Here is a 144,179-nt window from a genome sequence, read left to right as displayed (position 1 = left end):
ATACCCTAATCTCATCTCAAAGTCCAGCATGCTGAGTAAGTCAAAAAAGGTGCCTGAGAATACTTGAGAAATAAATTGCAATTGTTATCCAGTTCAGCAAAGATGATTTTTCATTTCCTAAGTGACTAGGTCTTTTGAAGAGATACATCATAAAAGGAGAGCAAAGGTAAAACTTTTCAGTCTCTTCTTAGTGATGAATCTATAACTGCCAAGATGCAAACTAGCTGGAAAAGCAGCAAAACCTATATTCTCCCTTCCACCTTTCAATTTTTAAAATAACTTTACATTTTAGAATTGGAAAAAAATAGTTTAGTGCCCCATTGTCTCTCCCATCTCTCACTCCTAACCAATGTTTTTAAACATACTATAAAGTTAATCCAAAAATTCAGTAGTGATTTAAATTCTTATAATAGCCACAAATAATTACCATTCTGCTACTATTCAGGAATTCCATCTATTTATCTCAATGACAGAATAGGCAGAAACACATAAAGTAAACAGAGTCAAGTCTGATTAGAGAAGCAGGCATTGAGTTTCATTTCCCAAGGACATTACATTTGTAAAATTAGTATCTGAGAAAAATTTGAAATGTCTTCAAACTGGAAAACTAATAAGAGATTTTTTTTTTTCATCTTTTTTGTAGAGTTAATACTTCTGGAAATGAATTATTCAACATTTCTTTAATGCTTGAAAAGATAAAGAATATCCTTTTAGCTTCACAGATATGGGACAGCAGAATATCTACTCCTATAGAAATAAAAAATGTACCTAGTTTCTTACTGTTTCCACAATCTGTGTGGCACCTGCATATGAGATAAAAATTCCTGCAGATATGCATTTTGATATGCAAAGATTGCTAATTGTCTTTGTAAGATACATTGTATCATTATGCAAGATATAATAGAAAATACAATACTTTTTACAGCATTTTAAAACTAACTGGGAAATGTAATAATGAACTTAAATGCAATTTTACAAAAGATTGTGTTTTTTCCAGACATCAATTAAAACACTAGGGAAAAGCTTTCTTTAGCTTTTTTACAGTAATTTTCTGCAGAAGACCTGTTTCCTGAGAGTTTAATTTTTAAAAATTTTCTTGTGTTTTAATATTGATGCTAAGGTTAGGATAAAAATAGTTTATTAATTTCTAATTATCATTGCTTCAGACAGCATGGTGGAACAGATTTAGCACTCATACCCTCTGGATTAAGTATGAAGCCTTTAATCTCAAAGAATGTGTACAGCTGGTAACAGGGAATCAAGAAGACAACATACTGTAAAGGGTAATGCAAGAAACAAAAAAAGAACTGCATAATGACTGTGATTTTACTTAGCAAAGATGTGTGCAAACAGTTGCTGTTGGCTTTTACTTTGAATACCTGTTGTGGGTATGTTGGAAGCTTTGGATGTTTCTATAAAAATCAAAGCAAAACAAAGTTTATATTTGGTGAAGTTGGGTTATGAGCTCAGTTTTGCTCTGAGAAGAAAATTATCACACTTTATGCATTATGTCAGTGTAAATGTGTATTGGCTTAGATGAATTTGAGGGAACCTTTTTATGTATCTAGTCTGAATTTCAAGCTTATAATGAAGAAACAAACCATGGTACTCTGAAGCATCATGACATCTCTGACCAAGGGATCTGCTTATTATTGACTCTGAATATGCCCGTATAATATATCCAAGTTATAAACCTTCCACTACACATGCAGCAGAGATAGAGAGAGAGATAAATGCAATGCTTTCAACTTCTTAGAGGCATGGACTGTACTTGGATGTATATTGAGTTTTCCAGATGAAAGTCACTGCAGACATAAGGAGCAAAAGCCACTGAACGGAAGGCAAAGCACACAAGCCTGGGGTGCTTCCAGCTCTGCCTCTGATTCACCTTCTGGCCCCAGATTAGTAGCTTTGCATCTTCAGATGTTTTTATTAACTGTTTAATGAGCATTTCTGATATTTGGCTACATATTAGAGATGCCTAAAGGTCACTGTACAGATGTACTAAGTTTTTCTGCTGCCAAGTCTTTATTGCCAGGTCTTCTCTTGAACGCTTAACAGTGTTCAGTGAACTCTTGGTAGGAACAAGGCTAGTGGGCAAGGCAGGAATAGGACACCTGGAATACTAAATAGATAAGATGAATTAATGGGAAATTTAGATTAAAACAGAGCTACAGAAAGAAAACCATAAAAGAGGAACAGAAAGGAACTGAGAAAAAAGGGGTCAGTAGAGATGGGAACAGGAAATGAAAACCACACCTCACATGTTGCAAAGCGCAATCCTTTCAGGATGGCATTATCCATACACTATTGTCATGGAGTCACTGTTGGAAATAAGGTACATCCTTGTGGTAGGCACCTACCCAAAGAAAACCACAAGTGCCTCATCATCTTGCTGGTGATTTGCCATTACCTTCAGCGGGTGAGATGCAGGTGAGATACTTCAGGTCAGACACTGGTGGTGCTGAAATCTCACTTGCAACAACAATGGGAAACCAATATGAAAAAAATCACATTGGCATGGCCCATTTCTGTGGATCACTAAAGGTTTGAATATTGTGGCTTTTTAAAAAATGGAACACCAAATTTAGGTTTCACAGTATATTTTTGTATAGTTTTTAACTTGTGTGCTGGTTAATATTAATTAAGTTTAGATTCTTGCCTACAGGATACTTTCCTTGCAGGTAAAAGCAACAATAATTGATGAGAAGATAAAAATAAAAAATTTCATATACCGACCCCATTGTTTCACTCTCTAGACTGAAACAATAATATGCTTTGCTACAGCCTAAATCAGATTATTATTTCCGATTCCACCAAATTATATTTTGAGCTATCATCAAGAAGGAGAAGTATATGTAAACTGGCTATCAGGCACAGAATAAATCATATTTTGTCTTCCAGTAAACACTTAAGCCTCAAAACATCCGATTATCACCAACAGGGAAAAAATGCAAAGTTCTTAACAAGTTAGTAAAGGCATCTGGCAAAGGATGGAGATTTTTAATTTTTAATTTAAAAACCAACTATCATTCTTACTAAAAATATCTCGAAACAATCAGGTGATCTTCAACACTCCAGATGGGTTAAAATTTTCCACAGAAAGCTTTTACCAGTCTGCAGTAATCTGTCATGACTCTGCTCAATATGAATAGTGTGGATGAAAAATGTGTGGCTTATTGGTTCACATACAAAATGTGTAAATAAGGAAGCAGAGAAGAATGTGTGGGCATGTGTTTTTATCAAACTTTCCTCGCTCATACACAAAGATTATGGTCTTGAATATGGCATGCAGCCCTAGTGAGTAAAATGTCTTGGGTTCATTTCCTAGGAACGCAACAACTTTTGTCATTTCCTACCTTTGCCTATGTAAGGCCCAGAGCTGCCTCTTTATCCGTTTGAGGACCACAGTAAGAGGAAATTAATATTTGGTATTTCCAGCAATCTCAGATGAGGAAGAATGTCATTACTCCTAAGTCCTTATTGCACACAAGTCAAGATCTGCTTTCATGTAAATAACAGTGACTAAACCAATGTCTCAGGCATTTTTTTGTCTCTGAGTCTCCCATTCCTTTTTATAGGAATATCATAGAATATCTCCAGTTGGAAAGGATATATTATAGACCTTCTTCTTCTATCTTGAATTTAAAACTGTATGTCCATACACCTAAGAAACACTTTTTATTCAATTCTATCCATCTAAGATTCATTTCCATTGTTTCATAAAATCTTGAAGACAATGCTTGTCTCTGCATAATTTAATTGACAAATCATTAGAATGACATATGTTAATTTGAAAGAAAGGAATATGAACTAGATGTATTTTTAACTTAGCTTGCATGTCTAGAATGTGCTACACTAAGAAAGGCTTTTTTAGATCTCACAGAGAGCTTTTAAACCTTAGGTGCCAAAAACTGTATTTTGGCCCTGAAAGAAAAAAGCTTCTGTTCTTTAACTCAAGATAGTGAGGCTAATTGATGTAGGCTAATTCTATTTGGATCTCCAAAAGCTGGTTTAGGAGGGGAGCATTCAGCATGCTGGGCACAGCTGTGTTAGCGAGGCTGTAAGATAACTGAAGGAGCACTGTGGTGTCTCTTACAGCTTTGGAGAAAAACTGGTACATCACACCCTGCAGCAGCCCATGGCACCAAGGAGATGCTGGGGGGTTGTGATAATGAGTCTTGTGCAAAAGCAGATTTTTGCTGGGTAAAAGGGATGATTTCTGCCTTAATGAGAGCACACCTTCATGGTTATCAAGGGAGTTTATAAAGCCTTGATCACAAGCTAACAAATCCTGGTGTCTTTCCCTTGTGAATCAGGTTCTTAGGAGGGAGAATTCACTTTATCTGCCTAAATACTTAATTCAACATTGTATGTTCTTAGGGGTGCTTGTTCCCTGCCCACTCCTTGCTTGTCTCTTACTCTGCACACTGGATTTAAGGGCAGGGTGCTCATGCTCCTTAGGAGAGTAGGAGTTAGGCACTGAGACACCTGGCAGAGCCCATCCTTCTGTCTCTTGACTCGCACAGGCACTCCATGGCACCACAAATGCCCTTCCCTGCCACATGGGGTGCAATGCCAGGGAAGGCAGGTGGCATATTTTGAGTGACATTTACCCATGGACTTCACTGAAAAGCATTGCACTTCACATCATTTCAGCACTGGGCAGGCTTTTCCTCCATCTGAGCTTTTGGATGTCTAGTCTCCTCTTAATGATAAAGGACAAGTGCAGTAACCAAAGCAAGGGGAAGGGAAAAAGTTAAGAGAGAGGTGCCATTAAGGTTTCCTAGGATTTGAGATTTAAACACTCTTTTTAATTTAAAAAACCCAATCCAAAGAGTGTGATGAAGAGTGAAAACAGGCTTGTACTTAAAGATACTTGGAAGATGTATTAGAAAAACAGGCAAAAAAGGTCTTCAATTTCCTAGCTATGTCTTTACTAAGACCTTTACTAAGACCTATTGGCAGTGCCCAGGTCAAATGCTTGGCACTAACAGACAGACATTCATGGTGTACATCATGATGGACACCAGAAAAGGAGGTGGAGAGAGACAGGAAAATCTATGCCCAGTGCCTGTCATTGCAGAATAAACCTCCACGTAAATTATGGCTACAATCTTGGGAAAGTTTTGCTTTTGTTGTCCCAAAGGGTTAGGTATTTTGTTAAATAAATAGGAATTAAGAACATTTTAATATCCTAAGAATTTAGCACATATGTTGTAATGACATGAAAGTGGCAATACTGGCAATTTTTGTTTTATGCTAGAATTCCACCTGCACAAAGAACAATAGAAGTCCATATCATCTAACATCTGCTCAGGACAGGGTGATGATGTTACAAATCATGGTGAGTACTCACTCCCTGTCTGCTAACTCACAGTGAAATCCACTTCATACACAGTTTGAAGAGGTGTCTACGTAATGGATTGTATAATTTCTGCTATTTCTTGGGTTTGTGGGAGCTAGTGTGCCTTTGGAAATAAGCTTTGTTACACAATATTCCAATCATAGGAAGGTCTGAAAATGAACACTTTACTATCTGGACTGTATTAATATTAAATAGTTATATATTGTTTAATAAATATAAATATCTTAATATTTTTTCTACCAGAGAAAATAAATAGATGTATCTTCATTCACAATTTTCTGTGAATTTTTAGGGAAATTATCAAGTGTGAGAGACTTCAATTTTTTTATTTCTTACACAAAAACCCAACACTACAAACAAACAAGCTGCATGAGGTGAGTGAGGATTCTTCCTGCTCCATCCATTCTCTTCATTGTCAGTGATATAACAGAAGGAATTTGTAGGAATATGCTTTGTAAGTGGGATTTTTTTCGTAATAGTTAAGGTCGTGGAACAAGTTGAAAAGCATGAAATTCTGCTGCATAAATTATCATTAAAAATGTGGTTTATTTTTCTTTGGCAGTTGAAATTTTAATGCAATGTTCTGCTGAAATTCTGAGATTCAGTCAAGTTTTAACAAGCTACTGCTAGGAGATTGCATTATTTTTTATGCATTTGTTATTAAAATTCTTGATAAATGTTGCAAAGATTCTACCTGTAAATTGTTTTTCACTCTCTAGCTGATATTAAATAATTGCCACCAGAGCTGCATTTTTGATGGTGATTTGTCATATGGTATTATTTCTGCTCCTAAAGTGAACGAATGCAACCTTCATCAGGATCCTTGTCTGAAGCCTTACAGGAAATAAATTTCAAAATGGAACTCATCAGTATGTATGTGCATAAAATTCTCCATAAAGATATACTAGTACTATTTTCTTGCATTAAAGTTTGTGACAAGAGAATGCCACGGCTTTCAGCATGGGTGAAATGGATACATATTTTAATACTGAGTAAAATTTAATAGAAAAAGTTTGTGTTGTTCACCCAACTATATTTTGTTTTAGTCAGCATTTGTGCAGACAAAGCTACTCAGGAGCCGAAGAAAAGCTCACAGACCAGGTTCCTGTGACTCCAGCCACTCAGTCTGGGAAGATGGGAATTCTGTGGGCTCTGGGATGCTCTCCTCAGAGCATATGAAGGTACAGTTTTAGATCTGAAAAAGGAAAAAAAAAAGAATTTTTCTAACTTTTCTCTAGAACACTTTCTAATGTCTTAAGCTAACAGGTTCCCAGCTTGCTTCCAATCCTGGTTTATCGCTGTCCTTTAGGGGCTACATAAACTGCAGAGCATTTCTTGCATGCAGGGCTGCTTTCTTTAGAACAGCAGGGAGTCAGCATGGTGGCACTGGGGCAGCCTCCAGGGTGCCAGCCTGACCCCAGGCCCTCCAGCCAGCTGCTGCAATGGGAGATGCTGGCACATCAGTGGCTTTGTGCACCCATTTGCCACAAATGAGTGCAGAAAGGTGGCCACTGATTCTGTGAACACGGGCCTGACCCTTCCTCTCTGCTGGCTCCTCTGAGCTTTACACTTCTTCCAGCTTTTCTGGTGTTTTTGTACGGTCAGTCTTAGATGACTGAGCTCAAACCTCAGCAGGGTCTTGCTGAGTCTTGTGGATGAAGGAGTTTGATAATAAAACTTGTAGAAACAGACTACCATGAAAAGAAATCTCCCCAGTGGTTCTTACCATATCACATAAATGGCCATGAAAACCTTAACCATCCTGGGAGCCCAGAAGGAATGGGATCAATGCTGTCTGTGACCCCAGTCACCCTTTCACACTGCAGTTTCCATGAAAAATCAGCTTTTACCAAGATGGCTGCTCCCTGGATGGACTCCTGGGAGTGCAGACCACAGTCACACAGGTTGCTACCTGTGAGTCATTTTTCCTGGCTGTCATTCCAGGTGGACCCAGGGGGTTTCTGTGTTATCCTGGGAGGGTGGGTGGCTGGCCAGGGGAGCCTGAGTGAGAGAGGAGTGTGGAAAAGCCTGCAGCATCCTTCCACATGAGGATCTGCTGCTAATATCTGACCCATTCCTATAAATTGTCTTAATATGTGAAAACAATTGATGCTTCATCTATAGGTTTATCTATAAGTTTTGTATATGTGGCAGCCAGAAAAAGGTTGTGTGTCAGTTCTGAGTTTAATTTGAGAGAGGAGTGGGATCTGAAAGCTGTAGATGCTGTTTTAAAGCTTTTCTCCAGTACTGATGATAATGAATGATGTAAGCCATTCCTTCGGACTGATGATTAATCCTAATGAATATGTTGCATACGTATGTTTCACGGCTGTCATTAAGCTTCCATTTTAACTGCTCTTCCCCTTTACCCACTCCCACCCATGCCTGCAATCTGCAAACTCCTATTCCCTGTAGGTATTTTGATAGAGAAACAGACAGGTAACGATCCCGATGTCAGACTGTAAGCCATGCAACTGTCAGTTCATATTGTCTCTGACAGCCATTGACAGCTTGCTTCTTCAATTTTACTAAGATTAATATTCTTCACATGTTTTATTTATATTTACTGATCTTGCCGCAGTGAATTTTTAAAGAGACGTTTTCATGTTAAAACCTCCTGTTAAAAATCAAATCTGCATTTTCTTCAAAATTTGGGTTTAAATTTCATAATACCTCTTGCAGAATTTTTGCACGTTGCTAATGGTACCATCTCATGAACAATGCTTTATCCATACAGTGGTCAATACAACTTATTCCTATAAACCCCCAGGATCATCATCTGGGAACCTTCTCACCTCTGGAAGCACATCCACGTGTGGTTAACTTGACACAAGGCAGTAGTTTCACAAAGACAACTGCTGAGATGCATAAAATTATTCACATGTGCAAGTGTTTGAAAGAGCCAATTTCTGTAAGAGTAACATTGTCACCAGAGTAATGCTATAGATCTTCAAAATATTCACAGCAGCAAATGCCTGAAAGTTTAGACTTTGGGCTCTCTGGTGAAACTCCTGTACTGTTCTGTCCATTTGAGGCAGCTCACCATCTCTCTGGATGCTTGAATTGAAATAGAAACACATTGGGATGCTGAAATTGTAAATGCAATAAGGGAAATTACACTTAAGCCAAAAGAATTTTAAACAAGACAGAAATACTTGGAAATGTGGAAAAAAAATCTATTTGTATGAAAATTTTTATACAAATAGCAATAGGGTATTTAGCTAATTTATATGAAGATAATGTTTGAAAAATATAAAATTTATATCTGTGTACATAAATATATAATTTTGCATTGTGTAAATACAAAGGCAAAATCTTAAACTTGATCTCTATGGTATGTCTGTGTTAAATGGCATTAGTCAAATCACCCACTCCTTACTCAAAGATTTTCATCATGTGTCCTGAGTGCAGTCTGACTTATTTGACTTAATTTAAGGAAATTCAGATCCCCATCTTTACACAGTTATTAATCGGAAAATTTCCACTTCAGGACTCCTTTTAACCTCTCTGATCTTTCAAATTGCATGTCTCTTAACTTCATGAATTAGCCAATTCTGACTTCATCTAGCCATGAGATTACAGTGATGGTTTACCTCTTTTTTCCCTTCCTTTCTCTCCAAATCTGTATCATCATGTTTTTCCTATTGCCATGGCAATACAGCTAAGCATACACAAAAATGCAACAAGCCAAGTGCATGTAAAAAAGTTTGCACAAAGACAGAATTGCTAACTAAACAAGGGGCATTGCTGATACATGGCTCCTGCAGGGATACTAGTGGTGGGGGAGAATCCCTTTTTATCACCTCTCATTACCGAGCAAAGTGAAAACACCAACGGGGAGACAAGACATACCAGGATTTCCAGACCAGTTACGGGAAGGGATATCAGCATCAAGTTTGATATCAGCAACATAAAGTGTGATGTTTCCTTCAGATCATATGGAGCTCCAGCAGCCTCTAATGAAAATATGGGTGATTTAGCACTTTTTCACCAAAAATAACCCTGCCCTGGACCTTGGGGAGGAGGCATATTGTTAACTTAGAAACCTACAAGGGCACAGAAAAATCAATGAACAAATGAAAAGTCCCTCCATTTAGCCTAATAATTCTTTCCATATGCTTACATGTAAAATTAATAATAATTTGTCCTTCACTGACAAATCAAGACCACTTTTTAGCCCAAATAATTGTAATAAAGTAGTTAAAAGAGAGATGCCTTTGTTTTTTTCCTAATGTAAGAGGAAAATTTAGATGAACAAGCTGTAGTTTCTTACCTTTTTTTGTTTGATTTCATTTACATTTTATGTACATTAAATAATGTTAATTATTTTTTATGGAGAAGAGGTTTGTCTTATTTTCAGCAAAAGGAATGCTGATTGTTCTCCTAGGAATATTATAAGAATGTCAGGGAAAGCCATAAATATTTTATAAAGACTGATAATAGAGTTTTCTGTGCTAAGAAAAAGTCAATGATTTTTGAAAAGGGATACATAATGATTTTCTGACTAACTGCAAAAATGAGATGGCAGTAATTTTAGTATTAGATAATAAATATTGACATTTGTATTTCAATGAGTGTAATCAGGCTTTGGTTGGATATGAAAAGTCATGATTTTTTCATCACTATTATGCAAGCTTTTATGCTTGACTATTTCCACCAATGATATTAAACAATCTTTGCAGGAAGCCTCAGTAACTTCTCAGAATAAATACAGTAAGACTATGCAAGAAATTACATATGCTCTCTGCATCATATTGAGAGCTCATCTATTTTGCTCTCTCACTTAAAAACAACACTGTGCAACAGGCATCCTCAGACAAAAGCAGTCTATATGCAAAATGATCTGGTTTAAATGACATCTTTGGGCATATAGGTAACCTGATGCCCTCAGCATACTTTACCTTGTTTCATCTCTTAGCTATTCAAATTTACCAGTTAGGGGGGGAAAAAAAGACCTAGAAAACTCCCAGGGGTCGCTCAGAGTCTGAAGTGGTAGCTGTTATTCATGGTGGTGACCTATTATTGCAGAGACAGTAAAAAAAATCCTTATTCTGTGATGACTTCTCAGATTTTCAAAAGCTTTTGGTCCCAAAGTTACCACCCTTCCACCAAAGCCAAAATCCCAAACTGGTTTCAGAACAGCTACATTTCTGGTGAAGGATCCCCCCTGGGATACCTGGTATTTGATGAATTGAAAATGACATCATTCTTGTTGGCTTTAGGGCTGATAATTACTGTCTGCTGAGAACACAGAGCAGTGAATGGTGGCAGAGGGGAGCAAGCTGAAACCCAGCTCTTCGGTTACAAGTTCATTAGCAGACATGTCTGAAACAAACAGACCAGATTGTAAAATTGACTTGTTTTTACAATGCAGACAATTTTCAACAGAAGATTCTGAAGCAGTGATACTGTTTTCTCACCAAAAAGCCCCAGTTTCCAAGCAATGTATTTTTCAGGGCAGCACATCTGTCTCCTTAGTTGCCCACTCTTCAAAAGTCTCTCCAACGGTACCCAGTGAGATGGATTGGGAAGAGAACTGGCTGAAAAATAGCTTGTGTTGCATAATCTTTAGCTGGATTAATTTCTTGATCCAGGTGAAGTTCTTAAAAATAAATCATGGGAAGGGAAAGGTGAAGCTGGCTGATATAAGAAATGTTGCTCTCTGATGGGGACCCACGACCCTGTCTCTGTGAGCACCATCCTCACCTTGGACTTGGTGACGTCATTTCCAGACCTTGCCCTTTTGCTGGCTCTGGTGCTCCCCTGACCTCTCTGTGACTCAATTTAAAGTCTGAAATCAACTGAAAAGTAACAGCGGGGGGGAAAAAAAAAAAAAAGGGGAAAATAAAAAGGCTATTTCTTTAAATTGGCTCAATAAGGGGTCAGATAAGCAGCAGTGCTACTGCACTTCTGTGCATCAGCAACATGTGGCATAGTCCAGGGAAAAGGGAGGAACCTCACTAGCTTGACCAATTTAAACTGTCTTGAAACAGCTCCCTGGATATCTTGCCAGGGGCTGTGTAATAGAAAGAGAAGCATTTCTGCATCGCAATGTTTAGTCCTGGCTAATTTTAAAACATAGCATAAAAAGGCTTCCTTCCTTTAAAAGCATGGGACTCGTGACCCTTCATTTATAAATACACATGCACATGCAGATACACAGAGTATAAATTAATCTGGAAATTGTGTTGATTTATAACAGGAGGGAACAGAGGGAAGAGGAAATCTAAACAACCTCATTTAGTCTTGGCAATATCAAGAATGCCAAGGCTAGTTTTCCCCTGCTTGTGCATGAGGAGGTTGGAAGCTTTTGAGGAAGGGACTGGGATTATATTATGAGTTTTTTCACAGTTTAGATAAACTGAGGGTGATACTGGAATTTTAAGGAAAGGTTTTTTTTCCTTCTATATGATTTTACATGCTGAAGTTTAACAGCTGTTGCAAGCAAAAAGAAAACATATTTTTCCCACTACATCTTTTGATTCCACCAGATGAACTGAGTTTCTCTGGCATTATTTCTTTTTTTCTAAAATTCAGAAAACCAGGCAGTTAAATTTAACTCAGATATAACTCTGCTGATTCAAACGTACACTAAAACAACGGTCAGATTTGGCCAAACCTTTTAATTGCTCATGACCCCATTATTTTCTGTCCCCCTTTCCTCCCTCCTTTACTGGTTGTCCCATTGTTTCACTAGGGATTGAAGTTAGATTTACTGGCTGGCAAATAAAAGGATTGCTCTTTTGCCCCTTTGCCCCATTCCCTGATTTAAAAAATAACAGGAGAGGGGATGGGTGTAGGGAGAAGCCTCAGAGGGGTTTGTTTATTTGTTTGTTTTTTCCCAGCATCCCTGTAGGCTGCTAGTGTTATACTGTGAGTTTTTTTGGAAAAAAATGGGAATTCAAGCCAATAGATTCCCTTCAGCTCCACAGGACTGCACTTTTCTGGGACAGTGTAAACATCCAATTGCCCTGTGAACTCTCCCATCTGATATTGTTAGATTTGTTTTCATCCTTTTTTCACTGTTCACCATAATTTTTATACATATTTGTCCTCGTGGTATATTTTTGCTGTCAGCTAAAGCAATAAGCAGGTTGTTATTAGCCTGTGAGCCCCACACAGGAGAGCAGGAGAGGGCAGCACCTGGCCTGCAGTGTCCCCTCCTGTGCCACCGAGTCCCCTGCCCACAGTGGGATTGATTCACTCCCTAAAGCCACGAATCCCCACTGGGTCCTACTCCCGCATCAGACTTGGCTCCGGTGTGAGTGCAGGCGATTGCTGTGGTTTGTGATGTGAGCAGAGGCCGTGCTGGGGCAGCGTGTCCTGCACCTCCCCTGCGCAGCAAAACCCCCCCGGGGGATGCTGCCAGCCCCGGCAGGTGCTGCTCACCCACACCGGGGTTGTGGCTGGTTTTGGTTGCGGCAAATTATTCTACCCACAGATTTCCCACCTCAGAGGGGGTTTGTGTCATCATAAGCTAGGACTGACTGCGATTGAATCTGACCCCCTATTTATGTCCAAACAGCAGCAAAGCTGCAGACAAACATAAATAACACACGCTTGCACCTCCTCTGCTGTGTTGTGATTCCAGAAATGCTGAAAATGGTGTCTGAGCACTTCAAACCCTGCTTTTAGAGAATTTGAAATGCATCCATTAAATTGGAGCTTCTGCTGAACCTGTCAAGAAGCGTTTCTGCCCCAAATGGAAACTGTCCAAAAAATTATTCATGGCCATTTTAAAGTTATGCAAGATTAGAAAATACAAACAAAACAAGCCAAAACAAAAGAGGGGCAACTGAGTGGCTGCAGGACAAAATTGTGAGCTAGGAGAGTCCATCCTCTTTAATTATGCCCACTTAGGCACGTGAAATCAGGGCAGTGGTGAGTTGCTTGAGGATGAGGTGGGGGTCATCCCCTTAACCACAGACATTTGGATTCTAGTTTTCTAAGTATTTTGAATCCTGACGTCATCTTAGGCTAATAGCTGGGTTAAAATAAAATGCTTTATTGAACTAGGTAGATGTGTGAAATGGTTCTTTCTTTATCTGCTGCTCTGGGGAAAAACAGGAGGACAGGCTGGGATTCTGTGCTCATATTAGTCCATGCTGCTGCCTGTGCTAGCAGAAAGGTGTCCCAATATCAAGGGCCCATCCCTTTTGTTCTCCAAACATGAGCCACAACAACTGTGTGGAGAATGAAGAGAAATATTAAGTGTCCTCTGTTTAATAGGTGGGTTTTTTTAAGTTTCATGAACTGATGAATTCTGGGGGTACCTGGGAGTCAGTTGTGCTTTGTATCTTTGCTGAATCTGTTTTCTGGGATACTTCAAATATATAAATCCCCAGAGCCATCAGCAGCTCTTCATTCCTTGGAGCCTTCTTTTCTCCACTTCCCCCCAAATTGGCCCTCTGACATACATTGCAGCTCCTGGTTTTTAATGTTTTTCCCCTTCATTAGCTGAATTCTAAACTCAGTTAATCTCTGCTTGCTGGATTAGTAAAAACTTTTTTGTCTTCTTGTGAGCTGTGCTTTTTCTTATCTCTGATTTTAAGTGCCCAATGAGAAGTCCAAAAAGAAATAGAAAGGTTTCCTGGCTATGACTGTGAAATCAAATCAACCATGACTGACAAATCAGTTTTTTTGGTAAAACTTGTTAAATGCAATGACTAATTTTTAATTTAATTTTTTTTTCCATTTAAGTTCATTCATTTAAGAATTCTGAAAGGGTTTTGCAGAAAGTCTGAAAAAACCTTCCATCTCTCTATATAAAAACATGTCTCCAGAGAAAATTTTCTCAAAATACAGAAAACAGCCATATAATTTAGAACCTGTGGGTTTGACTTTGACAAGGCATGACAACCATTTTGCAAGTTTGAAGGCATTTTGGAACCACTGTAAACCAAAACTATGATATTGAAAATTAAGGGTCCAAGCCCAAGTACAAACTGCCTCCCTGTGCCCCTACTGCAGCACACACAACACCTTTCTGTCCAGGGAAGACTGGAACACATAGCTGCAGCAAGGCATGAAAAAGCTGGAGTTTGGCTGTAGCCTCTTACAGAAAGGAGATTCCTGGTTAGGAATTAGAATAGTCTGGTTTGTCCTGGCATAATTTGATTAACAACTTTTCAGGAAGGCTTCCAGCAACCTCCTTTTCCCTGTCCCCTGCCATTGCTTCATCTTGGTCTTGGCCCTTACTGATTTATCCTGCCTTACACTGAAATGGGTGAGAGAGTTGAATCCCTGGGAAAACAGTAATTTATTCTTGTTTTTTCTTTTTGTTTGTCTATTTTATCTTTCCTGGGTTTTTTTTTTTTGTATCCAAGGAATCAGGTCCACCGTCCAGCCTCCTACACAACTGGGAAAATAGTGCAGGATGGACACGGGAGGCAGAAGTTGCTGGCATGGGCCAGAAATTGCATAAGGTAGATAAAGCATCCTCCAGCTCATTGAGTTCCAGGTAACAACACCTTTAGTTCATCTGGTGACCATAGCCTGCTATGGTTATTATGCCTAAATATTTACCTGAATGTCTGGAACCACTTATTGCTTGCAGCTGAATTGTCTCTAACTCACACCAAGGCAATGTGAATGCAGAACACTGCTGCCCAACTGCTGTGTTGACTTGCTTTGCACAGCTGTAAATACAAGGTAGAAGGCAGTGAAAAATTACAAGCAGTGTAGTTGAGGACATTATAAACAATGCCTGTGAGCTTCATTTGAATTTAGCTTATGTTTCTCAAGAGTCATTAATGATAGATTGCTTTGCATTCTTAGAAATGGGGGGGGATGGGGGTGCAGGGGGATAATAACCATGTAAATTGACACTGTTATCAAAACAACAAAAGAAATCCCTGGAGGCCATTTAGATGCTGTTGAAACCTGATTTCCAAAATAATGTTAATGTTATTCTTCTCTGTTAATGTGTTAAAGCATGTATACAAAGGTAACAGCAATAATAACAGAAGACACAAAAGTTGCATGCAAGTGATGTGCTGCATGTTCTTCTTGCTCTTCTTCCCCTTCCTTTGCTTCTCTAGGTACTTATATATGTGTGCTGCTCTGATGTGACTCCTTTCAAAGGAATAATTGCAGACAACAGACTTCACTCCACTTTATTGGCAGCTTAAGGCATTCAAGCACTGCAAGGATTAAGTCTTATATGTTGAGGGACACCTTTCTGTTCCATGTGCTTGGGAAAGCTAGGGGTTATCAGAGATGTATGAGCAGGTGTGTGACTGCCTTATATATGAAAGTTTTTTTGAATGACTCCGTGTTTATTTTATCTTTTTATGTTCTGCCTTTCACTTAAGTTACCCTGAAAACCTTTTTCTGCCCAGATACTCTTAGGTGCAAGGTTCTTTATGTGTCACCTTTACCCAACATCTCCTCCCTGTGCTCGGCTCTTTGGACGCACTGCTGCCTGTCACTGCAGAATGTAATGGACAAATGCTTCTTATTGTTATTATGTTTAAAATGCATTTTCCAATTACATGAGTATATAACATTTTCTAAACAGTCTAATTTTGTATAGATAGGCAGCTTTTTAATAGGATGCCCCAAATGACAATTACCATACAATTCCTAAGGCTGAGAAACACAAACATGTCATTAATTTCCTAATGAAAATATCTGATCTCCTCCATGCTTCACTGTAGAAATCCATGTCTTTTTTCTTTTTTACTTTTTACTAAATGCAGGTAGCTGATTGTTTTGGACTATTGGAATCAATTAAATCAAAGTCCATGGGGCTTTCTACAGCTGTACTTAATAGAGAAAGGCAGAGTTCTTCCCGCTGGTTAAATTGGTTGCTGCAATGCACAGCTATTTTTATTTTTGCATGAAAGTGAGGTTTTGAAACCTCAAAAATAAATGATGGGCTTGGCAGAAGAAAAATACTTGCTTATAAATCAGGACAAATGCAGTGTCCTGTATTTACTTTGCGGTGTGTATCTAAATTTCTATTTTGATTCAGGGACTTACCCTGATAGATTAATCTATGTTTAGTGAGAGAAAAAATTCATGCTACCTGTTTCAACAGTGAATTTGCATTAAATAGGATGGGTAAGAGGAAAGCTGAATACCCCATTTGCACATTAAAAGCTGATCATTAATCCTATATTTTAACTCTACAACTGTCAGGAGCTATTATTTCCCAAAGAGCCTGACAGTTCAAGGGATAAACTGGAGTGGGTCCCATTATAAAGGTCTATGAATAGATGTCAGAATAGTTTGCGCATCAAACCCCAAAGGCTATTAAATGTGATACTTTAAGAATCAATTTGTAGCTAAATTAAAATGAAGGGATGTGAATCCTCAGACAGATTTTAATAAAGCAGAAAATTTAACATATAGAGAGGCATTTTAAATAAAATTAAACAGATGTAAAGAATTTTAAAAAAATGTATTATTAAGCATAAAATAACCCCAACATTGATTTCAGCCTAGTGCTTGAAAAATTGTGCCACAGCAACGAGATCAAACAAGGAGAGGTGCTGAAATGCTGCTTTCAAAATTATGTTTTCAAGTGACTCTAGAGTAGATCAATAAGAGAGCTGATAGCTTACGAGCTTCTGAGACAAGTCAACAAACGCAAGGCAAGAAAAGAGGACCAAAGAGCTGTCTTCATACAAAAAAAATTAGTTTCCAACAGGACATCCTGCTGAGTTTTATCTGAGTTCATTAGGCTTGAAGACTGAGATCTGCTAATTCCACATGAAAAGTTCCAGACATTTGCAAAACCAAATCAAATGTGATGCTGTACTTAAGCTTGTTAAGAAGTTGAAGTTAACACTAAAACCTGCTTCAATAGGCTCTCAGGAAATAACTCTGTACAAGCTCTACCATACTCACCCTTTCAGAAAACCAAATGAAATTATGTAAGCTCTGTGCAGTTCATGTGAAGCTTTTAGGCATCACACTAGGCTGGCCCTCCAAAAAAACAAATGCTGGGAGAAGAACACAATCCCACAGTATGTTGCTTCAGTTTTGTCCCAAGTGGTCTCAAATGAAGCCAGGAAATCAGGCCCAACACATACAATTATAAGGACAGGAGTACAGAAAGACTGACAGCCTCACTGTACTGGGGACAATTTTGTTCTCTGTAATTTATTTCTACAGTTTCTAGCTCTTAGGTAGTTTATATCCTAAAGTCCTTGAAACAGGATGTGCCTTAAAAATTATACATCTTCTGTATTCTGAAAGTTAATTGTTGTTTATTATTCAAAGTAGGCTACTGAAATTAGATCTCATAAAAATGAAATGGTTCATTTCCATTTCTGAAAATGGAGCTCCTTGCATACTGAAGCTGGAAGAGGTGAAGACAAAGAGAAGTTTATTGCAGACAGTTCCCCTTGGTTGTTCTGTTAAAAGCCTGCTGAGACATGAATGGAAACCCCAAAAAGCCCCTTACTCTGTACTTCACTGATATCGGAGATTTTAATATCCTAGGGAGGATAGCTGAAAGCTCTGTGCTGTGGGTTTTCTTTAATGTCTAGTAAATCATTGTCTCTGATAACGTCAGCTAAGCTATTCCTGCCTTTTTTATATTGTTGTGTGCAATTAACTATTAACCCTTGTCCACTATTATTTTATTATTTCGAACAGGAGGCAAGCTATTTATAGACACGTGGATGTTGGAGTGTATCAGTTAAAGGAACTAGGCTCTTTACTGTGTGTGTAGACAAACTAATGTAGAAAGTTCCAACAGTTAGGATTCCAATACTCACTCTATTCACTTGAGCCCTTATATGTGTGCTTTATGGTATCATCTTTAATTACACAGCCTCATAATAACTTTATTCAAATGCTTCTCTCAAAAAGAAATAATTCAATTCCTCATGAGCTTTTCTGTGGTGACCAGTTCTGCAGTATTTGAACGCTTCATGAACATAAATTAATTTATCTCCCTCTTGGCAGTTGCTGTTGGAACTCATCCCAACGTTACTGCTCTGAGTTTGTAGTATAGTGAAATTTTGGCTTTGCCCATGTAATCTACCCTAGAATAATATATTCGAGCATGCAATAGTGGGACACTGTAGTCTATAACTGAGGATGTGGCATATGTGGTTCAGTCAGTGCTACCAGCTGTGAGAAACCTGAGCATCCCCAGTTACAGCAGAATCTTAGAATTCAGCGACTCCAATCGAAGAGGTAGTGATGGAGCATGTGCAAACTGTGATTTTTCACAGACTTATAACACAGCCAAATTTGTAACAAGAATAGAAAAAGGCATATAGAGAGACTTCAGATTTTTCAGACTCCGGCTTTAAATTGTGAAGGTGCTAGAACAATTCCCAGAGAAAATCCAGACTGTTTATTGATAAGAAAACAACCTGCTTTCTGTTTCAGAAACAGCTAAACAGTTTTGGCTGAAATTGTCATTAGCATTTGGGGCTAAATTAGGTGCTGCACAAAATGACAGCAGAAATGGCTAAACTGATAAAATTTAGCTGTCTGTGAAGACGGGCTTATAGAGTGTCAGGCAATTTTTCCTTTTCACAGTGCACCTACACAAACATGTAATAATCTCATTACACATAATGCTGTGTGTTTGATATAAATGTGTGTGTGTATTTGCATGCAGTTGGAAATGTGCTTGTGCAAATATACACAGAGAGATCAAATGTTTTGTCATGTTCAAGATTAGCACCTATAGATAGTCACCATGTGTAATTTGGGATCAGTTATGCAAGCACACAAGCCTACTGCTCGTGAGCCACTCAGCAACAACACTACCTCCGTCTGCAGTCAGAACAGGACAGTCAGGATCATAATCTTATTAAAGGAGAATAGATGCAGAAATCATGTCCTACTTTTGTTAAATGCAGCACTGCTAGGTTACATGGCTTGCACACGGTTTGAAATGCTCGTGTCTGGCTTGCAAAAATTATTTGATTCATTTGTGAAATTCTAAATTTTGCCAGTAACAGAATTTTCTCCCTTAGGCCTATAAATCCAGGTAAAATATTAAAAAAGAAGGATTGTGTTTATCATCTGTAAGAAGTTCTTGTTGTCTTTTATTGCAGAGAGCCAAGTGTAATCACCACAAGAGGAAACAATCCAGTTCAGCAGCAGCCTCAGCAGGAAAGCTGACTGCCAGGTGCATGAAGTGTAAGGATATCTGTGCTGGCTATGTATGCACCAAGGGTTTGATTTGCATTAAAACAGTGCTGAGTTGGAGGGAAAAGAATGGAAGAGAGGACAGTTAGGCACCTACTCCACCGCCATCTCTCTGCCTGCTGAAAAGGTTTGGGTTTCATGGCAGAAACACAAATACAGAGTGAAGATAAATAATTAAAACCTGGCATAATGGGCCAAAGTAATTTCTTGTTATCGGGAGAGTATTTGTGTGTGTGTGTGTGTGTGTGTGTGTGTGTGTGTGTGTGTAACGGATTAAGTTCATTTTGAAAAATTTAAATGTGTGAAAGCATTCTAGCATTTCCTCCAGTATTGGCAGAACTTGTATTACCTTGGGGAAAAAAAATTACCCAACACCACTGAGCACATGGGCTTATCTGCAACCTAATACTGTTATTGTAAGGGTTTGTATAGCTCGCTTCCTGCCTTTAGGCTTACACAACAGGATATTTGAATTACAAAGACTGAAGAAATGAGGCAAAATGCTCTTGATATTAAAAATTTTCTAATTGTTCTAATGCCCCATTAAGTGAGTTGCAGAATTAATCGGTAAATACAAGGTCATTACTGGAAAAAAAATACCTAAAGGCAGCAAGGCAGGTTCAGGGTTTATCAGCTGTCCCTCTACGCTGTGAAGTGTGTAACTTATGAGTATAATGGCAGCTACCACCCTTTACTACTGTTAACTGTCTGTCACTGTTTCCATTGTTAACTTCATCTTCAGGGTTTAATATCTCACCTGTATCAAATTGTGTCAGGTCAAAACTTGGTTCACAGGTATGTCTGAATGGTACTTTCTTTTTATTTTTTTAAACAAAAAAAACCCTAAATTTTATCAACCAGAGCTGGGATGAAGACTATTTTTTAATAAATTATATTAATTTTTTTATATTGATTTTTTTTTTCCTGTTCACTTCCCATATCTGAACACAAACAAACATTTAACTTTTCACTCCCTGGACTAATTTTGTTAATATTCAGTTTGTGTTGACAGAAATATTTTTATCTTGGAGATCTTTATCTGAATGGGTTCTTCCTTCTTATGCTTTCCTTATCTACCACCTTGGAGCACTGCAAGAAAACCTCTACTGTGCAGCATACACATTGTTTTTTTTCTCTGGTGCATTTGGGACAGAGTTTCTGTTCTATTCACAGTATACTTATTCTCTTTTAGCTGGGTGACTGACTCTGGTTACACAGCCAACTCAAAGAAGGTGCAAACCTGCTTTCGGCGGAGATTGCTAAATGGATATAACCCTTTCTATGTGAGGTACAAATGCCAAAACACATTTCCAAGCACAGGTACCAAGCATGACTGTGCCACAGTTTGCTCTGCCAGGGTCAGCAAAGGTCTCAGGGTATTTCATTACAGCAGTAGTGAGCGCAGCTCTTTGAAAGTACTGACCCATTTTGCAGCTACAAGAAAATAAGGCTCAGAGAGAAGAAAAACTGGCTCAGGCAGTGAGTGGAGAATCCTCCTCAAACCCAGTATATATGGCTGCAATGGGGATCAGATCCAGCAAGGTGCTTTGGGAGCAGGGCAGAGTTATTCTTGCATCCCCTGCTGCAGCAGCTTCAGTGATACCCAGGGAGAGGGGACCATGGCACACATCACCCTGCTGACAGGGAGGTGCAGATGCAGCCACCGGCAGCCAGTAACTGCCTGGGATTGAGAGCAGCCACATCAGCTTTGCTCAGTGGCGCAGTCCTTCCCCTCTCCTCACTTACCTGAGCTGCATGGGGTGAAGAGAGAATGAGTCCTACAAACACTTGGTAAGGACTAAGTGTCCACTCATGAGTGGTTTGAGTGAAATTCAACTTGGATTAGTAACTGGAGTTCTTAACCTGTTTTGCATTAGTGATGAAAAAAGGCATTAGTACATGGATGAATGTAAGTTACTCATGGGTTTATGGGCCCTAAGGTCAGGGAGTCAAGGACTCCACAATAGCTTTGATACTTACATTCTTCCATTCATATCTTTGATTAAGTTTAAGTGTAAAACTCATGGAATTTCCCATTAAATGTACATCTGAGGAAACTGCTGAATGCACTTATGCAAGTCCAGATAAGAAATGTAAGTTATACAAACTAGTCACACATCTCCTTGTTTTTGATAAAGCAGAAGAAGGACAGAAGGATTCTGTGCTAAATAAATGACACTAGATGAAGTAATGCCTTTTTTGGACATTTTCCACTTTGCATTTGGAAGTCGGGAGCATCTGGAAAACCACATTTTTTTGAAATATGGTGGGAAATGATTAAATAAGAATGTTCCTGTCAGTCTCTTGCGTGCAAATCTTGCAGGGTCTGGAAATTACCAGTGAACTTTGGAGAGAATTTTACCCTTAATATGGACTAAACACATTTGGTAGTCAAGGAGAAAACACTTGGCTACCAACCAAGCAAATACTTCCTTTTAAAAATGTTCTAGCGAGCAAGTGAAAAATGAGGTCATTCATGCAAATATCCCATTCACCAGCACTTTTTAAATAACCAGATTATGGATACTATGCCTGCCCTACAGTAGAATGGCATGAACTTAGTAGAAAACTCTTGAACATAAACTTAATGTAGACATATATTCCTTGCAGAAGCACTTTTGAATTAAATAAGGAGTGTGGAGAGGTCGTGTTAGTGCTCTGGCAAGTAGCTGTCTCCAAAAAGCAAAGGTGGGAGCACAGAAGGCTCCAGAAGCAGGTGTAGAGCCAGGCAGTGGGTAGCCAAAACTACTGGCTTTGGCCCAGGTCCCACAACAGAGCTCCTGGCTGTGACCTCTACAGCCACCCCTCTTTGGCTCCTGCAGCTTAGGGCAGCAGATCATGTTCATCTGTTCACACCTGCCTCCAGTTGCTGGCCTCTCACAGACTTGGCACTGGACCCACCATAACATTCATTGGGGTTACAAGGCAGGAGGAGAGCACTTCCAGAGGGCTCCTGGCCTCTCTTCACAGCCCATTGACCCCTTCTTTTCCCTAATGCCTCATGGTGTCTCTCCTGTGGACTACTGATATAGATGCTTGTGTTGTTTCAGTTCTACCTGGTGGAGCCTTCAGAGAGTTAAGCACCAAATGGTGAAACCAAGTCACTTAAAGTCTGTAACATAAGCAAACAAACAAATCAACACACACTTTAGCCTTAGTAACACCAATTGGAATTTACAGCATACACTCACATGCATCCTTCTTCTCTGGAGAAAACATTGGCTTGGACAATACTAACAGCATCATTCTGCGAGCATTTTTGGCAGTGTTGTTACCACAGCTATTTTGCAACCTATTATTTTTATTACCCCAACTTCCATCAAAATAAATAGGGTCCTGGACTCCTTAGATGATAAAGGGGTTTGGCATTAATTGTTCCTAGGGAAAAATACATGGACTATTACACAGCAACATTCTTCAGAGCAATAAAAGTATGACTGGTGGTGTATGTCTTGCATTGCAAGAACATTGTCATACTAGTGATGTGAATTACAGATCTATTGCATTTGACTTTCTAAAGCATAACCTTTTGATAAAGCCCCTAGGAGCAAACAGGATGTATGCACTACTGATATTAATGGGATCCTTTGCAATAAAAACAATTCTTGGGAATTTTTTGGACAGCAGAAGGAATCTAAGAGTTGCTGGCATATGTGATAACTGCTTTATTGAGTGAGTACATCTCTGCTTTTGTCAGAGAAGCAAATGAAAATGTAAATAGAAGGGAAAAAAAAAAAACAGATGAGGTATTGCTCCACAAGAACATTCAAAACAAAGAAGTATCTTCCAAATAGCCCATTCTCTTCAGGAAGCTAGATAAATGTTTTAGAAGAAAAGTGCTGCTTATTCCTGAATGAGGCACCCACATAGGGAGCTGCTTTAGTTTGGTTATTCTGCAAACAATTCCGATAGCAAAAGCGTTGCCAGCCGGCTTCCTTAGAGAGGAGGGGGGAGGAGGTCTTCACTACATTAGGAGCCTTTTGTTGGTCTGATATGGCTATATTCCCCATCACACTGGTGTTCAGCAGGGTTTCCAGGATAAAACAGAAATCCAAATAGAAATCCAAATACCCCTTTCTGTCTGCTTGAAAGTTTGTTCTGATTTGAACAGAATTTGTGTACTTACCAGACAATTGAATAGTGTAGTTTAACACTCAGCCTTTTCTGTGCTCGTTTTAAAACACACAGGGGGGAAAGCAAGGGGGATTATACTGTAGGAAACAGAGAAGCAAAAGTGCACTGCATATGACTAAAATATCTTCAAATCCTTGCTACAGAAGTTTCTCAAAACCTTGCCGTCTCTAAGTAAGGTCTTTGTTGACATGAGTGCCTTGCTTGTTACTGAATGCTCGGGGTTTATTAGCTTTGGAGTTTAACGAGGGAAAAAAAGGCAAATGCCTCACAAAATCTGTAGCGGACCAACTTCCCTAACTCACTCCTGTCTTTCAAACGCTATGAAAGCAACAAATAAGACACCGCCTGCAACTTGTTGTTATAAGTCAGGATCATTTTATGCTGATAATTTTATGCTAATGATCCGGAGTGTTTGTTTCAGCCTCTTTGTCTCACTAGAACAAATTCTGTTGGTTGATTTGTGGATCCAAATGTGAAAAAAGGAATCATGAATTTTGTGTGATTTATGGGGAAATTAGAAAAATAGCCAATTTGGCATAAAATTGTGGAGGGAAGAAAAATGGTCTATCAGCAATGAAAGAAACAGTGGAAAGTTTTTGGAAGAGTTCCTGTTCTCAAAATAATTTTTCCCAAAATTCTGCATATTTATTATGACTTATACTGTTGCAAACTACTGCAGTTTCAGATGCAATCATTGTACTTTTACTAATTTTTAATTTATGCCAGTTCAGAAATACATGCTGGCACACAGAGTTTCAGGACTAGCAGACACACAGCAATATCTTAGATACCCACCCTGATCTAGTATTCCCTGATTTTAGTTTAGGATGTGGGCAGTAGTGCGATAAAACTAGGCTAATGACACACATTTCTTATTTGAATGAGATCCAGAAGGTAGAAAAAAGGTTTGGGAGCTTATGAATGCTGAGTTTTTGTTTGGCTCACTGAAAGGTTAGAAGGCTCTGGCAGACTTTTACTCGAGGCTGTGAATGGATCTGTGTGGATGAACCTCGGTGTATGTTGCAGCATCTCTGCAGTGAGGCAATAAACTCTGGGATTTAGACTCTAAAGCATCTCTATTTCTCATCTGCAAGTTCCTGTGTGCTTTCAGCCAAATAACTATCTGATGCTGGTTAACTTTTACTGTTCCTTCTGCTGCTCGTCATTGCTGATCCACATCCGAGTGCTTATGGCATATTATGTTACAGCCAACCAACTAACTTCCTCTCAAACATGTTACTTCTACTCTGTTGCTTGTGATATTGATGGCTGTTTTGACCTTTGCAGTTCTCTAATTACTGAAGCCTTAAAATAGTACACATCAGGTAAAATATTCTCTTTTTGAAGTTCCTTTTTCCTTGCATGCCTGAGCTGAAAGACCATATAAACTAAGATTATTCAACCACTTTAGACCACTGCACAGAATGTCAAGGGAAATTTTGTTAGCGAGGACAAGAGACTGTTTTGTTCCACTTTTACTTTTGAGGTATTTTTCACTCAGCAGAAGGTAGTACAATGATGTGTTTGCCATGCCGTTCCATAAATCAATTAAATTCTTCTCCTTGCTAAACTCCAGAAATGAACCTTTGTGAAAATATTTTTTTTCTGTAGTTCTTTATTTAAAGTTTGTGTAACAGCCCCAGATAACACATTGCTTAGAGCTGGTAACCAATTTCCCCAGTTTTACCAAGCGGCACATTCGCCGTAACATCACAGGTCATTTTTAGCTATTGTACGTCTTTGTCTGGTCCAGTCAGAAAAGCGCACAAGCACTCCAGTACTATCAGTTATGCTTGGAGGAACATAAGAAGGGGGAGGGGGAGGGGAGAGGAGGCAACACAAACTCAGAAATAGCCCATTTTTCTGCTTTGGGAGAGCATAGCCCACTAACAGCCAGGTCCAGCCTGCCAAAAAATCAGTGTACTGCAGTATTACTATCAGTAGACAGAATGGAAAAACCCAAGCCACAGAAATATACCCTCCCAATGATCTCTGTCTCAAAGGAAAAAAAAAAAAGTCTTAAAAGTCGCATCCTTATTGAATTTGTCTTCCTTGAAATTACTTCTACTTTGTGGCCTAGTTATTTTTTATTTCTGAACCTATTATGGGCCACATCTGTGGAAGTCTGATCAACTATTCTGAAACCAGCTGCTGCTGAGATTCTTTCAGTTAAACTGAAATTAAGAACAGGTTTGTGGGCTTCCTACCTGCTGTGAAGCCGTGATGTAGTTTATAAAATTACGTATGGGTGAGAAAATCTGACTGCCAAGGCTGAAAAAGTTGGTACATTTAGCATGAATCTAAAATAGCCATGTATGCTGAAGCTGTACTTATTTGTGATATTAACTTTTTCTGCTCTCTTCCTCAGTGTCATTCTAAAAGCAATATTGGATAATTCGGTTTAAAAAAATGTGGGTTTGAGAGGCTCAAAGCCCAAAAAATCAAAATCAGGCTATATCCTAGCAACTGTGTTGGCGGTAGGGGCAAATATGTAAGACATTAGAGTTAAAAATGTTGATTCTTCAAGAAAGTTCTCCAGATTATTTCTGCCATAAGGAAAAGCTCATTACATGCCATACATGAGATGATGGAAACAAACACCAGTCATCTTTTATCATTGATGCAATTACACTGATAGCAAGGGGACAACTTGTATGAGTAGAAAGTAAAGAGGTTATGACCACATTCTGACACCTGATTCAATTTGTCAACAGATATGACCAAGTTGCTTATTGCTATTACACATTAATAGACATGTCAGATCGTGAAATATGCACACCTCTCCGAATGGAAAAATATTTTCAAATCCTTTCACTAGATTTATGTCTGACTAAATTAACAGGGTGCAAGAGCTTGACCTCAATCCATGCAAACCCAGGGTACGCTGTTGTTGAAAACTTTGGTGGGTGGGGGTGTGTTTTCATAGTACAAACTCTGGAAGCAGCCTGACACTGCACAGCTACTGAGGCATGGTTTGAAAGGAGAGAAAGATTGTTGTGGTGCACATCAGAAATCAATGTATTTAATCCGAGTTTATAAGCTTGTTATTAATTGAAACCATTTTGTTTCAGAGTGGAATTTGTGCCATCCACAGAAACTCTGGAAGCACACCAGTTTAGAATGGTCCATTTTCACTGGATTCAGAAATGTGGGTTTCTTTTTTAAAAGCATTACTGGGACTGCTTCTGTGTGGTAATCTGCAGACATAGATGGGTATTAGAGCTGCCTGTGCCTTCCAGTTTGTAACTTCTGCACGTGTGTTTTGTATTTCCAGATACACCAAGAAAAAGTCTGGTTTAGAATGTAAAGAGTAATACAAAATCATTTGTCATCAGTTAGTGTGCTCTTTTTTCTGACCAAGCACAGTTTGAGAGCAAAATCTGTCTTATATTTAAATAGAATTTCAAACAGATTTGTAATAACTGAAAATATTAATTGGCACAAACCCTGAGTAACTCTGAGCAAGCATACAGAAAAAGAGACTGACTTCCCTAGATTACATTTCACAGACTGTATTTGTGTATGTGACATGTACACACACACATATGCACACACATACACATGAAATGTAATCCAAACTTGGCTTGTTTGCCTGTCTTGAAGTATTTATCTATGCTTTCAGCCTTGCTTTTACAGAGATGGCCTTTTTCCTCAGTACTCTACCACAGTTTCTCGGGAACCTTTTCTTATCTAAACTTCCACCAATCACTCCTAAGGCTAAGTTATGCAGACAAGTCATCGCACAGAATTTCATCAAACTGCCATTTTCCCTAACTTGAGAAAGCCTGGTCCCAAACTCTGAACAAATAATTTATTAGACCATAGCAAAAGTAAATAAATGCTTTCCTGCTCCAAATATTTCATTAGCCAGAATTATTATACATGCAAGTCTATAAATAGTAAAACACGTATTGAGCCATTAATATCGCTGACATGCTCATACAAAATACTGTAATTTAAAGAATTTGAAAGTGGAGGACATCTCCTGGAAGATTTCTGGCAAAGATAAAATGAGTTAACTGTCTGCAAACAAATTAGTCACCCAAGAAAATGGTACACTAGTAACGAATTGAAAATTAAGAACATAACCTCTACCTGAAATTTCTAACGACATAGATGACATTATGCAAATATATCCTGTATCTTTTGAGTCTATAAATTCTTACACTGTTTCAGTTTTGCTTTTAAAACCCAGAAGTGCTGGTCTCAGCAAAATAAATGTGACAAAATCTCCTATTTAAAATTACATGGACAGAGGAATTCCACTGGTGACTTTCCGTGAAATTAATATACCGCTTGATTGTTTTTAAGGTCTCTGCATCTTCTGAATTTTTAATTGCCTTTCCATTAAAGTGGAATACCCCTTGCCTACTAAGCTTGAGATGGGTTCTCCAGTCCTTTCACTCCTGTAGCCTCCTATTTTCTTACGGGAACAAGGAGTGTAAGACTGGGCCCTATGGAAGCAAACATGGAAAATATTAAGCATTTTAAGCATTACTCTGTCAAGTAATAAAGCAAGCACTGTGTTCTGTATTCTCATGTTTTACTGTCTAAGGAAAATAATCTGCACAGACTCCGAGAGAAAAGGAGTAGGTCATAAAAATCACATTTTTAGGTAGAGGAGTTGAGAAGTCTCATGCACCTTTCATTGCTCTGACTTGTCAATTTTCACCATATGGAAATTGTTAGCTTAATACTGTAGTTCTAAATACTGCCCAGGAATGCTGATTTATAATGGATTTCTTACTCTTTGTGTAAAGAAATGCTAAAGTACTATATAAACTGTGATTAGAGAATCTACACACTTGTGTGATAGGCGTGTGCCTGGGGTGGATTCTTCAGGCTCAGAGAGGTGACATCTGCCCTGGTTCATTCACAGGTAAATATGGCACCAGTGAACTCAGAATTCCCACAAAATGATGTACTTCTGGAATAACTGGGAACCCAATTTGGCCAGCAATTGCAAAAGTGTGCAGGAAAGATGCTGATGCATAAGGGACAAAATCCAGACATTCCAGATGCGTTATTTACTATTGAGGCGCTTAAAGACGCCATATTAATGTAATGAAGCTGTTTTTGAAGAATAGGCAACGTGCATTTTTTAAAGTACGTCCTCTCTGTGTTTTGACCATCTGCTATGCACGTCGAGTTATTTTTTTTCTGTAAATTAGAATTAAATTTGATTGTCCCAAATACATCCCACTCAGCCATTCATGCTGAAAGCAGCAACAATTGTCAATGACCTTTAACACGCCTGCTATACAAATTAGTGCAGATCATTAATCACACATAGCTTACATTTTATGATTCGTGTATCCTTCATTACCAACTTTCTCCTCTCGCTCGCTGCCCCCTACCCCCACCCCGTCCCTTTATTCCGAGGGTTCTTGTAATAAGCACTGGAAAGGGCAGGATTTAAAGCAATCGGAGGGAGGGCGGAGCGGGGCCGGTGCGCCCAGGAAGGGCCGGGGCGGAGGGCGACTCAGGCGGGGAGCTCAGAGCCGGGGTGCCGGGGGCAATGGGGTTCTGCCGGCCCGGGGCACCAAGGTAACACCGTCCCTCCGTCAGATGAAGCGTTCCGTGTCAATTGTACGTCATCGCACATCATGAGACAAAGAAAGGAAAAAAAAAAAAAAAAAAAGCTCCATCCACACCCTAGATGTCTAGTACCGTGCGTTAAATTAGGCTTCCCAGCCATAGACTAAACACACTCCCCTTGCCTGTGGCACACACGATTTGGCGTGATTAAACCGGGCTTCACAAACAGGCAGGAAAACAAGAATTGAACTTTTCAGCCATTGGGGGGGGGGGGGGGGGGGGGGAGGAGGGGGCGGGGAACAAGGAGGAATTTTTGGTTGCTTATTTTTTTTTTTTCTTTCTTTCTAAAGCCATATGGCAGATTGATTTGTTCGGAGGTCTTTCAACTTCCCCAGCGTGGCTGTTGAACAGTATTCCTCTTTGATCTTGATTGAGGACTTTAATGTTGTTGTTTCTGCGCATTTCAATAGATCCATAAATATTTTACCAGTGGAATTCGCCCCCCCCCCCAAAAAAAAAAAAAAAGAATAAAAAGAAAAAACAAAGTTTCTCATAGAAATGCATCTGGGGCAACTCCAGCCCGCACCTTTCGCAGCGGAGGAGGTACGTGGGAACCGGGGCGGCGGTGGGCAGAAGCGCCGCTCCGCGCCCGCACAACACGGAGCCCGCCTTCCTTCCCCCCGCTCTCCGCAGCGCCGGGCGCGGCGGCACCCGCGCCCCAACTTTGCCCCGCGCAGACAATGGTCCCCGGCGGGTGCTGCGGGCTCGGCACCGGCCACAGCGGCGCGGCCGCCGGGGGACGCGCGGCGGCGGGGCGGGCGGGGCGCGGGCGCGGCGGGGGCGGTGCGCGGGCGCGGGGCGCGGCGGGGGCCGGCGGGGCCGCCCGCGCCAGTGGAGCCGCTCGGCGGATCATGTGCAGCGCGGCGCCGCTCGCATGCGGCGCGTGGTTTCACCTTCAGAGCGGCACGGCGCGCCCTTCCCCGAACGCTGCCGCCGCCGGCCGCGCAGGAGGTGAGGGGCGGCGGGGCGGGGGAATGGCCCGGGGGGCGGGGGGTCCTCGGGCTGTGCCCCTGGGGGGAAAAAAACCCCTCAACTTCGCGCCTCCCCCCGGGTACGGGGACCGTCCCCCCGGTCATCGGAGCAGCTCGAAAATGGTAACTTTGCGCTGTTCCGCGAGGAGGTCGGGTTTGCTGCAGTGGTGGTGCCGGGGGGTGGGGGAGCCCTGCGGGCTCCGGCAGTCTTTTGGCTTTGTACGCTCCGTCAGGGGCGTTGAGGGGAGGCGGACTGCGATATTAATCCATTAAGAGACAAAGAACAAATTGCCGCACTTTAAAGTAAAAGGCTTCGGCTGAAGAAGGTGGGTGATGGGTCGTCGAGCCCCGAGTAGCCACTTCAATTATTAACAGTGGGTTGTTCCCCCCTTTCTCCCCCCACCCCTGCAAATATTGATCCGGCGTGTGCGTGAAATGCCCGATGTGGGGCTGTGTCCGTGTGTGTTCCCCCTTGTTTGCGAGTCGCTCTCGGTTCCGTGGCGAGTCGGTCGCTGCGTGATCCCCGTTAGAGAAGTACACAGTTTATCAAAGGAAGTTGGGGGTGGGCGGGCAGAGAAAACAATTATTCACATATAGACAGCGAGGAGGACTCGGAGGACAATGTCTCCGTAGCGATTATTTCCAGAAGAGGAAAAATAGCCCGTTGGATGCGGGTGGGGTGGGGGGAGGGAGGCAGGGAGTTTAATGTACATGTTAAAAAAAAAAAAGAGGGGGGGGTCGAGAGGAGGGAAGGAAGGGAAGAGATATAGGGAGGGAGAGAAAAGAAGAATAGAAATAATGCAGTTCCAGACATTTTGTGCTATAAAAGCTTTCCTCCTCCTCGTCCCTCCCTCCCTCCCCCCATTACTATCTTCGGTGATCATTAGCATAGCGCCGAGTCGCGATCCTAATGCGAATTAAGCACTTGGGCAAGTTGAGGAAAGTTTGGATGGGTAAACTTTGCTATGAGGGAAGAAGGTGGGGTGCTAAAACTGGCAGTACGTGTGGGGAGGCGGGTGGAGCATGACAGCCGGCCGTTGTTTTTCCCCTCAAACCAGCTAACCTCTGCAATTAGCTGCTGGAGACAAACCCTGTGTTTTAAGCTGAAAAGTGTCGGTTTGGAGTCAGCACCATTTATTAGTAGCGTTAATAAGCTCCCATCAGCAGACAGGGATCTTCTGGGGAATGCGCATTGTGTGTGCCCACATCTTATCCTTTACATTACCCCTATAGATACGGAGGCGCTCGGTACTGGACGTGCAAGTATCATTTTGCTCGGACTATTTTCGAAACATTAATTCTGTTCTTTATTTAATCCAGATGCAGGGTTCCCCTCCCCCCTCCCCCCCCCCCGCATTTGCTGCCTTATTGTTGGGTGTACATTTTCTGAAAAGGCGACTGGTGTAACCTGTGGAATTTGAAATGCAAATAAAAGCCTGTGGGAGTTGAGGCAGAACAAATCAGCATTTATAAAGTGAAAAAGATTTAATGTCTTTGAAACCACTCTGAGATTTATTTTTTTTTTTAATAAGAACTGAATCGTGACGTCAAGTCGTTTGGGCAAGATTTTAATTTTTTTTTTTTAATGTCTGAAACGGGGGTATGTGAAGTGCTTACAGGAAAAACAGATTACAAGATTAACATCTGTTAACATGATCGTTTATCTCCAGCCAAAAATAGGTCAGTCCTTTCTTAAGGAAACACGATTGCTGGGCGCATGATTAAATAATGAAATTAGGCTGATGAGTTCATAAATTAGACGCTGTGTCGACGTGCGTTAGGATCCGACCTGTGACAAAAATATGTAATTCGCGGTCCGCCGGAGAGCGGTGCGGGGTCAAAGTCCCTTTTTGGGGAGAGGCGCAACTCTCTCGCCGCCTCCTCCTCTTCCTCCTCCCCATCGCTGGGCGCTCCTCGCCGCTCCCCCGCTCGCACCCAGCGTCTCCTCCGGCTGGGGAGCCGAACTCTCCCAGCGAGCAGAGAAGTTTCCTCGGGGGGAGGGACGCGGGGGTGCCGCGGTAAAGGGGGGTGGGGGAATGGGGCCGGCCGGACGCCGAGCCGAGCCCCCGCCCGCCGGGGCCCCGCCTCGCCGGGGCGGCCCTGGCCCGCGGGCCCGCCCCTGCCGCCGCCCCGCCCGGCCGCGCTCCGCTCGCCCCGGGGTGTCGGGGCGCGGCGAGGTGGGGCGGGGAGCCGCCGTGCCGCCGCCTTCCCGCGACCTGCCTGCTGCCCTGCCCTGCTCCGCCCTGCCCTGAGCGCACCTCAGCCCGCCCCCATTCCTGCTGTCCCCTCGCCGTTCCCCCCGCAGCCCTGGGATCCGGCTTTTTTTTGGAAGTGGGTGCAAAAGTGCCTTTATGGAGAAGCTCGTCGGGCCTGGCGGGGCCATCGGCATTTTGATCTTTGTGGGGTTTATTTTAACGTTTTTATTATTTTGAGGCGGATTTGCCGGTTTCTGGAGGGCTGGGCGCCGTGCTCAGGGCCGGCTCCTCGGCGGCCGGGGAGAGGTCCCAGCAGCCCGCCCGGCGAAGGGCCGCTGCGCTTTGGCCCCGTGCCACGGACTTTATTTCATGCTTGCTGCACTAAATGAGTTAACAGCCAAAGGGTTTTTCATTAACTCGGCTTGGCAACCGTGTATTTCGTTGGCTTCTCCCCCCACCAACCCCCCCCCCACCCAAAAAAAAAAAAAAAAAAAAAGGTGTAATTTTAAGCAAAAGCTGAGTGGCATAATATGGGTTGATTCTGATTTGGGAGGGGGAATCTTTTTCAAAATATTCTGTCATATTTCCCTTGTGCCTCCATCCCCGGACATGGTGTGTGGGCAGGATGATAGCTGAGAGTTTTATTTTGTGAGATGTGTTGTGTGTCCTGATTTTTGACCATTGCTTTCCAGCGATGTTTTAAGACTCTGTGTGTCCTGGACCAAGCCGGAGGATGCTGACCCTGTGGCAGAGCAGTGACCTTCAGCTGCCCCGCGTCAGCCCTGCGAGGGCTGTGTGGATGGGGCTGGGGGAGTGTACGCACACATGCTGGGGAGCTGGGTGCTGCATGCCGGGCAGGTGCTTGCAGGGCCAGGAGGGGTGTTGCGGCAGGTGGATAGGAGTGCGTGTGCACAGATGCAGGGCAGGGATGGGCTATGTTGCATTGCTGCATGGGAGCCAGATGTGTGTGTGCGCCTCTAGGTGCTGCTGGGGATGTGTATGCACGGCAGAATGGCAGAATGAGGCTCAAATGACTGCGGGGTGGGGGAATGCTTCATCGAATGCTTCAGGTGTGTGTGTGCACTCCTGCCCCCGAGTTTGTGGCTGTGTCCCGTGGTCAGGTGTGGGAAGTAGTGCATGTTGGGCTCTCTAGTGAGGCCTGCATGTTCTTACCCCCCAGGCTGGCTGCTGCCACTGGGCCAAAAATAACAGTATTGTAAGAATGTTGGCTGGTTAGGGAATTGCAGTGCCAGGGAAGGGTGTTAATGATGAGAGCAGAAGTTTCATCTCGGTGGGGAGTATGTTGGTAGTTTTGCTCCTGTAGTTTGTTTGTGGCAGCTGGCCGGAGGAGTTGTCTGTCAGTGAATGTTGTTGCTTTGTTTATCTGCCCACGTGTCCTTCACTTCTGTCACAGCAGACCCACCGTCATCAGCCTGGTCATCTGCTACTCTCTGTACCCCAGCTTTGTCCCACCAGGGTGGGTACAGTGATTTTTAGAGCTTTCCCCTGTTGAAACTGGAAGCTGAAGTTGCATAGGAGCACCTGTGGTGTAATTAGCATCAAGGTGCGGATATTCCAGGAGACATCTTCAGTTTCACAAGAGCAGCTGCCATAGCCGTCTTGAGTGAACTCTGTATAATAATAAAGTCATTTGCGTGGGGCTCTGTGTTACTTGCACAAGCATATCTTTACTAGCTCCTTGTGTAAAGTGGTTTTTAGCTATCTCTAGAAATTCTTGCCTGGGGTTTGTTTTCAAGCCTTTAGTTCCTATAAAGCTGAGTGGTGTTGAAGTGACACCTAGTTAGTGATAAGTACTGTGGAGTCTCTGTGAACAATAGGGCATTATAGCCGTTTGTCTAAACTCTAAGAGTTCGTCTAAACTCTTAGATTAATATGCAAAGATAGTGCTTACAGAAAGGAGAGAAAAAATAAAGCAACAGTGAGAATGACATTGTCCTAAAGAATGATCTAAAACATGTTTAAAGAAAGGAGTGGTCTTTGTTAACACAGCACCTATCTAAGCTTAGCAGGGCCTTCTAAACTCCTGTACCAGACCAACTATGTTTTAGTCCCTCCATGAATGCGAATGAGTATTTCTCTGTGCATCATAGAAAAGAGTTTACATCACTAGGATGAAATCTACCTACTGTAACTTGAAAGTGTCCTCAATAACTCTTATCTGCCTATAATGGAGCAACATTTTGTAGATTAAAGTTTTCCTGTGGCAATGACTAATGTATTTACTTTAAAAAATAGGTTCATTGTATGATTTTATAATTGGTCATAGTATCATACTGTCACCAAGATTTAATAATGGCAATTATCAGTACAGAAACGTTCATTGAAGGGGTTGGAAACGATTGTGCCATTGTTCTGAATCTCTGCCTATTGGATTGATTGTCATTTTAGCGAAGGAGGATGTTTATGTCTTAACATCTTACAGATCACCTTCAGAAGAAGGGCTGTTGGCTTCAGTTGACTGAAAAATGCATAACCTTTAAAATGCACCCTACTGTGGGTGCTTACACCAGAGGGGGCAGCCTAGAAGAGTATCCTCATAGAAATGGTGTACTCACCAACTTTTGAGAACTTTGGACAGTCTGTTTATTTGGATATTTTTGCTAAGGTCTTTGTGTGCAGGTGACTTCAACAGTTACCTTTAGTTACCTATAACTGTTGTCTTATACAGTTTCATATATATATATATATATATATATATATATAGTTATAATTGCTGATAAGTATTATCTGTCTATAGTTACCTATATTTATAGTTATCTATAGTTACCTAGCTATAGTTCTCTGTGATTAAGATCTGATGAGTTGTATGCTGAGGTCCCATCTAATAAAGGATACCTGTATTTAATAAGATCCAAAACCTGTCAGCTTGGAAAGGCCTAACTTCTGTGAAGGATTCAGTTCATGCCAAGAACTTCCAGGACTTTTCTGGGGTTACATGCAGTATACAGAATGATTCAGTGCATAAGCTTTTGTAGATGGAGACCAGTGATGAAGTCTGCATATATGTGCTTAAACTGGAAATCTGGGTTTGACTATGCTGTTTCTTAAAGTCATCAAAATAGCAAGCTGAAATGCAAAGTGATTGCATTTTGCAGGAAGCAACTTGTCCAAGCTTGCAAATTTCACAAGAAAAGTGCCTAAATTTTTGAGATGCAAGTATGAATTTGTAGATACATACCTTTTAAAACTGAATGGGCATTGAATTTCTGCACAGAAAGGATAAATGGGCTTACTGCTGTTTTTCACAACCATGTGGTGTTCTTTAGTTGGATAAGAGCATGTACAACCATCCTAAAAATTGACTTGTTGTGTGTGAATCCACTGCTGACCCATGATGAGCACCTTCCCATCCTATTGACTACTGGGAGTTGCATGAGGGCGATTCTGGCTGGAATTACAGTTTATATGCGTATCTGAAATCCTTAATTATATTGGCAGTTAATCAACTAAAACTTATTTTGGTAATTTTTTTCCCTTTAGCTATAACCTTAATCCAGATACCTAATCACAGAGTGGCAAAAAACCCACAAAAGACCCCAAAAACAATAAAACAAACAAACAAACAACAACAACAAAAAAAACCACCAAAAAAACACCCAGGTAAAAAAAGTCACATTTATTTGATTAGATATCTGCAATATAAATATTTGAAACTTGAAGCAATGTTGCTTTTTCAAAGCAGACATCTTACATGCTGCAAATATTTGTACACTTCAGTGCTAGGATAAAGCTGTTCTGACTCAGACACTGAAGGCAAAATTCTGTTTTTCGGTTACCCACTGTAACTGCACAGAAATACTGAACAGTACTCAGGAGTTAGGACGACTTAACAGCAATATTTCTTCATTGTCACTTCTATGTTAAAAGCAAGTGGGACTTCCTTGCCTTTTCCAGCAGGAACAACTCTAGTAAATACTATGTTAGTGAGCCCACATTAAAACTTGCGAATAGATTATGGTCCAGGTAGTTAATACTGCCACTTAGGCTTTCATTAGGATGATGACTTCATTACAAATGTTTACTTTCATTACCTAACTGTTAGTCAGCAAATGTTTAGTCTCTTGATCTGCTGAACCTGCTTTGCCATTTGAAGCCAGTGAGCTCTCTTTTTTTTTGGATGTGATGATTACTCAAAGCTGGTTCTTTGTTTTTTGATGTTGTTTACATCTTGATTACCTGGAGAGGCCCATCAGCGTTGTTGCACACTTGGTGTTAGCAGTTTTTCCTTGCATTCCTGAAACTGCGTTACGACAACGATGGTTGTGCAAAGAACATGGAGCATTAAGCGTGTGTTGTGAGATTAAATTCACGCTCGGATGGACAGAACTTGCATCTCTCAAGTTGGTACCAAACTATTTATTGCCTAGTAAGTTCTAGCAGGTCTCATAGCAGTAGTACACATCTACTGTGAGATAAGTTGTTTATTTACTACTACCAAGTTGTGAGCTAACACTTCTCATGGTGTCCATGGCAGGGACACTGGGACAGGGGCTACTGAAGACTGGTCTATAAACTCTTTTAAGTAATGGAAGAGCAGAAGTTCTTTTCTGTGGATTCGAGACTGCTTACATTCTGAGGACTACTTAAAATTCATTTTTGCTAACCTTTCATTTAAGCTTTTACTTATGGAAAATAATTAAATTTTTATCAGCAGGATATTGTGTTGCTTAATGCTTGTTCAACAAAATCCACATTTCATTATGGGCTGTTGCAGAAGCTGTAGGTCTGGCATTACTGTTGTACTGTTGTGGTAAACCCAAGGTAACTTTAGTAGGGTGGCTCTGAATTTACAGCACTGGATGTAGGGATGAATTTAGCACACAGCACTTAGCACCTAATTAAAGCTTATAGTATTACATCCGTAATCACAGCACTCTTAGAATCTCTAAGAAATTACTTTTTCCTTTGTCTAATCTTCTCCCTTTTCTTTCTTGCCGTCTTACTGTGTGGTGTTGGGAGCTTGCTTCTCCATGTTGGGGCTGTTGTATTTATGTCCCTAAGGAAATGCTTTCCAGCAGTGTACTTCAAATTGAAAAGGAGAAGAATTTTGTGGCTCCCTAAATCTTTAAGGCTGGTTTCTAAAATGATCTAGTTTTTAATCTTCTTTTCAAAGTAAAATAAAAACTACAAAGCGTATGTAATTACAATTTGTAGCTATTTTTAGACTCCTGACATGTTTCATTTATAGTATAATGATAAAAACAAATAGCACAGCGGCTAGACAGACAATTTTCAAACCAACAGCATCCACTTCAGCTACCCTGTCTGTATTTCATGCGTGTTTCCTTTGGTTCTTTTTTTTTGTTGTTGCTCTTTTTTGGCTGGGAGTGTACTGAAACTGTATGTCTCAGTACATGCTGGGGGATGCAGAGAAAACGAGAGCTCTGTCTGTCGGGCAGGTCCTGTTGTGAGTGTTTGCTGAAAACCGGATCATGTGTCAGTGAGTTTTAACGTACTGCACACACACACACAGACACACACGCATGCATGCTTTGCTTTTCCGGCAGGTATAATAAAGGAAGAACGGTGAGTTGGCTTGTCACTATTTTTATACTGCATGGAATGCTTGTGTTGGCTTATTATGGGGATAAAGCTGACTGAAGAGTAATTTTTCCTTGTCTTTTTTAAAAAGATGGTGATCAGGGAAGTGGTGTTAGTTTTCAGTAAAGAAAGAGGAAGAGAAGCTGGTGGAAATTCAGGTGTTCTAGTCACAGTTGTAGCCTAATTTTAAAATGGTCACGTTTATATATTTAAAAATAGATTTGGGAATGAAATTAGCCATGTTCTTTGTTTTTAAAAGGGTAACGTGTGCGCACTCACCATATGGTAGCATTTAACCCATATTGTATTAGCTGACAACAAGTCACATTTATTCTCTGATTTATTTCAGTGTTTCAGAATGTTCTTTTTCTGAAATCTAGTACAACAAAAGATGCATTTAGGATTGTGCAATGTAATTGTCTGTAGCTGTTTTGCCTCACTGTTAAAATGATACCAGGTTCATGAGTAAGCAGTATTTTTCCCTTCTGAAATAATTTCCTTAAGAAATAGTCATTCTCTGAATGTTGAAATGGTTTGCGTGAAGAGTTACAAACAATAGCCAGTGACACGGTGTGTTGTAAAGGATTGCGGGGTGAGGTGTTACAGTCTCTGCTGGCTGAAACTAGAGCTCCTCTTTTGATGGTTGAGTATGTGCTTGCAAAAAGTCTTTCTCTCTCCCCCCCCCCCCCCCCCCCCCCCCATCCACCAGTCTTTACACAGAGGTTGCTTAGTTGTCTATTTTAAAGGATGCATTCTGGCTTTGTGGTAGACTGTGAGGCACCTGCATTGGTGAGCTGGTAGCAGTATTGGCAGCCACAAGTATGATAAAACTATGAATCAGGCATCTTAAGGACTCTCTTAAACTATGTAGTTAGGGAAAGAAGATACCTTATTTTCCCTTTGGATCTGGATTTCCCTGAGAGTTGTATTTTTAGGCTTTCTTTCCCCTCTGCCATCCTATCTATGCACATCTTCAGGGTTTCAGGAGCTGAGACAAAGTCCCAAAGTGTGCAGTAAATAGGAATTAGCTCCATACGGTGTGTTGCGTGAGAACTTTCAAAAGTCGGTGGCACTCCTCACTGAGGTACCAGTTGCTCACCATCTGTCTCTTAAAATAATTTCTTTTAACCTTGGGACTCTTAAAATATTTCAACAAGGTTATTCATGTGTTTGTGTGAAGAGTCTGTAAGTGTACTGAAAAACTGCTAAGCTTCTAATTTCAATGTGGTGTTTGAATACTAATGTATACCAATTAGGAATAGCTGACGTTATAATTTATAGAAGTTGAAAGGAACATTAAACACCACCCTTCCAACGCTAAATACAGCTTTTCCTCCTGTGTGTAGCTGCTTACGTGAAACCAAGGGTCTGTCTTCCAGATTGTTGTACTAGCATGTTGATACATCCATGGATAAGCTACTAGGCTCGTGTATTATCACAGCAGTCCCTTTGCAACATCCTGTGTATAACTGTACCTTTAGCTGATTAACACAATGCTTTCTTGGTGCTGTTTTTGATGGCTCTGTGAATCCTTATTTTAAGACCTTTTCTATGGAAGTGTTCTGATCACTAAAGAGAAAAGCTGTATGAAATCTATAAATACTGACTTTAATTAGATTTCTCTGTTTGTCTCTTTTTTCTTTCCCTCCAGATAAATTTTACCTCAATAATGAATGCTGTGATCTTCAATGCATAATTTATATTGACATTAATAATGATAGTTGGAGAATATTTTAATGCCAGTTAGAGAAAACATGACAATTTATGTTGATAACCTTGGTCCCATTAAATTAGAACAGATTTTAGTAGAGAGCTGTGACTATCAATGGTATGATGAAATAACCCACTTCTTTTCATTGTGGCAAGCATATTGGAGAGTTCATCTTATCATGAGCGGTACATACCAGGTGTCAAGTGACATGCCAGACACACAGCTTTGCTTCTGAATGACTCTTTCCAATTAGAAAGTAATGGCTTTAATGGGATCAACCAAGTAATCGGAGTCTGTCAGTTCTCCCGTGCCAGGAGGTGTGTATTTGCAAATGTTATTTATTTATTTATCTGCTTTTTAATGGTTGCAAAATTGTTGGTAACCTTGAGTAAATTTGGAGGGTGGTGGAAATACAATGTGGAAATTGTGGGATTAATGGTTTAGCAGTTGGGATTAAAAATAGTCTCAGCAAATTACCCTGTTGATACTGAAGCCAGAATCTGTTAATGGGGTTACAAGCAGATTGGTTTATCGGTCATTTATTTTCTAGGTTGATTAGGGATTATAGGTTACCATCACAAAAGTAAGCAGTGTACAAAGCGAAGATTGCTAATATTTTGCTTCAGAGTTTCATACACTTAGAAGGAGGGTGTCTGGAGCTCAAAAGTGGTTTTTAGATTGTGGGCAGCCTTTCCCCTCAGATTTTTATATTTTGAAGTAGATGTTTAAGGAGCCTGGGTATTGTAAAGGGGTAATTTCGCTTGTTAAAAGTCTGCAAAATGGTACAAAACAGTAATTTGTGAAATTCATGTGGGCCACTAACAAAATTTTAAATGCCTGCTGCTGAATTGCCTGCTGTTGTGTCTTCAGTTTCAGTGCAGTGCCCAGGGCTTTCTTATTCACAACGTATATAACGTGCAGCCTGTGCAATAGACTGATGGCTTTTGTGTGTCCTGTTCTAACTTGCAAACCGTGTGTATCTCTGCATAGCAAAATCCTTTAGCTGCCAGTTATTTATTGCAGATCACACATATGTCTCTGAGCTAGGGATAGCGTTGCAAACCAGGGTATCCCCTCTGGGGGATAAAAGTATGGCACCCCTGTTGGAACCTTTAGATATTGCTCTTATCTTCTGCAATCTAGTTCAGGAGATGCTGTGACTTTAATGCTCTTTCCTACCTTGTCCTGATGTACAGCTTGAGATAACATAGTGACATTTATTTGGCTTTTCAACACTTGCTAAGTCAAATAAATGAAATAGCAGGTGAGCATTTCTGCAGCTTTATAGCTAGATGTGGAGCTCTGCACAAGATTGGTGGAGAGACCTGTAATTGTTTTTGTGTCCTTGGCTCTGACAGAAGATAAGGGAGAGAACAAGAAGTTCAAGAAGAGAAATGCTGACTTGGTTTGTTAGAGGAGTGGAAGATACAAGCTTAAAAAGAATCCTTTGGGAACTGGCTGATCTGGCAGGCCAGCAAAAGAGAAGGAAATGGGGACCTTGAGATGTAAGAGATCAAGCTAATTCCTTACCCTTCTAAAAATTAGGTTTTCTTCTGTCCTCACAGAAGGCTTGTCCAAGCTTCCTGCAGGTTCTAAGACTGATATCCAAAGATCAAGACTTCTATCACCAGACTGGAGAGGAAGACAGATAGTTGCCTGCTTAATGTGGCTCTCCTGTGAATTTTGTGCTCCTGGAGGATGGGTGAGAGAGCATAATAGACTTGATAAAGGATGAGCAGCTCAAGAGCAATGACAGGGTCAAGAAATTTGTCTGAATTTTGGCTTAAGTATTTTCTCCTGCAGTTCAGTTTGCACACTGGCGCAGGTTACTCTGGAGTGTGTAGGGAGCCTAAAGCTGTCCTACTGGCTCAGTTTTATTGGGAATGCTGCCCTCTGAGTTGGTACTTCCTCTGAACAGGAAAAAAACCTCATCATGTGGTACAGTCTGTCATCTGTGATCCCCATGGAAGAAGAACACTATCTCTTAAACTAAAATCTCTTCAACATGTAAGAAAAAGGACAAGATGATGAGAGTTGAGAGTCTGTCAGCTAAGAAGATGCTAGACATGAGACAGATTTTTGTTTTCTTAAACGCAGTTTATTCTGCTTTAGTCATTGTATTTTACACTTTGAAGAAGATAACAGTCTTTGAAGGGCTAAAATCTCAGTTTCTCATTCTAATACGCAAAATGAAGTTTTGAACTTGAGTTTTATTTTAGAAAGAAAATATCTATGTAGGTATAGCAGTATGTGAATGTAGGAAAATAATTTTGCAAGTGAATAATAAAAATACTCTTCACACAGTCCTCCCTGTTTTCTTCCCATGTTGTTACAGTCTAATAGATTTTGCCTAGCATAACTCAATTCTTGTGGAATCTTACAGCAGCTCTGTGAAGTTTATTGAAGACCAGGTAACCAGAATTACTCCTTGTGTAATTCCACCCACAAGTGAAGTAATTACATCTTGTGTTAGGCATTAGCGGAGCTGTGCCAATATGAGCAGGTTCACTTGTAAATATCTCAGCCGTTTCATGTCTGGCATCAGTGTTGGTCTCTTTGCTCAGAAGTGATGAAGAGCTGGTGCAAGCAGCAGGCACAGCAAAAGCTGGAGGAGAAGAAAATAGGGTGCGTTGAGCTGAACACAGCCTTAAAGGAAAAAATACTGTAACAAGATCATACAGAAATAAGGAGGAGGAAATGGGTTTTGGAGGAGCTGTAGGTATCCAGGAATGCTGTTGAAGGTGGAGAACTACTTTCTCCTGTACCTAGGAACGCTGACTTTCTGAAGCTGGGCGTCTGTCTTTCATCAGAAATTACTATGGCAGGAATCTGTAGTTACCTGCATTAAGGTACTAAAAGAATCATTGCCCTTTGGTGATGCTTTTCTTCATGAGTGGTGAGGCTGAGGCGCCCCATATTATCATGTCCCTGTGTTGCTGGATGTCTCTGTCTGGGATGCATTAATGGGGTCTGATTCCTGTGGCACTGGTCTGCTGGGTGGTCTCTGCCACCCTGCAGCAGCACCAGAATAAGATGGAGTGTGTGCAGAGTTGTGTAGGAGCAGGATATGGGAGATACCTGGTGTTCTCTGTGGGGCTTAGCTTGTACAGTCCTGCTTCATCACAAGGAACCCTGGGAGAAATTAGAGTAGTGGTGGTTATAGAGAGGAGATTTTAAAGAGAAGAAGGTTGGCTGAGCAGATGTGTTTGCATGCGTGTGACGTAACCAAATTTTTCTTCTGTGTAGTTTCTTGAAGGGACTTAAGACATGGTACTACTGCACAAATCTCTGATTATTGTAGAGTCCTTTCCTGTCTCTTGTCCTCCAGGTGTACTTTGCTCTGCAGTCCCTTTTCCTGGCTGTTGCGCACTTCTGAACTTGAGCTGGTGTCAGCACTCAAAACTTGAAGGTGGCAGAGACTTGGGATGAGTGGGTGGATGTGGCATGCTGAGCATGAGAGTTTTTGGAGGAGGAATATGAAGTGGAGCAGGTTTGTGTTCAGAATGAAAACAGGAGTGATCCAGGTGTTGCAAGGGGCCTGTGAGAAGAATTGAGCTATGCTGAGAAACCAGGCTGTTGGTACAGAAGGGTTGGGAGGATGTCAGGCACAATCCAAACAGCCACCTAAGACTGATTAATTTTTAGCACTGGTAGCAAACTTCCTTAAAAAATAAATTGCTGTTAATGAATAGAATTTGTTAGGACTAGCTGGGTTTGTGAAAGATGCATGTCAGCAAAAACAGCCATGAAAAGAAAAAGCACTTGGGGAAGTCTGTTGTTCATCTTCTGTCTTTTCTGTGAACACTGTCATGAATCTGTCCTGAAGGCAGATTTTCTAGACGTGACTTTTACTGCTACAGCCTTAACTCTGATGACTTTTGCAAAGAATGTACTGGGTATAATGTTTCTGCTCTCTTAAAAAGAAGTAGTAGCTTTATGTTTTTAGCATTATAAAGGAGTTAAAATGAGGACTTTCAAAGTTCCCTCTTCCAGACTTCTGTAGCTGTGATCAGTTCCTTATGGTAACAATCATCCTCTACATCAAACCACAACATGATGGTCAGGTAAAGGTGCGTGGGAACACAGCAGGCATCTGTTCCTATCTGACACAAAGTCAGCGGTTTAGGCTTACAGAAGATTATGATTTATCAAGAGAGTATAATTATAAGCTGTTGTCATATGGTGGCACCCAGTAACAATGATGATCTGTTGCTGCTCTTCTGGGATGTGTACAAACACACAGTATGAATAAGTTCCAGGACTTGATTGTATCTCCTCTGTGTACATGTGGTTGTATGGATCCATTAAGGGGTCATTAAAGTTCTCCAAAGCATATCTGCTGTCAAATTAAATGCTAATAAGTGTCTGTTAATTATCACAGTCCTCTTCACAATAATAAGTTATTAGAATTGAATTTACTGTGCATTTTACTACAGTGGGGGAAAGCCAACTTTGGTGCTTGACATCTGGCATTTGAATGTGTATGCATAATGTAAGGCAAAAATTTGGCCACAGTCTTCCTGGTAGTGAAGGCTGCCTGTGTCGTGATGGGGTAGAAATGTCCTCTGTTTTCCTCCAGTCTCGGCTGGTTACTGTGCAGAAACTGGTCCTGCTACAGGCTTGCAGAACAGCACCATGGGGATCTAGTTCTGTATCACACCATGGGTGCCTAGAAATGTGGTCAATGCCAATGTCCCTGGGTCATTCCAGAAATTAACCTGTCAGCTACCTGAAAAATACTCGGATGGTTCATTAGCCATCTCTCTTTGTGTCCATTACAGCGGGGTGGTAGGGAAAAGTTGCATAGGAGATCTATGACCAAGGAGAAAAAGCTTTAGCGTGACATATAGCATAGGTATAATCATGTGAGTACAGCTCTCTTCCCTGAGGAAGAGTATTGTGTATGGAATTCTCCTTCATTGCAAAGACACACTTTCCTTTTGCAAGCAGCAGCAGTATCTTTCTGGTTTTGATAATTCAGCCTATTAGTAAGAGCTGTATGGCATAATAAATATTCACAGATACAAAGCTTACTTTTATGTATTTCCTGAGCAGTGCAACTGGAAGTGAAGTGGTGCCACATCCCCTGCACGAGTAAATGGCATTGTAATTTCTCCTAGGCAGTGGTTGGAAAATGATACATATTCCATTACTTTAGGACATAGCATCAACTTGACCCCAGAGGCTAAACCTTGCTCAGTTACTGTGCATTTTAGTGGTGTTTCTCGGGTTACTTTGGTTTTATTAGTTTAAATTCACGTCAGCATACGTTAGACTACAGCTTGGTATTAGGTGTGCTGAATATGCACTGTGGCATGGAAAGTGGAGCAGGATGACAGGGAACTGGGCTGGCAAAAGGAGATGTGCTTATGGCATCTGTTTTGTGTCTCTTGAATACTTTATTTCAGCCCTGTATTCCCTGAGTCATGTTAATCCTGGTATCGGTAGGTACCGCCTACGCCCAGTTTATTTCTACCTTGAGGTCATGGCATAGGGTCATTATCTCACTTTCTGACTGTAAGCCATACTGCCTTGTAGGTTGATGATGAATTCATGGCTTTTAGGGAGCTGTGTCTGCTCCTGTGCATGTGCACACACACACCCCCCACTGCAAAATAGCAACTTCAAAGCCCTCACTGGGTAATCTTCACTGACATCAGTGAGCACTTGTTACTCATTGGAGGAGCCTCGCTGACTTGAGAGGCACTTTCTTGTGAGTAGGAGTTTGCCAGTGTTAGCAATACCCAACCTGGCCCCAGAGGGTGATGGTATGACTCAGTTACCCTTAGTTTGGCATTGCCTGGGCATGGGCATATACATGCACATGCACAAAGAAAAGACAAAAAAAAGAAAAAAGAAGGTGTCTGTTGTTGATGGTGTTTAAAGTCAGGCAAATATAATACCTCCATCCCTGTAGATACAAGTGCCTCCTTGGCTGCACATAATGATATGGAACATTTTGTGTTCATGGCAGTCCAACGTGATGTGCTTCTGTCCTCTTGCCTTCTTTGTGACGCTGTGGGCTGGATTCTCCTCAACTCTTTGCCATCTCCACGCACTGATGTGGAGAATTCAGAGGTGTAGGCTGGGCTGATTTGGTTCTCTGTTTATATGGGGCATAGACCTGCGTGCTCTGAGTGTATTTGTTTAAACAACAGGTTAGCTGTTAACAGAAAATGGTACATGCCTTGCTGGTTAATGGGAAAATGAAGGCAATATTGTCATGATGATGGCTTTAGAAACAGAAGACAGCCAGCTAAGTATTGTTAAAAAAGGTGCTTGCTAGACTAATAGTAAATGTATGATGAACTTAATGCCAAAGATAACAATGCAGTTCAATAAAGTGACTTTAGAATCCTGTTGTCATTCAGTATTTCTGCTTCTTTTGTCTTGGTAAAGAGCAGATTTTTTTTCCTTCTCCTACGTCAAATTTGGAAGAAGTAGGTTATCCATAGTTTGCTATAGTTTTGAGGTTATGTATTAGCAGTTCTGAGGTTATATATTAGCAAGCACCATATTATTAACCCTTGCAAGTCAATGTTTATTTTATGTACTATAAACATAGTATATGCCTATACATGTGGAAACAAAAGTCAGAGATTTATTTTAAAGCTTTAAAAGTGGATATGTGGTGTTGGCAAGAAGCAGAGTGTACCCTAAGGCATTCTTACATTGCCAGTTGGGATTTAAGCTTTTATACTAGTAAATTTTATTGTCTAGGTTAAAAGCCAAATTCATTCAATTAAGTTAATCTCTGATTCTTTTCCAATGTGGCAGAGTTTAACCAGGGATGAGTGTAGCTGTTTGGTTAGACATTAAAAGATGCTGTTGATTTGATATTTTTTTAACTAATAATAGAGTGAGCTCAGAATGAAATGAGGTTTTGAAGTTTTTGCATGGGGCTGCCATGCTGCCATTATTAAAACGGATCTTTATTTACTTATTTAATCAACATGCTTTCATGAGTACAAAGCTTGTAATTTAACACTCCTCCTTGGTCTGACAAGCTGATCCCTGTGGGTGGATGCTGGTGGCCACTTGGAAGTCTGTTGAACTGACTGCAAAGATTTGATCATGTGGGTCAGTCTGTACAATGTGGGGTTTAGTTTCAGAGACAATGATTCACTGTTGCCTAATTTTGTAGCTCAAGTAATTGCTTTGCTATCAGTGCTTCTTTTTGAAGTGTTCCTAAGTAGGGTGTAAAAGCAGGTAGTTTATGGTAAATGGCAGGAGAAACAGTTTGTTTACTGCATGAAACCACTGTGTTTATGTATCAGTGTAATGCGTGTAATCCATCCTCAAGTTTATGCATTCAGTGTCCTCCTGGAAGTGTCAGAGATCCACAGTGCCCCTAAGCATTAGATTTAGCATTTGATGCTCAGATGTAGTCTTCAGATCTATAAAGTGTCTTCATCCTTACAGCTCCCCACTGGCTGTGTTTTTCAAGACACTGAAGAGCTCAGTACTCTTCCCAAGTCAGCTGTGATTTATGCGCAGTCTGAGAGGACTGAGGCAGCCCACTGAAGTTACCCTAAAGGAAGCTGTCATCATCAGGATGATTAAAAAGCCTCGTTGGGCATATGATGCAATATCAGTGTGCAGGATAGCCCTGCTGCAGGTTGAGAGCTCTGGCCCCAGGTGATGCTTCTGCCCAGGTACCTGAAGGATGGCAGAGCTGTAGGTGCAAACTCAGAAACAGAAGGAGTAGCAGGAAAGGTTATTCCTGTGGATTTTTCTCTAAGCATTAAGGAGAATATGAAAGAAGGTTTAGGAAGGCTAGAATACCAACTTACATAAATGGAAAATGTCTTAATAAATGCAGTGCTGACATAGCATAGGTGAGATCCTGTTGCCTGGTTGCTCCACATGCCCTGTTGTGACAGCTGGGGTGGTTGGGCAGGGTAGCACGTATCTGCTCCCCTCTGCAAGTTTTCATGTTGCAACTCCTATATGGATGTCTTCTGGCCAAAAACTTCTTTCAGGCATCACTTTAGGAAGCATGTTTTGACACTGCCTGCTTGCATATGTGCTTAGAGGGAGTCACTGCAGGTGTCAATGCAAAGACAACTCTTTTCTTATGTGTGGTTGAAAGGTTGTAAAGTGAAGAAGTCAGTGAGAATTACTTAATTTTCTTCGAAAAAAAAACAAACCCAAACTCTTCCTCATTAAAATGGCATGAATTTAACAAAAATGTATATCAGCATTTGATATATTTGGGAGGAGATGATTATTTTTGATACGAAACATTGGGTTTAGAACAATTCAGATCAAGGACATGGTATTTCAAGTATGAATGGTTTTGGTTAAACCAAAATTTAAAAAAAAATATATTTTAAGCACATCAGTATATGTACCTGGGGACAGAGATGACCCTTCACTGTTTGTGGAGAGGTGACCTTAACAAGAGATACTGGCCTGAGTGGGTTCCTCAGCCTGCTGTACCCCTTACCCCTTCCTTCAGAGGAAGGGTTTGGTATGGAGTGGCTGATTCAATATTGAGAGGTGTGGTTCTTTGGGTTTCTTTTTGGATTTCATCCATGTGCCTTTTTTCTTTTTTATTTGTTTGTTTTGGTGGTTTTGACACTGACATAGGTGAAAACCAGGTCTACTGAGAAACATCATCAACACACTACATGTCCTATGTAACTTTGCCAGGGTGAGGAGGAAGGGATTAGGTTGGGATGTAGCAATCGGCAAATTTGCTGAAGTGTGGTAAGACCAAATGGATGCAGTCACCAGGGTGCAGTCAGATTTGATTATCCTGTGCTTAGTTACTCTTCCTGTAGTTACTGACAGGTGAGGCATCCTGCACTGTAGCAGGCATCTGCATGTTTGAGCTAGATCATACAGTACCTGATCTTACAGATCTAATAATCTGGGATGGTTGCACAGCATAACAAAAAGAGTTTGCATCCTACTTCAGATTAATAAGCTCTGTCTCTTAAAGGAGGGGGTTTAAGATGCAATTACTCTGTATTTATACAACAATCACTTGTGGTGTGAGGTAGCTTATATAAACTTTTCTTTAGGATTGTTTTTATACTGTCAATGAAAAGTTGGTGTATTTTTCTTTTAAATAAAATCTGAAGGTAAGATCAAGTTATTTTTTCCCCCCTGCACATAGTATGTAACCACTGCAGTGGTGCAAATTGCAACAAAGGTGTAGATTTATGTAGATTCAACAACGTGGAAGTTGTGCCTTGTGCTGTGTGGGTCTCTTCTTCTTTCAAGGCCAATGGGCCGGACTTCTTGAGCAGCTGAATCCCATGAGAAAGAGCTCCTGTCTCTTGTGTCATGGTGTCTATCTTTGTGATAGTGGCTGTTCAGTGGAGGACACTGGAGTGCCCTGGTGGAGGGGTAGAGGTGGAAGAGGGAGACAGGAGGGCAAGGATATAGCCTGGAGGTGTTGGCTCACCTCCATGGAATCATTGAGACATTTCTGATTGACTTGGAAGAGTGCTTTGAAGTTCTATGGTGGAAAGCCTGCCTCCTCACCCCGTCTTCGCTTTCAGGTGGGTAGGTTTTCTACCTACACTTTACCAGAAGTGTAGGTTTAGCTGCCTGTGCTTTATAAGAACAAAATGTTTCCTGTGGCAAACAGAAATTGCATGCAGAAACCCAGGTTTGATTTCTCAATTCTGAGTCTCTCTGTTCTTACAAAAGAATGGTTTTGCTGCATTTTTTTTTGGTCGACTTGTGAAGTTTTAAAGGAAAAGATTGAAATTGTGCTTTTCAAGACCATTTGAAATACTACAGTCATTGTCTTGGCCAGCAGAGAAGATCTTGGGGAGCTGGGAGGTAGAAGGGCAGAGAAAACAAAAGTACCTGTTCAATTAGAAGTGCCAGTGCAGATTAAGGAACGTGTAGCATTTTTCTGCCAAAACTCAAGCAGCAGTTTCAGTTCAACTGTTGAGTGACACAATCATTGCCCCTGTTGCAGCATCTGAGTAACTGTGAGGAAATACCTGACTATCTCCTGGTTGCTGGTGGTGTCTTGGTGACCTCATGCAGTGATGTCTGTTTTCTCCCACTGGTGCCTGAACACACGTTCCTGCCAAGGCTTTCTTCCATCCACGGTGGACAGGAGTGAGCACTAGGCTTTGTCTCTGTGCTGCTGCCTATCTGTGATTGAAACTGTTGTTGCCTCCTCTTGGAAGCACATTCCTGAATGCTGGATGCTGGCATCTTACTCTTCAGTTAGGAGTGAGGGCAGCCCTGTTGACCTTGGGTTTGAGAATGTCGCTATCCTAGTGGGTTTTATGGGATTTCCTTCTACTTTTTTGTTAAAACTTGCCGCTGTTTGAATTTTGAGAGTGAAATTCTTATTGCTAAATAAAAACTGCAGTTATTTGTATAAATAATGAGGGAATCAGTTAACAGCTTTGTGTTTCTTACTGTTCTGGTTATACCTACTGGGAAACTTTAAGGAAATATATGAAGCTGTCAAGGCTGCAAAAGCAAGAGAGTCTCGTTCTTGAAGAAGAGAGATTTGGATAGCTCATAAAATCACAGCCTTTGGGTGCTGCAGAGAAGTAAATTGAAGTCATTATGACATTATGGCAGAGAGCGTCTGATCTGCCAAACTGTCAGCGTTTGATGGACGTGGTATCTACTGACACGATGTTGCATGAGTGCCAGCCAGTTTCTCTTTCTGTCAGCGCAGTGTTGATACTGCCAAGTGCCTGTTACTACCTCGAACTACTGCACGTGTAGAAAAAGCTGCTGATCAATACTATAAAGGAGCAGTTTATGTTTGGTGATTATCAGAGGCGTATTGATCCGTCTTTCGGTTATGGGTGTGTAATGTTAGGAAATCGGTGATTGAGAAGGTTGAAGTATTGGTAACAGATAATTTCTCTGAATTACAACATAAACATTTGCAACACTTAATAACTTGCCAGATAAATAGTTCCCTGACAGCTTTCCAGCATCAGTTTCATTTGGGAGCTGAGTCACTAATGCCCTAAAGTTTAGGAGGAAAAAAAAATCAATTGAAGTATCAGGAAGTGAGGTTTTTTTTAGTATGTTTGGTGAGCTTTTGTTTGTTTGTTTGTTTAACATATCACAAAGTGAGCATCCCAAAGAAATGATCTCACCACCCTGCTATGTGCCTCCAAAATGAGTCTGGAAGCAAGTTCTGAAAGTGGAGATGCAGCAGAAACAAAGGTGAAAGAGCAAATGCTGATGTTATGCAAGATAGCAGATGAGAAATGATTCAGTAATAGTTACAAGCATTCATACAAGGGAAGGAAAACCCACCCAGGTTCCCATTTAACAGTATTGATTCCAGTTTATTGCATCCAAGTTGTAGAGAATGTTCTCCACGGATCCAGGGAGAGGTATGTCAGGAGGGTTTTTGCTATGTGCTTAGACAACAAAGTAATATGTGAAGGATTAAAGGACTTCTCAGGTGAAGTCATCCTCTATTTAATGCTTATGGAGAAAGCACTGGCATCTTGTAGTTTTGCCTGAATATATTTTGGAGGATTAAGGATATTTCTGCCATTGTATGAGTGACTGTTGAAAATAAGATCAAAGCTTCAGTCTTTTATTGGCGTTCTCTCATAGCAAGGGCGTGTGCTTTGTATTTTACTGTGTCATAATTTCTAGGGGTTTGGTTTTATTTGTTTTTTATTTTTTAAGTTTTTGTGTGTGTGATAGTTTGTCATCCCTAGTATAATGCACAAATCAGTTATTCAGGTAAAAACTGTAAAATCTGGATGACCTAATTATAGATTTCTTAATTTGCACTCCTGTGGCCTGTTATTAAGTGTTCCCTTACTGAGAAGAGCTCAGTACTTGGAAATCCCACTGCAGTCAACGGGAAATGCAATAATAAGCACTTGGAAAAGCAAGCCTTCCTTGTTAAGCACTTAAACATGATGGTTTGTAGAGATACCCAAGACATGAAAATTCTTTACCTAAATTAGTAACCTAGTTAGTATCTCCAGAGCCAATGAAGTGCTTGAAAAATATTTATGCATAATTTGTGAAATTTCAGGTTTAATATTAAATAATTCTGAATCTTGTAGGTATTTTTCATTGGAGCAGATGAAGAGAATTTGATTATATATTTTAAGTACTGTTTTTTTGAAGAAATTTTCAAGTTTTGCAGTAAAATCTCTGATTCTGTTTTTTGTTAAATGTACTGTGTCATGATTCTACTCACATTCAGAAGGTATGAGTGGTTTTGAAAATAATAGTAGCCCCACTTGACTTAAGCAGATTGTGCGTGAAGTTACTCAGTTGCATAATTGCTGAACTGGGGGTTCTGTAAATTTTCAGTTAATGGCTTAAAATTTTCTTCCATTCTTAATACCTTTATTTTTAAGATGTCCAAAATTCCTGTATTTATAGCACAGCTCACTCTCTTGCATTTTGTTTCAGAAAGGGAAATCATTTTAGGTCAACTTCTGTACATGTAGAAGGAAAGAAATTGATGTGGAAATAGAACGGATTTTGGCTTTATGCGTGTTTCATCAGTGATACAATGGATTCATTCATAAACCTTTAGTAAGATGTGTTTTGATATTTTTCCTTTCATTGTAAAACATAGGTGGAAGTTTTCCTGGAGAATTAACAACACAAAAGCCTTAATTTAGAGTTATAATTACAAAATGATGACTTTACCATTCGGAGCAGTTTAATGGTTTTATGTGGAATGAGAAGACGGATGAGGCTTTCTCAAATGCAGGCCTTTTTAGGACACTGTGAATAATGTGCAACAGATAATTTTGTTCTAGAAATATACAACAAAGCATGGAAAAGATAAGACTACGTATTTTTAGGAAAGTGTATTCATGAATGAGCAGTTCTAAATACATCCTGAAATAGTTACATACAGTATGGACATGCTGTGAAGCTCAGGACATCCTAGATTTCCTCAGACAATATAAAATACTTCTTGTTATTAAATTTTAAGCAGGATTCACTGTGTCCTTTTATGTAGTTGTTCTGGGTAATACCTGGAAGTTTAATGGTTTCAGATACCTTTTAGTTTGCTCTGCAGCCAAATTGGGGCATTTTCAAAGTAGCAGTTAAAGCCTGCTGAACTCCCATGCACTAAAGGGTAGACCAAAAAGCACTTCCCTCAAAAATACACAATATAACCTCCCTCTGTTTTTTCCCCATTTCCTTCTGTACGTTGGAGACTTTTTTTTCCCTTTCTAGCGATGCATTCTTGAGTACTTATCACTGAGTTATCTGATTAACTCTTGCATAAAAAAAGACAGTGAGGGGACTTAGAAAAAGCATAGCTGAAGTTTTCAAAGGACCCTCCATAACACCATTCCTAAGACTCTTCAGCTGCTTTGAAAATTTCAGTTTATACCTCTTCCATTGTCTGCCTGTATTGTGCATCTGTGCACATACAAGTATAGAAAATGTACTGTATGGTAAAACAGGCTAAAATATCTGTTTCAAATTAAATGTATTCATTGAGGAAAGATTGCTTTAGGCTCAGGTTATTTTACCAATATTCCACACTGAACTTCTATTCAAACCCAGTATTGCCTGTTCAGAGACTGTGGCATTGCAGTGCGGCTTGAGTGAAAAGAAACTTCATCATGTGGTTGGGTGCCAGAATGAGCTGACCTTTCAAAGACATATGACCTGTGGAACTCACTATACCAAGATATTATCAGAGTGAAACAGTACAGCTCAGGCTAACTAATGGACAGGTTATGACATATGACTTTTGGCATAAGAGGGCTACTCAAATCATGAGGTCAAGAAGGCACGTTTTCAAAGAAGGATGCTCTTGCCTACTTCTAAATCACTTTGTGCCCTCTGAAGTTGGGGTACTGGTCTCATCTCTTACTGCTTTTCTTAAGATGAAGGATGGGTCTAGTTTTAGAAAAAGTGTTTTTTTTTTCATCTGAATCACTGCTATAGTGGCTCAGATTTTAAGAAAATGTCCTTATGATTATGCATGATCTGTTATTTGATACCAAATATGAACTGTGTCTGTCAGAAAGGAGAAGTTATTACAATAAAAATTACCTTAAAAAATCCCAACCAACATTGTGGGAGTTGAGCTTGAAGCCAACCAGAGTGAAGCCACAGAGTGCTTGCAATGTCTCTGAAGTGATACTAAATTGTATGACAAGGAATGGTGACATGGCAGCACTTGCAGTTGATTATCCTCAGAAGTTTTGTACAAGAGGTTCCAATTCGTGTTAGAAACCAACACTGTAGTATTAGGAAAGCTGCACACTACTGCGGTCTGCAATTTACGTATCATGTGCTTCACTGAAGATTAGCTTTATTAAATCAGCCACTGCTTGCAGATCTGCTTCAGCAAGACCAAATCTGAGGCTTTCTAGAATTTTTTTTCTTTCCCTCATTGATGAAACAAGCAGAAACAGACAGGCTTGCTGCATGTTGTTTCTCCATTCATGGAAAAGATGAATTCAGAACTATTAAGCCAGTTTCCTGTTTAAATTGCTGGATTTTTTTGTTGCCCAGAACTGGAATTCAAATTCAGCTATTTCTCTCTGACCTTGACACATGTTTCCTTTTCTTGGCCAGCTGGAAAAATGTTAGAACAAACTTCATGGCAAGACACAAAGAGAATAATTAAAACCTTACATGTAGTTTTTCAGCTGTTGGTTGTGTTTCTTTAGAGAATTTATCCAAATAATTATAGATAAAAGTAAGTGTAACACTAGCAGAAAATCTGCCTGTGGATGCTGGAATTGAAGGCTGAAAAACTGTGATTTTTTGCACTTTTTATGATTGATTATTGATGATTGTGGCAACTCTCCCTGGAAAGGCTTTATTGTGCTGAATGAATGTGACCAGCTTTTGACTTCAACCTTTGTTCTGCAAGGTACTTTAAATGAGGAGCACCTTTGGTGCTCAGCAGCTGCATTTCTTCCTTTAGTGCTTTAATCGGTGCAGAACAAGAACAATAATGTGGAGATAACTTAATTATAAAATGCATAGATGTTGTTTCACTTACTTGCTCAATAGGCCAGAGACTTGGGAATATGAACCAGTGAAGCAATAAGCATTCTTCTAATAAGAATGCATTTACAAATGAAATAGCTTTTAAATTTGATATTTCTGTGCTATGCTAAAGATATGTTGTGCTTTTATGCTTTGGAGTTTAGTATGTTCTTGTCAGGGGCTATCAGAGTAGTTTAAATATTTTGGGTTGCAGATCCCTTATTAGGAAATGCAACGTGATCCAAGTGGTATTGGTTCAGTTGTGCTTTTGGTTTATTTGATGTATACAGAAACATAGTTCTCCTCCGTTTTGTGAAAATACCATTCTAATAATATCAGTACAAAATGTGGGTCTTTTCCTCAAGCCCCACGCTGTGCAGTTAAACCTAAACTGGGCTAGGAATTGCTCTTTTTTCTTTTTTTTGCAATACAAGCAGGAGTTCCTTATTGGCATAGCTCACCCCCGTAATTAGCTGCTGCCGCACAGGCGTGGTGGCCCAGGGTACAAACTATTGCAAGCACATCTCTGGATCTGCATGTGTTGTTTTCATTTACAATGTTAATGTAGATGACAAACATTATTAATACAGTGTAATTAAAGACTACATCTATAGCTTTCTGACATCTCTGCAGTTTGTTTTATTTTAGGCTGCAGGAAGCATTATGAACTCTGAAAAAGCTGTAAAGAGAGATTAATGGAAGTTACTAAAAATAATTTGAGATTTAAATGTGGAAGCCTGTAAAGTTACTGCTTTTTTATTTCATTATTTCATTCTATTTCATTTTATTTCATTATTTCATTATTTAATTCTAAACTGCTTTGGTCAAGGGCTTATGTAGATTCTGGGTTAGGAGAAATACTTTAAAATAAATGTTGGGATGAAGTTTGATAATAGACGAGTCCAACTCTTTTTAATGTTTTAAAGTTGTTCTTCAGTTGCATTAGACCTTGTTGCACTGGTACACATCTGGTAATTAGTCTCTTTTGGCTGGATTTCCCTAACAGTTTGCCTTTGTTAATAGCTACCAACTGACTCTTATAAAATAATTAAAATTTTATTTGATGGTATTTCTAATATGATGGCCATATTGTTGCTGGAAAGTGAAATCAAGCTGCAAAATTTCTACAGATGAGCTTAACTGTTTCAAACACAGAAACTACTGGTTTTGCAGTGAGAGCTGTGAAATATAGTGTGTGTGCAAATACATTGATAATGTCCTCTCTTCATAGTAGCGTGTTCTTTACTGAAAAGATTTGTGTACTGAATGCCCTTTAAATCTTACTGACATCTTTTTTATATGTCATTGTTTAAGATTTAAAAAAAAACCCTGTCATTAGTTACCAAAGTTTATTAACTTGATTTTTGTTCCTTCCCTTTGGCTGCAAGAGAATTGCTGTGAGTTGGTCACTGAGGTTCATTTGCTGTAGGCACAAGGAGGATGTCTCTGAAGCCTCTTGTAAGCAACCATGGCAGTGTCTGATTTGCAGTAAAGGAGGTGTCTGTGTTCCTGACAGCCTGTGAGGATGGAAGTAGTGACACACAGATAGAGCAGGTAGCAGAGTGGGAGATGGGTTTTTAGAGTTTTGTGGTTTTTTTGTTTTTTTTTTTTTTTTTTCCCTAGGTAGTCAGCACTGTTTGCCTTCCCAGTTTGAAAGTTGTGTATTCAGCTCTTTTGGACACTGTTGACCTCTCGCATGTGTTCATAAAACGTCAGGGAAGGGAGTCCTTTACCTTGCCAAGGAGTATTCCTGCTGCCACAGATGGTGGCTGTGCTCTGGGTGGCTGCAGCGCCAGCTGTTTTGCAGCTTGCCGTCAAAGATAAGCCTTGCCCTGAAATTCTGTGGCCACATAAAAGTGATTCCCCACCCTGTGACTGGAGGTGGCTGGGCTGTAAGATCTGAATGTGGGGAGGCCTTCGCCCTTTTCTCATACAGCAGCAGATGGCTTTGGATTTGTTGCTAATAGTCATGGGAATGTAAGAGGGTCTGAACTGGGTCAGACTAAAGATTCATGTGCTCCATCCCCTCTTTCCTCTGACAGTGCTTGGAGCATCAGGAGTCTCTTGGGGTACTCTCCCAGTTTGACCAGTTTGCAGTTCAGTGACTAAGCTAGAGGTTATATCAGTATTTTTGTTTTCTTAGCCCGGATGGGCTTTTCTTTCTGGAGTTTGTCCATTTGCAAATATTAAGCCTTACATGAACTGATTAGATAGTGGTGACGTGTGCTAGGCAAACTGGGAACTTAAATTTTGGGTGTCTTGGTTTCCAGCTGATGTCCACCGCGTAGGCTCAGGCAGGGTTTAAAAAGAATTCCAGTGCAAAAAGAAGTAATTCTAAATGTATAAGGAAAGTAAATGTCAGCCTTGGACTTCAAAACAAAAACTGAAGGGCTGGTGTCTTCCTTCTTGTATGGTTATAAGTGTCCAGTGAGTGCTGAAGTCATTGCAGTCAGTCAGGAGGGACACTTAGAGGTTAGAATTTGACCCTCAGTTTGTAACCAAAGCCTGGAGTGGGTGTAAACCTCTTGTATGCTGGCAGTCTTTCTGCAAGCCCCGAGATTAGAGAAACTTTTTGATTAAATGAGCTGTATCCAACTGCCATAATGGAGTTCCCAAAGAGCAGTTCCCTCAAGAAGAGGTATCATGTTGATCAGACAGGGCCTGTTGATGGCCAAACACCACTTCAGAGGGTGGAGCAGCTTCTTTTGGTCCAGTCATCTAAGTAACAGCATGAGACAACCCTTTGCACCTTTGGTTTGTAATCTGAAGCATATGAAGGAATGCTGCTTTCACAAGTCCCAAGTTGATAATACACTAGAGAATAAGTGATGAAACAGAGGCTATTCTGGACTTGATTTTCCAGCATTATTGCTGTGTCTCAGAGGGATGGTCTGTTGACTTCTCCTTTATGGGATACCTTACAATTTGGGCTGAAATAACCTCTTACTGGTTTCAGTGTTAGCAGATGCTGTAGCTGTACCCAAGACAGTTTTTCAAATGACAAACCCAGTGAGACACAGTGGGGTTTGTCAACTCCTTCAGAGCTGTCTTGTCTTACAATGGTGTTGTCACCATCTATTCTACTTATATTCAGGGTTATGCTAGAAACATTCTGGCAGAAGATCTTTCTTTGCCTAAGTTTCTGATTACCTCTAAATCCCATGGAGTAAATGGAGACTATGAATGCTCTGTGCATTTGACCATCCATCCACTGAATGCGGGTGGGATTGTTATGGCTCCCTGTATTAATTAGATGTTTGTAGGTAAGCTGTTGTAAGTTTTTGAGGAGTATTTTATGCTTGAAGCAGCAGAGCAAAAGAATACCACAATTGTTGCTTTAGTTACTGTTTTCCTGCTTACAGTTTTGTCAGAAGAGAAGGTAGCCCAAAGCCCCTTTTTCTGCAGTCCAGTGGTTCCAAAGAGAAGATGTAAGCCTGTGAAAACTTGGTGGTTATTGGAAGAGGCTTGAGATATGACTGAGTGTACTATAAAAGCTCAAAAGATGAATAAGAGAATCGACAGACAAGTTTTGGTCAAAAACGTCACCTAAGCTGATGGATGTACCATGATATTTGAGCGCTTGACCCATGAGGTTTAGTGCTTTGAGTTGACAGTACTGTAACACCCATTTTTATTGTGCTTTCTCTGCAACTTTTCGATATTGTTTTCAACACCTTGATTTTAAATGTTAGTTGAATGAATCATGCTTGAATTAATCACATTCAGGAGATACTTCTTGAAAGCCTGTCAAAAAAGAAGCATGTCAGAAGGAAGGACAATACTTTTAATTGTAAACCTTTATTTTTAGAGTTGAGATCTTGAAAGGAGTTGTCATGTTTGAATACAAACCTGATACAAGGGTTTAAGGAAAAAGTTTCTTTATTTATACAAAATACTCACTTATAGATAAGGTGGTGTACTTTTGACCCCATAAACAGTAGTAATAATGTGTGTTTTTTTCTTTCAAGATTGTGGTTTTTTACTGTTGGTCAAATTGAGGCTGTTTTTTTCTAACATATATGGCAAGTTTTTACTTGTGAGAAAATAATCTCTTCAGATTATAAACAGTAGCTTTGGTAAATGTACCCATTACTTAAGGAAGTGAGTACAGGTGTGCTTATAAAAAGAAAATCTTATCTGTTAAAAAAATAAAACCCTAAATCCTCTAAAGTATTAGCAACTATTGTAGCTGACTCTTGTAAACCTGCCAAAATTAGATTACACCTGCCTAAAAATGTGCTTTTAGGCAGGCATTTTCTACAACTTATGCTTGCTATTTCTACTGAAATATAAACCTCCCTGGCATAGATTACTTAGTTTTTATTTGTGTGCTCTTTGTTTAGTGCTGCAAGTGGAGTAGCCATGTAGTACTAAAGATAATATATAGTTATAAATGGTTTGTTTTGGTAGTAAGAAGTGTCAAGTAAGTGTATTGTAGCAGTTATTTATATATAGAGCAAATATAATACTGTGCTGTTACATCATGATTATTTAACACTGTCTGCAGTGTAGAAATATATTAAATAGGGAGTAAATGAGTAATAAATGGGCAAGATGCAGAGAAGTGAAAGCAATGGTAAAGATGGATAACCTAAAATAGGAAACTGGTCTTTATGTATGTGGCCAAGACAAATGGCGTTTGTGTGTTAGGAATAGCATCACAAAACATCCCATAATGAACCAGCCACGCTGTAATCCATGCTTATTTGTTGTGTAACAGGTTTAAGGATTTAGCAGTGTGGCTCAAATTCTGCTCTTGGAGTTAGGGAGTCACAGTGATGTTGTGCTTCTCTGGTGGAAAATCTACTTGCTTCAGCATTGCCCTGAGGGGTGAAGGAGTATATTTCTATTTGCAGAATGGGAAAATGTGTGATATAAAGCAGCATGCTCATGCTGGAGGAAAGTGAGTTTGAAAAGCTTTCAAATCATACTTACTGTCCTAGGTGTAGAAAATGACTAGCTCCTATGAGAAGAATACGTCACTGAAGTGAGCATCACCTCTAAGGATCTTACCCTTTAATTTGATGTTCTATATAGCCTACATTTTTTCCAGTTGCTTATAAAGAAATGGAGAGAGAATTGTAGCACTTGAATTCTATTTGTCATTACCCTTCTTGTTATTAAATGTAAATACATAACATTGGCTGGAAGTATATGTTTCAAATAGGCAGACAGGCTAGAGGCCAGTGACATGTGATTTATGCCTTGTTAGCTTCTTTACTATCTTGTCTTTACCATTTATTTGATGGTCCTTTTGGTTAACTTAAGAGATGAACTCTGGGTAGGTAGAAGAAGGGGTTAGTTTACTTTTGGAGCTTATGGGAAAGAAATTATTTCACAGCTTCTGTCTGTACCTCTGATGAAAAGAGAGACTTTGACTCTTTGAAAAGGTGAATCTTGACTTTATAATGATAATTTACTCTTAGAAATTATTTGAAGTTGGAACATTTGGCACTGTTTAAAAGTACATAAAAGAGCACATATAAAAGATCGCAAGTTCCTGCCTTGAGGAATATACATACCAATTAGAACATAGCAATATGTAGTACACGTATTATGCATTGGGGGGAAAAAACTATACAAAACTGAGTGATGGATTTAATTTTAGAAAATAATTTTGAGTCATTTGTGGGAAATATAATTTAAGAATTAATGAAAATACAATGAAAAACCAGTTCTAAATGCAGTGTCAGAACACAAGGTCGTAAGTGGGAAACTGATATAAAAGCTGTATTAGGGAGGGTGAGTCACTGCCCACACAAAAGAGAGTAGGGTGGAACTGTATAGGTCCTTGAAGAAGAATGGCGCTTGAGCCTCATACGCAAGGCATTTGGCATGGGTGTTGCCATCCTTTGACTTTTGGGACAGCAGCAGTTGCTGAACAAACAGAGGGGGACAAGTTACAGGCTTGGAGGCTGGAGATGGTTCTGTTGTAACTGAGGATATAAAAGCCTGAAGAGTGGGCATCCTCTGGGGAAGAGGACAGAAGGGGCAAGAAGGAGGCGTGTGTGTGTGCTGTATTGTCCTGGCAAACAACAAGCCAATGAGCAGGGACTGAGACTGTACTAATGAGCGAGAGCCCAAATGGAAGAATTAGTCATGAAGGGCCCAAACAGGCTTGGGAGACATAAGGAAGTGAAAGTGCTCCTGGAAGAAGCAGAAGTGTTGGGGACAACTGAGAAAGGCTGGAGGGCAGGCAGACAGGCGAGGAAGAGTGGGGAAAAGACACGGCCTTTAAAGTACATCTGTGGGATGGCGGTGGCCAGGAGGGGAGTGTGAGCCTGGCAGCTGGCCTCAGGTTGCCCAGGAGGAATCTGACAGGCAGGCATCTATGGATAGCTGGGGGTAGGAGGCATGGTGGTGACAGCCATGGTGTCACCATGAGGTGGGGTGGAGCCAGGCCAGAGGGTAGCGGTGCCACAGAAGTGATGTGGGATGGGCAGGGACGTGGGCTGTGGTGGAAAGTGCAGTGACCCATACGGCCATGGTGGTGTGTTGAGGTCGCTGTTGTGAAGAGTGGTGAGAGGAGAGGGTGCTGGTCTGTGCAGGTGGTACATACACTCATTTTCTGAAAGCAGTAATAAAGTCTCATTAGTACTTTGTGATGCAAGCAGATTGTTTTTTTTGGTGTATATAATTCTTGTTTTTCTTACTAGTCCATAGATTTGTCTTGTAAGTTACGGTTGTGGTGATGGAAAAATAAATTAACCAGCAACAGCCTGTGCCATCAGACCTTTCTTCCTTGCAGGCTTGCTTGCTTTCTATCCTGTGAGTGATAATTTCAGAGGTTTTGGTTTGTTTTGAAGTAGTTGCTCAGCTTTTGAGTGTTGAGGCTGTTACCAGAGTATCTAAGTAGGGGTGACATTTGTTCTTTTACTCTTTTTTTTTTATACTCTTAACGCTCCCTTCCTGTACTAAAGGCGAGCAGTGAGCTCAGGAATTGTTTTGGAGATATCTGCCCAGGCCCTTCTTTTTCACACATTTTCTGCATTTGGGTAAATTTCTGTCTATCTTTGGAGTTCTGGGAAAGTGCCTTGTACACTGTAGGTGAAGGACTGTCCAAAGATTCCCAGTCTTTGATTAAATTGGAAGGAGAGGAGAAGTACATGTATGAAGTAGTTCTGAACAGAGTTATTGGGGTTCATCTTGTGATTCCACAATGTCCTGACCTGCCAAATTCTGAAGCATGCTTTTTGTTGTGCTGTTATGAGAGCAAAGTGACAGTGCTGATAAAATATGCTTTGAAATTGTATTTATAAGGAGTGGATAGGATGTTTGTCTCTTTTAGGTGATACACTGCAGTGATGTTCCACAGAGATAGTTCAGCACTTCATACCAAAATAAGCCAGACCAACCAACAGCTGAAAGATTTGATTTCAGGTTTAGTTTCTTTACTCCTAACTGGGAGGTTTGAAATTCAGAAAAAGTTATCTTGTGCTTTATAGTCATTTGACATACCAGACTATTCTTTTCTTCTCTTTGTGTTTAAAGAAGTAAACAAATGAAAAGAAGAGAAAAGTAGCTATTTCACTGTGCAAATTAACTTATGCTTTATGGTTATGCCACTTTTATTGTACTGGCAACATGTGTTTGGTTTTCTTTGCTGGCAGACACAGGCCGGTACAAGACTCAGTGTTATTTCGAAGCTGGATTTATCACATATGTAATGGAAATGGCTTTTAGTTATGATAACTGCAGAAAAGTCTAAAATTAACTGTTTGAGTAATGAAGCAACAGCTGACATTTCATCTATAGAACTACTGGAGAACTTAGAAACTTTTGATCCTTCCTTTAAACTGCTAGCAGTCATCTGTCTTACTGCTATGTGTTAGATAAAGTCATCATCACAGATACACTTGTGGATGGACTGATCTTCAGGAGTGCTGTGTACTTCAGTATAAAGGAGGAGAAATGAAGGTATTTTTAAGACACTGGTTATCCACAGATTGGCCCTCAGCACTGTCTTCTGCCAGTTTGGAACTGGTGGTGTCATGGAGCCAAAGGTGTGTGTGATTTAATCAGTGTAGTAGGTCCTGAGTCTCAGCTGGGATAGAGCAACCTTCAGCTTGGGTGGTGAGGGATCTCTGAAGTGCACTGTCTTCGTCTGGGCCTGGGCATAGTCTGCGTGCTTGACATTCAGAAATGTTGCAGAGAATGGAAAAACTGTGATTGAAAGCATTAATGAATTACCTGCTTAAGTTCTTAAGAAGTTTAAAAAAGCTTCCTAAAATAGAGGTTGTCCATGCTATTTGTGCTTTACAGGAGCTTACAGTGAAATACTTTATATATACACATACATGCACATACATATCTCTATACACACAGATTAAAAAAAAGTAACCCAACATCTGCAAGTGAGATTTTTCCAGCTGTGTGTTTTGTGAATTTTCTGTTGCCTCTCAGTGCTATCTCACAAGGTAATGTTTAACAGAGTACTTTTATGGTTTATTGCATATGATTATTCATTCTTGTATTTCAGGGCACGGTTCCTCTGCCTTTCCCCTCTACTTTTTCTGTCCCACTCCTTCTCCCCTCCCCCCAGGTTTTTTGTTTTTTTTTTTTAATGCACTCTTTTCGCTTTTGTTAAACTGCTTTATAATTACTTTATGATCTGGTGGAGGGGGGAGAAGTAAGCAAACAAATTGGTGGTGTCCCTTCAGAAATAATTTTTGTTACAGTAAGACATTAGTAGTTAATCAAAGCACAGTGTTGCAGTTCTCAGTCTGTTAAGAGGTTAACGCTTGGCAATGCTTCTATTTATGAGGTAATGATTTTACTGTTGCAGTTTGAGCAGTAGGATACATTAGGTATAAGTGAAATTAATTTATTACCTTGAATTTCTTAATTCTTCACACAGCTTATCTTGCAGCAATGGCCCATAGAAATAATATTTACCTTCCATTGACCTGGTGATCACATGTCTGTACCTAGTAAACTTGTTTGGTATTAAACATACAACTTTTTGCATTTGTGGTCTGCTATGGACAAGTTATAGCACTGCATGAGTCTGCTGAAGCACTGAAGTTTGTTCCTTACTGGTGCAATTGTTAGTTGTGACAGTGAAATTTGGGTGGGCACTTAGGGCAGGGTTGCTTGTTGTAACTTCTGCTGGGGAAGGAAATGAAAAATTCAAAACGTTTACCTTGAATTATGCTCATGTTTTTCTTCCGTTCAGGTCTTGATGTATACAGCACAAAGGCATTCCAGTTTTAGTTAGCAGCTTCTGAATTGATACAAATTGATTTCATGGCACTGTGTACTCTTATGGCAGCAGAGGATGTGGTTTGTGTGTAGCTTGTGTTGATGGGGCAAACGAAAGAGGCAGCAAGAAGGGGTGGGTATGTGTCTGTGTGCGCCATGTACTGCATTCCTGTGCTTTCTGCCAGCTGATTATTCTGTCCCTCTTCTTCTATACAGATAATGTAAAAATTGCAAAAAACATAAGTATGTCCTTGTCATGACACTGCAAATAAAAAATAAGTACTTCTAAATTTTGTTTTGCTGTTGTAAGATAGAAACTGAGCTCGGAACAGAGCATATTAACAGAAAAATACCCTGCCCATACAGTTTGAAATCATCCCCCACACTGAAGATTAAAATAGCCATGTTACAACTCCATGTAAATTGGTCTGCAGTGGAAACCCTAACAAGATCATTAAATATAAAAGCACTATCGGATGTTGGGAAAATACTGTGCTGCCCATATATATATGCATCTCCACAGACATGCATGAATAGACAGCATCAATGCCATCGATTTGAATAAGGAAGTAATACACAGGATTGAGGTGACTTTGCTTATAACTGACTCACTTTTTTGTTTGAAACTATCAGAACTGTAAATGTTTCTTCAACTTTTAAATCTTGGGTTTTGGGAATAATATGCCATTAAAGTAGCTCCCTTGATGGGTGTGGCCAAATACTGTTACACTGTAGTAAAATGGAGGGTTTTTGTTGTTGTCATTGGGGTCTTTTTAAGGCTTTTTCTCTCTTTTTTTTTTTCTGGAACCTAAGTTGATGCTTATTTTCAGAATTAATGATATTGTTACAGCATGTCAAAATAAGAGCTTTTGACTTGCCAATATATATCAGTAATGACCCTAGGAAAAGAAAAATCACATCTGCACTGGTGCAGTTCTTGGCTTTTCTAGGGCTGATCAATAATCACATTGTGCATTCATTCCCACTAGCCCCCCACCCTGCAGGGTCAACTTTAACTACCAAGTCTTTACATTTCAGAAAAAGGACATAGGCTGCCTTTTGCATTACTAGTATCAGTCTCAGTGTTTCTTTTGGGTCTAATTTACTGTTACCCATCAAAAAAATCAGTAACTTCTTGTTTTTGTAAAATTTATTTATCTGTAATTTTTCAGGAGAGCTTATCTCTTCTGCCTTCTGGTGCTGTGCTGAGAGGTCTGGGTAGAAACTGGACTCAGGATGCTGAGGTTTGCTATGGTTGTGCTATTCAAATGGATCCTCTCTTGATTGTATTGTAGCATCTGACAATGACAATGGGAGAACAACAGTTTCAGGGCCTCATGTCTGGATGGTAACACAGCTGCTGCAATAAAGTCTTGTTATGGTTGACCAGTCACATTTGGACAGTTATTTCTAATTAGAAGTTCTTATTTGTGTTGCATTAGAAAATAGTTTGAAGCAAGCTGGTAGATGTTTGGATGAAGTTAGTTCATTTTCTCCTCTTTGCCTTGAAAGATTAATGTTGCTTTTTGTTTTGTCCTGCAGCCAGAATAAGTAGCCTTGAAAAAAACCTTGCTGTTAAAATAAGCTTTTTTTTCTTTTTTTTTTTCTTTTTTTTTTTTTTAATATAATGTAATGGTCTCCAGCAACGGCTGTAAATTAAAGGATAATTGTGGGTAGTTCTGTCAGTGTTAGACATCACCAATAGTTTTAAGTCTTGTGATGGCATTTTGTGATTTCTGCATTGTAGGGTTTTTTTTTCCATGAAAGTACTAGTGTTAGTGGTTCCCTTTTATTCATTTCTTCATATTAGGGGGAAATGTAGTTTGTTCATAATGGATTATTGATTGGTCTGTGAACAGCAGAAGCCCCAAGGCCTTGTCATCAATGGTACTTACTCTCCCAATAGTGAATGCATCGCTTCATGCAGCCATTCGCAACCTCAGTCTGTAGAATATAAGCCCGTAATTGTTACTCTTGTGCAGCACAGTTTTTAGGGAGAGGAGCTCTTCATTGTCATTATGGGATTTTCCCCCTCAATTTGTTCAAAGAATGGTCCCTTTGTTTTGGTAGCAAGATAAAGCTTGTCCTGGATGTTAATGATACATTTCAATTCATTGCTTAGAATACTACAGTGTAACTAGTAAAGTACATTTCTTTGTCTCTCAGAAGACAAACACGCACAGTACACTAAAACACAAAGTATGTACTGAGTGGGTGACAGCTCTGTGTTTCTCAACATACACTTCCCCCCACCCTCCCACCCCAGGCTTGCTCCTGAACTGATTCCTGAGGACCCACAAAAAAAATCTGGGTTACAGAAGTTTTGTTGACTTCATTTTGAGAGCGATCAGCTCCTTGCAAACTTGTGCCTCCAGCTTTTTCAGCATTAGTGTTTTTACCTTTATTTCATGTATTCCTTCCTCTGCTAAGGGTGCGGCATCAGTTGGGAAAGGCCTGACTCTGCTTTCCTGCCTGCTGCTCGGAAGCCTGCTGCAAAATGTCATTAGCTCATGGAGGGAGAAAGACACAAAAACACATGATGTATTTGGAGAAGCTCAAAATAATATCTCAGGGTTGAGACAGCAAACTTTGCAAAGGAGAAGAGCTTCACCAGCTGCAGGGGAAGGCTGGTTGAAAATAATTAAACAAAAAACGTTTTGCAAAATGCTGCCCAAGGATTTTAAAAGCCTGAGTGGAAAGAGATTAATAGAAATTTCTTGTTTCTTTTTCCAGAAGCTTTTTATTTTTGTTTTTCAGTCCTGTGTCAATTTTGGCAGGCTTCAACAGATTTCAGGAGGTCTGTTGTCCAGATTGCTACTTCTGATAACTGAAGACATTTGGAAAATTTGCCAGTCTTCTGCAACTGGCTTGGGATTTTTGGATAGGTTTTTACTGGGTTAGTTCGGTTTACTCTCAAAAAGTCCGTGTAGAACTATGCTGCCTTTACCCTTGCAAGCTGCAGAATGCCAGAATTTCCTGCAAATTCAGGTACAGGCTTCCTGTTTAAAGATAAGCTCGTTCTGTGCTCTGGTGTAGTCTGTGGTCCATAGTCAGGTGATAGGGTCTGTAAGAGGCATTTGGGTAGGACTGGTGTTGGCAGGAGTGAGCTTTAGTCAGGGTGATGGACTGATGAGCCCCGTGGGATGTGGCTGTTCAGAAGAAGCCATGTCCCCTCACAAAGTGGGGAGGAGGGTGTGCAGGCAGGGCAGGGCTGGTGTGTGTGGAGGACAGAGTCTGCAGCCTAGGGAGAAAGGTCCGTGTGGTTCAGCGAGCTCCAGGGCTGGTGGGGCAGCTGTAAAATGTCCTGTCTTTTGTCCCCTCTCTTCCTGTACTTCACTCTTGTCTTGCCCTGAATGGCAAAGCCTGTTTGGCTCTGAGGTGATCTCAGCCATCTCAAATCAGCAGAGAACCTCTCTCCAGGTTGCTGTTCTTCAAAAACACAACTTCCTCAAATTCACCTAGATATTTACATGCTATGTCCTATTTCATCATCTAGAAGAAATTTCAGTAAGATACTTTTCAACATGATCGTGCCTCCCATAGGTTTTTTTGTTTGTATTTTTTAAAGTCCTTGTTGCTCTTGGCAGAGGAATATGGTGGAGTGGTTGCAGTGTATGTTCAAACCTCTTTGAGATTAGAAGAGCAAGTATTTCTCCAGTGCATTTCCAGTCCCATCTCCAGATGGGACTTGAAATACACCCAGACTGAAAGCAGTTTGTTTTAAAAGATGCACTGTGCTATTCAAATATGTCTGTGTAGCTTCCCAAATTGTGTTTTCTTCTTTATTATTTACTGAAGAGTTTTCCCTTCTTGCCACTACAGATCATGCAGTATGATTTTAAAAATAGTATTTAATTGAGGAGGAATTTAAAAGAAATATATAGTTTGCTTGTTCTGTTTTGGAACAGGAATACTTTTGTATGTTTTTCTCTGTCTGCACTGCACAACATATTTGTATGTGAGAAATGAATTTGCAATTATTTTTCCAGTGTGATATCTTCTGAATTCTTTTTGTCTTAATTTATTCTTTTCTTAACCCCCCCCCCCTCCCCCCCCCCCCCCAGTTTTCCTGTGTTATTTTCAATTTTTCTTTTTATTAATTGTTTTCCAAGAGGCACAAAAGGTCCTTAGGAGGCCGTGTCTTCCTCTGTGGACCTGTGGGCAGTTCTCAATACCTGGTCCTCTTCCAGAGTAGGACCAGGTGGGATGAAGAGAAGAGTAGTTACACATAGTGCTCTTTCCCTGTACTTCTGGGCATGCTTCATTGCAAGGATAAATGATGCTTCATTGCAGAAGTTGTGAGGGTGCTGCTGCCATGCACCAGGGTACCTGCTGAACTGCCAGCAGGGACAGGCTACCACAACCTCACTGGGAAAGCCATGGATGGTGATGGAAAGGATGCTGGGACTCTGTGATCACTTTGGTCAACTGTGCTTTTTCTGAAAGGAAACAACTCTGTCCAAGTTAGTTTTAAAAACCAAAGGAGTTTTGAAAAGTCCTAAAAGTTTGAAATAGAATAAATTCTGACAAGTAATTGCTTTAAGCGGGTAGGAAAGTTTGTTTTCTCTTTGGAGGCATCAGGGGAATAAAACAAAGTTTGTTTTTATTTATTTGTTCCCATGTGGGTCAAGGCAAAGAATCTAGTGAGGCAATTGTGCAGGAAGAAACTTTATAACTAAAATATTTGTCTGTGCAAAGACATTATTTCTCAGCATACTCCCCCACCCCTCCTGATCTTTGTTCATTTTTCTCTTCCATCTTGCTTTATATACCAAACTCATGTGTAAACAGTGATGGTAAGTGTATTTTAAAAGGAGCTGAAAATGCCTCATGGATAGTGGCCAGCTGCTTCTTACATGAACTGCTGATGCCTAGTTCAACAACAAAAACTGAATCTAGTTTATATGCCCCTTAAGAGTATCACAGCTCCCCCAAGTAGGTGGATGGCATTTGGAATAGACTGCAGTGCCATTGAGACACACAAAATATTTTTAAAGACTGTATCTTAATTTATGGTTTACATTCATTTTACATTCACTTGTGTTTTCCTATGGCTTGCCCCTCTGCTGGTGGGGATTTCTGTGCTGTGCCAGTCTGGGAGGAGTCTGCGGGCTGGGTGTGACTCTGCTATGGATTGTGTGTGATGAGCCAGTGCTATGGAAGTTCAGGGTGAGCTTGGACCAAAACAGTGAAGGGCTGCTGGCTATCACCTGAAACACTTCAGTAGCCTGAGGGTAGCTGGAGGTGGCTGCATTCCATGTGTGCTGATAGAGAATTATTTCAGAATACTTTAAAATCTTGAATTACTTCAAATGACAACTTTTTAAATTATCACAGTCAGCCAGAAAGAAATAAAGATAACTATGGCAAAATTTTACTCCTAATGAAAGAGTGACTGGTGGTGTTTGATTTACCAGTTATCTTTCATCCATTGTGCTATTTTTGATGTTTAGTATTTAATCCCAAGGTAAAAATTATTCAGACAGAATGTTACTTTCTATTGTTAGGATTCTTTACCAGTGTTTTTTCCCTTATTTTGTAAGTTCATTTTTCTAAATTAAAGCTTTTTTCCAAAGTTGTGATTTTATTTACTACTTTCCAGTGAACCAGCTTTGCTGTTCTGTAAAGACACTTCTCTGGAAGAATTACTTCTAAGTAGCCTCTCAAATGATATGAGGAGGGAGAAGTGAGTTGTTTATATATTTTACCAAAGCCAAAGACTGACCTCCACGTACTGTGTAAAGTAAGCTCAGATTGGGTGAACACCCGTCATGCCCCTAGAATTTTGCCTGTGGAGTATCAGATTTGAAATTTTGTTGAGTCTTATATGTGCATGAATTCAAATAATTCAAGTGTAGGAATGCTTTATTCCAACTTTTGAGTCACAGATTGCAGTGTATTGGGCAAGATAAAGTAATAGAGATGAAAAAAATTCTCAGAATATTTTTGTGAAGATGATAACACTTCCATTAAGTATTTTAGACTAATAAAATTATTCAGTAGTTTTTAAGTCTGACATTTTTTCCCCTCAGGCCTAATTTAATACAGGACTGGGAGGATCTCCTGTGAGTGGCTAATACCCTTACAAGTAATGCTTTCTTCATAGCCTCATTTTCATAACTAAGTTTCATTAATGAAAATGCTATAAATAATTAAAGTGAAATATGTCAAGAGTAAGCCCAGGGAATCTGTGGCCAAGTAAACAAAGGGACTCTGATGCTTTGGATCTACATGTGCTTGGAGTGCTGCATACAGCAGTCTTGTCTAAGCGTGGCTCTTAAAGCTCTTTTGAACTTTCAGACAGGAAACACTGCAGAAAGTTGAGTTAAAATGGGCCCTACATTTTAAAATAATAATTTTTAAAAAGTTGTTAGTCTAAAAATCAGCCTGCCAGTAGAAGTCATATGTTCACTAATGTGAGCTGTAGAAAATTAAGAATGTAGAAAACATGGTATAAAATACATTAAAAGATTTGTTCCCAAAGCTTTATATTTTTTTTCTGAAATGGTGTGGAACATTTCAGAAGAAGCTGTTGCTTGCATTTAGCATAGTATACTTGAACCTGGTGTTTCTTTATATGATTTAATGACTTTTAGGTTAAATCTTTGATTATAAGACAATATGGGTTGTTACTTGGCAGTTTTGTGTTGTGGATGAGATAAATAAGATGTTACTCTTAAGTTGTTTCATCCACTGTTGGGCAATATAAACTTGTATTTTCTGTGTGGTGTGTTTGTACCTTCTGGTGCAGCCACAATTTCAGTGGCTGATATCTTTACTCTAAACCCAGGAAGTTTCTTTTGAGACTGTCCCTCAGTTTGATTTTAAATTACTAATTTCAAAGATTAGTTTAGATTCTGTAGTTTGTAAACATCCTGGTCATATGGACTTCTGAATTTGAGATATCTCTTTTTTTTTGATTAATAAAAAAATGCTTCATTCAAGAAATGAAATTGCTTTTGTCACTCATCCCTTAAATGCTATTGTCAGCTCTCTGAGGAAAAGGTAGTTTGGTTTTGATGCTGTTTTAGAACTCCCTAACATGCTAAATGGATACTAGATATGCAGACAATCCAGCCCAGAAATGAATGTCTTGTAGCAAATAAGAGGGCTAGATTAAATTAAACGTAATGAAATTCTTCTGTAGCCTGTGAGTGAGATGAGCATTGCGACAGTCTTGCTTTTCGTTTAGCTCCTGCTGCTGATATGGTTAGACTGCTTATTTATTGGAGGGACTCAGAGGTGAATACAGTGAGAAATCTCAAAATTTGCAGCTGTAGATCTGTAGCTCTTTGTTGAGTCATAGATGGAAGTGGGAATATATGGTCTCATTAGTGCTCTGCATATTTTTAGCTACATGTTAAGAAGCTGATGTATTCTTAATGTGGCAATAGATCAGTTTTCTTCATTAGAGAATGCTGTGTTCTTTGATCTTAGTCATGTGGTGTTTGTAGTTCTTAATGAGGATTTGGGGGGTGGGGGGAAGATTTTGTTTTACAGTGTAGTAATTGGAAAAGAAACAGCCTATGTGGATTTGATTCATTGTTTTTTGCTGTATACAAGGTACTGGTGTGTTTCATCTTGCACTAAGATACTGACCCTTGCATTTATTCATGAAGAGGTACAAAAATATGTAAACTTTTATTAATTTGCTCTGTTAATTAGAGTTTTTTTCCTGTTTTGTTTGTTTGTTTATGGTTAAAATTCTGTTTCATTGAGGTGGGTGGTGGTGTCATTTCCTGTGTGTCATGTTGACATAAATCACTCACATTTGAGGTAATTTGATAGCTACATTATCACTTTGCTTTGTTAGTTTGAGACTGAAATTTATACTTGGAGGGTCTTTTTAGTTCACTGTCCAGCAGGAAATAACTTATAGTTTTCATGAGTGCTTTGTCAGGCTCTACATTCTTGTTTGCTCTGTAATCAAAGTACTGAGCATCCTCAGCCTTTGCGCCTTTCTGTGCCTGCCACTTCAAGCACAGCCGAGCTGTCTGAGACACAAAGTAATGCAGTTGCCAGCAGGAATATGATACTTACTAAAGTCTTTAGGAAAGCCTTTTATCTTTGGCAAGTAACTATTTTACATGAAATTACACATGATGGTAAAGCCACAGATTTAAAGTGTAATAACCCCCACAAGAAATGTTTTCCTCATTTAAGGTGTATTTTTAGCCGCTTCTGCCTGGTTTTCAAACAAAAAATATTTCTAAAGTTTGCACTTCGTTCAAGATGCTGATGTCAGTGTATAGAAATGAGTATTTGCTCTTTCATGGATTTTACTTATTTAGTGATTATGCTTGTCACAGAATTCTAGAATATCAACAAAAAGAGAAACTACTGCCTTTTGTTGCAATTGATTGTCATATGGTGCACTTCTGAGTGCGGAGTGAGTGATGGAAGCCGTTGAATTCAAAACATGAACAGGTTTGACTATATTTAAGAATCTGTACATTTGGATGATTTTGTTCTTGTTTCAGGTGATCTATGCTGTCCGCTTACAAAGCATACTGAAATAAATCGGTGCTGTGGACTCTGTGGAGCAACTGAAAGGAGAAACCTTACCCTGAGAATGAAGCTATAAAACACCTCTTTGCAGAACCGTATGATTGAGAACGCGGTCCAGCCCTCCTCTGCTGCCAGACATGCTTTTGTCCTCCTGCCCCGCTTACCCCCTGTTGCAGTAATACAGATGGATCGGAGCAGAGAGGCAGAAATGGAGTTACGGAGATCCTTCAGCCTTGGCAAGCTGAGCAAAAACGACATGGATGCTGACAAGACCATGTGCCACAGCTGTTGCATCTGTGGTAAAAGTTTCCCTTTTCAGAGCTCCCTGTCACAGCACATGAGGAAGCACACAGGTGAGAAGCCCTACAAATGCCCTTACTGTGACCACAGAGCTTCCCAAAAGGGCAACCTGAAGATTCACATCCGCAGTCACAGGACAGGCACTTTAAGTCAGGGGCACGAGACAGAGGTGGGAGAGGCACAGCTGGGAGAGATGGGTGTTTCAGAGGGCCTTGGTGGGTGCACCAGCCCCACTAAAAGTACATCTGCCTGCAACAAGATCTTGAACGGTACCGCTCAGGTTGATAGCAGCAAGATCTTGTTGAGAAGTAGCAAGAAGGAGGTCACAGAGATGGCACCAGCTGAGGAGGATGACAAGCTGACCTCTTACCAGTGTACCTTCTGCAAAAACAAATTTGAAAGGAAGAAGGACCTAGAGCAGCACCTGCACCAGGTCCACAAACCGTTCAAGTGCAGGTTGTGCAGCTACATGACCCTGAGGGAGGAGACGCTGTTAAACCACATAGAGAAAGACCATATAACAGCTCAGGTCCCTAATGGGGAGACCTACACCGAGAACTGCAAGAGCGAGCTGAATGTGGGTGAGTTCCCATGCGAAGTCTGTGGTCAGACCTTTAGTCAAACCTGGTTCCTGAAAGCTCACATGAAAAAGCACAGGGGGTCATTTGATCACGGGTGCCATATTTGTGGCAGGAGATTCAAAGAGCCCTGGTTTCTCAAAAACCACATGAAGTCGCATGGCCCCAGGTCTGGGAGCAAAAACAAACCAAAAAATGATTTGGATCTGATTGCCACTATCAATGACGTGATACAAGAGGAGACAATTGTGACCGGCCTATCTCTGTACGAAGTTTGCACCAAGTGTGGAAATCTGTTTACAAATATGGAAAGCCTGAAAGTGCATAATGCTGTTCACTACCGTGTGCAGCCAGGCGGCACTGGGGATAAAGCTGAGGGCTTGACTGATGGGAGCCTGAGCTCCTCGGTAACCAAGCAGTTTTTCTTGCAGTGTCTCAATCTACGGCCGTCTGTAGGGCTGGATAGAGTTACGAGAGGACAGCCTGGGAAAAGAGTAGCTGAGCTGGATCCGGTCAATAGCTACCAAGCTTGGCAGCTGGCCACCAAAGGAAAAGTAGTAGAGCCCTCAGAGTATGTGAAGTATGTGGGATGGGATGAGGCCCTGGCAGTTGCAGATGTGACTTACGACAAGGATAAGAGGGAGTATATCCTTGTCAACCAGGAGAAGCGCAAGCGGGACCAGGACTCACCCAGCAACCCTAAGAAGAAGAGCTGCACCAGTGGCCGCCTGGAGAAAACTGGCAGTGTCCCAGCGGGGGAGAGCTGCCCGCTTGCCCCAGGGGATCTGGATTATCGCCCTGCCTCACGGCAGAGCCGGCGGGCCACCCAGAACAAGTCCACTGAGTGCTTTGAGTGCGGGAAGGTCTTCCGCACCTACCACCAAATGGTGCTGCACTCACGAGTGCACCGCAAGGAGCGGAGGAGCTGCAGCGAGGGTGGGACAGCCGCCCAGCCGGACCGCTACGGCTCCAGCAGCGAGGAAGGGGACTCGGGGTCTGTCAGCGGGCCCAGCACCCCGGGCTCTGCATCCGCCCCGGAGGACTCGGCCACCTCTGGCTTGGGAGAGGAGGGGGCTGAGGAGAGCTCGGAGGAGGGAGCAGCCAATCCCTTGCTAGGTAAGATCGCTCCCAGCTTTGCTCTAGTAATTGCTGCTGGTCCCTGTGCCACCTGGTCTGGGACACAGCGATGACCAGAGAGAGAAATACATGAAAGCAATATGAGAGGTCTTAGAGGCCCCGTGTCTGCTGCTTGTCTCAATGTGGCAGCTCCTTTCTGGTGCAGGTAATAAAAGCGAGATGATGTTTTTGTAATGTGCTGGTGAACTTGTATTTTGATGAAGGACACCTGAGAAGTATTTTAGTTGCCTATAGCAACACTGTAGGATATTCAGGATAGCCCCCTGGATGTCTTGGGGGCTGTTTTTCCACAATTCATGGGTGTTCTGTCTGCAGTGTACAGGTGTAGCCTATGTAGCATAGCCCCAAAGCACATAAACTTGTTAAAACGCCAGCGTGAGAGGAGTCTCTCTCCTCTTCTCCGCTTCACTTCCCAAATTGTGTTTATAACTCCAAAGGCTATAATTAATCTCTCTGGATTAAAGCAGTCCTTTGAGCCCAATGCTACTAAATGGAACAAATTATTCTCCAAATAGCAGCAAAGTAAATATTTAAAAGAACACCATTAAGCACTTTCGTGTCTTTTTTTTTTTAATCCTTTATTTTTGTTGTTAACCATGCTTTGTTTATAATACCCTTTTAGAAATGTGAGATTAACCATTCTTTCCTTACTAGCCCTTCTGCTGGGTTTTGTTTGTTTTCTGTTTGGTGAACAAAAACGGTTTCCTCTCATTTTCACTCCTTTTGTTCTGAAGAACATAGTTATCTATAGAGTTAAACTCATTTTCAAGACCATCGTGGATGAAGTAATCTGCACCATTGTGGAAGAGAGTGGGTTTATTCAATTACCTTGCTCTTTCAGGATATTATATAATGTTGCCCTTTCTCCTGGCTTCAGACTCCACAGCCGCAAAGCGACATTTTCCAGAATTGTGAATTGTTACATGTTTTTCGTAAATTTCTGAAGCAATGGTGGATATATTCAAATTAATCCAAGAACACCAGGGGTTTTTTTATGCTTTTTCACCTTTCTTTAAAAAAAAAACAACTCCAGAAAGTCTAGTGACAAGCTAGAGTCTTACAGATTCTTAAATATTTACGGTATGATTACCTGCACGTTTAGAAGACTCACAGTTTGCCTTTCCCGTGTGCTGTTGGATTCTTGAACACTTATTTTCCTTTTCGGTACGTGCCTACTTTGTGTGCAAGTCCATCACCTGAGATACTTCGGTACAGCTGACACAAAGTGTGGTGATAAAATTGCAGCTTTGTCTAGAGTTAAATGGGGCTGCCATGTTTCACCAGGGTAATGTACAATGCTGCAATCAGAACTGCTGTGATGGAAAACCATCTCTCTGCAGTTGGGCTGGAAACAGTGCAACACTTCTTCGTATGATATTCAAATAGGAAAACTGTTCTTATATGCTCTCCATATTTTATTTCTAGCTGGAGGAGTTGTCTCCTATCTTTTGCCTGTTCTGCTTCTTGCCTCAGCTCAGGCTTTGAGCCCTTGCTATAGGACTGAGAGATTCCTGAAAGGGACTGAAAGGGGAGAGTTAGTCACACAACACTTGGCTGTCATAGGAATTAAAGTTACTGGCTTAACTGATGCCAGTGACTGAAAACTCACTTCTTTGCGTACCAAATTGATCCTCGTTTGCTTTAACTGTAAAGAAGCAGCAAACTGATGGGCCTGAATAAAGGCACATTTTGGAAAAGGGATATATTTGCAGTGATGGGCTGGGAGGGTGGCTGCTGCATTTTATATTTGCTAACATCACAGCTGAAGAGCTAATCAAGTATTTAATTGGCTAATGAGAAACATTGCAGAGCAAGAGAAATGTTGCCTATTACTAGAGGTTATTTACTGTCTCAGTGAAGGGAACATTTTTTACCAATGGCAGTTTGTTTGTTTTTTTTTAATTTGAAAGAAAGTTTGAAGTTTTTTTTGCTTATTTGTTTTGTAATGCTTAAAAGGAGTTTTCATAGGTAAATCTTCAGGACTAATGTTTCCCAATTATCTCATTTTGGTATGGAGGTTTATTGACACTGCCCTGGTGGTATTGTGTTCTAAGGAACTGGAGCCCTTCTGTCCAGCAAGCTGTAAGGTTAATTTTACTCTTTTGCAGATTCTGCTGTAACTAAAAAGGTTTTTTTTCCTCTCCCCTATGAACAGTAACTTAAGGTGTATAGAATATAGGCCAGATTCTGCCCTCATGTATGTGCCTGCAAAAATGAGGTGTTCTGGTATTGGCCTTGAAGCACATTTTGTCCTAGAACTGCTGTAGTTTGCTATCCTTTGCTGCAGCTTTTTTTAGTTAGTCTTCCAGGTGAAGATTTTCCATCAAGAATAGAGCTCCAGCCCCATGGAAAGGCTTCCTCCCCAGTGGAGGCAGACGAGCAGGACTCTCAGTTCCTGTTCCTGACCTTATTGCTAAAGTATTATTTTTACTCAGGCCATAATCAGGAAAAGCTTGTGCTACTCAAAAGGTTATACAATATATGTTGGTTTTTTTTTTTAATTAACTTTCCTGTCTTTACTGTTTCCCCCTTTCATGCATTACTATGTTATCCTGTGTCAGAAAAGGGCTTTGAGACTGCCAAGTATTGAATGCTGTGGCCTTGACTCAGCTGGAAGTATTTCTTTGTGCATTTAATTCTTAATAATCTGAGGAGCACTGTTGATGCACAGTCTTGCATCTGTGGTCACTTAGGGCCAGCAGGTGTAGGAGCTGAGGGTGGCAGGAGCAGGGAAGTATTGACAAGGCACACTGGGAGAAGAACAAGAATTGGGGTTGAGAGCCTCCAGGGCAGGCACTCCTTTTAACACGTTTGGAATTTGCCTCTGCTGCCTTTGTCGAGTAGCATCATGATTTCTCAGGCGCTGGGGTGTAGCGTTGCAAACCCAGTTTATCAGCTGCTGGGCTGACTACAAAGTGTGCTTAATCTGGTTGGAAGGAGGGTAAATAGGAGTTTTCTAGATGTACACATAGTGTGCTGTGTGATACCTGTCGTGCAGAGATCATGCATGGGAGTATTTGTGCTTTGTGTGACAGCCATGTGGGAAGAGGTGGCTCAGAGCACGTTTGCTTCCTTGAGACCAGGCTTTGGATGTTCTTGAGGTATTCCTGCCAGATGATTCTTCATTTTTACTTGTCATTCAAGCCACTTGCAAAACTGTATCTGAATGTTCACCGAGTTGCATCCAAAGCTGTGTGAACCATCTGTAGGTTGTTGCCCACCTCTTCCCCAAATCAAGGTTTTTTGTTGGGTTTTTTAAACGATTTTCATTTTCCCCTGAAAAGAGCCCTGGAGATATGACTGAGAGAATAGTGAGGGATTATATATGTGTTGATAAAAGTGAAAGAAAAACACTATTCTTATAATCTTTTAGCTTCTCACCTAAAATGTAGTTTTAGATATATGAAAGTAATTTGATGGTTAGTATTTTTGAGGCATGGACCCTTTCATTGCCATAGTGGTTTTAGCAGCAAAAGTGTTTGGGTTTGTTATATTAGGCTATATGTCAGTCCTGAAATGAAGAAGGAAGAATAATTTTTGAGGCTGTGACTGCTGTTGGCAGGTGGGAAGATGAGGGAAAGAAGTGAAAAGAATTTAAATACCTCTTAGTTCTTGGCAAGCATGGAGTAAAAGCACAAACCTGAGATAGCTCAGCCAGTGAGGAAGTTCCATAAAGGTGGTACTACTTCTTGCATGTAAGTGTCAGTCTGGGCTGGAAGTAAATGTTAAAATTAATCTAGGAGGGGAAAATAAAGTCAAAAAAAGGAGTACTGTATAGAAATAAAGGAGAGGAATGCTGCTTCTACCATGGCCATGTCAAGGAGAGGCATCAGGGAAAGGAGAGATCTTGGAATGCTGCTTCCAGTGAAAACCATCTTGTGTATTCTATTTCCTTTGTCTCCTGCCTCTGCTCTCCCTTCTCTTGGTCTTTTCTTACCTTCTGTCAGATTCTTCTGATTTTTCAAAATGCTTTAAGGAGAGACTGATTCACCTGTATTGCACACATGTCATTTTTACTGCATTGGCCTGTGCAGGAAGGGGCTGACTGCGAGTGATGACTATTGTGCTGGGCCCTGTACCAATACTTTCAGCCCAAGAAGCTTGTGACCTGCCTGAGGTGGACACAAGACTGTGCAGAATATAAAAAAACCTCAAACAGTGAATACAGAACAGTGGTGTGTGGCTGTGCTTGGTTTGATGTCAGGAATCACTGGTGGCATGGTGGGACCTGCTTAGAACATAAGCACCATGGAGTGAGATGGGAGTAAGGTGCAGTGTGGAGAGAAAGGAGAATGGGTGGGGAGAAGCAGGATCTTGGTGAAGGGAGCTGAGCCATGTGATGAGGTGATGGGGGGCTGAAGAGAGGTGTGCAATGGCATCGGAGTTCAGACCCTCTAAAGTAGTGCCAGCATGCTGGTGGCTTGCACTGAAGCTGTAAAGGTTCATGATGTGCTCTGCTCAGGTGGGTCACTCCAAGAAGATTTCCATGTGAAAACCAGAAGGTCTGGACCTCTTTCTTTGTGTTTGTTACATTTCAAAAACTCTTAGAAGAGCATGGCCAGAGACTGATTTAGTATCTTTTCTAGTAAACTGAAGAAGAGACAACTGCCTATGAATTGCTTACAGTCTTGGGGATATAACACATAACATTTATCCCAGGCCTTTTACATGAAAATCCTATATATAAACTGGAATGTTTGAACAGGAACATAACATTAGCAACTTCTGAGGAAGAAGAGTAGGGGAGGTTTATGAAGCATAAATTTGGACTTTGTTTTGCTCAGATATGAGCTATAATGTTCCAGGAGCTGGAACTTTATTGAAAAGTGCATCTTTTTAGAAGTCTTTTGATGTAAAATAATTCAAAAGTAAAAGTTGTTTAGAATTGTTTTAATATTTTAGTGAAGCAGCAAGGCTGTAATTTTTGGGAGGAAAGGAACAGTAAGAATAAAACAGCTAAGCAAATGAAATTAGAAAAATAAAAATGTATAGTAATTCCAGAGAACAGAGCTAGTTCTAGTAAATGTTTTCTGTTGCTAGCATGACTGTATGGAACAGCTGCCAGTATTCAGTACCAGGACTTCATTGTTCTTACATGAAAAACTGTTTCTCTGTGTGCAAGGGAAGGTCTCTCCACTGTGTAAAAATCAAACATTTTTATTACATATCTTGATTAATTACACTTTAGAAGCTTCTCATGCCAGACTCTTGCTTAATGTAAATCCCACAGTATCGTACTGCTAAGGGCAGTGCTCTTGGGGCATTTTACACCAAATGATATCTTGTTCTATATGTACAGTCTTAAGTATGTTTAAGTTATTTAGCATATTTAGTTTGCTGAAGGAGCATGTAACAAACTGGAGAATGTTTCAGTGCTGGACAGTTGATAACTTTTGCTCGAGGCTTCCAAGAAATAAGGCAGTTTCAAGAAGGACCAGTGTCTCAGAACTGATGATAAGAGTGTTATGCTGTGATTACACATTCACCAGTTAATTTGGGCATTGCTAAGGGGTGCTTGTTGGAATATAAAACTATTTAAGCTTTACAACTCAAACTAGTTGTTTGAATTCTTAACTCCAGTGAGATCAACGAAACTTTGGGACTTGGAATTACAAGCAAATGATTTGATGCTTCAAATCATAGGGGAAGTTGGGCAAAGGCAAAGACCCTGTGCTAGTAGTAAGAGATCCATTAGATGTCAGTTGGGACTTAGAGTTAGCAGAGTTCAACTGTTCCTTAAAGCAGATTTGGACTAGACATGTTACCTAGTTTGTTACCTAGTTTGAGCACATCTAATAATATAATTTAGAAATTCCTCTTTCCTATCTGCCTTGCTGTAATGCAAGTCCGAGGTAATGGACTGTAATGATAGTCCAATCGCGATGCATGTTAGCAAGGCCGTGTGCAGTGTGGTACTTTCTCATGATCTGAGGCTTCTCTGCAAAACGCTGCAGGCTGAACCATCATTTTGACCAGTACAAGCATGCGTATATCTCCACAGCAGCACTTGTTACCTTTTCTTCCCTTTTGGACTCTTGTACTCTCCTCAGGACTGCAGTGGTGTCTCCTGTGTGAGTATACACATTCCTGTGGTGTTGCCCTCAGCAGTATTTTTTGATTCGTCTTTAACTGTGGATTGATCTTAATGGGAAGACCTACTGAGGAAGCAGAAGAAAATAGAAATTATACTGATTGTCCCAATAAAATGGATAGCAAGAAAATTCTGGCAGCCAGGATGAGTGCAGTGTGTACTGAGAGGAAAAGAAAAAAGCCATGGGACATCTAGAAAGTTATTGAAACCTCCCTTGCCAGGTGCAACTCACACACATGAAGTTGCTTGCCCCTTCTGTATTTTAGGCTGATGGTGGGAGCTATGGTTCAACAAATCCATCCAGGAAGTGTTTGATTGGAACAGGACAGCAATGCTTTGGCATAAAGCAGTCTGTACCCTTTAATGCTATCCATTAACCTGACATCATACTGACTAAGGAACATGCAGCAATTGCCCTGTAGGAATCTTAGGTAAATTCCACTCTGTCACTGATTACCACACTTTGCTCTGCATAACCAAGGCCTATTTTACTCAGTCCCGTGTAATGTGGGTGGCCAGCAAGAGTGTTGAACAGCAATTCGAGTTCCTCTTGAAATGGGGCATGGTGATGAGGAACAGATAACACACAGTCCGCTCAAGTCAGAACTAAGGATTGCTGGCTGAGCTTAGGATACTTCGGTAGATTAATGGCTTGTCGTGTCAGAGATTGCCTTTATTGTTGCTCAGAGACAATTTCTTCTGCAGTGTTTTGAAGTTACTAGACCAGCTGTAGCACTGCTTTTATTCCTTGTAAGCATTTCAGTGAGGGTGTTAAGTGCCGAAGAACTTTGTGCATCTCAAAGATACTTCTGCTGTATTTAGCTTTAATCGTTAGTGTTCCTTTTTTGCAGGTTATCATATGCAACAACAAGTGACACAGTGAGACAGAAGTATTATTTAGGTAGCTTATTGTAGCTGTACTTCCGTGATACAAGCAAACAAAACACAGCTCAGCATGGAAGAAAAATTGTACAAGATGCTACAAGGGAGATAGGTTTACCCAACCTTTATTTTATCTCTTAGGAAGCAAGGAAGTGTGGTTTCTTAAAGGTAGGTCATAATAGGATAAGCTTTGCCCTGAAGCTTATAGAAAATGCCGAAGATTATTTCTTCATACTATGCCTTCCACAGTTTTTGGAAATGTTGTCCCAAGAGCTGCTTCAAAGGATTGCTTGTGCCTTTGTTTATTTCTTCCTCAGCTGTCAGTCACCATTCCACACTTACCATACACTAGCATTTAAAAAAAATATTTCAAAGGGTGTGGAAATGTATTGGCCGTCTTGGTTTCAGTTTGTGCATTCAGAAATACCCCTTTATGTTTAAGTCAGTTGCACAAGGATTCCAGTGTTCATACTAAAGCTAAAAAGCTCTTGTTCAGTAAATAGTAACATATAAGGGTATGCACTTGGAAATCCAGCTACATAGAACCTCAGTTTTAACAAATCCCTCATTTCTTGACACCTGCCCTGACCTTGCTGCCTTGTAAAAGTCAGTTTAGCATCTCTGGTAATTCTTTGTACTGGATGTTTCTATTACATCAAACTGTAGTATGTGAAATACTGCTTTGTGACATTTATAGTCAAAAGATCACATTGTGTAGTGCTTTTATTTTCAAGCAGTTTCTGATCAGTGAGGACTGCCTCCCCCAGCTAGTAAAACAGTATTCAGGCAATGAAAATTGTGATGGTAGTGTTTTAATCTGATTCCCAAATACTTCAGTATCTCCATGACTGTGCTTGGTGGGATTCTACTGATCTGTAAATGACTGCTAACGAGGGGCTTGTATAAATGTCTTTAATGTTAAATCTTTTTGCAGTTCTTAGCATTATGGTTCACAGTTTCCCCTCAATCAAGAGTCAGATTTTCTTTCTTAGTACATTAGGTTTGGTAGCAGGTACTCTCAGTGGATGGGATGGGCTGAATTCTGCGGGAGCTGAAATGTGGGGGAATCCCAGGGCTGCATAGGATATAAAAGTAATGTGTGGTTGGGCCTAGCCTTGGTAGATAATTTGTTTTCTGCAGGTGTGTTTTACAAATTCAAGTTTTACTAGGTCTCACTTGACTTCACTTTATTACGTTTTAACCCAGTAGTCTCATTCAGGCACTGGATTACTTTACCGTAAAAAAGGGCCTGACTGTGGTACCTGTCATACCAGTAAAAATCAGGAGCAACTTTCCTGCAGTTAAGGGAACCCTTTGTGATGGGAGCATTGATAGCTTTTCTTAGTCTCAGTTTTCTTTTGATTGCCTGCAAGATTTATCATCAGCAAGCCTGTATTTTTTAGGGACATGAAAAGCATATAGTGAATATTATAGAAACTGTGGAGGAAGACTTGGAGTTTTGCATTATAATTTTCAGTGCCTTAGGCCTTGAATGAGACTTTTGGATCCTTGTACTTGGTGTGTGATTGCTAGTGTCCCATATTTTGTAACAGACTGATAGACATCATTTTCAATACCCTGAATGGATTTGTAAATATGTAGGGAACTTACTTTCATGGTGAATTTGTTTTTCTTGTTTATAGACAGCATGGGTTTGGACTGCAAAATTGCAGAATACTTTGGCCTTGATACAGCAATAGTTATAACTGCTGGCTTGATTTTAAGCATATGAGCAGTAAGATTGGAATCATTGTTACCTGCTTTGTTGAACCACTTGGCACCTAATGGTCTGAGATTAGAGAAGAATAGGGAAATCTTTATTTTCTCTAATCAATGGCGGTTTAAATTGCATATCCTGAGATGCACCATAGCATGTAAACTTTACAGGGGATAAGACTACGGGAGGAGCAAGTCTCAGAATTGTTTTTTGTGGGTACTCTGTTGATGCCTCCAGTTATGCTTTAGCAATGCTGAGGGCAAAAATCCAACCCTTCATCCTTTAAAGTGCAAAATCTCTATTGAGAAGGTGTCCATGTGAAAGGCAAAAGTACTCACTCAATTGATAATTATTATAGCTTTGATAGGGGTGCTTACTTAACATGCATATAGAGCATGAGATACTCATCCTTGTACTGGACCCATGGAAAAAGATTTGCCCTCTTGCTTTCAGAACTTTGTTTTCAAGGTGGATAATTTCAAATCTCAGTTATTACTTCTTTATCTTTGTTACTTCAAATAAGAGAAAAACAAATAGCCATTAAAATGTTTATTTTTGTCATATCACAGGTATAAAGCTAAAAAGTTTAGTTTTATTAGGGAGCCAGAAGTTAGGATTTACTCCAAGTCAGATCTCTTCTTTTTTTTTAATTACAGGATGCAAAATCATAGATCTTATTTATTTATTTAAATACTAAATTTAGGGTTAGTTTGTAATATAAGGCATTTCCAAACCTTGTGTTTCTTTGAGATAACAAATTCACCAGGCAGTTGAAGGCATCAGCTACACCTAACAGCACTTCAGAGGTGTGTGTTATCTTAGGATAGCATATGTCTTGTGATGTCTTACTGCTTAAATAGCATTTGAGGCAAGCTGTTGTCAGCAAAACCTAAATATTTGGGGGGGAGAAAAAAGCATAACCACAATAGAAATATATTGGTTCTTTGGGAAATGTGAACCTCAGGTCTAAAGGTTTGTATTTTTTTTCTTGTCTCTCTCCTCCTGTGAAGCATTTTCTGGGTGTTTTGACAGTAGAGGTCTTTCACCAGTGTCATGATGGTGAAAGACTGAATGCAATGACTCAGGATGATATTGGAATATGAAAGACTTCATCTCTTCCTATGCCTGCTGTACCCCAAGGTAGTGGAGCTGATGCTGTGTATCCTTGTTGCCTTTTGCATGTCTTGGTAGGTTCATATCCTTACTGAACCAAGGGTATGATCAGTTTTCTGTGATTTAGCCTTTATTCAGTATGTAGTAAAGCCTTTTTTTGCTAGATAATGAATCAAACAGATCTGTCTCTTCCCTTAAAAGAGAATTCAGGAAGTACAGCTTACACTGCACATGGAACATATTAATCCTAAACCCCTTATAATACTTTGCAGAAGTTTCTTGTCCTTGCGCATATGTGTATCCACATGCACAGCAATTTCCCAGAAATGTCTTAACCTTAAGTACTGTTGAAACCTGGAGAAGCTTTAAAAAATAGCCAAACACAGAATGACAAATAAATTGTAACAGGAAAAAATTAATCTTTACTTGGATTGTTCTGGGACAACAAAATAGGTGTGCAGAAGTGAGGATCACTTACTTGCTACTGTAATGCTAACAAGGAAGCCTCAGTGCTGTTATTTTTGTGGAAGTAGGGAGTGTTGTGCTTTTTTTAGTTTAATACACACAGATAGGACACATCAGTTATAATTCAAATATAATAATACAATTTTGCAAGTTATTAGGATTTTTTTAATCTTAGGCGTTATTAGTACACTAATGTCTTAATACTAAGGCTGCTAATGGAAATGAGATGCTATTAATTCATAATGAAGTTTTTATGTGCCAAGTAAGATTTTGTGCTATTCTGACATTTCTTGGTCAATTATACTCGAGCACAATTGTGTTTAAAAAAATGTGTCTTAGCATATATTCAGTAACTTGAAATGCTGACTTCACTCAACCAAGGCATCATGGAAAGTATTCTTCATAAAGTATTTACTCAAATTCCAGTTTTGCAACTTTCTTTGTGGCCTTTAGAAGCCAAAAGGAAAGAAACCTGATATCTAGGGAAGAAAGGAAGGTTGGAAAGGGCCAAAACCATAATGTAATTAAAAAGTCCATCAAGCAGAAAAAGGATGGAGAAAGACAAAAACTCAGAAAGTGTTTGAGTTTATGTGTCAAGTATAAATAAATAGATCTACATGGTAAAAGGATGGTGTGTTACTATTAGAGGTGCATTCAGATGATGTAAACAGCTTCTTCTGGAAGCCCGTTGATAGTTCCAAGCAGGTCTCTGTTGCTGACAACTCTCCAGAGATCCCTGTTGTAGTGGGGAGTGAAAGCCATGCTAAAGCATAAGCCAGAAGTGTGGTTTTCTGCAGTAACTGCCCTATCTGTGAATTTGCTTTCTGACATGCACATGTTTGATCTGATGCATGATATCAAGGTTATCTCACAGCATATGCATTGTAGGATTACCAATCCATGTTTCTTCTGTTGAGGGTCCCAACTGGGAGTGAGCCAAAGTGCCATTTTATGATGGTATCCTGGTGTTGTTGTGGGCAAACCAGGCACTCAGGCTGGTGCTGCTGAGAGCTGGGTGATGGATGGGACCTGGCTGGGGGTATTTTTCTTTGATGCAACCATTGTGTTTGTGAGCTGAAGGAAGTGATAGAAGAGTTTGTCTTGAAGGGTCTGGATTTCAGGCTCTTGTCAGCTGCAAACCACAGGTGGTTTATGTAGGAGTAGGGAGCCTTAGGAGCAGCCTTGAAAAAGAGCCGAATCAATGGCACAAGGAAGTAAGCTGGAGGTAAAAGCATGCTGTGTTTGTATAAATGGTGTCAGTGTTAGTTTAGTAATGGGAGGAGATCCATAAGGATAGCCAAGGCCTGGAGCAGCATGTGCCAAGGAGGTTGGCATGCTGTGGGAACTCATCCTATGTGGGCACAGCTGGCATTTGGGAACAGTGTTGTTTAAAGGAAGGAAATGAGTGACCACAGAGAAAAAGTGGAGCACCAAAGAAAAAAGTGCTGTAACTCAGTGTCATCCTGCTCATGTTAGGAGGTGGGAGTGAATTGGGGAACACAGTGCCCCTGCTACAACCCTGCATAAGCAGTCCCAGCATCTGAATCTGTGCACAGCAGCAGAGCAGGTGGAAGAAAAGCAGGTGAAAGTTTCTTTCAGGTCCTGAGAACAGTGGAAATGGAAAAGGGAAGGAGAAGCAATAGGGAAACATACTAATGAGGGATTCCATTTTGATGTGTTGCATCTTAGTGTTTAACCTGGCAAATCACAAGGATAATGATGTTCCTTCGTACCTTTTCATCTGAGTGCTTGAATGGCAGGAGATAATTGTTATATTTGGAGAAATATTTAGAAAGAAAACATTTGTACCTCTGTATCTGTTTCACTTTCCTGCTGTGTGGGGAAAAGGATTAAATGTATTTTTATCAAAAGTGTTACTGAATGAAAGATTCAAAATGATGAAGTGCTGGACTATGAAAACATGATTACTTAAAACTGGTGTGACTGGACCTCTTAGCTTAAATGTAGCATGTCATTTCAAAGGCACAAAAGCCAGATGGATAACTTGCCCCAGATGTTTAGATTCAGTGGAGCAATCACACGTGGTGTTTTGAACATAGTTGCCTATGCCCTAATAATGGTATTTTGTGAATAATACTGTAATTTCAGACACCTTTCTTTGTATTTTATACACAAATAAATTGGCACCCATGGCAAGCAGAGTGTATGTATAGGCTAAAAATCTTAATGTGTTGCTTTCTTGTTACAGTGACTTGAAATACTTGCTTTGTTTCTTTAATGAAATGAACAGCTTGTTGAGAACTAAGGTTGCATGTTGGATTCATAATCAGTTTTGTTTATACAGAATATTTTATTTTCTGTCTTTCTTTGATTTTTGGGGGCATTTATATATTAACAGAACTTCCATTAACTCCTGGTGTTTATTTTTTACCCTTAAGCTACAGCCCTTTTTTGTAGCATCACAGTGTTGACCCTGGAACCAATTACTGTGCATAACATCCAGAGGATGATGAGGCTTATTCTGCAGCTATTGTTTTCCAGTAGTCTTGGAGTACATAATTCTCTCAGTGCAGTAGTATAACTGTGTTTAAGAATTTTGTGACTCTACCTGGCCAAAACCAATAGCAAAAGCAGTAAAAAATAGGCTCCTTTGCCAGTCTCTTGTTTTACAGTCCCAAGAGCACAGCTGGGAAAGCTGCAGTGTTCTTCCTGCATTTGGAGAGTCGGGATGTTCTCCATTAGTTTTGATGTCTGTCGCTTCCCTGGAAGTGAGTGCATGTGTAAATGTGATACAGATGTTGTATGAAAGCTTAATTGTGCCTCTATTTACTTTAAGCTTTGGCACTATTCTGTTTTGACGCCCACCCTCACACCCCAAAAGGCTTTTCCTGAGAAGAGAAGGGAAACTGTTTTCCCATTCTTCTCTTACTCAAGAGTTAATTATATTCTGCACTGTACTACACCTCAGGAGAAGCAGAATGGAGAAGCAAGACTCCTGAGAAAAAGGTGGAAGTTTTTAGGCGAGCTTAGATTTTCTGTTCTTTCCTAGGACCTAGAAATCCTTACAGATTTCAGCCAAAGGAAGCAATCCCACCCTGAGGTTACGTTTTATCCATGTGCTTTGTTTCTGACAGAGCTTAAATCTTCACGTTTCGTTGCAGGTCATTGACAACCAACTTGGTTAAGTTGTCACAGGTGCAACTGTAAGCAGCCAGCAGGAACTGAAGAAACACGGGTAATCCCACTTAGGAAATCCCCTAGTAGCTTGGTGCTCCCTTGAAGCAGAACACCAGAAATACAGTTAGTGGCAGTTAGGGGAAAAAAAAGGAAGAAAAGAAATTCTCACTCATGAATCAAAATTAAAGCAATATACACTTCTCTAATTTCTGGGGTTACCATGTTATCACTGCTCTTCTTACAGTGTTCTTTTCTCTGGACTCCTGAGAACAAAGAAGAAATTGCTTGATCATTTTCTTTAACTAATACTGTATTCTGGTTCTGGGATGCCAGATATGCAGTCAAACCGGATAAACCCGTTTAATTTTATTCTTATATATAAGAATATAAACTATATTTATTTGTGCTGTATTTATTTCTGTGTATGCCTTTTTGCTCATTGAGTTTTCATGCTTTCACAATCATCAGTGTAATCTCTTCCCTTTTTGTTTGCACCTCCCCAATAGAACAAAATGAAACAAGCCATTTTTTCAAGAAGTCTGAGACACAACTTGTTTATATTTTCACATAAGCAATAACAAGAATAGTCTCATAATTTTGATTAATAACTGTAGCATAGGGTTTTTTGGGGTTTTTTTTTCCTTTGGTTTTAGTTTTTTTAGTTCATGAGGGAATGAGATTGTCAAAGTCTGGTTCTGAGCTAACATGGCTTGTAATCTGTGTTTGTGGAAGAAAATTAATTGAGCAGATCGGAGACAATTTTGGTGTTTGTTGTTTTTAGGGGTTTTTTTCCCAGAAGAGGAGCTTCCTGTCTCTTTCTAGAAAAATGGTCAGCTTTTCTAGGGAGGAAGAAGTATGTGAAATGCATTATTTCATATGTCATTTAAAAGAAAAACACCAAGTAACCTCATTTTGTCCATCAGCTTCGCTGGTCAAAAATACTTTTTTTAAAAAAAATTATTTTTCCTTGTATCTTTTAAGAATATGGCTTCCATTTTCACAGAATTATATATATGATTTTTCTTCTATTAGAAAGAGGCAGAGTCACAATGTCACAAAATCATTTTCAAGTGGAAAGCTTGGCAGAGTCCCCAGGGGAAAAGTAAAAGAGAACTTTAAACAAGGATCAAAACAGAGAATTAAGGAGTAGATAATGGTATATATGAGAACTCTAGAAGTGTTAATGACCAAAATCTTCCAGAAGGATTTCCCACTGTGTATTAGCATTTTAAAGCATACAGCTGTGTCTAATTACCTAAAACTGATGTACAGTGCAATTAATGCTGCATCTGAAGAGCCAGGTAACTGGGCAGCTGACCACCTATGTGAACAAATAACCCAATATCTGTGCAATCTGGGCATATAAATGCACGAGGAGCATATTCAGATGTTCACAGACTTTTGCAGGCCCAGCTTCTGAGCCAGTGGCATTCCCTGCCCTCAGACTGGACACAGATACATGGAAGTCAAGTGAAAAAAGAGCAGAAAGAAAGCCAGTCAGTCAGGAGCATAATGTCTAAAGTTTAGGGAAAATATTTCTAGATTCTGTTTCAAGCCACAAATAAAAATAATCCAGCAAATAGTTACTGCAAAAATAGAAGCAATCTGACTTTTTAAAATTTCTGAACAGCTGATACCATGACCCTGTATTCTTTGTTATTTATGGAAATCTGTTACTTGCCAGACTGTGAAAATGGCTGCCTGCTTGTATATATATTATTTTTGAATTGCTTATAAGCCAGCAGCCACATTTTCACCAAAAACTTAATAAATATGAAAGATGGAAAAGCCACCATCTCTTTATTAATACCTAGATATTAAACTATTTCAATACTTTAAACATTCAAATAATTTGTGTGAAACAAAAAGGCTGGAAAAGCTTTCCCAAATAAATGACTGTCATCAAAGTTTCTTTCCATATAAGGCTCATATTTCATCTCCAGGCCTAGCTAAAAAGAACAGAAATACATGATCATCACATAATTAATAAATTACTACCTTCTGATGGTGTAGTAATTTTACTGGGCTTTCTTTAAAGTGCAGTTATTTATTTCCTACATTATGAAGTTTGAGCTTAATATCTTGTATTTTGCTCAGCTGTTGTAAGGCAAAACTAATCTTAATAACTAATTTACTAAATGCTGCTGTTCGTATTTGTCTGTCCATGTCAAGTATCACATGGGCATTTTAACTAGCTGAGAAATTATGTGGAAGCAACAGAGTTAAGTGAGTGATTAATTACTTGTTTGCTGTCAAATCTGTTTCCCTCCGTCTTGTTTTCACCTCACCCTGCTGCCTTACCAACCACTCAGCCAATTCAGCTGTAAATTTCTTAGTGGAAACTATGCAGTCTCTTCAACTGCCCTGTCTCCAAATCAGTGTTTCAAACCAAATTCCAGACTTGCCTGGAAGTCTGTATTCATAAGCCTTGGGAGTGGAATAGCTCAGAGTCTGACCCATCAAAAGCAACCACTGACTGTATATGTGAAAGGTGTCTACAGCCTGACCACTGCACACAAGCTGTTGAACAAGAGCTTGGTGTTAGAAAAATATTTTGGAGTGAAGATGAGAGTGGGATTGTGTTTTTCTCTTTACAGGAAGCATGAGAGAAGAGGCTCTTCTGGTGTGTTCAGGCAAGGATGTTAATTAGTTTCTGGTCAAAATGTGACTCCATTGGGTTGGTGGAAAGGATGAGTGGCGGGTTGTAAAAAGTCCAGTATAAAACCAGTATTGCTGATCTTGGAGCCTGCAAGTCCAAAGTAGGCAGCCTCTAAGAGTCAGTCAAAATAAGCAAAATTTATCTCTGGGTAAGAAAAGGCAGAGGTTTGCCTCCTTCAGGTTGGTTTCCTAACAGGCTGAGTTGGGAAGAGGATGGCTTTTTGGCAAGGAAAGCTTGAGTTTGTCAAAAATACTGTAGCATCTTTTTGCTTCTGTCAGACAGAAGCCTAAGAACTGTGCTGTCTACAGAATATGTACTACTACTTTGCCAAAGCCCAAACAGGTTTTTTGACAATCCTTATGTTTCCAGTATACCCTGACCTGCCTTATATGCAAAGAGAGTGCCTTAAGGCTGGTGTCTAGACAGAGCCTTGTATTTCAGCAAAGGGAATTAAAAGTAGGCTCTGTTATCCGTAAATTTGCAGAGAAAACTGTACTTTGGCTACCTGCCTCTGAATTTATTGGAAAAAAATGTTAAATTTTTTGTTGATTCCTAGGATGTGCAAAGTTAGGGGGGAACGCATTTCAGGTGTTGCCTGTCAGAATGTAACTATATCATGGCTGTTTCAAATGCCACTGCTGAACTGCTGTTGTAAATATTAAAAAGTGGGGCTGCTGTTTGTAGACAATCCTATTCTGTGTCCCAGGCATCGTCGTAAAGGATTATTTACATACAAAGTCAGCTAAGTGAGCTTGACCTTGGAGCTAAAATGAAATTATGATCTGTTCTGCACCCTGCAGGATGGACTGAGAGAGTCAGGATGGTGATTCTTCAGTTCAGTCATGGTGAATTGTAAGTAAACAAACAAGGCACTAGTTAGTAGGACTGTTTGTAGTTAGTAGATGCTTATTTGGTGTATTAACCTTGCTCCAAATTTCTAAGGTGTGCTGCCATTTGCTGCCATTAGAATTAATACAGTTAATGGAGTAAGTTACTTGGGTAATGTCTATGTCAGGGTTAATACAGTATAGATCATGTTGCAAGTCTTAGTTCCTCAAGCACCCAGTGTATTCAGGAATATAGCTATTCCTGGTTTATTACTTACTCATTTTAAAAGTAATAGCAAAACTTTGGTTTATTACACAAAGGATTTTATTCTTTGATTTTAGTTCAAAGTCACTTTGTCAGAATGAGACATAGTGGATGCTCAGTGCAAAATATCTAAAGGAGTGTGAGGCAAATGCACTTCCAAGCCATCAGCTCAAAGACTCTTCTCAACTTCTCAACCTTTTAAGAGATTTAAGACTTGAGATTTAAGAACCTTGAGTTAAGATTTGCCTTATGGATTTTATTCTTGGCAGTAAATTGTACAAAACAGGTATAGATGAAATGCTGTTTTGCTGATTCACAAAGAGTAGTGTCTTAGGTCTCTGAAAAATTCAGCTTTTGTTTTCAGATCATCTGCATTCCCTTACGACTGCTTGCATCGTTGAAAATAGTTCCCTCTAAGTGCCCCTCTATCCTTCATCTGTAGTGCTCTACTGTTGGGGAACAGCAGGTTTAGAGTTTTGACTAATAGGCTGGGACTCAGATGGATGACCTCTATCAATTATTCATGATAGATCTGAGTAGCCAGTGTATAGCACTGACAACATTCATACCTTTCTACTGTAATATGAACTGTAAATGATACAGTGATTGATAGGCTACAGATGACCCTTGGTCATTTTTATTAATTCCTGTTGCTGAGTTCTGTAACCTGTTTTTCATTGCTTAAGCTACGGAGCTACTGTGTTTTTTTAAAACTCCAGCTGTCCAGAGCTAGGAGAGGCTCTAAATTTACTGGTTTTTATATTTAGGTTCTTTGGACTAGTTCTCTTTCTTTTGAGGCTGCTAGTTGTAGCATTGAGGAATTCAGTGGAATCACAGCAGACTTTTTGTACCTATTTAGAATAGTGCTAGACGAATGAAATAAAACATGGTTGGGGGATTCTGTGCTGTGCCTGATGGTGAGTAGAGCTATGGGAAGAGGAGTTCTCAACAAAAGCAGAGAAAAAAGTGTTGCTTGCCCTTTGCTCGTGGACTGCTTCTGTTTGCCTTGTAGGTTAATGCAAAAAGAAGGTCAAAACAGTATAAGGGTTGAGGTGTTTTGCTTCTTAACTGCTGTTTAAGGGAGTTCCTTTGTATAATTCTACATTACACATACTGTGCTGTGAAGAGCCGCGGATGCAAATTTAGTGTTGAGAATAAGCTGATTTAAGAGCATTTAAATTACTTTACCTAGGGTCTTACTGGAGAAGTGTTTTCTGAAGTTCAGAATAAGAAAAGGCTTCTGAATCTGTTATTTCTTTTGCTTATGGAGTATATTGTATATAAACACAGTAATTTTTGTTTTTGTAAATTTGTTTGAGAAGAGCTGTAGGTAAAGATCTGTAAAAACAGTTTTCTGCATTTAAACATGCTGCTTACCAGGAGTTAGAGAAAAAGCCTGATTAGAAGGTAAGAATGCAGTTGAGTGAGACTTGGGAGAAATCAACACTGGCTCCTGTGCTGGAAGACAGAAGGGAATGGAGGGGAGTCCTAGTTGTGACAACATCCAAAAGTAAACCAGAATTGGAAGTAAGCAGGAAATACCTGTTTCACAGGAGACTTAGATGCATTCTGCATTGCAGGTTCTGCCAGCAGAGTTGTCTGTGTTAGGTATGTTAGGCTTAGAGCAGTTTTATCCTGTGAGCCCTGTAGGTCTGGTGAAAGGGGACTCCAGATGCAGATGCAACACTGTCAGCCAGGTGACACTTCCAGCTACCTTTTGTGTAAAGGAAGGGCTATAACAACACAAATAGCAGTCTTGCCACGGTGTCTCTATCCATGCTGACAGTTCTGTGGGTGTCTGGTTTTGGCTGCTGGCACAGATGTAACCTTGGTACTCTTGGTGTGAGGATTCATGCATTGACACCCCCTAAAATCTGTGAGCCAGGGCTTCTTAATGAGGGATGATGGCAATGGTGGTGACTTGCTCTGTAGTGGCAGCTACACCACGATTCACTTGCAGGTGAGGGTACTCTTGGGGTTTGAGCAAGCAGGGAACAAGAGGTGTTTGGAAACCCTGCCACTTGTGCTCACAAGATTGCTTCAGCCACAGGCATTAAAGCAGGAACTCTCTTCCCTTCAGCTTCATTCCAGGGAAAGAGCTGTGGCAGGCTGTTGCTTTATGCATTGCAGGCATTCAAGAGACTGCACCAGTGTGTTAGGTTACTAAGCAGACCTGCTGGCACACCTGAATCCTGATTTGTCTGGCCTCCCCCAGCAGCCCTAGAGTGCCAGGCACCTTTCCCCAGGGAGCACCAATCCTCGTGCTCTGCTCCCTTGCATTTGCTGTGGGTCTTCAGTGTAGCTGAAAGCAGGACTGTTTTCCACTCATCAGTCCACCTTAACAAAGCATTACTAGCCAACATATTTTGTTGATCAGTGTGATTCCAACTCTGCAGCAATATGTAGACTAACCAGATGGAGGCTTGTACCTCTTATGATTGTAAAATTAACCAGAATCATTGATAGTTACGAGAGTGATGACGGAGACCCAGGCGCTGTCAGAACAATGTGCTTTGAGGCATGCTTAAATCTGTTAGGACAATATTTCATGTTGCTGCGTGCTCAGTACACAATTCTACAGCACAGCAAGGCGCGTACGCCTCGCTCAGCTCTGAGGGTGGATAAAGGATGAAGATTATTCACTACTGAATTTGACTCAGCAAAGGTGCAGGTTCCACTCCACTCAGAGGCATAGCCAAGAAATTTTAGTCAAAGGTCTGTGTGACTGGATTTTTGGGTTTTGTTTATTTTTTAATAGTGCTAACAAGGAATTTCTCTCTGAATAAAACAAAGTTTTTTAATTGGAGCCTAGTGTGAGAACTTCCAGGGAGTCGGTGAGAAATTTGTAAGAAACAGCTGGAAATAACAGTGGAGAAAGCAGTGCCATCTCTATTCTCTTCCTGCCACACAGCCCACAGGCATACTGTAGTTCCCTGTTCATTTACATCAGTGACTAAAGGACCTATTTAAATGAATGAAGTTAATGAATTAATAAATGCAGAACGGGGGAGAAACCTGCATTACAAAAGGTACTTTGTTCTTAGATGCTGAGAGTAAGAGTTGGGTTTGGTATTTCACAACAAGGCTCTGACTGCTGTTTGCTGTATTTCCTAATACACCCCTGGTAAAATGAGATTGCACCATAGATTCCTTCTGTTAAATGGTTATTCAGATGTGTTGCGCTATCGGCAGCTTTTTGCTTGCATATCAATTATTAGTTGTTCGAATTAGCAAAACGTTGATTAGCAGAGTTTTTTTGCTTTGCTAGTGGTACTGCAGACACTTTAGCCATTTGGTCGTCAGATACAGTCGTTCTGTGCTTGAGCTTCTCAAAATAATGCTCGCTAGTGCCTCTGTAATTAAACATCTGTCAGGGTTTTAGAAACGCCCTATGGGTTTTGTTTTTTGGGGGGAGGGGGAGACAAACCCCTGCTTTTAGGGGGAAGAATGCTGTGTGTAGCAGCAAAATATATTTTGTTTCAGCACAAGGGCAAATTTAGGAGATTAGCAGCTTTCTGCTCCATTTTGGCTGATGTAAATAAGCAGTGAATTTATTGAGACATCCGGCACGAAACTGGTGTGAGAACAGAACTTTGGGCCTCGTGTGGCAGCTTGAGCAGATGGGTGCTTCTTACTATTTCTTAAAAACTGAAATGACAGGGAGATTAGGGTTTAAAAATCACAGCTTCTGTCGCATGCATTAATTAAAGGGTTTTAGTATAATAATTCTATCTTATTGTTCTAGAGCATACGCTCAGCTACTTTCAATTTTTAAAAGTACTCTGCCTTTCTCTGGGAGCCACGGCTGTTTGTTCAGTTAAATTCCTTCTGATTAAAGCTCCCTGAATAGTCATTGCCTTCATATAGCAAGACCAGCCCTGTTTCCTCTATGCTACACTGATAATGGGGTCACTGGGAGATTTCTGAATTACAAGTTCTAACTGAAGTTTTATAGCGCTTCAGGGATGCTTCAGTGCTCAGCACAGTCTGATGAGCCTCAGAGTACCATTGGAGCACTTGGGGCAGTGGCTCATACATTTCTATTCCCGACTTGTTTGGCTCACAGGGGAAGCACTGAAGAAATTTTGGTGATTTCCTGTCAGGTTCAAAGTATACTCAAAAATACTTTTCAATACAGAAAGATGTTTGAACCCAGTGACTGTGATGATCCAGCAGTATTAGCATTTTTCTTTTTTTTCTTTGATATGCCTGCAGTAGCCTCTCCTTTACTACTTCTTCCCTGCAAAATACAAACCTGCAGACTTTTCAAATCTGAATGACGTGTATCAAGAGTACCGATGTCTCAGTGATGTAGGTGGTACTCCTCTTGAGTCCCAAATGGATGAGTTGTGACAAGGTTGCTTAAAGAAAAAGGCCCTTAAAGTAACTGCCATGCAAGTTTTATTTAAAAATGTCAGCCCTATGAATACTGTGGATCTGTTACTGGTTTTGCTTCTTCCAGCAAAGCTTGACGTTCCCTGGAAGAGCAGATGTTTGTGGAATGAACTCCTTCTGGGGAATTAACTAATTAAGAAGGTCGAGCTTCTGCGTTCTTCCAAACCGTGTATCCCGAGGCTGCAGAGCAGTGTCAGGGCTCTTTCTTGGCAGTACTTGATAGAACACGTAAGTTGAGAATGGGTGAAGACCTGTAACTGTCTGCCAGGCTGCTAATCTGGTGTTGGAGTTCAGCAAAGGAAAAGGAAAAGAGCTGCCAGTCAAACAGCTTTCCTCTTTTCCCTTTAAACTGATCATCAAATGTGGTGGAGGTGGCATCCATTTCCAGCAGTTTGCTGGAGAGCCTGTCCTGATAACCAGTTCAGTGAGTGAGTAGGCAGACTTGATTTACCCTGTCTCTGGCCAGCATCACCTGACAGACACAGCCTTTGCACCTGGCAGATGCAGATACTGTCATCAGCTCTGAGATTAACTTAGTGATGAGTAGTCAAATGAGGATTTTTCTCTTTCTCTAAGTTTTCTGTCTGTTTTTTTTTTTTGGTTTGGTTTGGTTTTTTGTTTGGTTTTTTGTTTATTTTGGTTTTTAGTTTGTTTTGTTTTGGTTTTGTTTTGTAGTGTTTTTTTTTTTTTTTTTTGTCCAAGTTGGCAAATGCCACTCCCAGCAGTTGGGAGCAGAACCTCGAAGGAGCCGAGTTTGTTGTTCTTTGCCTCATTAAGTGCTACAGCTGCCTGTAACGAGCTATTAAGCTGTTAGAGCAAGCTGATCTATCTTTAGACTGTACTGACCCATTATCACCCCGAGTCTTAGAGGACAGGCCACATCAAGTGAGGGATTTTTTAGATCCTCTTAGATTCAGGAAGGAGCTTGGTTAGAAAAGGTAGAATAGCACCCACCTGCAACAAGACAGCCATGGTAAAAAAGGGGCTGTTGTTCATCTGTTTCCAGCTTTGGGGGAATGGAAAACCTCCTCACAGGGAGTTTCAAAAGAAAAGGTGAAACTTGTTCAGTGGTGATTCTCCATTTTGAGGCTGCAGCCATCTCTTGCACAGAGAGTCTGTGGAATGGAAAAGAATAAATTGGCAAGGATTGGAGTTTGATAAGACTAGCAGAGGGATAGAGAAACCCCTCACTATCCCTCCTTGTGCCTTTCTACTTGGATTATAGAAACCTGTCAGCCCAGAATTTGGAGGCAACTTTAACTGAGCTCATTCATTAAATTTCTCATACTTAATTTTAAAGTGAAGTTTAGAAAAAATTCAAGAAAGCTACTTACAATGAGAGTCTGAGATCTAAATATGTTTATTTTGAAAGCATTGTCTGTAGCAGTGTGATACTATAAACCACTGCTTTACACAGAAAATAATTCATTTCTTGTGATTCAGTAATGTTAGACAAAGTATTGCTTTGTTTTTCTTGTTTTTTTTTTCAGCCTAGTAACAAGATGACTCAGATAGTAACCTGGATAATTAGGTTACATAGAAACAATTTCTACTAAAAATATAGGTTTATGTTCTTAACATTACAGCTTAAATTTACTATCAGTAGCTGTAGATCAATTTTGAACCAAAATAGGCATTAAAAATTCAGCTCCATTTTAAAGGCACTTCTCACTGCAAATGCAGGAGTACGACACTACAATAACATTTTTTAGGTAAACCAAATGAAGAGATTTTTAGAAGAGCTGCTATGGCACTTACACTTCTGATTTGTTTGAAAATGAGGATTGTACTTCACCACAATACTGAAAGTACTCCACTGTCTTAAAAGTTTTATGTTTTGTCTGTTAAGAGGATTTCCAGGGTAAAACTGTACCTCACTTTGAAGTCAAACACTAAGCAGCCAGAAAACATTTAGCACAGTGCAAGTGCCAGCAATATTCAGCTGTATGAAATTCACAGTAGTTTAATTGAAGTCTGAATTTTATGTTTAGGTTAAGGGAGTATGAATTTCTTGGGCAAGAGTTTCTGCCTAAAGGAAATTTTTCGACTTTGCCTGAGTCTGTGCACTGAATGTATAAAGAAAACTGAGAAGAACTAAAGAGTGGGGATCAGAGATGTTGGGACAATGAAAAAGGCAAGGAGAATGTAAAGAGCTGTTTGTTTGTTTTAAAAATAACTTTTTTTTCATAATGACTGTGACTTTTCTTGCCTTACATAGTTATTGTGAGGTTCACTACAACTAATTAACTAGATTCAAAAGAAGGAATAAGCAGAAGAAAGAATAAGAGTTTACAAACTGACGTAAACTGATGTAAATGCTCAGTTGTAGTAAATGATGAGGACTAGATGTGGTGAGGAGTTGGGATCAGCAAAGCTGTTTCCATCTTCAAAACTGGAAGTGTACCAGCTTATGAAGTTCTCTGTCCTGGCCAGGGCAGGTCATGAAGGAACCACAGCAGAAATTAACACCGAGACTTTTGTGTGCAGAGCTGAGTCGAGTAGAGGACAAATCTTCTCAGTTTGCTGGAGCTAAGAGGCACTCTCACTTCTGAGCAACAGTGCTCCTCCTCCAGAGGATAGAGAACTTTAATCTCAGAGGGATTGAACAACTTTCTCATGGTTGTTTATGGGACTGAAGTATGTAGTAAACCCAAAAACTGTCGTTCGTTGTCTTAACTACAAAACCATCCACTCTCTTAAGTTTTTTTTTTCTTGTGAAGCAGAGAATGGAACAAGACAAAAGGACAGAGAGATAGTATAAATGACTAACAAGAAGGATGTGTCCAGAATATACTGGTAGGGTGTGGGGAAAAGAGGTTCAGAAGACGTCTTTATAGGTGTGATACAGGTAAAAGGCATTGCACCTAAGCAATGAGTTTTTCCAGAGGCTAAAAAATACAGCCATGAAGATTCAGGCAGGAAGGGCAAAGGAGAAAACTCTTGGGGTAAAGTCCTTTAGTGAAGGAGATTGAAAAATTGACTCAGCTTCATAGCTGGCAGAAGGTGCTTGCTGCAGAACTCTGCATGCTGCTGAAAAGGGTGGCTTTCACATCTCTGACCCTAAATACAGACCTGGCTTATCTAGAAACTATGCCAAGGATTCCCTTCTCATGGGAAGCCTTCTTGCACAGCCCCAAGAAGATGAAAGGAGGTACCTCATAGTGCAAAATTTCTTAATTACAGACAAAAGAAAACTTTAAAGGCTCTTTAAGAAGCAAAAAACAAAAGACAAGGGGAAGGAGGAATTGTCAGCAATGAGCTTGGGAAAGCCGGTATTTCATCAACAAATGCATAAAATTATGACAGAGCCTTGGAAAGTCCCTGGTAAATTCAGTACTCATTTATCTTATATTTTTCAGGAAGCTTTCATTCTGAAACAATGAAGGAATTATGTGAATTAACCCTAAATCTTTAAACCAAGTCAGTTTTTTGGAGAAAATTCTTTGGAAGTGCTGCTTTTTATAAAACTTTCAAAGCGTCCTTAGACTGCATGTTCTGACTTGGCTAATATTACTTCCCTTTCCCAGATAGTCAAAAAGAAAAGTGAGGCATCAGGTGAGGCATCAAGGAAGAGTCAGTGGTTTGCTCTAAGTGTTTGCATAAGCTGGAAGTGAAAACAAATTCCAGAGAACCAAGTGCTCAGTGGCAGAGATTGTGCACATTCTGCAGAACATGATGAAATGTGCTTGTCTTCTGGAAGCTATGCATTGTGAATGAAAGCATATGAAGTATGTTTTAATGTCATAAAATAGGAGTATCCAAAATCTTTCATTGCTTCCAAAAATCTAGGCCTTCATTTTAGGACTCTTTCCTGTAAATAATTGATTTATTTAAATGTTTTTTGGTGAGATGTTTTTATTTTTTTTTCCTGAGAATAGAGTTGGCTTCATTTATCCTTCTCCTGGTCTTTGTCTTAAGTTGAATTCAGAACACAATATTGTACTTATTTGTCTTCCTTGCTACCTTTGGCAAAACCTGAAATTTTTGTTCACGTGCACTCTCCAGACTTTTAAAATTTAATAATGTGTTGTTGCAACATCTTAATTTGCCTTCCTATAACCACAAGCCAGCAATCTGGAGTAGTTTAGAACTGACCTGGTTGTAAATATCGGCTGCCATCTCCAAAGATAACTGTTTTCTTGAAGTTGCTGCTTATTAGTTTACTTTCCTGTTACTTCTAAGTGAAGCTTCTCCCACTAGCAAAGCACTTTTTTAATTGGCAAGAATGTTCTCTCAATTAGCACTTGGCAGGCAGAGGTTTTTGCATTTGTGAGGTCTTTGTATTCTCTTCTCCTGTGTTTCTGTATTTTCCCCAGTGGCTCTGCTAGGAAAGTTCAAGCCATCCTTTCCTGTGGAAAGGAACATGTGGGCTAACTGATTGCCATGCATCAAGGGGGACGCTCTGTGAAGAAGGATAGATGTTGGCATTACCTCATCCTACTGCTGACCACCCAAACTTCGGCCTGTTTTGACACGGGTTTTTTTATATAGTAGGGGCAGTGAACAAAAGTCAGAACATCTCTACTAGAGGTTTTTGTCTCCCTTAAAATGGAGACAAAAACCCTTTCCACCGTCTGCAAACATGGTGCTTTCTTGTAAATTAATATGTATTAACCTGTTAGGAACTATTTAAATAAAGACAATTTTGGTTTAAAAAAAATATATATAATACAGTTAATTATATAGAAAACTCTTGGTCTTTCTGTAATTACCATCCAAGTTACTGGACTCAGCACAAATATGTTTTCTTGATGGTGGCAGACACTTTGACTTAGGGTGAGTTGGGTGTCACCATCAACCACATCAGCTCACCTCAGACATGCAGAGAGCATTTGCCACTTGATGGAGTGTCACTTTGCCCCATAGTTCTGACAGGAGCCCTGCGCTAGGTCACCAAAGGACTTGTGTCTCCAATACACCGAGGAGGAATGACAGAATGACATGTATGAATTCGGTTAAGGACGGCAGGGGATTTTTGTTCTTTTTCTTTCTTTTTTTTTTTCTCTTTTTAAAATTTTTATTTATTTTTTTATTTTTTCCTGTTCTTGTTTGTTGCTTTGTATGTGTGTGGGGGCTGTTGGGCCGTGGGTGGGGTTTGGAGCGCTGTGGCAGCGTCCGGACCCGGTCCCGGCTGGAGGCGCCGGAGGCGGCGGCGCTGCCTTTGGGAAGCGGCCCGGCATCATCCGCTGGGCGGCGGCGCCACCTGGCGGCCACGGCGGGCACCAGCACCTCCCTTCGCTTCCTCCTCCTCCTCCTCCTCCTCCTCCTCCTCCTCCTCCTCCTCCTCCTCCTCTTCCTCCCTTTCGTGCCCGGCCTGCTCTGCTGCTCAGCATCCCGCAGCTGCCCGGTGCCTGCTTGCTGCCGAGCCAGGGACTGACATCGGCATGCAGGAAAAGTGGCTGTGCGTTCCTTTTGATTCAGGAACCGCAGCTGAAATTGGCTCGATGTGATCGATGTCTGTACATAAGGACTAGTTATCACCTGGATCTTGGGTGTAGTGAGGTGTGCGGGTGGATTAAGTTGCAGATTAAATGCCTCTTAGTAGATGGATTTAAAATTACTCTGACTTTGAGAAGGATTTTCAGAGCATTTTTATTTTTGTGATGTCGGTTTAATCTATATCTTTGTCAGAGCAGTTGTGGTACTTAGTACTTCTTTATATGGCTTGCTGGGAAGACGCACACACTCTTAGTAAATATCTGGGCAAACATCTTGTTTTCAGTATGTTTTCTACTATTTAAGAATTACACAGATTAATTTCTTAAGCCCATTCTTCTGTAGGTAAGTTTTATTTCTGTCTAGAAGCAGTCTTAAGGGGCCAGCTGTGGTTGGGATGGGCGGTGTCCTGCCATTTGTAACAGAAGGGTGTGGGTAAATGGTAAGGAAGTGATGTTGAAGATGCAAGGAACTCTTTCTTTATTAGTAACTTAATCTTTCTTCTTTTTTTTTTTCCCGTGGAATGTTATGTGCATAAAAACAGATCTTGCAATTGATGCATGTCTGGAGCAGTGGGGTGATGGTGCTTTGGTTACCTTAGTTCCCCTCATCCCTCCCCAGTGCATCCACTCCCCAGCAGAGTTATTCTCACCTATTGTGTGCTGCTGGGAAAGCAGATGGCCTTCCTGAGCTTCCAAAAAATCAGGTCCTTGTAAGTCCTTAACACCAGGGAATAATTAACACTTAAATTCCTCAAGAGGAGAGGTGTCACTACTGCTTCCTACAAAAATACACCAAGCTCTTGCCCAAGAGCTGGTGCAGCGTTTTGCTTGTTCCCAGTGAGATGCTCTTCCATCCTGCCAGGTCCGCATGTCTGAGCAGACAAGCTTTGCACTGAAACCTCAGACATCTTTCTGTTTAAGGACACCTCATAAATAATTGATCATCGACATTTTAAAAATCTTCCTCTGTTAATCTCATGGCAGGCCCAGGAAACTTTCCTGGGGCTTGCTCTCAATATGGAGGTGAGAGATGCCAGTGAGGTTAATGGAGCCTCTCACCCAGAGTGGTGCTGCAGAATGCTGCATTTGTAGAAATTGTTTTTTATCAAACCAAGTTCTTAAGTTGCCCTTAAATGCATTTACCTGCTCACTTGTAAGGAATGTAATAAAATGAGTGCTGGGGGAAGGAAATAGATGTGAAGTACTTTCCTGCCATTCTGGATTTGTATACTTGGTTGCTCGGTTTTCTCTTTTTAATCCTTTTGAAAAGGAGAAATTCCAATTTAAGCCAGCTTGTGGCAGTGTTTTTCAGCATTTCTTTTGTTTCTGCTGCTTTTAACGCTTAAGCCTTGGTGCTAATTGGAAAGTGGAGAAGCTTCCTATGTGCTACATGCAGTAGTTAGTTTCAGATTTAATAATGTTTTAGCATTTTCACACAGCTGTTATTAAAATGAGGCGGTGATATAAATAATCATGGATCACAGGTGCAGAATTACTGTTTCATTGTCTCTGAAGCTTATTTTAAGTGATGTGTTTCTATTGCCACTTTTCAAATGGATTTGCTTTGTCTTCCCTCTTGTCTTTTAGCATAACAAAGTTTCTATTATTTGAAAGATTCATTAAAACAAGTTTACAGCTGGTTCTTATTTTCAAGACATCTTTGAGAACCTTGTCTCCTGACCTTTCTGAGTTACATGATCCACCCTGGGATGATTCTCATCTGACTTCTTTCCCAAACAGAGGACTTCCTCTGTCTCTTCCACCAGAGTTAAATAGATGTTGGTATTTATTTGTTTTGTTTTTTAAATGACATCCTGAAAGTTATTTTTTTCCTTTTACTCATTTTTTTTTTCAGAATAGTAAGACTTTAAAAGGAAGAATGTAAGTGAACCCAGAGCTCTGGTGTTCTTGTGAGCTCTCAAATTTACCCCTCAGTATAAAAGGAATGGTGTCAGGAGAAATGCTAAAGCTCCAAATCCCTTCTAGAGTGCATTTTGCCTGCAGACAGCTGCCCTTTCTGCTGCTGTGCTGGTGGTGCTAGGTTCCAGCCTGCTTTGTCTATCAGCTCTTCAAGGGGATTATGGAAGTCACCAGTAAATGGCTGATGCCTTCAGTGATCTGCATAAAGCCGTCACTGAGTTGTTTCAAGCCAGGTCTGGAAGACCATTTACTTTTCTGGAAGTGCTTTCCATTGTCACTGCTACCCCAAGGGAGGGTAGTGGGAGGCAGGGGAAAGGGAAGGTACTTTTGTAGCAATTAACCAACCTGCAAATACCCCTGTCCTGTGCAGTCAAAAGGGGCAAACGCTGCCAATGCCGAGCCAGAGGCAGCTACAGGTGAGCTGGGTCTGGCAGCTCCAGCCTCTTCTCTTGAGGCCTTTGGCTCTGGGCTGCAGGTTGTGGCACATGTACAGTGCCTTTGGTGCAATTCAGCTGCAGTGGGTACTGAGTGGCTTTGGCTGAGTAGCCAAAGGCTGCCCTTGTGCCTACAGTCACATCCTCCTCAGGAGCCTTGTTTCACTTTGGTCCATCCAGAGCAGAGCTTCTCAAATCAACTTTGGATGTTTCAGTAGCATAGGTCCTTCTTCTACCTTGGGGAAACTCTGCAGGGCTCATCTCTCCTGCCATGTGCTTGCAGCACCACATCATGATGCTAATTATGATCCAGCAATGTCACACCTCACCAAGGGCATCCAGTTTCCAGTAGTCAAAGAATCATAGTTCTGTCCAGCCTGTCTTGGGTTTTGATAGGATGTATTTCTTTCCCTATTCCAAACCTATTTTCTTCCTTTCTCTTTTCAAAGTCCTCTTTCCTCTGAAAGCCAGGAAAACAATAAGCCCAAGAAAGCATATTTTCTTTCCAAGCACTGTATAACTACCAAATCTTTAAATCTGTGTAATACTTACAATCTAAATTCCCCTTTCTGTCATGTTTTCCTGTATTTTATGTGTGATGGACATGCACAGTAGAGATTCTCGACTGCCTTAAGTCTGTTAGCAGAGTCACCAGCTATGGTAGCATGGCCTTCAGCAGGAGAAACAAGGTAAATTAGGTCATGCAGAGCTCCTTATTTCTGTGACTGCTGCCTCTGTTACCATGCTGGGCTTGCCGGCTGTAGCTGAGGTATTTCTGCAGAATGCTGGCTGACAGCACAGCTGTACCCTCTGTTTTTAGATTGAGTAGCTGTAGTAAAGGGCTTTATGATGTATGGCAGTACGCTACCCATGCTTAACAAATGATGGGAGAAATGAAATATTGGATGAGGAATGTTAAGCTGTATGGGATGGCTGCCAGTCCACACTCCTGGCCTGGAAAGCTTTCCTACTTAATTCACTTGAAGGAAGATGAACAGGTGGTGGTCAAGAAGATGCTGTGGAGCAGACATTGTGGCATATCTGGCTGTTGGAATGAAAGGGAAAATACCCAGGAAGATTAACAACTGTTTGGTTCTATGTTTGGAGGGATTGTACAGGCAAGCTGCCACTTGCTTAAAAAAATCTGAGTCATGATTTTCCATCTCCTCTGCAAGTATTTTTGATGCATAAAAGCCAATTGCGCTTCTCTTCTTATGCCTTAAACTAAAAGAAAAGAACCACTACCCACAAAACCCACAACAGCCCTTGCCCAAATCCAACTCTCAAATTTAATTATGTATCGTGCTGTGTTAATGGTCTTAGACCCTTTCTTTTATCCTCATCTACCTGAACCAAACTTCACAGGTAGGGCCACACACAGAGAAATGTGCAGCAGCTACAGAGTGTACAGAGATATTCTGCCTAGGTTTTGGACCAGTTCTACTGTATTGCTGTTAATTCTGAAATTACAAGAGAGCTGTGTTAAGAGTCAAATTGGTATCATCTGGCCTAATCACTTCCTAATTTTGCAGAGCATTCCAGGGGTTTTATATCCCATAATTTTCTTTAAGTATATTACGAGCAGCAACATTTAGGGCAGTGCCAAATTGTACAGTTTCATTTTGGCAAGCAATCCCTTCAAATGTGTTTGTATTGGTTTTGTGTATGTATTCCTCTAGCCCTTTATTTACCCACAATTTTTTAGGTAAGTCCTTGCATTCCTTCAACTTTTACCAGAATCCAGACTGTAGCTAAAACAGCTCTCTGTGAGATAGGAAGACATCAGGATATTCTTGAAGCTCAGAGGGCAAAGAGGGGCTGTGAGCGGGAAGTCTGTTCCCAAGTCCCAGAAGGGGCTGTGCTGGGGATGAGAGCAGGATGTGGCATCAGGATGGGGGTCACATGCATTAGCTCCAGCCTTGCCTTTTAGAGCTGGTCAGGCCAGTGTCACCTGCCCTCAGTTCTACATAACAGACAAACATCATTCTTAAATATAAGTGAAAGCCCCAGTGAAGTCTTCACTACTCTTCCTTGGGTTGGAGGGTGGAGGGTGAAAAAGGCACTTAAAAAAGCTGTGATAACAGGAGCTACAGCTTCACCTGCAGGTAAGTACGTGTTGTTTTGTGGGGCTTTTTGCCTGCTGCTGAGCAGAGAATATGCACACAGACCTCTGCGAGAAATACACGGGTGAGAGCACTTGTAAGTCACGACTAGCTCTGCCACTGCACAGAATTCCTGTGTATCATGTATAGAATGACTTACCAAAAAAATGTCACTGAGGAGGTACAGAGAAATGTGATGAACAGTGAAAATGTCATGTCTGTGGCGCACTGCCAGCAGCAGCCATTTTACCCACATTGGCACTTCATTAAGTGTCCTGCTGTGGGTTTCCTTCCATAAGCTCCATGCCTGTGTTGTACTGGAAGGGCTGATACCTGGGAGACAGATCCCAAAGCATCTGCCCTAGGAGACAGTTTGTGTTTGGGGTTCACTACAAAGCTTTTTGCACCTGATGGGCGCTGGTGTGAAGCTGAGGGTGATGAAAAGGTACTGTGCAAGAGGATATTGGAATAATTTGCACACAGAGCTGCTGGTTCAACCAGTTGATGCTCAGGAGCCGTGTAGCATCAGTACTGTAGATAACAACAAAGCCAAATAGTCTTAAAGAAAACATTGTAGTTGGAGAGAAAAAGTTCACTGTGAACTTTCAGGCTTGTTTTTCCAGTACCTAACAATGTGCACTTCAGTCTGAGAGATTTTGGACCTGATACCCTTTACAGCCTAGTTCTTAGTTACTTTCTTGATGCCTATTCTCTTGATTATGCTTGAAATTCCAATAACCTTGCTGGCATTTGCATCTGTAGCTGTGTGGATGTTTTCAGACCTCCCTTTTATTTTGGAGAAAAAAAAAAGGTGATCTTGAAGTGTGACATAACTCTAAAGCATTTCTGCTATGTGGAGGAATTTGTAATTTTACTGAACTAGGGAATACCTTGTAGAGAGGGGTCTTTTGTGTGCTGTGCTGTTACTGTTCTCAGACTCGGATTTCACTCATCTTAAAAGGTTAAGTTTCAGATGTAATCAGCTAAAACTTTTGTGCTTTTTTCCACTTATTTTGGTGACATTTCAGATTCTTTCTGAAATGCAAAACCAGTGCAGTATCTCTGATGTTAATAACACTTAATAATCTAAAATAATTCTGAAATCTCAACATGTGCAGTCCAGAACTGAACAAACTTTATTAAGTCTGATGGTCAAGTATTCATGTTTTTTGCTGTCTGGATTGTAAGAGCTCTATGGATTTTTGTTCATAAGCAGCAGGTGTCCTGCTGGACAATGCTGGAGAGATTAGTCAAATGGAGACCAGGAAGCATTGGAAGTGGTGAGCTCGGCTGGCCTGTCCTGCTTTTGTCCTCTGCAGTGTCCCCCAGCTCTGCAGAGGAAAGGAGATGAACAATTCAACGGGGCTCTTCAGCTGATTGCACTCTCCGAGTTTGGAAGGACGATGCATCTGACAGCGAGGGTAAAAAGTAACTTGCAGCTAAAGTTAGAAATTGCAGAGTTAGTGAAATGAAGGAAAAGGGACTTTGAAATAAATCAGTACATTGTTATTGCAGGAATACAGGGAAGCCTTAAAAAAAAGGAAAATTAGCTGAAAACAGCGTGATCATAAAAAAAATTAATTAAAGGCACCAACCATTAGTCATATAATCATTGTGGCAACAGTAGTAGTACTATTTGGGAAATAAATGGTATAAAAATGTTAAATTTTGTTACTCTAGGATGCCTGTTGTGCTTTAGGAATATTACTCTTCAATTTGGAACTCCCACTAACATCATGCTGCTGATGATCACTTCTTCCTCTCCCTCTTATTGGAAGCACAAAAAGCAAATATCACAGATTAAGGTGAGCAATTTACTGGAAACAGAAATGAGATAAAATAACAAACAGAAACAATATTAATAATAAGAGATATAAGACAAAGAAATTATTTACACTGGAAAAAACAAACAAACAAACAAAAAAAACCCCAAACAAACAAAAAACCAAAAAAAACCCAACCCAAACCAGAAACCAGTAGCAAACAAATACAGCAGTTGTCTGGTCTCCAGGTTTCTCCCTTGTCCTAAGTATTGAGAGTGTCCCTTTCCTCTCCACCCAGCAATGACCTGAAGTGGTACTGAATAATGAATAACACTGGGGTCCTGGCCATGCCCCCTCCCAGTTTTTGCAAAAAATTAACTCTGTCCTGGCCAAAACCAGGACACTGCCTAAAAATTGTTAAAATCTTTACATCAGATAATTATTTTTCCACACCTAATCTGCTTGTAAGATCATGGGTTTTCATAGTCATCATCCTTCCCCAATAAGTACTTGATAAAAAGTAAAGAGTTCCCATCAGGATGCTTTGCTTGAAATTATTGGCTTTGAGTTTAAAAAGTTGGTGAGAAATCATTTTATGAACTATTAAAATTTAGATGTAGAAAAGGAGAATGGGGAGACAGTGCAAACTGTACCAAAGGGCTGCTGCTTCTGGTTGGTAAGCTCTTGGCCTGGGCTTACCTTATTTGCTAAGGATGTACAGGGTTGCTAGAAATGTATAGCTGATTTTGTGGAACTGTAAAACTAACTCCCCAACAACTAGTCACAACAAAAATAAGATTAAAAAATACTCTAATAATAAAAAAATCCAACAACAACAACAAAAAAAAAAAAAATTGCAGTATAAACCAGAAGCATCTTGCTCATGACCAGATGAAGGCAGGACTTCTCGAGGTACCTGGGACTTTCTTTCCATGTGCTCCTGGGCTGTGGTGTGGGACAGCATTAATCTTTCCCCCCTTGTGTAGCTGAAGGGCAACCTCTGTAGACAGGGTGTGCTGTCTGACAAACCATCTGTGTCAGCCAGCATCAAGAGCTATGCTGGGTTTCTGCCCTGTTAAAAACCTCAAACCTCAGCCAAAACCACTCACCGTCAATTTAAAATTTTTTGGAGAGAAAGCAGGGATATTAATTGATTGTGTGCTTTCTACCCTCCGTATCATCTTAGCTGCTAACCTACATCCTGTGGTGCTGAGTGCTCCAGTCCAGTCTTTGATCTTTCTCTGAAATATTGGGAAGCTTGTGTAGGAGCCCCTCAAAACATCTAACAATGTGCAAAGCTCCTCTTACTTTACAGATGAGAAGCTGTATCCCCAGTCAAAACAGCATAATTTTATCTTCCCATTATCTCACTGTGCCACGTGGCCTTGTGCTGTGAGAATGCCTAAGAGGGTTTGTAGGAGTTCGTCTCTCATCTCATGCCCACATTGCCACCATATGGGATCCTCTGAGTGGCAAAACTGGATCAGAAAGCAGGGAAAGAGGTGGGCAGCATGTGGAGTATAAAAACTTGACCCACAGGCTGCTAGAACAGGAGACATGGCTCTGCTAAGACAAATCCTTCTCTGGAAAACAGATACTGGGTCTCTGAACAGCTGAGTTAGGCTCAGAGGATAAACCTGCTGCTAAGGAGTGTCATGGGCTCACTGCTGAATGCTCCAAGAGTTCTTTCTGAAGCTGTGTCTGGAATTAATATGAAAGGAAAGCTAATTTTTTGGCATATGTTTGTGAAGCAGTTACAGTGTGTGGATACTGGCTAATGTGGGGTTTTGCTTTGCTGTGCTGATAGAGCAAAGGAGAGGAGTAACTCATGCATTTCTGTCTCCCCGTGAAAGAGATATGTGTTGATAGTCCATGTTTTTGTCCATGCAGGTTTTACAGTCCAAGTGGTGTCTCACCTCTTCCCTTGACATTTATTCCTCAAGCTGCAAATATGTATTATTTTTTTATTATTATTACTATTTCTGTTAATCATGAGTTTTTCTGCACGCAAGTGTATCTGATTGTTGTTGAGAGACTCCAGTGCTGAGGATGACATAATTCTTCTGGAGCTGGACCTCCTGGGGAGGCTTCAGATGTTGGCCTGTCACCCTTCTGTCTTCCCTCAGCCATGTGAGGAAGCACTTGGTCTTTATTTTCTTGGGGCGGGGGGTTATTTTTCTTTTCTGACTTACCTGTATTAGCAGATCTGCACAGGTATTCTAGGGGCACTGACTGTTTTTGTTGAACCTTTCTTTCACAGAATAAAAGATCTGAATTTTCTGTGGCAAAACTGCTTTTTGCCTTTTTTCCCCTGCTGGGTCCCATTATATTATGCTTACAGTGGGCTTCTGCATAGTTCCATTATTATGGTGTGTATATATTTATATAGATTTTTTAAAATGTTTGTTTTTCATATATTTTCTGTATTCAAAACCCAGTGTGACCAGCGTGGCCATTGTGTCTTCTTCAGAGGGATAGTTTTATTTTTGTTTTTATAATGTGTGTTTTTATCTCTAAAAGCTAAGCTGAAGAACTTCATCTAGTACACTCATATTAAACTTGCTGATCATTGTAACATCAGTTATTTTCAACATTGCTTCTTCCCAGATTTTGCCTTCCTACTGCATGGATTTTTTTTGGATCATTTCCCTTCACTTGTCTTAGCCTGCTTTTCTTCCCCAGAGTGAATCTCATTTGATTATTTTCAGACTGCATTTCTATTCGCACTGAGTCCCTGTGCATTATTTCCTTGTCCCCATTATTTTTGCAGCTCCTCCAAATGTGATATTTCCTGGAGATTTAACTTTAGCATGCTGTCTAGAATCTCTTCTGGAACATTAAAGAAAATACTAAGTGAAATAGGACCTAATACAGGTCTTTGCAATATTGCACCTTCTTCCCTTGTTATCCTTTGCTTTTATCATGATTTATTTGCAGTCAGTTTTCAAATCAAGCCACAGTATTCATCTCAAAGTGCAAATCACTATCAAATGTTTACTGAAAATCAAACAGACCACATCTGGTCCTTTTCCTTAGACTCCTAGTGCTGTAACACTAGCCAGAAAAGGGGCCAATTTCTAGCCAGTTCTGCTCTTCTGAATAGAAATCATGATTTCATTGTCCTCAGCCTTGTAGCCTGGTTTACTTTATAGGAAGCCTCATGAATTAAAACAGCTGTGCAGCCCATTCTGAAATTCTGTTTTGTGGAGAAACAGTGCTGGGAAGAAAACAAGTGGAGTTCAGGCATGTGAGGGGGAGAAAGAGAGAAGAGAGATGTATGCATGTGGGGGAGAAGGGGAGTTGCTTTTATCTGTGTGTGTGAGTAACTGGGTAATGGCATTAGGCGTATTTCTGAGGAAGTGCACAAATCCCTGAATATTTTTGTGTTTCTAGACCATGGTTTTCATATAGTTAAGTGTTTTGCACTCTCCTGCTTTGCTTTCCCTGTGTCCTGTGATGCTGTTGATACTTGAAGCTGCAGTGAAGCTGGTGGTGGCATCAGTGGCCACCTCTTAGCCAGGCGCCTTGGAAAACTCCTGTTTTAGCTGTTGCCCAGGTATCTGTGATACAGAAAAACTGTAACACTTCTCCTGTAGTAAAAGGACCTTTCTCACTCTGAAATGCAACAGATAAAAACAGCTGTTTGAGGTAAAAAACAAAGGAGTTGAGACAAAATATAAGGAGATGATGAAGACTGTAGGATAAAAGGGAGAGCATGTTTAGCCAGGAACTCTTCCAATGAGGAGTATGAGTTATAGTCCCTGGAGATCAAGCAGAAGGCATCTCATTCATGGCTTTTTGCTTTGACCTGGCCATAATAAAATTTCAAAAGTTTCTAGTGACAGTAATGCCTGCACTGGACTGGTTAGAGCAATATATTATACCAGTGATTTAAAAGGATTATTAGTACCCCTTTTCAGCTGGGGCAAGTAGCTGGGAGCAGGCAGAAATAAATTTAATCTATTTTTCTAAAAAGACTTTTCCTATATTTTTGAGTGCACTTACCATCTTCTCCTGCTCTTGCCTGCATCCCGTTTTCCACCTGGATTTTGTTACCTGCTCACTGCCCAGCCTGGACCACCTGCCATGATGGGAAGGATGGCACGAGTCAGTCTGGGTGTTGAGATCTGTAGGCAGGGTGGGACTAGGGAAGAGCATTGGCTGTGCTTTGTACTGAGAAGGAAGTCTGAGTTGGCCTGCAGGTGGAATTTTTTTCTGTCCAAATCTTGGAAAGTAGGGTATGGATGTGGGGTTTTTTTGGTTGGTTGGGTTTTTGTTTGTTTGTTCATTTGTTGTTGTTGTTTTTTCTCTCTCTTTTAAGTACAGCTTAAAAAAACCCAGCACAAATACTGCTATTGAGCTTCCTGATCTAAGCCTTAAAATTATTCCTAGTATGTTCATTACTGTTCTTGTGAGGCATCAGAGGAATTGAATCTAGCAAGACACTATGAAGAGGTGTTAGAAGCTTATGGTTGTGTTTCGTAATAGCCTTACAAATTTTCATCTAATGCACTGACAGCATTGGGGCAACTGCAGGCCTATAGTCCTCAGAAATGTCTTCATCATTTTCCTGCTGTGTTAAATTTTCCACCTGAAAAAAATCCCTTTTTCATAGATGAATGCACTAGGAAATAGGGTAAAAAGGTCTGGATCCACCTCAAAATTTGCAGTCCCAGGCTTTATGGGGGGCACATGGGACTGTGGACTATCTCTCTGCTTTCTCCTCCTCCTCCCCTCCCCACATACAGACCTAAACTAAACAGTCCAGACCTAAAGACCAAGCCCAGATCTGAGATGTGCCACCTCTCAGTCTGACCTTGTCCTCCTTGCTGAAGCAGCTTGGTACATAGATTTTGACCAAGAAAGTATGCAGGAATGTCTGTGGTACTTGGAGCAATCTGGGAGTTGCAGATACCATACTGCTGATGCCCCTCTTCACCACAGCTGCATTGGTGGACCAAGAGCATTCCAGCTGTGTAGTCCCAGCTGGAATGGGGCTGGCAGTGGTCTCCCACCTCCCTCCTCTGCCCAGTACAGCCAGCAGGTCGGTTCTCTCTCCACTGAGTACTGCTGCAACCAAAGGGTTTGTTTTTGCTTTGCTTTATTATTTACTACAATGATCAAAGCAGCCACTCCTTGTGATCATAAAGAGAAGCCTTAAAATCTTATTTAAGAGCACAAGTATTTTGGGCTTTGACAGATATGCTTTGAAAACAACACAGATGTGCAGTGTCAGATTTCACTGCTGCATGCAGTGTCTTTGTTTCAAACTGTAAATTTGGCTAATAGTGCTGGGCATGTGCTTTCCCAAAACCTTGTTGCCTGCAACACAGGAAAAACAAGTTCCTGGGTTGGGGGGATTTTCTTCCCCCTGAATATATACCCCCTTGGAGGGTTTGAAAGGAAAATAATCTCAGCAGAGTGAGCATTCAGCCCTGCGAGGCTGCAAGCCTATGGGTTATTTTTAACCTAATTACCTCGAATTAAGCAAAAGCTTAAGAATGTTTTTTGCTTGAATTGAAGGTGAGGCTAAGAAGACTTCATGTGCAGAGCAGCTCCAGCCAACAGCGTGGCTCTTCCATTGCAGAATCATGCCCGTGGCAGTGCCCTGCGCTAACGAAAGGCACTCGCTTTTCTGAAGGGCTGGCTTCTCTGAGCTGATGTGAGAGGATATGCAGCTCTAGAGCAGTTCACTCCTTTCCCCTTCTCACCCCTCCTATGGACGCGGTGATCCCTTCAGCCTTGGTGACGTTTTAGATGGAGCACGGTTTCCTTACACTTGCCTGGCAGTGGCTCATTAACTGCGTGTTAATTGAAACTGAAAGTTTGTCAGATGATTCAATTCAGTTACATGCTAAATGAATTCAGTGCGGTAAGCATTACTGCTGTGATGAAAATCTCTGTGGAATTGATCTGTGAACTGATTTAAAGGGATTCATTGGCTTCATCAGTGGCTCTCAGAGGTCAGCATCAGGAGAGCAGGCAGATGTAGCCACACTCCCAGCAAAACAATTCCTACTCTTCTCTTTCATCCTAAACAGTTTTAATTACTGGCCAGTATGCTCCCTTTCCAGGACATATGTTAGGTGGATAAATTTACTCTGGAGAGCTGAGAAGTGAAAAAGGAAATGAGGAAAATTAAAAGTGTGTTTTGAATTCTGTAATCTAAATGTCTGAAATGTTGGATTCTTATCTTCCTATGGATTGAGCAGTCACAAAGTTTTCCTGAAGTTTGACTCAAACATAAACATGTTATAAAGAAAAAAAAATTAAAGAAACCAGAAGAAAAATATCTGCTTTAAACTAAAGGACAGAAAATTCAAAATTTACATCCTCTATAACTCATCTTTTATACTTGGCCACTGCAAATGTCTCCCTTAAGTGGGCAATTTATTCTGTATGCTATACCTGCTTATATGGTTGGTTTCCTTGCGAGGCCAATTTTTATTGCTGAGTTATAAACCCTTTGAAAATAGGGGCTTGTAATGGAAATGCTGACAGACCTTTAACTAGGTCAGTTTTATCTAGCTCCATTATCTTTGCTTTTGTAAAAGCATTAAATGGTTGCAGATTTGTTTATTTTTGTCGCAGTCCCAGAATTTTAGCATGGGTATGTTATTGAATTGTTTTTTCTTCAAAATGTCATGAACACACAGTACTGGAGAGTTTATCCAGACTATGCAGTCATCTTTAAAAGTAAATTGAACTGTTGTGTCTTATTTCAAGATTTTCTTGCTCACACAGTACATTTGGTCTGTAGGACATCATTACCATAGTAATACCAAAGTTTCCTTTTTCTCCTGCTGTCCTCTTCTAATCTTGAATTCTTCCTTGTCTTTTGGGCTTCCTTCTGTGTAAAATGACAATGATGTTTTTTTGTTTTTCCCATTCAGATGGAAAGCCATACCACTGCAACTTCCCCGAAGAGGAAACCCCAATGATAACATCTCAGTTGGATGAACTCTCAAAGCTGGGAGGCTGCAACAACAGAGAAAATGAGGCCAGGGAATCTAAACCAGAGACTCCTGCTCTGGTGTCAGCACTGGAGAGTGTCATCAAGGAACCCTTTTCAAAATACCAAGGTTCTGTGGACATAAAGATGCCAGTATTCCATCACAGCCAAGGGCTTCCTTACTCCGGTCACATTGCTAGCTTTGCTTCAGGTATGGGCCAGACATCTTCAGACATGGTCATGGACTTGAAAACGTCACTTGAAGTGCAGGCCAGTCGTGCTAGAGAAAATTTGCTAGACTTGCACAGGGAGCATCCTCTGATAGAAAAAGGTGCTGAAGTTCTAGAGGTAGCTCCACTCGATTTGAGTGAAAAATCAACAAGGGATAATTCATGCAATAAATATCTGAATACATCCTTGCAGGCTGCTTTAATTGTCTACCCGTGTCCTTTCTGCAGTCACAAAACCTACTACCCTGAAGTCCTATGGATGCACAAAAGAATTTTGCACAAAATCAGCTGTAACTCGATGGTACCCCCATGGGTTCAACAAAACGGATTCAAGAGTATTAAAACGAACCTGGTTTTTCTGGCGAGGAGTGGGCGCACTGGCCCTCCTCCTGTTCTCGGTGGTAAGGAATGCCAGCCTTTGCCCATTGCCAGATTTACACGTACTCAAGTGCCAAGTGCGTTGCCAGGTTCCAAACCCAGCTCCCTTTCTGTCGGGATGGCTGCAAAGTCCGGGAGTACGCATCCATCAAAGGACAGTCACGCGCTTGGCCACTGTGGTTCACGCGTGTCAGGTCTGGATGGGTGCAGACAGCCCAAGTTAAACCACTCCCAGGAGCAATACAGCATAGCAGCACAACAAAAAAGCAAATACGAAGCAAATTCCAAACTTCCACAAATGGGAAGCTACGGCAGAAGCGTCACACCTACTCAAACAGTGATATCCAGGCCTGGCACGCAGCCCACCAACAGTAAGCAAGTGGAAAAGTACGTGGTTCCCCAGGGAAGTACTGGTTTTGCCTCTCCAGGTAAGCACTGTGCATCCGACTCCATGAAGGCCAAATGCAACGCCCCGCTGCAGTACCATCCTCTGTGTAAGAGTGAGCAGTACCCTAAACATGAAGAGCCGTCGGTGCCTCAGAGGGAGCCTCATGTCAAGGCTGCAAATGAGATGAGGACATTGGCAAACTGCACAGCAGTAGCACGAGCCAGTCCAGTGCTGCAGCCTCAGCCTGGTGCCGTGGGAGTTCCTCCGGCTTTACATTCCAGCAAACAGGATCTGGGATCAGATGGGCATGAGAAACATTTGGACATTTTAAATATCTTTAAAACATACATTCCAAAGGACCTTGCTTCACTGTACCAAACCTGTGGTGCCAACAGCCCTGTCCTAGATCACACAGGTATGATTTTAACAAGTCCTTCTATTGCTGAGGACGTAGCTTGTTTGTTCCTTTTTTGTTCAGAACCATGACATGCTGTTTCCCAGTTTTTTTATTCTCTGCCTTTAACAGTTAGGATTACAAGTTCACTGTTTTTATCATTGCTGGATAGGCTTGAATAGGTTTGTTTACTGCTCTCTTAACATTGCAGCATCCCCCCTTGTGCACTGTGTGACATTTCTGTCGCAGGTTAAATGTATCTGGTTCCACCTGGAGTACTGCTGTTCCTTTGTCCTCTTGCTTCAAGCAGGCTAGAGTTACACAGATGTGCTGTCACAGGAAGATCCCCCTGATATGCTGGTTCTGGCACACATCATCATCTTTTTGCTTCAGGCAAAATAAACATCCTCTGGGGCTTATCTGTGATGTTACTTTGGAGGTTTTGTTCAATTTTTGTCTGCAAACAAGTCTTCCAACAACACAGAGGGATAATCGCTTGTCAGTGTCCCTTTTCTTTCTTGACAAAAGTCTTAAGATCTTCCTTGTCCATATCAAAGGCTACTAGGTACTTTTCAAATGACTCTTTTGATCTTTTTGTATGCTTATCATTAAAAAGAGGCAGAGCTGAACATGTGCCTGCTAATTCACGTAAGTAGAAAGTAGCCAGTTTAAAAGTTCAACAGCCGTATAAATAAAAATACACCCACATATTTGCATTTGGAACTATACTTCTGATGATCTGCCAGAATTAGTTTATCTCTTGGAAACTGAAAATCACACTGATTGTTTATACACGAGATGTGTGTGTGTCTGTAGGGGGGAAGAATTGGAGCCATAGTCTCACCTTTACCACTTATAAACTGTGCTGTTTTTTATACCCTTCCTCTCGTTGTAGAAGTTGTGCAAATCAGCTCCTCATGAAAAGAGCACACATTCTGGGCCGGTGTTCTGGTGTCCTTGCTTGACATAACACGCTCTGTTTTGTCAAAGGCATGTGTGAAATGGAGCTTTTTCAAGTGGGACAAAATCCAGGACACTTGGAAGCTGGTAGTGTTAAGGACAGCTGTGGTGTAGTGCCCAGAAGGCGTGTGCAAGTTGAGGCAAGGAAGGAGCCAAGAGTGTTGAGTCAGGTCTTGGTGGAAGAGCCTTTTGGAGGAGACAGGAAGGCAGAATCTGTCTGACATAGTCCATGAGTGAGTTGTACCTTTCAGCCACCTCCATTGTCAGTTCTGCTTAGTCACTTCAAAGATGGTGCTGCGTAGGGGCTTGTTATTTATTGAGAAATAATTTCTCAGGAGCTTAGGGCCTGCTGGGTGATTGCAACCAACATCAGGCTCCTGGGTTTTGTTAAGGAAGCAGAGGAAGACATGCTTAGTTTCTGAAACTACAGTTTCAGTGTTCCTTACGGTTTTTTTGTCCAGTCGGCTTTGCTTTCGCCATCCCAGTGGATTGTTGTTTAAAGTTTCTCCCTGCCCACTTCCTGCTCTAAGTACCAGTTAATTGTTCCACCCCCAACTTGGGGTACCTTCACCTGGGTGCCCTCATTGATGTAATTTAATAGTACATTGTGTCAGTCTGCTCAGAGAAATCTTACTGATCCAGTGAGCTCCCAGCCATGTTAGGAGGAATAAGAGAAAAACAGTAAAAGCTAGGAATAGAAGATGACTAAGTGAAGGCAAGGACCATAAAATTAATTCATGATGACTTTTGGAACAAAGTAAAATAGGGGCAGGGTTTCTAAAGAGGTCTCTATTTACCTGCTTTTTAAAAGAGGTATTTTATTGCCAAAATGTTTTTGCTGGGCAGTGATTTCTAGAGACACTTTAACTGGAAGTTATTTAGTGCCCATCTCTGCTTTGAAACCTCTTCTTTCATTCCAAGTGTTTTACAGCAATCAAGTTTTCAGAATTTGAAACCTCATTTTTTTTATATGTAGCTTGTCTTTGTTTTATATACAACTTCCAGGTTGCTGATGTTTCTCCAAACCAATTGGCATGACGGCTGTTTTTCATAGCACTCAAATAAAAAGCTGCTTCAGGCAAAAGAAATGAGATCCTACCAACTGCAAACAGAGGAGGGTAATTGAACTTCATCTGAAATAACATATGGCTCTAGATAGGCTGAGTCCTCTGAGTCAGTATGCATCATCCCATTTAGCTTTAATACTGTAATGTGAATATGGCAATTATGACATAAAGGACATCCAAAAATCTGGATTATGTATACTGTTTGTCATGTTTTTTCCCCTCAGTTGAATATTCCCAATAGACTTTCCTTGGGGTTTTTTGGTATATGATGTCATCTTGGATCACACTAGAGTATTTTAGTGTGTGGTAGTACAGTGTTCAACTTCCTTTTGAGTGGCTGCATTTGTTTTTGGGATCCTTTCTTTGATGTTTGTGTTTGTTCTAGTGTGTCCTTGGAAGAGAGTTGTTTTTGGTACCATTGTGATGCAGCTGAAAACATGAAGATTGCTGTGCTAGGCTAGTTTTTGTTTCACACTTCCCAGTCTTCCAAAATGCCTGTAGAGAGAGTCTTACTGTTATATTTAATAGAGGTTATTTATTTTATTCATGCCATTTATATATTGGGAAAGGGTGGGTTATGGCAGCAGATGCACTCTTACTTCAGGGCTCCTTTGAGACCAGATTTGAGCATGGATTTCACAGGAATTCCCATTCACACAGTGGTGTTCCTGTACCTGAATTTTGGAACACCTGTGGTCATCCACCCCCTTTTGTTCACCTGAAGGATAACCTGAGTGATGACTCACAGGGGTATTGCCTTGTGCAGTATGCCCATGGCTCAAAGCTCTGGACTATCAAAAGCCTTCTGGTGCTACCTGGGAAATCCAACAATGGCAAATACACCTGGAAGCAATCAATTTTTTCCACCTGCTTTTTGAGTAACTTTCTTAAAGTGAGTGCTAGGGAGGGGTAGGTGGAAGTCTTAACCCACTCATCCTTGGTGTTTATACATGAGTTTACAAACAGCATCTTCAGCCTTCCCTCATGGGTGGGAGAGGTGCTTCCATGAAGGCTGGTGGATCGGGTTGGTGATGGCTGCGGAGATAATTGTATTCCCCTTCAACAGAAGGAAACATGGGTTACAGAGGGATTAAATGTCTTTCCAGAGGTGTCAGAGCTGTGACCTGAGGAACCCAGCTCTCCTGGGCCTCACAAAGCTACTCTGCCAGTCCCTGCCTGTCCAGCAGTCAGCGTGGCACTCCTGCAAAGGCCACAGCTGGTTCCTCCACACACTTCCCTCAGCTTTGCTTTCCAGCTTGCAGCTACAGTTCTGGGCAGTGAGGGGACAAATGCTCACAACAGCTCAGAAATCCTGCTTTAATCTTGACTGCTTACAAGGCAAGCCATCCTGTTAGAGTTCAGTAAAGTTCTCATTGGTATTTAGAACACTTATGTGATATTTAAAAATTTATTTTGTTAGGGTTTGTTTTTTTCCCTAGGTTTTGTTTGTTTGTTTATTTGTTTGGGTTTTTTGTGTGTGCACCTGCTCTGAATATTTCCCCAGATCATATTCTTGTATTTGATGGTCAGAAACTTAATTTTGTGAATATTCAGGTGCATTATGCAGACAGTGCTGCCATCTGCAGGAGGTGCTATTATAAAGGAAGAAAGCCATCTGTGAGTGGGGTATTTGTTTGGAATTTTTTTTGCAGCAAGACATTTCTTTGTAGTATATGGTGTGGTGAAAACCATCTCAGGATGCTTGGCATCATACCAGCAGAGTAAATGGCAGCTGTCTTCTTCTCCATTCATTTTCAGATGCAGCATCCGTATTTTGGATGAATTTTGTGGCATCCTGTAGTTGATTTTTCACTTGTGTGGAGGTTTTTTGTTGCCACTTTTTTTGGTCACAATTTTATTCTTTTTAAATGTTGTAACTGGGGAGAGGGGGGAATATGAAAGAAAAGCTGAAACTTCACTTCTGTTGACATCCCTCTCAGGATTTCTTTAAAAGCCAAAGTATTCCAGTGGCAAATGGAAACATCAACTCCTTTCTTCCAAAGAGGGTGTTTTACCAAAATAGAAAAGATGATGTTCAAACATTTTTTTTAAATAATAAAAAAGCCCAATAAAAGTCAAATGTGTCTTTTTTGATCAGCAGCAAAAAGACAAAGACCAGCCCTTTAAGTCAGATGCTGTAAACTGACCTTTGGAGAAAAAGGAGAGGTTTGAGCGGTTTTCCACAAATGCTAATGGCCTAGAAAACATGTTTACCCAGGGCTGGGGGAAGGCTGCTGTGCTGCTACCAGCTCAAAATGTCCGGAATGACACTTTCATTCACAGATGTCTTTCGTCTGTGCCTCAGAGGTCCGGGGTCAGAGCAGCACCGGCAGGCAGGTAGGCAGGGGCGAAAGGTTTGATCAGTCCGCGATGGCTCCGCTCGCTCTGCATTTGTCTCTGAGGTATTGCAGCCTGGGGGGGACAGTCGGGCTCTGGTCCTACTCACTTCCTATTATCCATGTGACTTGTCTCTGCCACGCTGGAGTCACTTTGATTTGCCTGATGTACTGCTTGACAAAGCTGGGTGATGGCTGAGAAGTGGATCCAGCTGCTCTGAAAAGCGCACACCTGACATGCCAGTCCTGGTGCGGGCACATCATGGGGAGCATTTTTTAATTCAATGTAATTTATGCATTCTTGCAGTCCTGTGTGTGCCTGGCCTGTCAGCCAGTGCCTAGATGAAGGCTGACAGTTGTCATCCAGGGCCTGAAGGTAGCCTCACATAATGACACATTAGACATACTAATGATGTTTTCTTCTGGCATAATGTTTTCTTCTCAACTTTCCTCTCTCCTCTCCCCCACCACGCACCCCCCCCCCTTCTCTCCTGACTACAGGGATGCTCAGGACACAAACACGCCAAGGAGACTGTGTCTGCAGAGAATGTGGAAAATGCTTTACCCAACCCAGCCACCTCAGGACGCATCAGAGGTCCCATGCAGGTATCTTTTCACACTCACTCTTACTTTCTCCCTTTCCCACTTGCCTGTTTCAGATTCAGCTAACAAAATGCCAAGAATTACATTTCACGTACTGTGTTAACCTAAGTAATTAGAGAACCTAAATCTAACAGACAGGTTTTTTATTTTTATGACTATTGCTCTTGTTCTCCAAATATTGCTTACCTGATCCCTGCCCAAACTCCATAAAATTGCAATGCATTTAAGATAAGTCTGTTTGCAAATGTTTTATTTTAATTAGAGAGTAGAGTATTCAGAAATGAATATGCTAATGAATTCTGTTGCCACCAGCACAAATTGAAATCAAAGTACCCCTTTCAGCACAACATAAGGCTTTGTTTTGCCTCATCGTTGCTGTTGACAGGAACATTTTTGTGGGAAACCAGATTTTCCCTCAGACTGGTCAGCCCTAAAATGGGAAATCCCTACCAGCCTTTTTTAACCTGACACAGTCTATGGGTGAAGCAGGAGGACGCTGAAGCCACCAGTGTAGTGAGCCCTCTTGAGCATTGCATGAGACAGGGAGAGTAGCAGGTTCCTCCTCAAAAGTGTGAATGATGCATACATAAGCCAGTCTGATGCAAAATGACAGAAGCCAAATGGTAAGTAATGCAAGAAGAGGGTCCCTTTACACATACACTGATAATTAATGTTGTCAGTGATTGCTTTCTTCAGTGCTGAAGTCTGAATTAAAAAGGGCAGTGGCCCTAGGCTGCCATTAGCACACTCTCTTACAGTAAGTGTTACGGTAAATTGGTATTTTCCGGCCACAGGCTAGTAGCTGGTGTCTTTTTTTGAACGTGGTTAATCTGTAATGGTCTCAAATAATGTACACACACTAACGAAGCTTGAATGTTCATCTGTTAACAAGCCCCCTTGTTCCCACAGTGGTATTTGAGTCTAATGGACTCCGAGGTACTGAAGTTCACACCACCTCCGCAGATGCCCCAAAACAAGTATGTTTTACAATTAATTGGGTGTTTGGTTTTTAATGTGGTAGCTGGGAAAAAATTGCACAGTGATACTCATTACTAAAGCACTGACTGTTCTATAAGGTGTATAAATAATAATGGTATTGCTTAATTTTTCGCTCTTAAATTTTTAAAGCATTTTATCAGAATCTGATATATAGAGAGTCAGTTAATTGTAAGGCAGGTAGTTAGTGTTTAAATAAACATGATACTGGCTTACTGGGGACTAGGTGGGATGAGTAACTCTGTAATGTGCTCTGACGTGTAATAGAGAGATAGTACATAAAGAACTCCTGGAAATTTGCTTTTACAATTAACACATTTTCTGCTGCAACAAGACAACTAACGTTTAGTCTGTGTTTTTCTGAGGAGTATTTGCACCCTGATACCCAATATCTGACTTAGAAAAGTTCTCATCCACCAGTTTCCATGGACTCTGTTAGTGTGCTTTCCTGTTTCTTGTATACAGTTTCCTGTCTTAATAAACACTTTTCAAAGCTTTGAATTATACATGACAAAGCTGTTACATAGAAAATCATTAAACTGAATTTGTTTCGTGTATCTTACATCATTGGAGAATAGTGTCACAGCCTGGACCTTCCCATTCCATTTGCAGCTTGACAGGTTTGTTTCAGAGCAAGCACACCCTCTCATGGGTACTTCTCTTCCATTGTGAAACTGCCTCTAGCATCACTTACTTTTCCTTTCATCCTCATTCTTAGTTTAATTTTCACTATAGCAGCCCCTGTTCTCCTGTCTCTTACTAAATAAACTGTTGCAGATGTTTTTAACCATGCTTAGAGATTGCATCTTCATGCTACTCCCAACATGATGACATGGTTTCTACTTGCTCAGTAAACATTCTTACTAGGCACCACTATGCTGCCTAGTTCATATGCTGCACCCTTCATGAAGACTCTTGGCACCTTCTCTTGTGCCCTTGCATCTTTCTTGCCCGAAGGCTGCATGAAGAGCCCAGCCTCTGTCACAGGAGTGTCTGAATTGACACCAACCTGTAAGAGGGTCCAACAATTCTCATAAAGTTTCCTAGATGGCAAAGCACATCGGTTGTTGTTGTGAGCAATGTTGTGAGCAATGTTTGCTGTACTTTTGTGGGACAGTAGCTGCAAAGTTATGTTGCAGTGTCCCCCTTACACTGCTTATCTGATAAAATTGTGCAAGGACACAAGTGCTCAGCTACTCTTCGATTCTCATCAGTTTAGAAATTAGATTAATAAACCTAAGCATCTTTTAAAACGCTCTTTCATTTTTTCATGCTCATGTTTTCTCTCATGTGTAGTTGAGATCACATTCTGAAGGCATCTGGGCTTCTAGAGGACAATATGAGGTCAAAGTTGGAAATATATATCCAAAAAATTCTGGAATGACTGTATATATCCAAAAAGAAATATGGCAGCTCAGACCAGATCTGGACTCCTTTTGTAATATGGGTTTTACTACTGCACAATAAGTTGACTCATAATCTCATCTTTGTAAACTATTGTCATGCCAGAATTTACTGACTAGCTTCTTCCATAGCAAAGGTAGTTTGCTCTGTCTATCTGCCAGTCTGCTTTCGAAGCATTTGATTAAATTACAGCATCTCTCAGTACAGCAGAGCACTTGAATAAGGGTTAGCTTCTTGAATGGCTTCATCTCATGCCACAGTCAGTATTTCTGCCACAGAAGATGTGGTGTGATCACTCCTGCAGGAGATCGTTCCCTTTCTTTTGTCTTGTTTGCTCCTCAGTACCAACCTTTGTCTCAATTTGTCAGCGTCTGTGTCGGGGGGATTATTCAGTTGTCTGCTGTTTCGCTGGCTCTCGTTGCAGGCAGGCATTGTGCCGCCTCAGAAGACTCCACCTGCACAGTCCCTGGGCGTTACGGAGGGAATACTCTCATTTCCACAGCTGTAGGGGCCTTTAGAAACACAGAAATGAGCTCTCAGTGAGAACGGTGCCTGCAGCATTCTGTTAACATTACCATTTCCCACTTTAGACATTGTCACTCCATGTCTTCATTTCATTTCTTAATTGGGAACAGATCTATTCATGAGAGTTTAGGGTGTAAAGTCAGTTCAAGTTACAGAAGTGCTGTGCATATGCTCCGAGCAAGAAACAATAGTTACCTATACGGTGATTTGAGAAGGGAAGAGGTTTTTTTTTTTTTTTTATGTCAAGTGGAAATGATTCACTTTACATAATGTTTTCACCTCACATGTAAAATAGCTTCCCCTGAGTAGTCTGCTAAAGAGTAAAAATATTAGCATTAGTATTTCACGGTTCCGCCATTCCCTTCTCTAGTCAGCCAGATCATCTCTAAAGGTTTAGGAAACAATGTTAGGTAGGGCTTTTAAAATCCCCCAGCATGGTAGCTTACAGTAGTGCTACATTGAATAGCAGTTTTATCACAGAATAATTCTAATTCTGCGTGTTAAAAATAGAGTCTACAGCCAGGCATTTTCAAAAATGAGCTAGCTAAACCTATATTTAGGTGTCTAAATAAGAACCCTATTTTAGGGTAGTGAACCACCAATAGGAGGTGCAGGTGTTCAGCATCTGTGAAAAGGAGGTTACCTATAGGAGTGTGTAAAAAAGATCAGACACACAGTTTTGTTATTATTAGCACTGGGCTGTGTTTCATGCTTTGTTATCAGCACCAGTGAAATATAAATAAAATGTAGGAAATAAGATGTTCATTCATAACCTTATTTATTGTGGTTTCTTATTTCTACCTGAATGCTTTAAAAAAACAACAGAATGACATTTTTGCTTAAAATTAATTTCCCATGAACTTTGGAATATTTCCTACTCTTCTTTATGTAAAGGACAAAAAATTCTCATTACATACCCCAAGTCAATACAATCTGTGCTAAGTCATGTAGATTCTCTTGAAAAGCTGCCATATTAAACATATTGAATATTCTGAATATTTTTATAAATGCTAAATATCCCAGTATATACATAATGAAACTTGCTTATCTACAATGAATATGTATCTTAATTTGGAATACTCTTAAGCAACATCCAGAGACACGATTCAGCAGGCACGAATTCGAGGAGTACACTCCAATTGCACATACATGGCAAGACAAAAGCTGGCTCCCCTTCAGAAGGGGCCCTGCAACCACGTGTGTGTCTCTCAAAGCAAGGCTCTCCTAAAGCGTGGGGTCATTTCAGAGGCACTGCCTGATGCTGCAGCCAGAAGCCCAATTCCCAGAGGTACAGGAGTCAGTCTGGAGCCTGCTTTTTCACCGTGTGACAGCAGTGGTGGCAGCTTCTAATGCGTACACTGTGCGTTTTGACTCCTTCTGTGTTTTTAAAGCCGTATAAAAACCTGGCCCGCTTTAGGAATGTAGTTTATGCTCTGCGGTGGTGTGTTTTTCTTTCATTTGATATTTGTTTAATATCTGTTTCCCCCCCCAACCCCCCTTTCCCTGCCCCTTTCCCTAGAACCTTCCCTGTCATTCATTCTAGCCCCCTCCTCAGCTTCCAGATGTTAGTTCTGCCCTAAACTCCTCCCCTGCTATTCCCTCATTGGTTACTGTTCCTACACCCGTCCTCCTGAGTTCTGTATAAAACCTTTGCCCCCCCGCCCGCCGGGGTCTTGGGGCTCATGGAATAAAACCATCTCGTTCCCCCCCAAGTCCCGTGTCGCCTTCGTCTGTCCCTGCGCGCCACGAACTGAAACTGCAGAGCTTGTGGGGGAAAGCGGCCGCCCGTTCTCTTCCCTCACCGCCCAGCACGGCTCGGAGTGCCGCGGCGAGGAGCGCATGCCGCGCCTCAACATATGGTAGCGAGAGGATGGTTCCCTCCTTCGTCTTGTAAAAAAAACGGGCAAATTTGTGGGGGCGCCCGCCTCACAGAAGAAGAAGGAGGGAAGAGGAACATCTACGGCCGTAAAAGCTCTGCCGGATGCTAAGAGGAGCTGAGCGCCGAGCGAAAAACTGACGCTCCGGGACCCTCTTTGTTCTCGCCATCTTCCCGCCCGGGAGCAGCCGCGCTGCACGGGCAGCCGGGCTGCAGAGCTTTTTGGCGGGCAGACTTACCCGAGAACACAGAGGGCGGTTTTGGCAGCGGCTCGGGGGAGCCTGAAGAAAGGCTGATCGAGAAGAGGTTCATTCCTCGGTCAGCATCTGCAGCGAGACCACCGGAGGCTGATAGTGGCCGAAACCAAGGCTTCGGGGACGAGTCTTGGTTTAACGGGAACACCCAGGCTTCCGGAAGGGCCAAAACCGGGAAGGAACATCCCCAGTTTTTAGCGCGACTTTTCCATCGAGTCGAGGAGAAGATTCAAGCCATCTCCGTCCGAGCCTGCAAGGTAAGGTAGGCTACACGGGGTGGGGGTCGCCCCGACGGGCGGCTGGGTCTGTCACTTTTTTTTTCTCGCGTTTTAACCCCCGTCTGCGCCCAGACTGGGGCTGTAGCCGTGCATGTCCCTGGCAAGCGGGTGGGTTTTCTTTTTCTGGGAGAAGCTAGCACTGAGTGCTATCCTTCGCCTAGTCTTCTGTGGGGACCTAGATTAGATCGCTTTTTCTTCTCCTCGAAAAAGTTGTCTTCTCTATCCTCCCCTCCCCATTCTGGGCTGGACGGAGGGGGTAGAAAAGACACCAGTAGGGATCAGCTAAGAGGGCGACACGCTAGCTATAGGAGAGTTGTTAAAAGGGGCCCTTTACACCCACGCATTGCGCCGACATCCAGCTGCGTCGGGCGGCCCCCCCCCCCTCCTATAAATTTCCCCTTTTTGCTTCTGTGAAGCTCCCTATGCCCCCATCCCCTCGGACTTTCCTAAAACCCTTTCCTATCCTCCCTTGGGGATTGCTGTGGCCGAGCCACCCCAAGTGCCCTGCCGGACACTGCTCAGGCCAAGTGCAGTGTATCTGGCACCCCTCCCAAGATGGCGCTGGCCACGCCGCTCGGGACCCATTTCCCGCCTTGACCCTTCTTTTCCGCCCCTGGCTTCCCGCCAGTCCCATCTCTCTCCCAATAGCCCTGCACCGTCCCTGCACGAGGCTAGTCCCTGTTGGGGGAGGCGGGGTTGGATATTCCCCATCCTTCTTCGGGCTCGTCCTCCGGGGGGAGGGTCGGGAGGGATCTTCTCCCGAGGAAATGGAGCCGAAACCCGGGACTGAGGATCCGTCATTTTGTCTTCCCCCTGAAATGGCGGCGCCCCGGTCCACCCCTTACCGATACCCCCCGTTAATCATGGCAATCACTAATTAAGTGATTGTCTGATTCCCCTATCCTATTCCTTAATGTACCCTACCCAATATTCCTTTTTATTTAACTACAAATTCCTCTTTTTGCTTTTGATTATTTTTGAATAATCTGTTTGTTGAGTTATATTTTATAGAAAAAAAGATCATCCCAGTTAATTAATACTTAAGATATTATGCCCACCTCGCAAACAAACATTCAAATTGAACAAACCACATCGCTGTCCGCTGACTCTGCTTTAAGACAAGCGCCGTTTTCCGCTGACTCTGCTTTAAGAATTTGAGAAGCCAAACATCGCAAGCACCGCGACGCAGCAAATTCTAAATCAGATGAAGTCACAAATCCTGCTGTGCTTTGTACCCTTAATTTAGACTCTCATTTAGGACAATTTTATATATTCCAGATGAAGTTTTTATATGTTTCATATGTTATAATCACAATTAGTTTATCATTTTTTAATGTCTTTCAATTTATGTTTTTTTAATAATATGTAATATTACAATTTGATTTTATATTAAGTTATTTTGTTGTAATTATAATTAATTCAGTCTTTTCTGATATTTTTTAACTTAAAAGCTGTGTTTAACCATTATTGCTACAGAAATCACTCAGCTACTATATCGCTTCAGGCTTGCTGCATTGCTGCGAAATTTAAAAATTTATTAGTTATATTTAGTTGATCTTTTATTATATTTAATTCCAATAATTCCATTTAATTATTTTATTCAAATTAGATAGTTATAATTTTAATCATTCTAATTAAATTTTTTAGTTTAATTTCTGTCAATTATTTCATTCTATTTCAATTATTTACATTATTTACATTATTTTAAATTGTTACTCAGAACAGCAAAACAGCAAGTTTTGTGCAGTCTTGTGTCTAATTTAAGCTGTTACTACTCTTCCTGCCCTATAAATGCAATAATGTGTCTTTCATGTCCTTTAAGTAATTTACAATGTTATCATATGATTTTATATTATTTGCATGTTTTATTAATTTGCTTAAACCACAAAATTCTCCTTCTTTTTGTAAAGTAAAAGAGGGAGATGCGGTGGTGTGTTTTTCTTTCATTTGATATTTGTTTAATATCTGTTTCCCCCCCCAACCCCCCTTTCCCTGCCCCTTTCCCTAGAACCTTCCCTGTCATTCATTCTAGCCCCCTCCTCAGCTTCCAGATGTTAGTTCTGCCCTAAACTCCTCCCCTGCTATTCCCTCATTGGTTACTGTTCCTACACCCGTCCTCCTGAGTTCTGTATAAAACCTTTGCCCCCCCGCCCGCCGGGGTCTTGGGGCTCATGGAATAAAACCATCTCGTTCCCCCCCAAGTCCCGTGTCGCCTTCGTCTGTCCCTGCGCGCCACGAACTGAAACTGCAGAGCTTGTGGGGGAAAGCGGCCGCCCGTTCTCTTCCCTCACCGCCCAGCACGGCTCGGAGTGCCGCGGCGAGGAGCGCATGCCGCGCCTCAACAATGCTCTATCAATAGTGTCAATCAATACACTCTAAAAATTTTAAGGGACAAGAAATTGGGTTTTCAAAAGGCATGGTTTCCTGGTTAGCAACGAGGGAGAGCTCTCTCTAATAGAGTGTATATGTATATGAACCATATTTGCAGCACTGGAGCCAGAGACACCAAGTTCTCCATCTTCTGTGTGACTGAAACAAATTAAGTCTCCAAAACTCCAACCTTTGTTCTCTCTAAAAAAACAATCTTTTATTTACAGAAAATCAATTAGAAGCTGCAGCCCATGGAAAAAGCCCAAACTGTTGGTATGCTGAATTCTCTGACTGAAGCTTTCCCCATGCCAGAAGGCAGTAATATTGGCCTGTTTTGTGAAAAAGCTCTTGGGCCTCATTCACTGAAACGACAGGTGTGCAGTAGGTCCTGTGCCTACTGTGTGACGAGGGTACTGTGTGACCCTTCATTGAGTGGTCCATAAACATTTATTTTCTCCACTATAAATATTTTAAAATATTTCTTGCAGCATCGAATACTTGAAATCACATAAATGTGAATAGCCTAAACTTGGAGGATAGAAATATTGTAAAGAGCCATCAAGAAAACACTATATACATGTCTATATATGTGTTGTAAAGGAGCTTGGGGGGAAAGCTGGGGACATCTGTTACCTGTAATGTTTTTATAGTCCAGCAACACTATGGCTCTGCTTGTCCTAAAGCAACTTTACAGAGAAGGGGAGGAGACAAAGAAACATAACGCAGATTAAAAAGTTATTTAAACTGTTGGTTTCTGAGTTTGGCTGGTTTGGGTTTTCTTGCACTCAGAATTCTAGTACTGTCTGTTGGAAGTCCTATTTATGACATTTGTTCATATGAAACGTCTTGCCCCAGTTCCTTGCAGAGTTTGTTCCAAAGATCATGATTAATAGTTCAGTCCTCATTATTGCAAATGTTATTTTTAAATAGTTATTCTGAGAACAAGAATTCCATTAATCAAAATAATAGATAATGAACAAATAAGTGGCAACCTAATTTGTCTCGTTCATACATATGGAGATTATAATGCAAACAATCAAGGAACCATGGAGGCTGCTGTACTGGCATCTGAGTAATATGCATGTTCTGTACGTCTGTTACTTTATGAGCATTAGAGACAGGATTAGGAGCTGTAGTTCTTGTCCCAACACTTGTCCCTTGCTACCAAACTGCAGTGGTATCTGTGCTCCTTGCAGTTTATTTCAATGTCATGCAATGACCTGTGTCCATCTTATTAACATGCAGACAAACTGGGTTTTTCCTGTTAACCGGGGAAAAGCCCTGGAAGTTGCTATGAGAGCAGCTTTAGGCATGGAAGCTGTAGGTTTCACGTAAAAATCTGCTGTTTTTCACTGAAAGTAAGTAAAGCTTACTTTTTGAAAGGGAAAACATTTTTATTTCTGGAAGAATTCAATCAGCTGGTTCAAAATGTGACCATACCATGGGATGGTGTGAGTACAGGGGGGTGAGCCCCTTGGGTGGGTTTTGGCACACGTGAAGCTCAGGTCCTGTTCTCCAGTGAAACTGGGAGCACAGCTGTGCCTGAGAGGGGCTCAGCGACCCAGCACCTGCACCATCCTTGAAGCCGTGGGGAGGATGGATTGTTCTTTTTCTGGATCCCTTGTTCTGTGTGGTCCATGATGTGCCGGGCATGCCTTCACCACATTGCAGACCATCCATCCCAAAAGAACGCTCCTAATTACACCCCTTTTTTCAGTTTCTTCCCAGGTAAAGTGGGGCAAGGTGCCTGCCATCCCCTCCCATCCCCTTCCCTCCTTCCTTCCCAGCCCCATGGAGCTCTGCCGTGCTCCCCTGTGTACGTGGAGCCGGGTCGATATGAGGCGTTCCAGTGATGAATGCCTCCTCCTGGAATTGTGGCTGTGTCTCTCAGGCATGATGCAGCCGCGCAAAAATGTAAAGCATCTTTCTTAGTTTACTGCGGGAAATTCAGCATCCAACTAAGGAAGTTTTATCACATCTCTCATTCAGTTACTGTTTCCTACATTTCAAATATACTGCAGTCTGTACAGCAGCTTTTTTTTTCTTTAATTTTGTTGCAAATCTTTCCGACTTAAAATGAAACTTTGACTGGTAAATGTCATGAATCTCGGGCCAGGTTTAATTAGGAATTTTCTAAATCTATTAACAAAAGAGATGCACTTAATACATTATGTCAACCAGAGCTGGGCTTTCTTTAGCTATTTCGAGGGCTGCCATAGGCACAGCTTGAATCTTGCTTGGATTTTACATGGGTGCTGTATTTTATGTTGCATTAATTTAAAATGGTCTGTTTCACTTCATCAAGACTTTAGCTTAAGGATAATGCATTTATGTAAGATTAATCTTGCCATGTTGTTTTAGGATCAGGATTGTAAACTGCATTGTTCCGACAGTGATGTTCTAAATGTCATTTTAAAGCTTTTCTTGAGAGCTGCAGGCTCCCGCTTATTCATGATGTTATCTTTAATTTCACTTGATTTTAGAATATCCTTGCTATTTTTTTTTCAATGTGGTAATTATTCATGAAAATTGTCTAAGAAAATAAAAGGAAGATGACAAGTGGGGAAAAAAAGCCGCCTTAGCATTTGACAGACCTGCACAAGAATTCAGTTTTTCTTCATTAAGCTGCCTCTGTGACCTCAAACTTCAGCCTTTTTAAAACACTGATCTAGTTGTGAATCCCTTTTGGCTAGCACATACTTTCCACTTTTTGGAGGTCTCTGCTTTCTCTTCATGTTCTCAGCCTTCTCTGAGCTGCTCCACCAGATCCTGTTATTATAGTTCTGGTCCATCCCAGACTTTCTATGGGCCTGACATGCTTTGGTCTTGGTGGAGACGCTTAAAAAAAAAACAAACCCAAAATGTTCTCACGTGGTGGGTCAAGATGAATGTGCATGATGCTAATAAAGGGTAACGAATGCCGGCAGAACTTGCTGGAGGGTCATGCCTGGGAGCAGGGGTGAGAATGAGCTTTTCCCTGTGTTGTCCTTCTTGCAGGGGAGGGACCACGGCAGCGCAGAGGTCACCCACATGCTGCATCTCCGGAAGGGAACCTAGATCCCGGGTGGAGGAGCCCCGGCAGCCCCCTGCGCTCCAGAGCATCCCCCTGCCAGCCACGGCCGCACCCGGAGCTGCTGCGCGAGGCTGGGAGCAGCGCTCTGCCAGGAGGGGGGTGCCTCCGCGCTGTTAATCATCTTAAAATAAATGAAGATGCTACACAAGATATATATAAATTGATGTACTAATCAGTCCCATGGTTCCTTATTTCCTTTATAATAAACAGTGGAGTTGGCAAGCACTGTGGCGGCACAAGGCATCTATATTAATCAAGAGAAGTTTGAGACACTGGAAAAATTAAACTTTATGTGATTTGGACAGCATGAAGAAGTTAAGCACTGTAACAAAAACCTCCCTGATGCTCACAATGACTATTTGATACATTTGAAAAACAGCAGTGGATTCGAGGGCTGGAGAAGTATTAATTAATGAAACTGCCACTGCCTGTCATGCTGAAAAGCAAATTAAAAAAAAAAAAAACAAAAAACAAAACAACAACAGAGAGAGGAAGAATGGGGGGTGCAGGGAAAAGGTGGCATTCGGTGCTGAGAAAGCAATGCTTGATGAAGGATTAAAGGGACTAAAGAGAAAGACCGTCATTCTGCAATGGTTTGTTTCATTGCAGTTTGGGGACCACTTGCATTTCTAGTGCTCTTGCTCTTGACTGCGCACCATTAATAGTATGTGAATATGGAAATTGAAACACTTCCCGAGAAAAGCTTCTATTCTGCTTTGGAAAAGAAAAGCTAGTTGAACACTAAGAAGAAAAACAGGCTTCTGTGTTTCACTCTCAGGACCTTTTTTTTTTAACAGGGCTACTTTCTTCAACCTGGTCACAAAGGAAGTCTTCATTTAATGAAAATTAAAAAGGAAAAAAAACAAAACATTGAGCTGTCTAACACCGTTGATCTGTCTGTTTAGAAGAGAAAAGGTGTCACTGAATGGATTCAGGCAGCCCTGGGGCCATAAGGTGCTCTCTGCTCCTGGTTTGGTTCAGCAGACCAGCTGCTGCTCCGCCTTGGGCACGCTGGCATTCTGGAAAGACAAGGAACTTCTTTTGTGGTGGCAGGTTAATGTTCATATAAATGTGTCATGTCTTGTACCTGGTGATCACTGGTGGTGTTAGAAAAAAAAAAGGCAAAAAAAAAGCTTTATATACCTCTTCTACAGTAACTCTTTAACTGCAAGTTTTCAAGGTGGGGTTGTGGCACATAACAGGTTGTTAAACCATGCAGTGTAAGCAATTAAAAATGTATTCCACAGATATAAATATTTTCTTTTCTTATTGCTGTGACACTATGTGTGATGGTAATATTTCTGAAAGTTTCAGATTTTGCACATATAATTTTATGCATTATCAAAAGTTACTGCTGCCTTGAAAGAAAATGTTCTGTGAAAATTTTTGCAAAAGCTTTACTAGTTTGTTTGTTTTTTTAAATTGTAACATTTTGTAAAGGCAGGAAATGGAGTTAAAAAAACAACTAGCATGCTAAATATATTTTTCAAAAAAAGCAATAATTTTACATGTACAGAAATGATGCTAACCTTTAATACAGGTGAGACCACAGTTTACTTAATACAGTAATGTAATAGTGCTGTTTTTTTAGAAATGGGCTTCTGACAAAAGATTTGTTAAAAAAAAAAAGCAGAAAAAAACCCTTAAAACGTGATCTTTCTGTTCTAACAGTTCTGTTCTAACAGGTGGGCAGGGGGGTTGCATTTTAAAAAAAAATCTAGCCAGTAATTTGGGCTGGATACTACTTGTTATTTGTTTTAAATTACTTGACAGGTTTTATTACATTGCAACACTTGAAAAATGCAAATTAACTTCCTTTCTTATTTTTTTTTTTAACTAAATTTTCCTTATGCTATTACACGAGATGTAAACCAGAATTCTCTGTAAGTCTTGGTGTAGTTAGGAATGTCTGTGCAAGTACTTAAAAGTTATTGTAATTAACTGTTCTGTGAAGTTATTTTGAGGAAGGTTGCATAGACACATTCCATTGTACACCAAGAAAAAAAAAAGAAAAGAAATAATGAATATTTTGCTGTGTTGCTTAATGATTATAATTTTGGGTTTGCACTAGCTTTCTTTTTTGTTTTTGATTTTTTTTAAATTTCTTTTTTTCTTTTGTTTTGTTGCTTTTCTGAGTCATATTTTCCATGAGAGAAAGTAATGGTGACAGTTCAGGAATGCAAAAAAGCTAGTTGCTTAACCTGTTTGTTTGTGGTTTAGTTATTAAAAACTCTTCTATACCCAAAATGGCACAAAAGTGTAGTGTACATTTGTAAATTCTGTCTTTTTTTAATTGTATTTTTTTTTTTTTTTTTGGGAAGCTGAACTAGAAAATCTGAGTTAATATTTAGAGCCAAAATCTTCTTTCTGGAATTTTCTTCTCAAATTCTTGCCAGAGAAGCTAGTGCTGTACTGCCATTGCCAGGGTACTAATCAGCAAAGTTTACAATCATAATTTAGTTTCATGAAGAACAACAGTAGGGGAAATCAGTTTAAATAATTATATGCTGTTTATAGCACAGAAGTGAGATTTTCACTTAATTAAACAAGAAATAAGAGTGGGTGGGGGAAAACCAACTTTAAGGACCATCTGTTTTTGAAAGTGAATCCCACAATTTCTGGTTTTTTTCTTTATCATTGTATTGATTTGTTATTTTAGTTAGATTATAGTATTTAAAATGAGTTGTGTTCTTATTTATTTAGTCAAATGGGCTTTGATCAGCTCTTTCAAGCAACGTGATACGTTTTTTTGGCATGACACACTCCTGTAAAGCCCTTTTATGACTGTTACAGGGACTTTCTACTACCTCTACCAATCTACTGTTTCTTCTTCTTAACAGGTTTTTATGGTGTTGCAAGTCTAATGTAACTTAGACAATAAAGGGTTTGATTATCTACACTGCAGGTTCTCAGTGTATCTGCCATCTCTCTCTCTGTTTTGCTTTCTCTCTCCCTCTCTCTCTGGTTTGTGTGTGGTTTATTTTAGCTAAAGTGTAGGGGATATCTTTTATAATAGCTGAAGTGAAAGACCAGCAGAGTATTTTTGTATCCTGAATGCTGTACGCTGACCAAAAGTAGTCCAGCTTGATGAAACTTTGTCCACAGGGTTAATCAGCTACACTGCCACCATGCTGCATTCTTGAAATTCCTTCTGTCAGAAATGCTGTGTATAAATGGATGCATTCTGCGAAAACTTAAGCCAGTTGGAAAGCCAAGACAGTTTTTAGTTTTGTATTTTAAAAGCTCTTAAAAGTCCTTTGGGATAAACCTTAGCGTAAATTGTTGCCTCTGTCCTTTCAAAGAATGAGCTTTAATGAAAACAACTGAATATTATCCTTTAGAAAACAGCATCTGCTGGTAGGTGCAAAAAATGGTTTGCTATTGACTGTAGGATATAAATTTCACACTAGGGGGATTTCCAGGCACTGATATTCTGCAGGTTTCATGGCAATCTATATAACTGCATTGCTGCATTCTTGTGCTTTGGGAAACTTTGTGGTGTCTTCGTTTGTCCTACTGGAGGCATCAGAGCATGAATGATGTTTGGAGCTAACAAAACAACAAAATTCTGTTATTCTAGTTGGAGTGCATCCTTCCTGTTTACTCCTTCTCATGCCTAAAGAGTTTCTGACCAGGCCTGTGCTTGGTTTTGTTCTTCCTTCCTGTGCTGGGCTACCTCAGGTGTATCTCGGCAGCTCCACCAGGAGTGCTGGAATTCACTGACATAGGTGTAGATTTGTCCTTGAAAAACCGATCTGTCACAAGTCCTGGAACAAAGCAAGAGGTAACTTCTTCATCAGAGTCTTAATACATAAAATATGTTGGATTATTGGGGGAAAGGTTGCATTTCATGGCAAGTCAGATTTCCCAGTCTCTGTGCAAGCCACTATTTTTAAGGCAGTACTTCTTTGCAAAGCACCAAAATGCAGAGTCTTCTCCACTTGAGCTCTCTCCTTTCTCTTTTGCTGTGTTTGAGAACCCCACACTTCAGGGCAGTCCAGTGTTCAGAGACACAGCACAAGTGGATTCACTGAGAGCTCACAGGTAAGGAACACCAGTCTCCTCCCACTGTTTAGAGGGTAACGCAAATGAAATGGAGTCTGTTGATACATAAAAAACCTTCCACTTTAGATTTTTATTATAAATTATGAAATCATTGTTTCTGGAACAGCAAGTGGTGTAAATCAGTTGAAGATAATGGAAAGCATAGACATGGTCCCCTATTAGTTGCTTTCCATGGGACTCTGGGAATGCTGACATTTTCAAGAGGGACTGTACCCTTGTGATGACATCATGAGCTATCTCCAAGTATACAGTGGCTGTTACAATGATACTTTTCCTTATTGTTTTGGTTTTTTTTGTTTTTTTCCCCTTTCCATGGGTTTATTAATACTGCATTTGGGAGGAAGGAAACCATAACGACCCCAAAACAGTAGAGAAAAGTGGCCTTTTGTTTGAGGCTGGTAGTCTCAGAGTAAATAGTACATAGAAAAAATAAATCCATATATGTTGGGTATAAGCAAGTATTTCCAAACTGACCATCAGTTATTGGTCAAAGTAAGGGATGCTTTTGCTAGTGAGGGAGAAAGGGTTATGTTCTGAGTAGGAAGCAGGCACAGACCAGGGGTTTGCTTGCTACCCAGCTCTGTGGGTTGGAATAATGCAGTGGATGGTGCTTACAGGACCATAAGTAGGAGGAAGAAAGCGCATGAAATATCAGTAAGGGGCTAAGTTTTGACCCTCTGAAATTGAAGTAGGTGGAAAGCAGTCTCTTAGGAAGGCTGAAGCTGAGAACAGGACCAAGGAGAGGCCAGAAGTGGAGCAAGAAGTTCAGAGGGGAATCACCATTGAGTGAAAATACTGCCAAAAAGGGCAAAGTCAACAATTTGAGTGATCAAAAGAATTTGGAGATGGAGCAGAAACTCTGAAACTTAACCAGAAGAGCTGCGTGCCTACTGCAGAGACCTTCTGTTCAAAGGAAAGGAGGAATGTGCAAACAGCTTCTGGGAAGATGGATTGGAAACTTCTGAAAATAAGCACATAATTTAATCTCAGTGAATCATCTTATTCTACAAAAATGTTCTTAGGCTGAATGATGTTCTGACAGAAAATAAGGGAATGCCTTTTTTGATCTTTGCTTTCTTGACTGATGAGTGAACCAGAGGTAGAACTATAATTATGAGTAGTTGAGGGTGGACTGAAGAGTCTCTCCAATACCTAAGGCGTTCTGAGAAGCATATTGCTCTTCTAGAGAAACAAGTAGACTGATTAGCCCCAAGCAGGAAGGGGGGAAAAAAAAAGGCAGGCAGGAAGGCAGTGTTTTAAGCAGATGCTGAACTGGAGCAATCCTTTGAGGATGCCAGAGGGTACATTCAGATAGCATTCTGTAATACAGAATGTTTTAAGATGCCTTGTATGTTGGATAAAAGAGCTGGAGATGCTTAAATCTGTTAAGAAAAAATGTCCAGTATTAAAATGGCTTCAGACACTTGGCTCTTTCCTTTGTGAAATCCTTTGTATCTCAAATTTAAGTTGTTCATCTGAGATTGGTACAGATGGCTTGATTTGTTTGTTCCTGTGTCATCAGGTGAGTTACTTGTGAGGAGTTTAGAAAATGTGAGTTACCCATGTTCCCTTTCTGTAAGTGAAAAGCTGTACATGTCATCTTTCATCATCATCAATCCAAAATACCACAGGAACATCAGAAGGTTTTTCTAAACAGAGAAAAATTATTTATCTTCTAAATACTCATTGTTCTGACAAAATAAAAGGGATGCTGAGCCTCCAGTTCATCTTACTCCCAGAATTCAGCTTATTTTTCTGGGACTTGTCAGTGTTGTGCTTTGCCTGGGACAATTCACAAGCCAGTGGTGGTTTCTGAGGTCTACAACTTGTCGCAGAGTGCTGGAGCAGTGCTCCAATAAACATGGTTCTTCAGTGAGGGAGTTCCCTTGGTGAAGGTAGGTCACAAACCAAACCATTTCTTGCTTTTACCATGAGTATTCACAAGAGTCATGCTGCTGCTGCAGGGACGTGGGTCTGTTTTTCCCCATGGGAGCCAGCAGTGGGAGGTCTCAGCAGTCACCTCACCCACAGAAAACCATGGATGTAAAATGGTGACCAGTTTCCTGGCTACTGGTTTCCCAAATTTTTCTTCCTTGTGTTCTTCTCCTCCTTCAGAGAACATAGATGTGGGTGGTTGCTCGCACCACACAGGAGGTGGCATCTCCAAAGCAGCAGTAGGGACAGGCAGCTGGGAGGAGTTTTCTGTTTACAAGAAGTTCACATCAGGAGCTCGCCTAGTCCTGTCCCCTCTGCTGGGGCTTCCTACCTGCTTGTCCTGACGAGTGGCAAATCAGTTGTGTGTCCATGTTCTTGATAATGTGCAAAAGCCTGCTATGGATATGGGAATAATTGGCTTTTCTCAAGATGGTTTTTTTTTTTTTTTTTAATATTGACAAGAGTAGAGAGTGTCCTTGTTAGGGTGTGCATTGTTAGAGGGGCAGGAGGAAGCTTAGCACTGGTGTGAAAATGAAGCACATTTTTTATCTCTAGGAACTGTAGGTCTAGTGGTAGGTTCCAAGGGCTACTTGCTAAGACAGATACTCGGAAGTTTGCTAACAAGAAGGTGGAATTAATGTGGAAATTTGCTCATGTCCTCAGTCTCTGGTTGTTCTCCATCCTTGTACCTTGAGAGCACAAGGCTGCCTGCTGCCACTGGCCCTGGCTGGCACTCGGGTGGTGAAGGGGATCTGTACTTGCTGTTCCCCAGCAGTGACACACGTGCATGGCTCTTCTTGGGCTCCCTCCCCTGAGCTGCTGGCTTCCCAGCTCACAGCCACAAATGGGGAAGCTCTGCTCTCTGCTCTACTCTCTCACACCTCAGTGAGAACTGCAGGAACTTCCTGAGCTAGACTGTGTGCAAGTGCTAGAATTAAATCCAGGCAGACCCAAGTGAAATTCCATGGAGAAGGACAGGCAGTGAGCAAGTGTCAAAAATTACATGGACCTTTTTCTTGCTGCTGGTGAGGCTGCTGATTTATGTCACAGCACCATTTCCTACACTACCCTTAAAGTACTAGTGCTTTCAGGGTTAGAAACCTGGAATTCCCTACAAAATTACGTAAGTTATTTTATTTTGTCTTCTCTGATGGCATATGGTATGAGAAATCCCATGGTTTTTAAGGAGGCAAGTAGAAGGGGAATAGTCCAAGTGACAGCAGTGTTACTCTCCTAAACTGCTACTTTTTCAGACCATGACATTGAAAGTATGTGGTAACTTGAGTTAATTCTGCTTTGCATTGATTCTGTTGAATAAACAGTGACTTTAAAATGAGGCACAGCTGGAGGCACCATTAAACCCACCTGAATTTTGCTTCTCAAGCTGTGTTTTCTGAGTATTCTGCAGAAAATAAGTCTTTGAGAGTTTTTAGAAAAAAAATAAACAAGCTCTTAAGTTTAGAGAAATCATTTGACTGTAGCCAGAATGCTTCAGGAAGTTGAATTTGCAAGAAACAGGTGAGTGGCTGAGGTGGCACAGAGAAAAGCACCTGAGCTGTAAACCTAGATAGATGGTGTTATTACTGGGGCTGGTTTTGTAAATATGATTCCAGGGAGTCCAGGTGCCTTGTAGGGCCTCCTCTGATAATTTTTCATGCCACTTTTGGCAGAATAATCTGTAAGATTACACTTTCCTTCATTATATAAAAGGCTTCTTAGGTAGGTGTCCATCTCTGCTGTGCACTGAATGGTAAAAGACATTTCCTGATGCTAAAGCTGCCATGGGCTGCCATGCAGAAGTAATGCTGCCCCAGCCTCGGGGGCAAATTCCTCCTCTGACCATGGCACTTACCTGCTTGAATGCCTTTTAGCTGCCTGTGAGGCAGAGGAGTTGTAACTTGGAGAAGCGAGGTGCAGCGCACAGTGCTGCCTGCTGTGGGGATGGGCCCTGGCACTCCTGGATTCAGCGGATCTGCCTGGAACTCCTGCTCATGCTGCAGCCAAGGGACAGCACAAATAACGGTGGCTGGGTGGTGGATGCTGCATGTGTAGGCAGTCTGGCTGCAGACTGAGCCCAGGCTGCCTAACAGGGCAAGTTGGATGAGGTGAGAGCAGGGTTTCACAGCTCAGATAAATGCACAGGTAGGGAGGAAGGCTGCAGAGGAGCCTGGCCTCGCACAGCTCCGTGCACAGCACAGCGTGCTGAGCCACACACACTGGGGACTATATGAAGGTGTGGTGACAATCTCTTTGCTGGGAGAGTAGCTGCTCGCTGCCCCACAGCCATCTATAAAAGGAAGATGTGTCCTTTTTTCGGCTTTTGAAGAATGATCTAATGAGAGGACATTGAATTGACTGTGGAGACATAAGAATTGGACAGTCTTAACCCACCCAGGTAATGATGAGGAAAGGTTGATACTTGGCTGTTTCTTGGAGCCTTTAATTGTTTTTAATTATTCTATCTGTGGGCCTCTGTCACTTCTGTACCATTGGAGGGAGGCAGTCTGTTTCTCAGATGAGACTGAATACCACATCACCCACATGGAAAATAGGAAAAAAACAAATGGGACTATCTTTTCCTTCCCACCTGTGTGTATTTGAAGGAACTGCATTAACATCAGTGGGATTTTTGCGTAGATGCATGGCTGACTATAAGGACAAATTTGAGCTCCACTTAGAGATGCATGGGAACATGATACTTGCCTTTTTTACAGTTACTTTACACAGGTAAGAGATTAGAACAGGTTTTTCAGGATGATGGCAAAATGGTTCCGCTCTGCACTTGTATCTGGGGAAACTGTGACACCAGTCCTAAAGCAAAGCTCTAGTTAAATCAAGAGATTAGTGTGAAGCTGATGTCATGCATTAGTGCATAATATTTTAAATGAAGTTTCTTCTTTTGGCAAGAAACCTTCTTCAAAAAAAAAAAAACAAAACAAAAAAGTAGCAATAAAGTAGTTTCAGAAGATGGAGGTAAACAGATGTAGTTGTCCCAGTGAATCAATTGCAAATAAGCTATGAAAATGATACTTAATGTGCTTTAAAAGATTTGGCTTTAGTATGGAAATGATACCAGCTGAAGTGAAAGCAATACTATCTACGTGGGAAAGTGGCATTGAAATATTCTTTCTTTCTGCTGCCTTTTGTCAATAAGAGAGGCTTGAATTATGCATTAGCAAGCTATAGAGTTATGGAAGATAATACAGCAAGGTTATGAACCCAGAACAAAAGAAGGGGAATCTAGGTTCAACTCAGTAATATATCACTTGGAACATATATAAATGATTATAGTGCTTTGCACATTATAAAGAGAGTAGTCACATATTTAAATGAGAACAGAGCCATTGCTTCAAGATTTTCTTCAAATATTAATTTGGGCATTGTAATTAGTTCTTCTTGGGAAGCCTTGCAGTGTTCGGTATGTTTAGAGTTTTAGGGAATATTCTAGAAAATTACTCTAGCAGATGTACTTCAGATGTAGGATTTTTCATAAATATCAATTTGTATTCACATAAAAGAAATTCTGAATCTCTGGCTGTGAACAGTCATCTTTTGAAATGAAAGCGATCTTCGGACAAAGATGGTCAAAGCAATACTAATTCTGAATATTTGGAGGAGAAACCATAAGCGAAGTATTATTCAGAGCATTTTTTTTCATTATTAATATTTTATAATGTGCTTCTCTCCCTAAATTGACAAAAAGAAAGGGAAGCAAAATCCATCGGCTGCTCTCTTTGCTGTCTCCTGATAGCTCTGAAATTACTTGTTCCCTTAAAGCCTTTTCCTGAGTGACATCCCAGGGCTGTCACCTGCTGGGTGTTGGTGCTTCTGCCAACCTTGGTGTCCACCCCAGCCCACCAGGATTTGTTCACCCCTGCCAGTGCAGCAGGAGGAAAAGTGAGCAGCCCGCACCTAAGCCTGCCCTTAGCAGCCCCAGGTTCATTTAAATTGTTTTTTACCTGTACAGGAGGGGTTCTGTCCCCAGGTCAGTTTTGTTTGGAGCTGGAGCCCTCTCCAGTTCTCAAAGATGGAGCAGCACAGGGCAGGGATTGTATCACGAGACAGAGCTCTTGTTGGAACATGGAGTTTCCCGGGGATCAGCGGGATCATTCAGCTGGTCGTTCTCTGGCCCCAGGGGCATGGGATGACCCTGTGAAGTTACTGCCATGTTGGCTCTGAGGTCTTTGCCCGTCCCACCAGCTTTTACTTGGGAAGTGTTGGAGCCAGGTGCACTCAGGTCCTTCTTTGTCCGCAGATTTGCTCCACAGTGGATGCGGAGCCCAGAGGCTGCACAAGCCTGCTGATGTATGGGCTCTCCCTCCTTTTCTCAGCTCTGGAGGCAGTCTGGCTCCTTTGGTCCTCTGTGCTGGGCTGTGGACACCACCAGTCCTTGCTGTGCTGCTGCCCACACGTGGCCACTTCTTGCTCCCAGAGCTTGTGTTCCCTCCTTCTGCAGTGTCAGAGAAAAGATGCCATGGTTTTGTTGCTCTTGCAAATAATGAAGATGAGATTTATTTTTTTTTTTTCTTTCTAATAGGATCTTGGGCAGTGATCAAGTAGAGAAAAGTAAACTATAACAGTTTGGGATTTTTTTTTTTGATTCTGGAAGCGAATTATGGACCTTAAAAACAAGGTCTTCTGATGGCTGAAACTGTTTACTAAATCAGTGAAGCATTTGAGGTGCACTTGCAGTTCCCTGAGCTGTATCATTAAACAAATTAAGTTAACCAACCTTCAGACCACTGTTACTTACTTTTAATCACAGCTGAGGAGCTCCTTAAGAAAACTCTTGGGAAAAGCAAACAATTTATTGAAGAGAGGAATAGGGAGTCCAAGGTAAGCATTTACCAGTCACGAAGAATATTTAGATCCATTTAGTGTCTCATTATTTGGTGAACAAACCACCTGACATTGCTTAAAAAAGGCATCAATATAATTTCTTTCCAAGACAGACCTAATTGTTTAGCAGTGTGTGGCCGTTCTTTTCTTCCACTTCCCATCTGAGACTGGGAGTGCATGCCATGTAATTTCATTCTCTTTTTGTTTCAAAAACAGTGCCCTTAAAAAATGAATAACTGTGGAGAAAGGGTGCTGTACTCCTGCTAACTGCCTTGCTTAAGAAGGTGCCATCCGAACTCTTACAAAAGAAATAAAATTACACACAGTTGCCCCAGCATTACTGTGCTCTACAGTGAATGGTTATGATGAGGGAAACAGAAAATACTTTGGGTTTGTCCTTTGTGTGGTTACTCTCAGGGCTCAGAGATGAGAGCTCTGTTGTCTTGAATCAGCCATCAGAAGGGTCTCATTTTCTTCCTCCTCATTACACAGTTCCAGTCTCCCATGCACATAATTACGGAGTTTGTGGCTTTTGGTTATGACAGGAGGGGTAATTCCTGATATTTGGTTGTTCTCACTACTTGCAAATTTTGAAAACTGATTCTGACAAGTGTTCAGTGGGAATGGGTTGGGTTGTTGCAGGGATATGTGTACAAGTCCTCTTAATTTAATTTAGCCACCCCTTAATTTGGTTTAGTAAAGGGACTGCTGCATATTCCATGAAGTGTGGAGACTTTTAAAATTTGGGTTTCACTCCCGAGAACACGGTGCACTGCCTATGATTAAGAGTGACAGTCCTGGATGCACGGATCACTTTGAGTGAGTGATTTCCACTTGGAAGAAAACCAGGTGTCTTGGGAAGAGGTAAATGCAAAGTAATTACCTGTGTTGTCTAGCCAATCCTAGTGAAAATCGTGGCAGGGCTCAGTTCTCAGGTACTGATGTCCTCCTGCAGGTGTGAAGGCCACACCTTCACCCAGCTCTTTGCTCCTGCTTGTGCTTGTCCCCGTGTCACTGAGGTCTGCTCCCACCATTAGCTCTTTAGTGAGCTTCTGGTTTTAAACAGGCTCTGGGAGAATTGGGAAAGTAGGACCTGTGGAGGGTTTGATGGCATTTTCCTGACTTATGTTAACTGCTTGGTATTCAATGGCTGGAGTTCAGAATGGATGTGCAACAGAAGAAATATACAGAAAATATACAGCCTGTGAAACCTCAGGGTGCACTGTCTTTGGTGCCAATGTCCATCCAGTGCTAATTATGTTGCTACACAGCTGAAATAATTTTATGCTTTTTGTTAAATTTTTAGAATTTTCCATCTCTTGGAAATTTAACAGAAGTAATGTTTGGTTCATAAAACATTGCTTAAAAAAAAGAGAGAGGCAGTAGGGATACAGGCAGTTTCTGGGTAGAAAGTAATTCACAACTTGGGTGGTTTCAGGTCAGTTTTGGGTCTCATGCAAAAAAGCTGCTGCTGCTTTCCATAAAAATAAGAGCCTGTCCTCGCTCTTTGTTTCCAGTACTTATTATTTTTACCACATTCATATATTTATATTTTGCTTTTGGAAGACACAGGGACACAGAATGATACTCCTTTGCCCCTGATCTCACTGTGATTATCTAACATAAATCTCCCTTTATAATCTTATCACTGGGCAATTCGGTTATTCTAAATGTGAGCCTTCTTGCCCACTAATCAGTTCATCTTCAGGTTTTT

At 40.8% G+C, this 144,179-nt stretch overlaps 2 protein-coding genes across 5 annotated transcripts; both read left to right on the top strand.

Moving 5' to 3' along the window:
• Positions 1–30,034: 30,034 nt before the first annotated feature.
• Positions 30,035–131,786, top strand: ZNF516 (zinc finger protein 516). Of its 4 annotated transcripts, none has more exons than XM_021530855.3 (6): positions 30,035–30,172; positions 72,291–74,312; positions 114,436–115,905; positions 120,749–120,853; positions 121,760–121,827; positions 131,551–131,786. In XM_021530855.3, the coding sequence occupies exons 2-6, from the start codon at positions 72,416–72,418 to the stop codon at positions 131,608–131,610; spliced, it is 3,600 nt and encodes a 1,199-aa protein (XP_021386530.1). In that variant the 5' UTR covers positions 30,035–30,172; positions 72,291–72,415; the 3' UTR covers positions 131,611–131,786. The 4 variants fall into 4 exon arrangements, with proteins under 4 accessions (XP_021386530.1, XP_021386531.1, XP_021386533.1 ...); XM_021530856.3 differs by lacking the exon at positions 30,035–30,172 and adding an exon at positions 30,228–30,315; XM_021530858.3 differs by lacking the exon at positions 30,035–30,172 and adding an exon at positions 33,168–33,245.
• LOC144245911 (uncharacterized) lies at positions 124,925–128,562 on the top strand. The gene is made up of 3 exons (XM_077781413.1): positions 124,925–125,063; positions 125,765–126,162; positions 128,386–128,562. The coding sequence occupies exons 1-3, from the start codon at positions 124,925–124,927 to the stop codon at positions 128,560–128,562; spliced, it is 714 nt and encodes a 237-aa protein (XP_077637539.1).
• Positions 131,787–144,179: the final 12,393 nt, after the last annotated feature.

This window comes from Lonchura striata, chromosome 1, assembly GCF_046129695.1.
Source record: "Lonchura striata isolate bLonStr1 chromosome 1, bLonStr1.mat, whole genome shotgun sequence".
Lineage (NCBI taxonomy): Eukaryota > Metazoa > Chordata > Aves > Passeriformes > Estrildidae > Lonchura > Lonchura striata.
Note: the sequence above shows the minus strand (reverse complement) of the source record. Positions and strands in the feature narration are given on the sequence as shown.

What these genes read in the sequence shown, in the direction of transcription:
- LOC144245911 (XM_077781413.1), top strand. Translation starts at nt 124,925, where the DNA reads ATGGCAAGACAAAAGCTGGCTCCCCTTCAGAAGGGGCCCTGCAACCAC. An exon ending in CAGAAGCCCAATTCCCAGAG is followed by an intron (nt 125,064 to 125,764) that starts GTACAGGAGTCA and finishes CCGGATGCTAAG; the next exon opens with AGGAGCTGAGCGCCGAGCGA. An exon ending in TCTCCGTCCGAGCCTGCAAG is followed by an intron (nt 126,163 to 128,385) that starts GTAAGGTAGGCT and finishes TTCCCCCCCAAG; the next exon opens with TCCCGTGTCGCCTTCGTCTG.
- ZNF516 (XM_021530855.3), top strand. Translation starts at nt 72,416, where the DNA reads ATGATTGAGAACGCGGTCCAGCCCTCCTCTGCTGCCAGACATGCTTTT. An exon ending in CCCTGTCCTAGATCACACAG is followed by an intron (nt 115,906 to 120,748) that starts GTATGATTTTAA and finishes TCCTGACTACAG; the next exon opens with GGATGCTCAGGACACAAACA. An exon ending in GCATCAGAGGTCCCATGCAG is followed by an intron (nt 120,854 to 121,759) that starts GTATCTTTTCAC and finishes TTGTTCCCACAG; the next exon opens with TGGTATTTGAGTCTAATGGA.